This window comes from Arachis ipaensis, chromosome B2 (genome assembly GCF_059453495.1).
Source record: "Arachis ipaensis isolate K30076 ecotype BB chromosome B2, ASM5945349v1, whole genome shotgun sequence".
NCBI classification, from domain to species: Eukaryota; Viridiplantae; Streptophyta; class Magnoliopsida; order Fabales; family Fabaceae; genus Arachis; species Arachis ipaensis.
The window spans coordinates 76,960,676-77,093,915 of NC_142437.1; the positions used below are offsets into that span (position 1 = coordinate 76,960,676).

Sequence of the window (133,240 nt, forward strand, 5' to 3'; positions counted from 1 at the left end):
CGTCCACATGATACACAGCGGATTCGCAGGAGGTGGGATCTCCAAATCATCTCGCAAAAGATATCTCAAAGAAGTATATCATGTCGAGGGAAAGGAGGAAGCACCCGACATCCCTGCGATAACATTCACTAAAGAGGACGCATCCGGCATCATCCCAGGACACGACGATCCCATGGTCATTACTATCATACTGGCAAACGCCAATCTACATCGCACATTAATAGACCAAGGGAGCTCCGCCGACATCTTATTCAAAACTGCCTTCGACAAGCTCGGCTTGGAAGAAAGGGAGCTTAAGGCATACCCAAACAGCTTGTTCGGGCTGGGAGATACCCCGGTACAACCACTGGGATACGTATCGCTACACACAACCTTCGGAAAAGGGAACCAATCCAAGACCCTCAAAATAGACTACATTGTGGTCGACGTAAGTTCAGCCTACAATGCTCTAATAGGTCAGACATCACTCAATCAACTCGGCGCAATAGTCTCTACCCCGCATCTATGCATGAAATTCCCAACTGCAGAAGGGATAGATACAATAAAAGCAGATCAAAAGATGGCGCACCGCTGTTATAACGAAAGTCTAAACCTCAGAAGCAGAGGAGAAGAGTTTCATACAATTGAACTTAGCAGAGTTCAGCAACGAGAAGAACTCCGTCCGCAGCCAGAAGGTGAGATAGAGAAGATTCAGATCGGAGACACCTCGGATAAAATAACTAATATCGGCACAATCCTAAGAAGAGACCCAAAAGAATTACTGATACAATTCTTACGAGATAATATTGATCTCTTCGCATGGAAAGTCGCAGACATGCCAGGCATAGACCCTAAGCTAATGTGTCACAAGTTAGCGGTCTACCCAGGATCTCGGCCAGTGCAACAGAGACGAAGAAAACTTGGGCCAGAGCGATCCCAAGCGGTGGAAGAACAAGTACAAGCACTACTGGAGGCAAGATTCATAAGAGAAGTCAAATACCCACTATGGCTAGCCAACGTCGTCTTGGTGAAAAAATAAAATGGGAAGTGGCGAATGTGCACCGATTTCACCGATCTCAACAAAGCCTGCCCAAAGGATCCATACCCACTCCCAAGTATCGACGCTCTGGTAGATGCTTCCTCCGGATATAGATACCTCTCGTTTATGGACGCATACTCGGGATACAACCAAATCCCCATGTATCCACCAGATCAAGAAAAGACCTCATTCTTAATACCGAAAGCAAATTACTGCTACATCGTGATGCCTTTCGGTCTCAAGAACGCAGGAGCTACTTATCAAAGGCTAATGAATAAAGTCTTCTCAGATCACATCGGAAAAGTCATGGAAGTCTATGTAGACGACATGTTGATAAAGACACAAAGTGAAGATACTTTATTGTCCGACCTGGCTCAAGTGTTTGACATTATAAGGAAGCATGACATGCGACTCAATCTCGCAAAATGCACCTTTGCAGTAGAAGCAGGCAAATTCTTAGGGTTCATGCTCACACAAAGAGGAATTGAAGCAAACCCGGATAAATGTCAAGCTATACTCAACATGAAGAGCCCCACCTGTGTCAAAGAAGTACAACAACTCAACGGGAGGTTGGCCGCCCTATCCAGATTCTTAGCAGGAGCAGCGATAAGATCTCTCCCCTTCTATGCTACTTTAAGGAAGGGAAAGCAGTTCGAATGGACGACGGAATGTGAACAAGCCTTCCAAGACTTCAAGGAATTATTAGGACGGCCGCCTATCCTATCTTGGCCACGAGAAGGAGAACCGCTCATATTATATCTCGCGGTAGGAAGTTGGGCGATAGCCTCAGCACTAGTCAGAGAAGACGAAAATGGGCAACAACCCGTTTACTTCATTAGCAAAGCGCTACAGGGATCCGAGCTGAACTACCAGAAAATAGAAAAGTTTGCCTATACTCTCATTCTAACATCTCGACGACTTCGCCCGTACTTCCAGGCTCACACCATTAAGGTTCGAACTAACCAGCCCATAAAAGGAATATTGCAGAAAACGGATTTAGCAGGCAGAATTTTACAATGGGCAATCAAGTTATCAGAGTTCGACCTCCAATATGAAGCTCGGACGGCCATCAAATCACAGTATATGGCCGACTTTATCACAGAATTCACAGATGCCCTGGAAACCCTCATAGAATGGAATCTCTATGTGGATGATTCTTCAAATAAAACTGAAAGCGGCACAGGCGTGATAATAGAAAGCAACCAAGGAACCCAAGTTGAGCTCTCCCTCAAGTTTGGGTTCCCGGCCTCAAATAACCAGGCGGAATATGAAGCATTATTAGCTGGTTTGAAGTTGGCTAAAGAGGTTGGAGCTTAGAAACTCAACATTTACAACGATTCACAAGTAGTCACCTCACAGATAACAGGGAGCTATCAAGCCAAAGACCCTACCATGAAAAAGTATTTGGGTAAAACCAAGGAACAGCTCGGACAGCTCGAGGAATATAAGATCTGCCACATACCCCGCGAACAAAATGCCCGAGCTGATGCACTCTCGAAACTAGCGAGCACCAAACCAAGGGGCAATAATAGAAGCCTCATACAGAAAATGCTACAGAACCCGTCAACCTCGAAAGAGGAAAAAGTCCTGGCCATAACAAGTCAGGACCAAGGATGGATGATCCCCATAATCAACTACCTCAAAGCAGGAACACTCCCCACAGAAGAAAAGGAGGCAAAGAGGTTAAAAAGGGAGGCACAGTACTACACCATCATAAACAACATCCTATACAAAAGAGGGATCTCAATACCATTACTAAAATGCGTGCCGACCTCTAACACAAGGGAAGTGCTAGAAGAAGTACATGGCGGCATTTGTGGCAATCATCTCGGAGCACGGGCTCTCGCCAAAAAAGTACTCCGGGCGGGGTTTTATTGGCCAACTCTACAGAAAGAAGCTACAGAATTTGTAAAGACATGTCCACCATGTCAGAAACATGCCAACTTTTACATTGCCCCGCCAGAAGAGCTCATCAGCGTGACTTCGCCTTGGCCGTTTGCAAAATGGGGACTTGATCTTCTCGGACCCTTTCCCCAAGGATCAGGACATGTAAAATTCCTCATAGTCGGAGTAGACTATTTTACAAAATGGATTGAGGCAGAGTCCCTAGCCAACGCCACCGCTCAAAGAAGCCGGAAATTCCTATACAGGAACATTGTCACAAGGTTCGGGGTTCCATATTCAATAACCACAGACAATGGCACTCAATTCACAGATGCAGGCTTCAGAAAATTAGTAGCCGACTTGAATATAAAGCACCAGTACACCTCCGTTGAACACCCACAAGCCAATGGATAGGCCGAAGCTGCCAACAAAGTCATATTGGCCGGGTTAAAACGGAGATTACAAGATGCAAAGGGAGCTTGGGCAGAGGAGCTTCCACAGGTCCTATGGGCATATCGAACGATGCCACATTCCACCATGAAGGAATCCCCCTTCCGGTTAGCATATGGAATAGAAGCAATGATCCCAGTAGAGATCGAGAAAGGATCGCCTAGAGTGGTTCATTACAATGAGGGAGCAAACTCCCAACTTCAGAGGGAAGAGCTTGACCTACTACCTGAAATCCAAGAAAGAGCTCGGATCAGGGAAGAAGCACTAAAGCGTCGAATGGCTTCCAGATATAATCAAAGGGTAGTGCCGAGAAGTTTCACGGAGAATGACCTCATCCTAATCCGAAATGATATCGGAACAACTCGACCAGGGGAAGGAAAGCTGGCAGCAAACTGGAAAGGACCCTACCGAGTCGTAGAAGTACTTGGGAAGGGCTACTACAAACTGTCTGAACTCGATGGACGAGAGCTTCCCAGATCATGGCACGCCTGCAACCTAAGAAGGTACTATAGTTAAAAAAGGTAAAAGATCTCATTATCGGATGCACTCTTTTTCCTGAAAAGGTTTTTTTTTAACGAGGCACCAAGTTGAGACTCAGACACTATCCGACATAAATGGATGAAAAATTTCCACATGTATATATTTGCACTTTCCTTTGAATAAAGTATATTTTCTAGATATTCTACAAGATCTCAAGACGCATTAATCTGAAGCATTCATCGTCCGATTATAAAGCAACAGATTGGCGGAAAGTGAAAAATAATTTCACTGCACGATCATGATAAAGATAAAGCGTCCGATAAAGGTGAAAACGCGATTCACCCAAAAGACGATCTAGAGATGACAACCACTTTCTACAAATCGGCAAAGATGAACATAGAATAATATAAGAAGTTATTGAAAGTGATCTAAAAAAGAACCTGACGAGGTCTTACGGATTGCTAAAATAATAACTTAAAGACTGGCCGACGTTAAGAAGTCGGACCAAGTCAACCCAAGTTATAAGTAAACCCTGGAAAGAGGTCTGGCCAACCCTATTAAAGAGGATTACTTTAACTTAGAAGGGCCTGACATGACAAAGTCAGCTCAAAATGAAAAAGTTATAAAAGTAGTTCCTGAAAGAGACTTGACAAAGGTCCAAAAAAGAGGACTACAAAAATAACTTAGAAAGAGGATGACGCAAAGAAGTCGACCTCCTACAAACAAGTTATAAAAGTAATCCCTGAAAGAGACCTGACAAAGGTCCAAAAAAGAGGATTACAAAATAACTTAGAAGAGATCGACCTAACGAAGTTGATCTCTTACAAAAGAAAGTTACAAAAGTAGTCCCTGAAAGAGACCTGACAAAGGTCCAAAAAAGAGGATTACTAGGAATAACTTAAAAATGAAAGCTATAGCTTGGACCGACAGGAGAAGTCGGACCAACGAAAACTACAGCTTGGACCGACAAGAGAATTCAGACCAACGAAAGCTACAGCTTGGACCGACAGGAGAAGTCGGACCAACGAAAACTACAGCTTGGACCGACGAGAAAAGTCGGACCAACGAAAACTGCAGCTTGGACCGACAAGAGAAGTCGGACCAACAAAACTACTACTTGGACTGACAAGAGAAATCGAACCAAAGAAATCTAAAGAAGGACCGGCAAGAAAGTCGGACCAAAAAGAAACAAGCGCTAAAAGGGACATAGCTTTACCCAATAAGCCACCCGACAAGGCTAACGAAATTGACTAACTAAAAAGGTTTCGCCAGGAACACTAAGAGTTGTCGAACAAAAGTCGTCCTACCTCAACCAAAAAGGAGACACCATAGACAAGACGAGAGAAGGCCGAAAAGACCTCTCAAACAAATTATGCAAAAGATCGACATGATAGCATCGGTCAACTACAAATAAACTTGGAAAAGGACAACATAAGAGAAGCCGGTCATGGATTAACACTTAAAAATAGCTCAGAGATTCTGAGCAACAAGGCCCCAACATTTTCAAAGCGCATAAAGAAGTGCAAGCAAGCATGACATAAAATACCAAGCTTCAGGGTCAGACCCAAAAAAGCTTAGAAGCTACTCGATTGCGTTTGTTTTAATGGGTTGCTAAAAGTAACAAAAAAGAGTGTCATCAAAGGATACCAACCACAAAATAAAAAGTTAAAAGCCCACAAGCCAGGCCAACCACACAGATATCCAAAAACTACAGATCAGAAGACTTTTTAATAGCATCAGGAGAAGGAGGGCGAGCCTGGAGAGGAACAGCATCCACAGTACCATCGTCTCGGTTTAAGATTTGGAAGTCAGGATCAGAAATAGGAGGGCCGACCTCAGCAGGAGGAACAGTAGGAGCTGACACCTTGGCAGAAGGAACAGGGAGAGGTTCAGCATTATCATCATCCTCATCATCGGGGACAACCTTACCATCCCTGACGACATTCTCCAGGCTGAAGAGAGTGAGGTCAGCCTCGGAAGCAATAATCCGAACCTGCTCCTTCAGGTTCTCGTAAGCAGCAGTCACACTGCCAACGAGATGACCTTGGAGCTCAGAGTAATCAGCTCGGGCATTCTCCAACTCCTCCCTCAGGCGCACCACCTCCCGATAAGATGTCACATAACTGTCCTTATGTCTCATAGCCGTATCCTCGGCCAGCCTCACCGAAGCCGCCAAAGAGAGGGAACTCACCTTCTCATTCTCCAGATCCTTCTCCAACTTGGCTACCTTTACCTCAAGCTCCTCCTTAAGGCCCTTCATCCGGTCGAACTCCTGTTTAGCCTCCTCCATAAATTCCTTAGTAGCATGGAGAGGAAGATTCTGAGCAGTTCGGTACAAGGCAGCCCCCATGTACGCCATTTTAACACTGTTTCGGGTCATAAAATCCAGATGGCAAAGGATTGACACATCATCCATGGGGAGGGTAACATAGGGACCGATCTGCTGATCTACAAATTCGATTGCATTAAAATCAGGGGTGTCAAGGTTGAAGACCTCAGTTGTTTTTTGTTTCTTATTGGGAGGAGCACCAGAAGTAGTAGCTGAAGACTGTGGAGGCTCGGCCAGATGAACCCGAGGAGTCGGGATCACTTTCCTCGGCCCAGGAGAACTCGGCACGGGTGGCTTCACTTGCACTTGGGAAGATCCCTCCCCGGCCGCCTTGGCCGAGATGTTTTGAGCAACAGCAGCCTTCTTTGCCTTCTTATAGGCCTTGATGGAATCATTATTTTTTGACATCTCTGAAAGAACAGAATCAACCATAACAACAAGTTACAACATAGGAAAAGAAAAGCTCAGAAAGCAAGTTTAAAAACAAATCAGACGGTACCCAAAGCAGTTCGAACCAAAGACGGATCACTCAAGAATCTTTTTGTATCCAGATGGGGTGGTTTTCCCCACAAAAGCCCGCTCAACCTCATTAAGCATCTTCCATGTATAACGTGGCACTCTCACATTCTTTTGCCACTCTAGAGGAAAAGCAGGCTCATCATTTTCATCAAGAAAAAAAGGGCGGACCCCCTCAACAGCACGGACGCGGAAGAAATAGTTCTTAAAATCTTTAAAAGACTCATCATACATGGGAAAACTTTATGCCCCTGGGCCGACCTGAAAGAAACCCAGGAAGCTTTCTTTTTGGAGGAACCTCCAGGCTTGGCCGAGACAAAAAGATAAAGGAAAAGAGTTTCAGAAGGTGCTATGCCTAACTCTTGGCAAAGCAGTTGAAATATTTTGATAAAACCCCAGGAATTCGGATGAAGCTGGGATGGAGCAATGTTACATGACCACAACAGGTCGGTTTCAAAAGCAGTAAAAGGAAAAGTAACGTCTAACTGGCTGAAGAAGTATTCATAAACGTAAAAGAAGGGACGCTCCCCCTCGACGAAAGTAGAAAAGCAAGCCCTCTCATCGGAGTCATGAGCTACGAGTTCATAATCCCTCTCCCGGGCACTGCCACTACAAATTCTATGACGCTTCCTCAGTTCTACACAAAATTCAGCATCCACGACAGAGGCACACATTAGGACAAGGGAGTCCAGCCAATCAGACATCCCCTTAGGAACTTTGGAGGACACCTCTACAATGTTATTGCGAGAAGACATGACGCCGACTAATCCTACAAATAAGAAAAGAAGATTGAATTACTAAAAAACATCTCAGACGAGGGGCAAAATAACTCGACAAAAATGACACAGGCAAACACATAGGAAAGGAAAACCCCAAGACTCAAAACCAAAGTCCTGGGGCATCCTTTGGAGGCAGAAACAAGGCAAGGTTTCAGGAAATTCCTACAGCTTACGAAAGTCTCAAATAACCGCAAAGGAAGCAAAAACACAAAAAGCCACTATCTTTCTATAGTTTCACCAAACAAAAGGGCATAGCAAAAAAGCCGAAAGCAGGAAAATCGTCAAAGACACAACCTTTTTTTAGAAACAAAAATCATCATTTCAAATACAATCATCAAAAGCACAAGTGGAAGCGACGGCAACATGCAAAACTCTAAAGGCATCAAGCAGTAGAGAAAGTCAAAGAAATCACACAAAAAGACGAAGAAATCCCAGAATACACAACAATCAGGCACAGTAAAACAGAAAAATTCAAACTTTCTCCAAATCAGGCTTTCTCTAAATTAGACAGGAAAATGACGCAGAAGAAAGGGAAAGAGAAAACCAACCTGGAACAAAAGAGAAGCTGCAAAAACTGAAGACGGGAAAATAGAATCAACCCAGAGAATTGCCAAATGACGCTATCACGCAAGGAAAGGCAGAACGATGCGGATGAAAACAGAAAGTGAGAGAGTGAAGGAAGAAGTTACGAAGGAGAGAAACCATTTTTTGATCGAAAGATTCAAAATAAAAACCAAGGGAAACGGGCAATTAAAACCAATTAATGAAGGTATTTAAAGCTTCGCGTATTCCCAAAAGTCAAAATATTAAAGGCAAAAGCGCGCGCTTTTAGAAGAAGCAAAAGAAGAAACGTTCCACATTCAAAAAGACTCTACAAAGAAAGAAATTGACAAAATGCTTGAGTTCGGCTTCACTAAAAAGGACCGAAGCCAAGGATTCGACCTCAACAAGAAAGACCGAGCTCAAGCAGGGGCACTGTTCATACCCCGGGTCGAGCTATCCGACTCGGGATGATCGGCGACAAAGCGGCCGACCTCTTCAGGTCAGACTATCCGACCTCTTCTCAAAAAGAGCTCGGCCAAATCGACAGGAAGGCCCAAGAAGGCCCAAACAGAGGAACACGACCCAAATCCAAAGGCCGTCCAAGCCTATAGAGATAAGGGCGGTTCCCTTGAAGATAAGTTGACCACAACTCAAAGATAAAGATAAGATAATATAACTAACTTATCTTATCTAGAAAAGTCACTCTACAACCACTATAAATACACTAGAGCACCCAGGTATAACTCATACTCTGATTCTACATAAAACCTATTTAATACCCATGCTAACTTAAGTATCGGAGTCTCTTGCAGGTACCTCCCACCCTCCGGTGACCAAGGATCAGCAGTGCAGCCAGTCCAACAAGTCGGATACGACAGCTCCGGCCCCCACCCACCAGCCGGACACGTCATCTCCGACCAATACAGAAGATCTCATCTGAGATCGACCTACAGTTTCAGGTAACTCTCGGAACAGTTCTAAATTTCATTTTCATCATTGCGTAATCACCTTCATTGTTCATGCATAAACCGTGTCACCTCTCCATTGCATGGTCTCCAAAGGTGAAGTTTCTGACAGAGCCCTTTAGAGATCACTTCTCCAAGTCCATAAACAGTGGAATGTTGTTGGGCTCGATTTCCAGATGGACCCAATTTTATGTAAATGTATTATGCGGACAGTCCAATACACATTGTGTCAAACAAAAAAGAATGCCAACCCATGACGCTCCAACGAATACAAGGAACAATCCCACAAGGTCCACCGCAGCGTTATCAATTTGATATTGGATTTTGATGTACCCAAATACAAATTAATTAATCTAGTATCACATTCGAAAAAATTCACAATGACATCGAACTGAAAGAAATTGAATACAACCCAAAGGGTTCACTCCAACTCGTAACCACAACAAATAATATCAAAGGGGTCAACATATCTCATGTAGAGTTCCACATACCCCTATGGAACTCCTAACTTGTCTACCCATGAAACGGCCTCACGAGTAATGCTTGCCTGCTGATATGTTGCGTGGGCACCTGTCTTGGCCTTGCAATTGTACCAATCTTGCCTCCATGAATGAATGATTTCTACTGCAACAGAATATAGTGGATTTTATGTCAAACCAACAGAGGTAACAACATTTAGGGTATTTACAAGATGTAATTCTCTATTTTCAAAAAATGTGACTAGAAATAATTAATTTCATACATAATGCTAACTATGATATCCCACTACCCATCTCCCTACACTTGACCAAAATTATTTCAGCCAGATATAACTACACTCTATATGCAAGATAACCTTAAGTGATTTCATACTACACAACTAATTAGTCCAACATTATTGCAACCACCAATCATGTTACTCTATTTGCGGTTTATCACGATAACTGATTTTATGGTTATCTACTCATTACGTCAGCTTATAACTCAACTACCAAACGATCCACTCTTCCTGCGTCCCAATTTGTTAATTTGTCTTACATACTAGTAACTACTTCTTAGTACTATATTCAAATCTGCAATACAGAAAACAATCACCGTGTTGTGATAGACGTTATTTGCTGTGCCGTTGGGGTCCAAAAACAGGTTATCACCAACGTGTTCATCGTCCTGTAATCAGAGTACTGGTTAAAAGTTGGATCCTGCATACGGATAACAAGTTTCCAAAAACACTTCGAAGGAAATATCTTACTCGGTCAGGCATGTCTAAATCATCCCCCTCGAATGCATCGTCTCTCAAATCGTGTTGTTCATTGTTATCACCCTTGGCTGGGCAGGTTCTCTTTGTATGTCTCATACCTTTGCAGCAGGTACAACGTCGCCTTTTACCATGACCTTTTTTATTTCCAAGTTTTGAAGCTCCTTTTGACTGAGCAACAAGTAGGTCCCTGACCACAGCATTTGCTTCACCGGCATGTTCGGTGCTCGGGCTAACGCCACCGTGAAATGCCTTGTAATCTAACTCAAGGTCTTTACATAAGGACTGAATTCCATGCATAGCCTTTTGGAACAACGCCAACCTTTGTGCCCCCAGGAAAAACATCCACTGCAATGCGGAATGGAGTGCCCCATGGCGGAGGATAACACCGTGTTCGCTAACGTTGCCCCAACTTTTCGTGTACTGCTCAAGGGATTTTGCATCAGTTCTCCACCTCCTCAGAACGAGCTTATCGGGTATCTCCTTCAAGTGCTCTTCCTTCATCACAAAGAACATGTGCTTGTATGGATATCCATGCTTCTTCCAGAAGTTACATTGACAACTTACTTTGCTAGTCGACCGACCGAAGGATGCCGTTATGTGCAAATTAGGTTCCTCATATTCCTCAAGGGTGTATACCATTGTATTCAATATCCTTCTTTTGTTAATCTGGTTCAAGGCACCTACCCCTTCGATCTCCTTCTTGACATCCCCAAACACTTCTCTTGTGTATACCATAGCGGCATGCCTTTCAATACTTCTCAGGCATGTTGTCATAACCGGAACCGAGTTGATGGACTGAAACTAGAGCAGCAACTCCCTATTCTGATACTCGCGGGCAACCATCTCCAAGCTCTGAACCAGCTCGTAAATTGTGTGGGTGGACTTCAAAAACTTGTTCACGTGTGCGTTAATGCCTTCGCACCTGGATGTTGTCCGATATCCTGCGCAGAACTTGTCACGCAAATAAGCACTTGCCCACATCTCCTTCTTATCATACATCTGGCATGACCATTTCTTCTCGCGTAGGCCATACATATCGGTAGCCTGCTCCCATTCGGATTCGAAGTCCTCTGTCGCCATTTCTGCATACAGCCATCTTCTAAACAACCCACATAATTCTGCATCCTTTACATTAGACGTGACGTTTTTTTCCACATGCCATGCACACAAACGATCGGTCGCAGAGGGAAGCACTTCGGAAACTACTTTTATCATAGCCTTGTCGCCGTCAGTCACAACTACAGCCGACTTTTTACCACACATGATCTCCATCAAATTCTCTAACATCCACCGATAGGAAGAAACACTTTCATCAAGCAACAACCCAAACCCAAAGATGGTGGTCTGCTTGTGATTGTTTGATCCAGAAAAAATCACGACCGGTCTCTTGTATTTGTTTTTCTTGTATGTTGAATCAAATGCCAATACATCACCAAAGTATTGGTAATCGACTCTGCTAGATCCGTTTGCCCAAATCAGATTCGCTAGCCTGTTGTCCCAAGTCACATTATATTTTGTGATTGCCATGGGGTCTAACTTCGGTTTTTCCCTCAAGATACATGACGATCGGTTTTTCTATCTGTAAAGAAATTCACAAATATAATCGCGTTGCAAGTATAGCTTCTAAACCAATAGAAAATCCTTTCGTACAAACGTTTTGGTTGTCACAAGTAACAAACCCCTTTGAAATTAATAACCGAAGTATTTAACCTCGGGTCGTCTTCTCAAGGAATTGCAGGGAGGTGTTCTTATTATTGGTTGTGAGTCTTGTAAATTGGGTTTTTTTTTTTTTAAAATAAGGAACAAGTAATGTAAAATAACAAGTCGTTAAAATAATAACTAATAAAGCTCTTGGCAATGTATGAAAATTAGAAGTCCTATCCTAGTTATCCTTATTAATGGTGATGAGAATTATATTTTGCTCCCACTTAGTCAACCTCTAACTATGAAGGTAAGTCAAGTGGATAAATCAATTTAACACCTAAAGTCCTAGTCAACTCCTAAGGAAAGACTAGAGTTATAGGAATTTAAATCAATCAGCAAAGATAACAATTATCAATCACGATGAGTTTGACAACTCAAGAGTTACCAATTAATCAACCAAAGCCAAAAGGGAAAAATCTAAATTATTTATATAAATAAAGGAAAGCAATCATAATTCTAAAATACCTCAAATTGCATTAAATAGAAATTATAATCTAACATGAAGAGTTCATAAGCCAATTTGGCTAAAAAGAGAATCAACAAGAAAAATAGAATAAACTAGTAAGCTAGAACAAATAAAAGTAGAATAGAAGTTAAATTAAAGAAACATTGAACCAGGAACTCAGAAGAAATTGTAAGTTGAAATAATAAGAAATCCTAATTCCTTTAAGAGGAATCCTAATCCTAAATCCTAAGAGAGAGGACAGAACCTCTCTCTCTAAAAACTACATCTAAATTATGAAAAGTAAATTATGAGTGTATTCATGAATGGATGTATTCTCCTACTTTATAGCCTCTAATCTGTGTTTTCTGGGCCGAGAACTGGGTCCGAAACAGCCCAGAATTCGCTGGTTTTGAATTCAAACACGCTGGTTTTTTGCCACTGCGACGCATCCACGTAGATCACGCGTTCGCGTTACTTATCGTCAGGGAAACTATGACAAATTATATATCAAATCGAAGCCCCAGACGTTAGCTTTCCAAAGCAACTAGAAACACATCATTTTGACCTCTGTAGCTCAAGTTATGACCGTTTTAGTGCGAGAAGGTCAGGCTGACAGCTTTGCAGTTCCTTCAACTTCTTGCATTCCTTCCACTTTTGCATGCTTCCTTTCCACCCTCTAAGTCATTCCTGCCCTGTAATCTCTGAAATCACTTAACACACATATCAAGACATCGAATGGTAATAAGAGAGGATTAATATTAGCAAATATAAGTCCAAAGAAGTATGTTTTCAATCATAGCACAAAATCAGGAAGGAGAATGTAAAACCATGCAAATAGTATGAATAAGTGTATGAAAGATTGATAAAATCCACTCAATTGAGCACAAGATAAACCATAAAATAATGGTTTATCAATTCACTATTGCAGAATTTGCGTCACCGTCAGCTATTTTAATACGCCGTTTTTGTCAGCGTAGTTGTAGACATCCTTCTTCAGAAACCCCAACAACGAATAGCCACCGGCCATACTAGCCATGTACCCTACAATCTTAGCTGTTGCAATACCATGTACTTGCATCCCATCTATCTGACTCATTACTATTTCCGTTAACCCACGATGATTGGCAATCAAGTGCACCATTCCTGTCGGTGTCAACTCATGGTTGTGTTCGGTGACTAGCTTCCTCACCTTCCAGCAGTTATCATTTTTGTCTAAAAAACCAATAACATTGCCTTGCAGTTAGTTCTTGTCTTTGGTTTGTGTTCCCTCCTTCTGTCAACCCTGTCATAGTGTTTACGTTCCCTCAAGCCTTTTTTGTTACAAAAAAACCTATATCTAACCAAGTTCCCCTCACAGTCTTTCCCCGAGTCACCCTTTTGCACACCGAACCCATGCATTTTTCCAAACCTCCGATAGAACTCATATGCACTCTCAATGCTGACTCAAACCTTCTTCAAAATGTCATCCACACTCAGTCCGCCAAGGTCTTCCAAGTCACAACATTCATCGTCGGCCACGACTCCTACTTCTTCGGCACGGTTGAACTCCTCGTACGCATCACTTTGAGTCCCTCGACAATCAGCATACCCCTCGCTTAAGTTCACCTCCATCTGTACCTCAACAATATATCGACTAAATCAGGACTTGCAACACCAACAAACATCTAAGGGTCCTATCCATATACTGTTGTTTGGCATTTGCTCTCATTGCATTCAAAATTCTACCTAAATTAATAGTATAATAAAAATATTTCCCCTATACACCTGATTCAATAAAAACTCAATGAATAATGCAACTACTTCTAAACACTCTTCATCTACATTTACTTCCTTCAGCAGGGGATCATAAACAACTAGTTCCATGCCTAAACAAATTACAATGAAATGCAATGCCCAAAAATAGGCTAATAAAGAAAAATAGAGACTATTCTCTCTTCAACTCCATGTTCAAGCTTGTGGGAGACCACAATCACCAGAGTAATACCATTGACATAGTCTTCATTCTTAGTTCTTATATACCTCATCCAATTTTCCACACAATGCAAAACAAACACAAAATTGATTTCTGAGACAACAAAAGCAGCAGACCAAGGTTCGGAATTTGAGCATCGATCACAGATAGTTAATTTCTATTAACTAAACAAAAACAGCAAAAAACCATTCAGAGTTTCGGCATTCTTCACAAAAAATGCATTTCCTACGGAAAATAAACAGAACAAAACCAGAAGAACAACATTCAGAGTTCCAGCAATGATCACAAAAAAATTGATTTCTGAAACAAAACAAACAAGGAAACAACAAAACAATGAAAACTGATTTTTTCCTTTCAGACGAAGACAACACGACGCATAGAATAAATCACTGATCACCAACATCTGCCAATAATCTCAAACACAACACCTAAACCGGAACAATAATTGGCCAAATAATCAAGAACAAGACCTAAATACAAATTCAAAAAAATTACCTCACAGCAATCTAACAATTTAGAAAAAAAAAAAAAACAACTATAGCCCAACAATTTAGCAAATTATCAAGTTAACAAGTCCATAGGCAGAGAATCACAACAACAACAAAAAAATTTAAAAATAACACAAGACCAACAGCACAAGAATAATTAGCAAATTAACCAGTTCACATTAATAGTTGAACTTTACCCGAAGAAACTGAGGCAAGTGGAATCATCATGCTAACATGTTTTCTACAAAGATGCTATTTGTGTAGCTACATTTTTCTGATTACTAAGATCGAATTATTCTACCTTCACATGCACTCAACTTACTAACTTTCTAAAAGCTATAAATTATAAAACCAACCAGAGATACGGTTAAAGGATTACATCGGACCCCTACAGTGCAGCCACATTAAAACATAACTATAGAATTCAAAGCTTAATATCAATATCACAGCGAAGAGAACATAGATGTTTTATACTTTAATTCTGTCTATGAAGAAAGTCCAAACCACTACCAATTCAAAATGTTACCTATTATATTAGTAATCAAAAGTTGTAGAGGTTGAAGCAGAGTATTGCTGCTGTGTGGGTGTATTGTCTGGTGGCGGATTTGGGAAACTCACGGAGGCGACAAAAGCTAGCAGTACCACATCCGGGGGTCGCTCGCGGTTTCATCCCAGCGGTCGAAGGAGACCGACGTGGCTTCCACACGAACGCAAACGCGAACTCGAACGGTAAACAGCGAGTAATGCGAACGGTGAAGGTCAATCGATCCAGGACAGAAAAGAACGGGAACGAAGGCGATCGCTGAACGCAGAGGGAACCCAGCAATGGCAACCAAACAGTGGTTTTTGAAAAGCATCTGCAAATACAGAGACAATGGACACTGAGCTCCACCAAGCATCTACGATCGGTGACCGAATAGGGGTTGAAGACCTGGAGCACGACGGGAAGCTACATTGAGGGATGGCCGGCGAACATCAGGAGTGTGCCGGAAGCTAGGGCTAGGGTATTGGTTTGGTACCAATTTGCATTGCATCAGAAGGGGGGTTGAGTCCACAAATGATGGGGGTAGAGGGTTCCTGTAGGTTAGGTTCTCTTTTTTTTTTGGGTTTTAAAAACATTAAGCCTTTGGATCATTTGTATCTGAATGGTTAAGGGCTGCAGTCCATCTCTCGCCCATTGCCTTAAATTTCCCCCCAGACCCATCCAATTTTTTCCACGGACTGAAGCGTGAATGTGAAAACAAAAAAATTACTCTATCACATTATATTTATTTTCCAATTAATTAAGTTATTAATATACCTTAACTGAGTTGTTAACAACCTCGATTTCTAAAAAGTCCTTCTGAATTGTAGGACCCGTGCCTGTACCAGCTACCTCCAGCTACGACACATGCAGAAGCGTTGAATATTTTAATAGGATAGGTGTATCTACCACGTTCAAATACGCAGCATCCTCACCTGCTGAAGAATCTTCCTCTCAGCACCATAGCAGCTCCCAAAAGTGTTGACTCTAGACTTCTTATTAGGTTCTTGAATTTTTCTACTGACGCCAATGTTCTGAAAACTGGTTCGGACCGACCGGTTGAACCGTGAACTGGAAACAAAAACGATTCGGGCAATCAGCAAAACCGCAAAATCTGAAAATTGGAATTGAACCGGTGTACCGGCCGGTAACCGGTCGGTCGAACCGAACCGTGACCCGGCCGGTTTTTTGGCTGGGTAGCAAAACGCTGCCGTTCCCGCCTTTTAAACCCTAAATCAGTAACCAAATCCCTAATTGCCTTCTCATTCATCGAGCTTTACAGAAGCTGCTTCAGAGGTGAAGTGAATTGAGAACTGAGAACGCCTCACTCTCACACGGGTCGAGCCACCGCCGTCAATCCTTCGAACAGCCACCTAATCGCGCAGCAGCCGTCGTTCCTTCGACCAGTCACCTCCGTCGCACAGCAGCCAGTTGTTCGTTGGAGCAGCCACCTCCATCGCGCAGCAGCCGTCATCCCTTCGAAGGTGCTCCACCACTGCTTGGTCACTCGGCGTCGCTGTCTCCCACTCTCCCTATTGCATGTTCTGTTGAAGCCTTGAAGGTGCCTTCGAGCTTCCAGAGTTCCAGGCAATTTTTTTTAGTTATGATTGTTTGATTCCTGATGAGTTTGATTGAGTATTTCTTTGATTTTGTGAAGCTCTGTGACATGATTGATAAACCATTATTTTATGGTTTATATTGTGTTTAATTGTGTGGTTTTATCAAATCTTTACCCACTTATTCATATGATTAGCATGTATTTACAACTCCTTCCCAAAATTTCTCCATGGTTGAAAACTTGCTTCCTAGAGACTTTTAATTATGTATTTTAATTCTCCTTTATTCCATTCGATGCCGTGATCCCTGTGTTAAGTGTTTCAGGCTTTATAGGGCATGAATGACTTGAAAATTGGAGAGGAGGCTTGCAAAAATGGAAAGAACACAAGAAATTAAGGGGATGACCAGCGAGAAGCGACGCGGACGCATGGCTCATGCGACCGCGCGAAATGGAGAAATTGTAGTGACGCACTCGCATGGATTGGAAACTGCACGAGTGACACGAATGTGTGGACGACGCGCACGCGTGGCAAGGCAAAACGCTGGATGACGCGAACACATAGATGACGCGATCGCGTGACGTGCACGATCTGCAGAATTTATAGAATTCGCTGGGAGCGATTTTGGGCCATGTTTTGACCCAGTTTTCGGTCCAGAAAAGCAGATTAGAGCCAGGGAACATGCAGAGACCAGGAGAGATTGATTCGGCATAATTTTTAGTTTTTAGATCTGACTTTACTCCTCCTCTAGGTTTTCTCTCTACACATTCATAGTTATTAGGATTTTGTTTTTATTACTTTTTGGATTGGGATATTGAGAAGAGTTATTACCTCCGCCAAGATTTCATCATTCTAGTTTGTTTTTCTTACTTGTCACTTACTCTTTCATATCCTTAATTTGTTCAGAAGTACTATTGGATTATATTTAGAATTTATTAATACAAGAACTACTTTTATTTTTAATTGATCTTTTTTATTATTATTTATCATGTCTTCCTTTATTTCCCTTTCTTATTTTGTGAAGTTTACATTCATAATGAGCGAGTAGTTTTCTAACTTGATTGGGAGTTGATTGAGAGGAGAACCTTGAGTTGGAATGCTCAAGAGTAAAATTGTAATTGGGTTTATTGTTGGATGGCTCTCTAGTCACTGACACTTTTCCTTCCCAAGGGAGATGATTAGAACTTGTGAACAGGAGTAGACTTCCAACTTGCTTGACTTTCCTCTAACCAGTAAAGGATAACTGAGCAGAAAACCTTCAATTATCAATTAATCTTGGGAGAACTCCAACAAGGATAGAACTTCCGATCAATCTACTCTCGGTCAATATTTTTATTTAAATTACATAAATTCTCTGATTTAATTTCTTGTTTATCAAACTCAAAACCATTTTGGAAAACATCTGATTAATAGAATAGCACATCTTTCTGCAACTCATTGGGAGACGACCTGGGATTCATACTCCCAGTATTTTAAATTCTAATTTTGTGACAACTCTTCTAAATTGATAAGCGGATTTTTGTTGTTTAAGAACTATACTTGCAACGTATCTCTTATATTAATTTCTTAATCCGCCAATTTCTGCCACGTCAATTTTTGGCGCCGTTGCCGGGGAGATGTAATAGAGTGCTGAGTTATTGATTGGAATTTATTTACTTGTGTTTATTTTATTTTGCTACTATGCGCTGCATGTCTTTTTCATTGAATGACGTGTTCACTTCCTGATCCAAGCTTGCCGGCGTTTGATCCTGAAATTGAAAGGACTATTTCACGTATAAGGCAAGCTCGGCGTCGGTTAGTCCTCTCCGAGGATGAATCTGAAACGTCACTTAAGAAAGAAACAAGCTCCCTTTCTACTGATTCGGTTGATTTACGTACAAGTGACATGGCAGCACCTAGGAGAGTAACTATCCAGGAAGCTGGAGCCTCTGATTTCACACTGCAGCCATATCAAGCGCATCACCCAGCGGTGGCTGTAGATTTTGAACTAAAGACTGCACTACTCAACTTGATGCCTAAGTTTCATGGCTTACCTGCTCAAGAGCCTGTCAAGCACCTTAGGGATTTCTAGGCAGCATGTTCTACTGTCAAGCGTGATGGTGCAGATGAAACTTCTATTTTGTTAAAAGCCTTTCCATTCTCTCTTGAGAGAAAGGCGAGAGAGTGGTACTACACTCAACCCGGAGCAACTGTTTCTAACTGGGATACGCTCCGAAGAGAATTTTTGAAAAAATTCTTTCTAGCTGAAGTTACTGATAAACTGAGGAAAGACATTTCCATGATTATTCAGGATGAATCCGAGACTCTCTACGAATACTGGGAGCGCTTCAACAATCTTCTGAAAGCATGCCCCCACCATATGATTGACAAGATAGTGTTGCTCGGCTATGTCACATAGGGCATGAAGCCCCAAGATAAGACCACATTGGAAAGTGCTAGTAATCGATCTATGAAAAAGTACAAGACCACTGATGAGGCATGGCAGTTGATCAGCGACTTAGCTGAATCTACTCGAAATCACAGGCAGAAACAAAGCCAGTCAAAAGCTATTGCAGAGGTATCTTCTAGCAAAGAGACTACTGCTCTGACTCAGAGTATATGTGAAATGACCAACTTACTGAAGCAGATGCAGTTGAGTCAACAACAAGCTCAGCAAGGCCAACAGTTGGTTCCACAGAGAGTGTGCAGAATCTATGCTGATTATAGTCATTATACTGATGAATGTCCGCAGCTCTAACAGGAAGTCAATACTGTAGCAGCCACTCATAACTTTTATGACCGCCCGAATCAAGGATACAATCAACAAGGAGGCAACTACAACCAAAGTGGAAACTATAACCAGAGTTGGCAAGACAACTCCAACCATGGCTGGAGGGACAACAATAACAGAGGAGGTAGAGACAATCAGGGAAATCAGAGGTGGAATAATAACAACAACAGGCAGCAGAACCAGAACCAGCCTTATAGAGCACCTTACCTGAGGTAATCCCAAGGACCACAGCACAACCAACAACAAGTTCCGTAGATCACTTATTCTAATTCCTCTCCGAATGACGAGATGTTTCAATCCATTGCGCAAGGACAAAGGAGCGTGGAAAGTTCACTTAACGGTCTGACATCCGCTATACAAGCTCTCATCTCTCAGATGGGATCATCCAATACTTCAAACACTCAACATGCAAGCTCCAGTGGAATTCCTTCTCAACCCTTACCCAATCCAAAGGGTGGCATCAATGCCGTCACCCTAAGGTCTGAAACCACACTACAAGAGAGGAATCAGGAGGAGCCAATCCCACCAGAACACGCCCCAGCTGAAGAGGTGGTGGAGGTAGAAGATGTTGAAGAGGAAGAGGACGTACAAGACATGGTTGAAGAAGAAGAAGCTCAACCACAGGAAGAAGCACCAAAAGATACAGACGCTGCAGAAAATGCCCTCCCTATTCCATTTCCACAAATTGCAAGGAAGCCTAGAAAGCAGATGGAACTTGATCCCAAAATAGTAGAAATATTCAAAAAGGTTGAGGTAACTGTTCCCCTTTTTGATGTTATTCAGCAGGTACCTAAATACACAGAGTTTCTAAAAGATTTATGTATACATAAAGACAAAATTAATGAATTAGAAACTATTCCTTTAGGTAGTTCTATATCTGCTTTAATAGGAGGTATACCTGAAAAGTGTAGTGATCCAGGTCCATGTATGGTTAACTGTACCATTGGGGGTGTGATATTTTCTGATTGCGTATGTGATTTAGGAGCGTGTGTTAGTATAATGCCTTTGTCTATATATGATACTTTGAGCCTCCCTCCCTTAAAAAGGTCGGCAGCTCGTTTTGTGTTAGCAGATAAAAGCATTATCACAGTGGTTGGAATTGCTGAAGATGTATTAGTGAGCATTAAGGGGCTCACACTTCCCATTGACTTCTATATCCTGGAAATGCCCCCTAATGACTCAGGAAGGTCATCATCAATTCTGCTTGAAGACCATTCCTGAAGACTTCAAAGTTCAAGCTGGACGCATTTTCCGGAACTTATTCTTTTGAAATAGATGGCAGAATAGTGAAATTCAGTTTAAATGAAGCTATGAAGCACCCCCAGAAGATCATTCTATCTCCTCGTGTGACATCATAGATGAAACCATGGCTGAAGTTCACCAGGAGGAATTAGAAGAGAAGTACATAGGGCAAGGTCCAAGTGTGGGGACATTTTCAAAGGACAATGAGAGCACTTTGCCATTATGACCATCTTCAGATAATCCAAAGCCTGACCATGAGTAGAAATTAGAATTAAAACCCCTCCCTCCACACCTCAAGTATGCTTACCTTGAGGACAAGTAGAAGTCTCCAGTTATCATTGCGAGGGAGCTCACTTCCCAACAAGAAGAATAGCTACTCAGTGTACTGAGAAAACATAAGAAAGCGATTGGATGGAGCCTAGCGGATATAGTAGGCATCAACCCTCAAGTTTGTGAGCACAGAATATTCCTAGAAGAGGGAGCAAAGCCTGTCCGTCAACCTCAAAGAAGATTGAATTCCACCATCTTAGAAGTTGTTAAGAAAGAAGTGACCAGGTTACTTGAAGCAGATATAATTTACCCGATCTCAGATAGCGAATGGGTCAGTCCAGTACAAGTGGTGCCCAAGAAGTCTGGAATTACAACAGTAAGAAATGAGCATGGAGAGCTTTTGACAACTAGAGTGCAGAATTCATGGAGGGTTTGCATTGACTATTGGCGTCTTAACCAAGCCACTCGCAAGGATCATTACCCCTTGCCATTCATTGATCAGATGCTTGATCGCCTGTCAGGTAAATCCCATTATTGCTTTTTAGATGGCTATACAGGCTATTTTTAAATTCATATAGCTCCTGAAGATCAGGAAAAGACTACTTTTACATGTCTTTTTGGAACATATGCTTATAAGAGAATGCCCTTTGGCTTATGCAATGCACCAGCTACTTTCCAAAGGTGCATGATGAGTCTTTTCTCTGACCTTATTGAGAACTGTATGGAGGTTTTTATGGATGATTTTAGCGTTTATGGTGATTCATTTAGCCTTTGCTTAGATAGTTTATCTAGAGTATTAGATAGATGTGTTAGTACAAACCTTGTATTGAATTTTGAAAAATATCACTTTATGGTAAAACAAGGGATTGTACTAGGACATGTTGTGTCTAATACCATTTCTGTGGATCCAGCAAAGGTGGATGTTATTTCTAGTTTACTTTATCCCTCCTCTGTGAGGGAAGTCCGTTCGTTCCTTGGCCATGTAGGCTTTTACAGGAGATTTATTAAGGACTTCAGTAAGGTAGCACTACCCTTATCCAGACTACTACAGAAAGATATTGAGTTCGAGTTCAGTGAGGATTGCAAACAAGCGTTTGATAAGCTGAAGACCGCCCTGACTTAAGCTCCAATTGTGAGAGGACCAGACTGGAGCCAGCCATTTGAAATCATGTGCGATGCCTCCAATCATGCAGTAGGAGCAGCGTTGGCTCAGCGCGAAGGTAATTATGCGTCTAAAACTTTAGATGCTGCTCGGTCTAATTACACTACTACTGAAAAAGAGCTCTTAGCTATTGTTTTCGCTCTTGATAAATTCCGAGCCTATTTACTTGGTACTAAAGTAGTAGTGTACTCAGACCACGCAGCCCTAAAGTATTTATTACCTAAGAAGGAGTCCAAACCGAGGCTTATACGTTGGATATTGCTACTACAAGAATTTAATTTAGAAATTAAGGATAGGAGTGGTAACCAGAATCTAGTGGCAGACCACTTGAGTCACCTTGAGCACATTAAGAATACCTCCGCTCCTATAAATGATAATTTCCCATTCGACAACTTACAAGCAGTATCTGAAGTAGTCCTTTGGTATGCGCCTGTAGCTAATTATCTAGTCAGCCACACTTTTCCTCCAAACTTTACTAAGCATCAAAGAGACAAGCTGAAAAGCGAGTCCAAATATTATATATGGAATGACCCATATTTATGGAGATGTGGCGCTGACCAGGTAATTAGACGATGTGTGCCTCAATCAGAATTCCAGTCCATTTTAGAGGCCTGCCACTCATCTGAGAGTGGAGGACATTTTGGCCCCCAAAGAACAGCTAGAAAAATTTTAGACTGTGGATTTTGGTGGCCTACTCTTTATAAAGACACTGCTGAATTTTGTAAATCTTGTTCCCCATGCCAAAGGTTTGGTAATATATCCAAGCAAGATGAGATGCCTCAACCGATTATGCTTTTCTGTGAAATTTTTGATGTGTGGGGCATTGACTTCATGGGTCCATTTCCAAATTCTAATGGTTACTTTTATATATTGTTAGCTGTGGATTACGTTTCTAAATGGGTGGAAGCAATTCCTACCCGCACTGATGATGCTAACACTGTTGTTTCCTTTGTTAGAAACCATATCATCTATCGTTTTGGATCACCACGAGCAATCGTGAGCGATCAAGGCACCCATTTTTGTAACAGGAGACTAACAGGATTACTGAAGAAGCATGGGATAATTCATAAAGTGGCAACAACCTACCATCCCCAGACTAATGGGCAAGCCGAGGTGTCCAACAAAGAGATAAAGTGTATATTGCAGAAGATAGTCAAACCTCATAGAAGAGATTGGAGCACCAGACTACAAGATACACTCTGGGCATACAGAACGGCATACAAGACACTCATTGGGATTAGTCCCTTCCACCTAGTTTATGGAAAAGCCTGTCACCTCCCAGTTGAGTTAGAGCACAAAGCCTTTTGGGCAGTGAAGGAGTGCAACATGGGATTTGAGAAAGCCAGAGCTGAAAGGAAGTTGCAACTGCAAGAATTAGAAAGCCTTCGCCTAGAAGCTTATGAGAACTCAAGGCTGTACAAGGAAAAGATGAAGGCTGTGCATGATAAGCACATCAAGAGGAGAGAGTTCCAACCTGGGAACTTAGTCCTCTTTTACAACTCTAGACTGAGGCTCATGCCAGGCAAGTTGAGATCAAGATGGGAAGGTCTATATAGAGTAGAGAAGGCCGAGCTATACGGAGTTTTCCACCTAAGTCATCCTTCAAGCTCTGAATTCATCAAAGTTAATGGACATCACTTGAAGCTATATCATGGTGAGAAGATAAATAAAAACATGGAGCTAGAGATCTTCCTCTTGGAGGATCCACCAACAGCAGAAGACTGAGCTAGTGGAGTGTCCAACTTAAGGACGTTAAAGCAAAGTCCTCGGTGGGAGACAACCCACCATGGTATGATCATTCCTTTCTTTCTCCTTAGTTTTTTTTCTTTCATTAACTCTTCTCATTATTAGCACATATAGTTTGCATCTTCATGTGCATATTTGCATAATAAAAAAAGAAGATAAGAGAGAGGAGGAAAGCGGCATGCGACGCGACAGCGTCACCGACGCGTCCGCGTCGTATTGGCCCTAGGAAGAAGAGCAAACTTAACAAAGAGTCACGCGAAAGCGCGGCTGGCGGCGTGCCTTTGGCACAACTTGATCCACGTGACCGCATCTCTGATGTGTCCGCGTCATGTGGGAAAAATGCCTCCCACGCGTCCGCGTCAAGCACGCGGACGCGTGCCCTGGAAATCGACGTAAGAAAGGGTATATGGCAGAATGTTACGCTGGACCGGGGCTGGAATGATGCTAGTCGCACAAGCCCTACCACGTGAACGCGTGCCTCACGCGTCCGCGTCATTTTCCACCACGCGATCTTCCACCACGCGAACACGTCATCTTGAAATTTGGCAACAATGAGTTTCGAACAGAGAGTTGTGCGGGCGCGAGGCTGCCCTCACGCCAGTAGCACAGAACTTGTCATCCGCGTCAATTCATATACGCGCTACTCGCGCGAACGCGTAACCCACGCGTCCGCGTCGCTTGCGCCGCACAACATACCCATACCTGCCAAAATATCTTATCTTTTTCTTCCCCAAATCTTACTTTTTCTTTTCCCTTCCTCTTTCCCCCTTCTTCTTCTTTCTTCCTTATTTCTCACTTTCTACTTTCTCTCTCTCACCACCATTATCAAGGTTTTTCTTTTCTTCTTCCCTCCTTACTTTTCTATTCTTCTTCTTGTTTTTATGTTTTCTTTTTTTTTCTTTTTACTTTCATTATCCATGTTTTCTTTTTCTTTTAATTGGTGTTGGAAATTTATTTGGGTCATTGTTTCTTATGATATGCTTGTGGATTATTACAGAATTGTTTGACAATTATATATTAATTTTTAAGGGTTGCTTGCATGTTCAATTTAATACTTTCAATAGCTTATTCACCATGCATGCTATGTATTTGTGAAAACGCCCATATGGCATTGTGCACTATTTTTAGATTTCTTTCATTCTACTACTCTATATGCTTGCTTTTCACAAAATCCTTTTTATATTATATTATTTAAATATAATTGTTATTACAAACAGGTTATTAGTTTGAAAGGCTTGGTAATCTAACTTGGACATTTAATGCTTGATCTATGCTACTCATGCCTTTGCCGGCATGCCAATAAACACCTTGCATTTAATTGTCATCATATGCACTTGCTATATTTCCGTTGATGATTTTTCACATGTAGTCATGACCATGTGTTAACATCATTCATCTTTAATGTGCATTGATTACCACATTTCCCGTTCCCTTCCCTGCTCTAACCCTTGAAGTTTTAACATCCTTACTATTTCCCTTTCAGGATGGCCACCAAGAAAGAAAAAGAGAAAGCTACTCCCAAACCACTAGCAAGAAGAGGAACAAAAAGAGCATTAGCAGCAGAGCCATCTTCAACTGCAGTTAAGCCCTCAACAAAACGAATTAAGAGGATTATAAAGGTTGATGAAAAAGAGAAAGCCTTCCCAGCAAAGGACACTGCACGATTTCCCAACTGCTACTGTGAGCAGATGTTCCCCATCCTGGCAATAAGGAATTACAGCAACGAATACCTGCTTATCCTCCCGACCCGTATTGCTGAATTTGTTTAGCCACGGATCGAACACAGACACTGGGGATTCCTAAAAAGACAGCCACGACAGGTTAATCTCTCATGGGTAGTCGAGTTCTACTCTAATTTCCACTTGCCAACCCTGCAGTCTGTCTATGCCCGTCAGAAGCAAATCCCATTACAGAAGAGGCCATTCAGCGAGCTTTAGATCTTCCCCCTGCTTCAGAAGGATTGGACGCATTCCAAGAAGCCTTACTCAAGAGCCAGACATACCAATTTGACTGGGATGCCGTTCTCAGAGTTATCGCACAACCTGGCAGCGGATGGATCTACTGATACCATCGATCCCGACCCAAAGGGATATCGGCTTCAGCACTTACCTTGGAGGCTCGCGTATGGGCACAGATTATGTCCCATTACGTATTTCCGAACACTCATGAGTCCTCCTTCACTGCAGACATGGCTGTTTTACTCTGGTGTATCCTTACAGACCAGCCTCTAAACCTACCAAGACACATCCAGAATGCCATGGGACACGTACAAATTGCGGGCAACTTACCTTTTCCCGCCTTGGTCTCAGATCTTGTCTCAGCCGGAGTCTCCTACAGAGTTGGGGACACCAAAGCCATGCTTCCAAGGGATGACCAATACGTCCCTAACAGAAAATATCTCAGGCCACCAACAGCCGCTACTAGCCAGTCCGCAGAACAAGCTACAGACATTCCCCTGATGCGGGTGGAAACTTTCTCTCAACAAATTTCCTTCGGCAAGTGTACCGAATTTGTCGTCAAGTAAAAACTCACAATAGAGTGAGGTTGAATCCCATAGGGATTGATTGATCAAGCAACTTTAATTAGAAGAATGTTCTAGTTGAGCGAATCCAGAATTTGGGTTGAGAGTTGCAGAAAATAAAATGGCGGGAATGTAAATAACAGAAAAGTAAATGCTAGAATTAAAGAACTGGAAGTAAATGACTAAAAATAAATTGCAGAATTGTAAATGGGAATGGGGGATTTGCTCATAAAAGTAAATGGCAGAAATTAAAGAGAATGGGTAAGATCAGATATGGGGAGTTCATTGGGCTCAGGAGATGTTGCAATTCTCTGGATCAAGTTCATTTTCATCTCTTCCTCAATCAATGCACTCATTGATCTCCTTGGCAATGTTAATTGATTGAATTACAATTTCTTGCAATTCAATCTCTCAAATCTTGATCAATAGCCAATTCCATGGTCAATTGCTCATGAGAAGAGATGAAGTATGGTCACTGATTATACCACATGCATTTCCCAAATCAAGTATTGAGAGGGTTATAGTCACATACCCATCCAAACCCAATTTGGTCCAGCATGAGAAAGTATTTCTAGCTTGATCTCTTCATTCCTCTTTCAAGGTTCAGAAGAGATCCAAGTTTAGATAGCTTCTTTTCCAAGATAACTACCCAATTTGATGAAGATCGAAAGCTTTCAAGTAAAATCAAGAGAAAAAATAGAAGAAGAATAATGAAAATTAGTATTGATCCATCAAATAAGCTCCCTAACCCAATGAAAGGGGTTTAGTTGTTCATAGCTCTAGAAAATGAAAACAAAGATGGAGAATACATCATAAAACTAGAAGAATGCAGAGAAGGTAAAATACAGAGAGTAGTTCTCTTTCCAACTTCCAGCCTCCTTTCAACAATTCAAAGCTACTCCTATATATACTACTTTTCTCAGCTTCTAGTTGGCTCTTCAAGTCTTGGGCCTTTAGATCTTGAGTTTGAAGCAGTTCTCTTCTTCATTTGGGCTTGGCTTTACTTGCAGAGAGAAAGTGTGAAGTGGGCAGAGACTTTAGCTCAGGATGTTAGGGGTGTTAACGTTTAGTGAAAATATGAGTTCGAGAACGTTAGTGACAATCAACTTTCTCACTAACGTTCCTAAGTAAAAGCCACGTTAACTTCAACGTTAGTGGCACAAATGTTGCCACTAACGTTGCCTCTAAGTCCTTCACACACGTTATTAAGACTTAACATTCCCAATAACTTTGAAAAGCCCCCTTTGTTCCCACGTTAGAGCCCACGTTAACTTAGTTAACGTGGCTCCTTAACGTGGGCTTGCCATCCTTCGAGAACGTTAGTGACACTCAACATTGTCACTAACGTTCCAAGGTGCCCCTATGTCTCACGTTAGAGTCCACGTTAACTAAGTTAACGTGGCTTCTAACGTGGCCATGCTTAGCCATCCCCAATGTTAGTGACAATGTTGAATGTCACTAACGTTGGCATTTCTTTCACTCATCAACGTTAGCTTCCACGTTAACTAAGTTAACGTGGAAGTTAACGTGGCTCCTTGGGGTGTTGTGTGGTTGCTTCCAACGTTAGTGACAATATTGGGTGTCACTAACGTTGTCGACCACTCTTGCTTCTTACATTAGCTCCCACGTTAACCAAGTTAACGTGGGAGTTAACGTGGTATGTTTCTCCTTAGGCCAACGTTAGTGACAATGTTGAATGTCACTAACGTTGGCGTTTCTCCCCCTTCTAACGTTAGAGGCCACGTTAACTAAGTTAACGTGGACTCTAACGTGGCCACTTATGAGCATTTGCCAACGTTATTGACAATGTTAAGTGTCACTAACGTTGGCTCAACTTCCCCTCTCCATGTTAGATTTCACGTTAACTTAGTTAACGTGACTCTTAACGTGGTCAATGATGGCTTCGAGAGCATTATTGGCAATCACTTTTCTCATTAACTTTGCAAGTTACCTCCCATTCCTTGCTTCCTTTGGTCCTGAAATCAAGCAATAGAGTGCATCAAAGTTCTAGTCCAAGTCATGGGCAATGCAACATATAATTTGTCACTAAACTCATGCAAAATCCTCATGAAATAATGTAAAATGTATGCTTGAATCAAGGTGTAAGTGAATATCTACCCAAAACTAGCTTATTTCCTAAGGGAATGCATGAAACTAGCCTAAAAACAGTAAAGAAAAGGTCAGTGAAACTGACCAAGATGCCTTGGCATCACAACACCAAACTTAAAGCTTGCTTGTCCCTAAGCAAGTACTGGAACAAGAGAATGATGAATGGAATGCCAAGAGAGATGAGTCATTCTTGTGGAAGTCATATCACTGATTTTATGGTGGTTTCATGCATAGCAACTTAGGTTCATTCCTTTACTGGCTTTCAGACCTTTATCATGTCCTAAAACATTCACCTTGCTTACATCCCATGAGACTTTTATTCATTGATCCCTTTATTGTCATTTCAGAGCTTATTGTGTTCTTAGGCTAAGTGCTCTGTAAGGGGGCAAATTTTTAAGATAAGCTTTCAGCCAACACTCCCGAACCAGTTGGTTCACGGTGCTAGGTGTTGAAGCACCCCTAAGGACTTACTCCCTCAAGTCTCTCCCCCATACATACACACCACAGGCATATAGTTCATTTATTTTCCTTCTTGAGACCTTGGTGTCCAGCACCTCTTTGGGTTACTAAATGCTCTGTGGTGAGGGTTACTCTTGATAATGGACTTTCAGCGGATAATCCCGGGTTAGTTAACCCAAGTTACCAAGTGATAAAGCACCCCTAAGAGCTTATTCATTCAAGTAAATCCCTCACACAGGAACACCACAGACACATATCTTAAGATCAAAACCATTGGTGCCTAGCCTTATTGCTTACTCTTTTTCTTTTGTTTTTCCACTTTCATTATTCTTTTCTCTTTCTCTTATTAGGATCTTGTCATATACTTAGTCTCATGAGTATATTCAAAGCAAAGTATTCAGGCCAGATAGTTGTCATCCCACCTTATGGTTGAACCAACTTAGCTAACTTATGATCATACCACAAACTCATGAATGTACTCCATAGTATGAACTCTACTCTGGTCTTTTGAAACATAAACATTCTCTCTTCATTTGATTCAAAAGGAGCAAGCATACAAGTAAGTAAAGTAAGGATGCAGTGACATAAAGACTAGCACACATACACCTATTCAGAAAGAAAACTTAAAAGACAGAATTTAAAAAGATTCAAATTAACATGGAAGCATGTTCTATTTCATACAAGATCTTCCTTATTTAAAGCATAGAAAAAGGTGGAATAAAGAAGGAACTCCACCACCTTTTAATGTTGTGGATGTCCATGCTCTTTTCCTTGCTTGTCCTCCTTGTTTCCTCTTGCATTTCCTTGCATCCGTGCCAATCTTGCTTGCTTCCAATCCTCAAGTGCCTTCCTCACTGACTCATGACTCTCTTCCACCCTTTGTCTTTCCTCTCGTGCTAATTCATCCTTCATTTCTTCATACCTGGCTATTCCTAGATGCAATATTGGCAGCTGTCCCACTAAGTAGCCGAGCCTGGCTTGAGTGTTTATGTGATGTCCTGTCTCGCTCATGTAAACTCCTTCTGCGAATGCCCTTTGCTCGTCTAATAGTTCTGCCTGTTCTATTTGTCTTCGATGCATCTCATGAATGTGTGCCCCTTGATGTGCTTGGATGTTGATTAGCCTCTGGATGGATTCTTGTTGCTGATTTTGCCTTTGTTCCATCCTGTTGAATGTTTCTCCCCATTGTTGTCCTTGACTTAGTTGCTGTTCCATTATTTGCCTTTGCCACTCACCTTGCTGAGTCATCCATCTTGAGAGTGCTTCCTCTTGCTGCCCCATCATCTATAGTTGAAGCTCTTTCTGTGCTCCTTGGCTTTCCAAATATTGTCTAGACAAGCCATCAATGGCTTCCTGCAATTGGTGCATGTCCAAGGTCTGTTGTGCTTGACCCTCTAAGACTTGTCCTTCCACTACTTGAGGGGCTGTCCTCTTCCTTTGCTTCCGCTGAGGCAGAGGGGATGCTGCAGCATTCATCCTTCGTACAGTTATTGGGATGCCTTCCTTTATCCACATGGGGTTCTCATCTTCAAAAACCTCCCCAGCTTTCTTGCATATTCGGTAAATAGTGCTGGGGTAACCTAACATTCCTCTTGAGTCGCTTTTCTCTGCCATCTTTCTAATACATTCAGCTATGAGTTCATGAACCTTGATTTCTCCTCCCTTCAGTATACAATGCACCATCGTGGCTCTCTTGACATTCACCTCCGAGTTGTTTGCAGCTGGGAGAATAGACCTTCTCACTAGCTCAAACCACCCCTTGGCTTCAGGAGTGAGATCTGTTCTCTTGATGAACTTTGGTTTATTTCTCGCACCCCTTTCCCAGTCAGCTCCTGGTACACAAATATCTTGTAGAATCTGGTCATAATTGGGGTTGTCCAATCTTGAGTGATAGCTTTCTTCTTCAAACTGTATAGACCGTAGCTTCAATGCCCTCATGACACTCATGGGACCAAAGTCCACCATCTTTCCTCTTACAAAGCTTGTATAGGACTCATCCTTCTTATCATATCGAACCGCATTTGCATAAAATTCTCTTATGAGGTTTGCATTCACCTTAATGACTGGATCAGTGAGGAGCTCCCATCTTCTCCTTTCTATCTTTTCTGTGATTTTGGGGCACTCAGTCTTCTTAACTTGAAATCCCAGCTCATAAATGATTTCCTTATCAACCATCCACCCGTATTGCAATGCATGATGCAAGCTTCTAAATCTCTTTTCATCATATGGGTGTTCTTCCATGGGTTCCTTTCCCTTCCTTCTTTTAGAACCCGAAGACGCCATGAATGATAGTTATTATGTGAAGGTGGCAAAGTTGTGGAGATCTTTGGTTGTTTAGGGTTTTATTGCAATGAAGAGAGTGAGGTGGGAAAAAGGTTTTTAATGGGGTAGGAAGTGTCTTGTACCGAAATGGAGAGTGGTGAAGAGTGGGTAGTGACAATGAAAGTGGGTACGGAACAAGGGTCATCTATATAGAGAAGTTGTGAGAGAATGGAGGGTGTGGATTGATGGGGTAGTTACTTGATGGACGGTTGGGGTGATGCATGGATAAAAGACAAGGATCATCACTCTATGAATGAGATTGCTCGGTCTTTTAGGGGTCCCATTTTTCCAATGTTGCATGGCAACATTTTCCAATGCATTCCCCTTTCGGAACAAGTGTGTAGTCCCTCCTTTTGTGGTGTCCGAACCTTCTTTGTTTAACTGTCCAATCACTCTCCTTTAACGTCCCTTTTCCTTTTTCCTATAAAGATTTAAAATAAGGAAATTAATATCATAAAAATCAAACTCTACGGCTAGAATAATAAAGAGAAGAAAAAGAGTTTGTTTATTTATGAATTTCAACTAACTAACTACTTGTGTATCCTTATAGGCAGATTGATGGCACCATGGGGTGACACCAAACTTAGTTTGAAGCATTGTGATGAAAAGTTTTTGTTCAAAGTTCCCAAGACTAGCATGCATCTTGGTTTGCTTTGAGCACCAAACTTGTTCCTCACTATATACTGCACAATAAGGACTTCACCAAGTGTTTGTCAAGTTTGGATTGAAATTCATAAACATTGATTTTTTTTACTATTTTCTAAAAACATATAAAACATGGGTTGCCTCCCATGAAGCGCTTCTTTAGCGTCACTAGCTTGACGTTTTTCCTTCATCAGGGTGGTTGGTAGTGCTTAAAGTCCTCCCCTCTTGCTGTGAACTTATATCCATTGGTTGGATCAATGATCTCCACATGTTCCAGGGAAAGAACTCTGTTGATAGTGAAGACCTTAGGTAACTGAGATGGTACAGTGGGGAGATTAGGGGGAATGTTTGGGAAGTAAGCTGAGACAACTCTATCCCCTGGAGAGAAGTCTTCAGTAGGGATCTTCTTGTTCCTCCACTTCCTTGGTACCTTCTTCTTTGTTTCTTTTGAGGTTGCCTTGCCCTCGGTGACCTCTTTTTCTAAAGGAGTTGTGATGCTGTCTTTACCTGCCTCTAGAGGTTTAGGTTCCTCCAATTTTTCCTTGAGCTGTGGCAATTGCTGTTTTCCTTGTTTATCAATTAAGGGGATCTCAGAATGAACTGGCTGTGCTTCAGTGCTTGTCTCCTCTTTCAGTGTCTCATTATCATTTGTGCTTAGTTCCTTGTCCTCTTGATCTGTTTCTTGTGAGAGTTTGAAAACATTGAAGCTGAGTCGTTCATCATGGATTCTCAATATTAGCTCCCCTTTCTCTACATCGATAAGTGCTCTGGCCGTAGCTAGGAATGGTCTTCCCAATATGATTGGGTGAGTGTGACTCTCTTCCATGTCCAGGATGACAAAGTCTGTTGGGAGAAAGTATTTTCCAACCTTTAGCAACACATTTTCCACCACTCCTATTGCTTGCTTTTGAGTTTTGTCAGCCAGTCGGATGATTACATCTGTGGGCATTATCTCATTGATCTGCAGCCTCTTCACCAGGGATAATGGCAGTAAGTTGATGCTGGCCCCCAAATCACATAGTGCTCTATCGAACATAGTTTCACCTATGGCACAAGGGATGTGAAAACTCCCTGGGTCTTTTCTTTTTGTAGGCAACTCAGGTTGAATAAGGGCACTACATTCCTTGTTCATCACTATAGTTTGGCCTCCTTTGAGTGAGCTTTTTCTGGGAAGAAGTTCCTTCATATATTTGATGAATGCAGGCATTTGTTGAATTGCCTTGATGAATGGTATGTTTACATGCAGAGATGCAAACAAGTCTAGGAACCTTGAGTATATTCTCTTTTCCACAGCACCATTGAGCAGTTGAGGGAAGGGTGCATAGAGATTCAGCAGCTTTTGTTGTGAGATTTCTGGTTTTTGGTGATCTCTATCCTCCTCCTTTATTGAGTTGTCTTCAGGTTGTTTGAAAGGTTTGCCTTTCTTGTCTTCAGTCTCTTGATCACTTGTAGTGACCATTTTGCAATCTTCCCATCTTACTTTCTTTGCTTCTCCTTTGGGGTTTTTCTCCGTGTCACTTGGGAAGCTATCGGTAGGTTTGGGAATCTTCTCAACTAAACATCCCACCTGGAATTCCAGCTTCCTAATGGTCTCTCCCTGGTTCTTAATATTGGCTCGCACCTCCTCTTTGAACACCTTATTTTCTTGAATCTCTTGGCATATTCCTTCAAGTAAGGTTTCAATCTTAGAGAGCTTGTCATCAATTGATGGTTGATTCGGAGCAGATGTGCTGTTTTGGTTTTGATAGGCGTGTGGAGAATTGTTGTTGTTGGGGTGTTGAGATGTCCTCTGTGTGAATTGTTGGTGAGCTGCATTGTTGTTGGAGTTGTAACGTCTCTGGTCTTGGTTTTGATCTTGCTGACTTCCCCACCCAAAGTTTGGGTGGTTTCTCCATCCAGGGTTGTAGGTCTTGGAGTATGGATCATAGTTTTGCCTTGGTGAATTCCCAATGTAGTTGGCTTGCTCCTGACTACCCTCTGCTTCTTCATTCACTCCTTCTTGGGTTGTCGATGAAGTGGAGATTAGTGCTACTTGGTTCCTCTCCATCTTCTTGGTGAGGTCAGCCAGCTGCTGGGTAATGAGCTTGTTTTGGGTCAACAGAGCATCTACATTGTTTAGCTCCATTACTCCTCTTGTGTTCCCTCTTTTGGAAGCATAGAAGTAGTCGTTCTCTGCTACTGTTTCAATAACATCTATGGCTTCCTCAATAGTCTTCTTCTTTTTCAAAGATCCTCTGAATGAATGGTCTACGGCCTTCTTTGACTCATAAGAGAGCCCTTCATAGAAAATATGCAGCTGCACTCATTCATTGAACATGTCAGGTGGACACCTCCTTGTGAGGTCCTTAAACCTCTCCCATGCTTCATATAGAGTCTCACCATCTTGTTGCCTGAAAGTTTGGACCTCGGCTCTCAGCCTATTGATTCGTTGAGGAGGGTAAAATCTTGCTAAGACTTTGTTCACCACGTCTTCCCAAGTTGTCAAGCTTTCCCTTGGGAAAGATTCCAGCCACTTGGCTGCCTTGTCCTTGAGTGAGAATGGAAATAAGAGCAGTCTGTAGGCGTCAAGATGAACACCATTAGACTTCACTGTGTCACATATTCTCAGGAAGGTGGTTAAATGTTGATTGGGGTCTTCTTGAACACCTCCTCCAAACGAACAGTTGTTCTGAACAAGGGTGATGAGCTGTGGTTTAAGTTCGAAGTTGTTGGCATGGATTGTTGGCTTTTGGATGCTACTTTCACAATTGTCTGGGTTTGGATTGATGTAAGAGCCCAAAACTCTTCTATCCTCCCCAGCATGATTTACTCTACCTCCTCCCCCATGGTTGTGATCCTCTTCTTCATGATGGTTTTCCATGTTGTCTTCCATGTTTGGTTCAAAGAATTCCTCTTCTTCCTCAGCACCAACCACTTTCTTTCCTCTTGCCTCCCTCCTTAATCTAAGGAAGGTCCTCTCAGGTTCAGAATCGAAGGAAGTTGAAGCCCCGCTTCTTCTCCCTGTCATACAACCATCAAGTGCAAGCAAGAAAAGATAGGTGCAGAAAGTATTTTTGTCAGAATTACTGTTAGTTGTGGGTGATGCAATATATCAAACAGTTAGTGGGTTAGCAAACAGAATTGAAAATAACAAAAAAAAAAAACAAAAGAGTAGAGGGGGAAGGGAAGAAGTTTAACTAAAACAGAAAGTAAATCACTCAAACAGAAAATGAAATTCACAAAATAAAATGCTCAATCTAGTGATCTTCCAATTTAATCATTGTTGATGCACAATCAATCCCCAGCAACGGCGCCATAAACTTGATACGGGTGGAAACTGTCTCTCAACAAATTTCCTTCGGCAAGTGTACCGAATTTGTCGTCAAGTAAAAACTCACAATAGAGTGAGGTCGAATCCCACAGGGATTGATTGATCAAGCAACTTTAATTAGAAGAATGTTCTAGTTGAGCGAATCCAGAATTTGGGTTGAGAGTTGCAGAAAATAAAATGGCGGGAATGTAAATAACAGAAAAGTAAATGCTAGAATTAAAGAACTGGAAGTAAATGACTGAAAGTAAATTGCAGAATTGTAAATGGGAATGGGGGATTTGCTCATAAAAGTAAATGGCAGAAATTAAAGAGAATGGGTAAGATCAGAGATGGGGAGTTCATTGGGCTCAGGAGATGTTGCAATTCTCCGGATCAAGTTCATTTTCATCTCTTCCTCAATCAATGCACTCATTGATCTCCTTGGCAATCTTAATTGATTGAATTATAATTTCTTGCAATTCAATCTCTCAAATCTTGATCAATAGCCAATTCCTTGGTCAATTTCTCATGAGAAGAGATGAAGTATGGTCACTGATTATACCACATGCATTTCCCAAATCAAGTATTGAGAGGGTTATAGTCACATACCCATCCAAATCCAATTTGGTCCAGCATGAGAAAGCATTTCTAGCTTGATCTCTTCATTCTTCTTTCAAGGTTCAAAAGAGATCCAAGTTTGGATAGCTTCTTTTCCAAGATAACTACCCAATTGGATGAAGATCGAAAGCTTTCAAGTAAAATCAAGAGAAAAGATAGAAGAAGAATAATGAAAATTAGTATTGATCCATCAAATTACAACAGAGCTCCCTAACCCAATGAAAGGGGTTTAGTTGTTCATAGCTCTAGAAAATGAAAACAAAGATGGAGAATACATCATAAAACTAGAAAAATGCAGAGAAGGTAAAATACAGAGAGTAGTTCTCTTTCCAACTTCCAGCCTCCTTTCAACAATTCAAAGCTACTCCTATATATACTACTTTTCTCAGCTTCTAGTTGGCTCTTCAAGTCTTGGGCCTTTGGATCTTGAGTTTGAAGCAGTTCTCTTCTTCATTTGGGCTTGGCTTTAGTTGCAGAGAGAAAGTGTAAAGTGGGCATAGACTTTAGCTCAGGACGTTAGGGGTGTTAACGTTTAGTGAAAATATGAGTTCGAGAACGTTAGTGACAATCAACTTTCTCACTAACGTTCCTAAGTAAAAGCCATGTTAACTTCAACGTTAGTGGCACAAACGTTTCCAATAACGTTGCCTCTAAGTCCTTCGCACACGTTATTGAGACTTAACATTCCCAATAACTTTAAAAAGCCCCCTTTGTTCCCACGTTAGAGCCCACGTTAACTTAGTTAACGTGGCTCCTTAACGTGCACTTGCCATCCTTCGAGAACGTTAGTGACACTCAACATTGTCACTAACGTTCTAAGGTGCCCCTATGTCTCACGTTAGAGTCCACGTTAACTAGGTTAACGTGGCTTCTAACGTGGCCATGCTTAGCCATCCCCAACGTTAGTGACAATGTTGAATGTCACTAACGTTGGCATTTCTTTCACTCATCAACGTTAGCTTCCACGTTAACTAAGTTAACGTGGAAGTTAACGTGGCTCCTTGGGGTGTTGTGTGGTTGCTTCTAACGTTAGTGACAATGTTGGGTGTCACTAACGTTGTCGACCACTCTTGCTTCTTACGTTAGCTCCCACGTTAACCAAGTTAACGTGGGAGTTAACGTGGTATGTTTCTCCTTAGGCCAACGTTAGTGACAATGTTGAATGTCACTAACGTTGGCGTTTCTCCCCCCTTCTAACGTTAGAGGCCACGTTAACTAAGTTAACATGGACTCTAACGTGGCCACTTATGAGCATTTGCCAACGTTAGTGACAATGTTAAGTGTCACTAACGTTGGCTCAACTTCCCCTCTCCACGTTAGATTTCACGTTAACTTAGTTAACGTGACTCTTAACGTGGTCAATGATGGCTTCGAGAGCGTTATTGGCAATCACTTTTCTCATTAACTTTGCAAGTTACCTCCCATTCCTTGCTTCCTTTGGTCCTGAAATCAAGCAATAGAGCGCATCAAAGTTCTAGTCCAAGTCATGGGCAATGAAACATATAATTTGTCACTAAACTCATGCAAAATCCTTATGAAATAATGTAAAATGTACAATGTATGCTTGAATCAAGGTGTAAGTGAATATCTACCCAAAACTAGCTTATTTCCTAAGGGAATGCATGAAACTAGCCTAAAAACAGTAAAGAAAAGGTCAGTGAAACTGGCCAAGATGCCCCGGCATCATCCCCCTTCCATGCCAGAAGCACCTTCAACAAGTCAGCTGCTCCATCAAATAGTGGAAAGGTTGGACCGGCAAGACTAGAAAGCGAAGCTACGAGAGTGCCACAACCAGCGCCGATTCAAATACCTCAAGGAGCTACTCACAGGCAACCACAGACCTGACAATGACCCAGATACTCCGGACTTCACTTCCTTTACCAGCACAGGGAACCATGACGGTCCCGACTGTGGAGATACTGCTACCAGCCCACCTTTGTTCCTGACAGATGGCACCGAGGACGGTGCAAGGCCTTAAGTGTGGGGAGGTCGGTCAGTACCTGACTTCCGGAGGTAATTTCTCTTTCTTAACACCAATAAAATAGGATAAATTGCATAGTAATAGGTTAGTTGCATGCATGTTCTACTTGATTGAAAAGATAATAAGTTTCTTCTAAGACCCTATTTTATTTTAGAACAAAAATTTCACTAATTTTAATCAAAACTTTTATGTTAAATTTGCTTGAAGTTGTATTTGGAACATAGTTTCAAAAAGCTAAGAACACACAACCCGTAAGATTTGAGCTTAGTTACATGGTTACATTATTTAACCATAAATATTTCATTCTTGTGTGTTTACTTCTCTATGATTGTAATCTATATTTTGTTTCATCCTATATGTCCAATGTTTAATATATTTATATGCTTGCATATGATTGAGGCTATTATTTGTTTAGCTCACTTATCTAAATTAAGCCTACCCCTTAAGTTACCTTTGTTAGCCACTTTGAGCCTTTAAATCCCATTTGTTCTGTACTTTATCACATCACTAGCCTTAAGCGAAAAAATAATTATATATCTCAATTGAATCTTTGGTTAGCTTAAGATAGAATTGTGTGTTAATTGAGTATGGGAAGATTGTGGGAACAAAAGATAATAAGAGAATGTGTCATGATAAGATAATGAGAATTTGGGTACCTACTCATGTGAGACTATAAAAATTAAAAATCCATGTGCATTGATAAGCTATGTTTATTTTCATGTTCAAAAAAAATTTTAATTTAAAAAATTTTTCAATAAATGAAAAAGGGAACAAAATTACCCCAATGTTAAGTTAAAATTCAAAGATCAATACAGATATGATAAAATTAAAATAAAGTTGATACATGAGTATGGAATGTGGAAGGAAAATTTTGGGTAGCTAGGTATGAAATTTAAAGTTATATAGAATATACATATATGATCATGTGAGAGCTTGGGTTAATTAAAGATTCAATCTATAAGCTCAGTTAGCCATATAAGGGGTATACTTCCAACAAGAATAACTTGAGCTACAGAGCTCCAAATGAGATGATTCAAAAAGAAATGGAAAGTAGGAATTGAGAGCTTTCCAAGCATATATGTCACTGCATGGTGGACACTAGAATTGAGGGAGAAAACTGTCCCGCAATATGCATAAACGAATATGGTGGCAACCTGCAGTGAGGCCAACTGACCTCTGCACCTTCGACGGAGTATAACTCGAGCTGTAGAGCTCCAAATGATGTGCTTCCAACGGCATTGGAAAGTAGACATCCAGGGCTTTCTAACAATGTATAATAATATGTGGTGGACAATACGTTTGAGCCTCCAAAACTGGCGTTTTCGACCACGTTTGAGGCAAACTTTACCTCAAACGTTGGGCACCAAAGCCAGCGACCCTGTCCTCTTCAAAGGAGCATAACTTGAGTTGTAGATGTCCAATTGAGGTGATTCCAATTGAGTTAGAAATTTGACATTCAGAGCTTTCCAACCATATATAATAGTCTATAGTGGACATAAAATTGGCAACGTTGACAAGAGGACAAAGTAGCGCCACATACATGCACTAGGGGAGGCCAACGTTGGAGCAAAAGTTTGACCCCTAACTTTTGCCCCAATGTTGGTATCAGCAAAAGAAGGTGGCTGATGTGAAAAGTTGGAGTAAAATTTTGCCTCAAACTTTTACTCAAACTTTTACTCAAGCTTTCATGATTCCAAACCCGGTTCAATTCGGTTCTTCTCCAAACTCCAAGAGCAATCAACCAAGGCCTCTATCAACCCAATTCCATCAAGAGCAAGGGCCCAATTGACACCACTCAAAGGCACAAGAGATAGTTAGAATAGAAATTTCATTTTAATTGTAATTTGTTTTTATTTTGTAAAAATGCCTATATAAGGCATCATTCTCATTTTAGAAAGTAGGCCCGAATAGAGTGAATAGGGAGGCAAGCTCCACTAGGGAGCATTAGGAATACAGAACTCTCTCTCTTTAGTTTTTTTTTGTTTTGAATCTTGGGTTGAGAATTGAAGAAATTCTGTTTCAATCTCAACTTGAGAATTCTCTCTGTTTTCCTCTTCTGCAAACTTTCAGTGAATTGCAATTTGAATTAAAACTCTCTTTACTGCTTTCATCTCTATTTCTTCTGCAAATTATCATCTCTATTTCTTCTGCAAATTGTTTACTGTTGGATCAAGGAAGGAATTGAGATCTAGACTTGGTCTCTAGTCTCATCCAATCCCTGAGATCTTCAACTTTCCTTTAGTTATTGCAATTGAGCTGCATTTCATTTTCTGTTCGGTTCCTCAATTCAATTTACATTAAGCCTGCTGCAATTCTTATTTACTTTCCTGCACGTGTGTTCCTCTGCATTTTACATTTGAGCCACTGTGATCTGAATTTACTTTTCATGCAATTTTAATTTCCTTGCAATTGTTCTAAGCTTTGATTTACTGCTTTCATTTAATTTCCCTGCACCCAGTCCCCTTTACTTTCATGCAATTTACTTTTCTTGCAATTTAAGATTCTTGCTATTTTACTTCCTTGTTCTTTAAGTTACTGTCCAATTTACTTTTTGCACTTTAATTTTCCTTGTCATTTACTTTCTGCTGCATCAATTATCACACAAATGTTAGCTTGACTAAACTAATCACCCACTAAAGTTGCTTGATCCATCAATCCCTGTGGGATCGACCTCACTTCCGTGAGTTTTATTACTTGATACGACCTGGTGCACTTGCCGGTTAGTTCTGGGTGTTTTGGAGGAATTCGTTTCTTCCACAAAAATATCCCATCAATCACGGATAAGTACACCAAACTTAGAGGTTTGCTTGTCCTCAAGCAAAAAGAAAAGAAGGGAGAGGGAGAGAAGGAGAGCTAGGTGCAATGGTGGATGGGAGGGGAGGGAGGCCGAACCCATATTTAAAGGGAGAGGGGGGTGGGTTTTTGAAAATAGGGAGGAAGATAAGATAGAAGATATGATTTTTAAGAAAATTTTAAGTATGATAAGAAAAGATATAATTTAAAATTGAAGAGATATGAAAGATATTTGAAAAAGATAGATTTGGATTTTTGAAAAAGATAGTATGGAGATTTGAAAAAGATATTGATTAGTTGAAAAGATTTTTGAATGAAAAGAGATAGATTTGCTTTGAAAATTTTGAAAAAGAGTTGAATTGGATTGAAAAAAGGATTTGTGCTTATGGATTAAGATACATTTTATATTTTTAAAATAGGGTTTTTAGAAATTAGGGATTTTAGAAATCAGGGTTCTTAACATGTTTATGCAAGAAATCATGAATTGAAACATGAAAATTAAATTTAGAATGAAAAATATGAAGTAAAAACGAATTCACCTCCTCCCCACCATCCTGGCGTCTGAACGCCTAAACGCTGCAAGTTTTGGGCGTTCAATGCCCAAATGCTGCCTCTCCTGGGCGTTCAACGCCCAGCTGTTGCTTCTTTCTGGCGTTGAACGCTAGGAACTCCTTTGTCACTGGGCATTTTTCTGAACGCCCAGGATGCTGTAAATCTGACGTTAAACGCCCAGATGGCTATCCTTACTGGCGTTCAACGCCCAGTGGATGCTTCTTTTGGGCGTTGAACGCCCAAAACAGACTTTTACTGGCGTTTTCTTGCCAGTGAGCTCTTTTTCTCTGTTTTGTGTGCAGAATCCTTCTGTAGCTCTGTGAACTTATACAATTGACTCTTTACCTTAGTATCAGTGAAAAAATAAAATCAAGAATAGGGCAAAATGCGTAGAGGAAGTGATGCCCCATGGCTGGGTTGCCTCCCAGCAAGTGCTTCTTTATTGTCTTTAGCTGGACCTTGCTGAGCTTTTAATCTAGCTTCAGCCTTGAGCACTCTTGCTCAACATTGCCTTCAAGATAGTGCTTGATTCTCTGTCCATTAACAATGAACTTCTTATCAGAATCAATATCTTGAAGCTCCACATAACCATATGGTGATACACTTGTAATCACATATGGTCCCCTCCACCGGGACTTCAGTTTCCCGGGGAATAGCCTGAGCCTAGAGTTAAACAACAGGACCTTTTGTCCTGGTTCAAAGATTCTAGATGACAGCTTTCTGTCATGCCACTTTTTTTATTTTTCTTTATAAAGCTTGGCATTTTCGAAAGCAGTGAATTTGAATTCCTCTAGCTCATTTAGCTGGAGCAATCTTTTTTCTCCAGCTAATTTGGCATCAAAGTTTAGGAATCTGGTTGCCCAGTAGGATTTATGTTCCAGTTCCACGGGCAGGTGACATGCCTTACCATACACAAGTTGGTATGGAGAGGTCCCTATAGGAGTCTTGAATGCTGTTCTGTATGCCCACAGAGCATCATCCAAGCTTCTTTCCCAATACTTTCTACGGGTACTTACAGTCCGTTCTAGGATTCTTTTTAGCTCTCTGTTAGAGACTTCAGCTTGCCCATTAGTCTGTGGATGATATGAAGTCGCCACCTTGTGGCGAATCCCATACCGGACCATGGCAGAGTAAAGCTGTTTGTTGCAGAAGTGAGTGCCCCCATCACTGATTAGTACTCTAGGGACCCCAAACCTGCTGAAGATATATTTCTAGAGGAACATCAGCACTGTTTTAGTATCATTAGTGGGTGTTGCAACGGCCTCTACCCATTTTGATACGTAGTCAACTGCCACCAGAATGTAAGTGTTTGAGTATGATAGTGGGAAAGGTCCCATGAAGTCAATTCCCCATACGTCGAACAACTCAATCTCCAAGATTCCTTGTTGAGGCATGGCGTAACCATGGGGCAGATTACCAGCTCTTTGGCAACTGTCACAGTTACGTACAAACTCTCGGGAATCTCTATAGAGTGTGGGCCAATAGAAACCACATTGGAGGACCTTGGTGGCTGTCCGCTTACCTCTGAAATGGCCTCCATATTGTGATCCATGGCAATGACATAGGATCCTCTGTGCTTCTTCTCTAGGCACACATCTCCGGATTATTCTGTCTGCACATCTCTTAAAGAGATAGGGTTCATCCCACAAGTAGTACTTTGCATCAGTGATTAGTTTTTTCTTTTGTTGCCTGTTATACTCTTTGGGTATGAACTTTGCAGCTTTATAGTTCGCAATGTCTGCAAACCATGGTGCTTCCTGAATGGCAAATAAATGCTCATCTGGAAAGGTCTCAGAGATCTCAAGAGAGGGGAGGGACGTCCCTTCTACTGGCTCTATCCGGGACAGATGATCAGCCACTTGGTTTTCTGTCCATTTTCTGTCTCTTATTTCTATATCAAACTCTTGCAGAAGCAACACCCATCTTATGAGCCTGGGTTTTGAATCCTGCTTTGTGAGTAGATATTTAAGAGCAGCATGGTCAGTATACACAATCACCTTTGATCCTACTAAGTATGATCTAAACTTGTCAATGGCATAAACCACTGCAAGCAATTCTTTTTCTGTGGTTGTGTAATTTTTCTGGGCATCATTTAAAACGCGGCTGGCATAATAAATGACATGCAGAAGCTTGTCATGCCTCTGTCCAAGTACTGCACCAATGGCGTGATCACTGGCATCACACATTAGCTCAAATGGTAATGTCCAGTCTGGTGCAGAAATAACTAGTGCTGTGACCAGCTTGGCTTTCAGCGTTTCAAACGCCTGCAGACACTCTGTGTTAAACACAAATGGCGTGTCAGCAGCTAGCAGATTGCTCAGAGGTTTTGCGATTTTTGAAAAATCCTTTATAAACCTCCTATAGAATCCTGCATGCCCCAGAAAGCTTCTGATTGCCTTAACATTGGCAGGTGGTGGTAATTTTTCAATCACCTCTATTTTTGCTTGATCCACCTCTATTCCCTTGTTTGAAATTTTATGCCCAAGGACAATCCCTTCAGTCACCATAAATTGACATTTTTCCCAGTTTAAAACCAGGTTGGTCTCTTGGCATCTTTTCAGAACTAGTTTCAGGTGATCAAGACAGGAGCTGAATGAGTCTCCATATACTGAGAAGTCATCCATGAAGACTTCCAGAAATTTTTCCACCATATCAGAGAAAATAGAGAGCATGCATCTCTGGAAGGTTGCAGGTGCATTACACAGCCCAAATGGCATCCTTCTATAAGCAAACACTCCAGATGGACATGTGAATGCTGTTTTCTCTTGATCCTGGGGATCTACTGCAATCTGGTTATAGCCTGAGTAGCCATCCAAAAAGCAGTAATAATCATGATCTGCCAGTCTTCCTATCATCTGGTCTATTAACGGTAAAGGAAAATGATCCTTTCTGGTGGTTGTATTGAGCCTTCTATAGTCAATACACATGCACCACCCTGTAACTGTTCTTGTAGGAACCATTTCATTCTTTTCATTATGAACCACTGTCATGCCCCCCTTTTTGGGGACAACTTGAACAGGGCTCACCCAGGGGCTATCAGAAATAGGATAAATTATCCCAGCCTCCAGTAATTTGGTGACCTCTTTCTGCACCACTTCCTTCATGGCTGGATTTAGCCGCCTCTGTGGTTGAACCACTGGTTTAGCATTATCCTCCAATAAGATTTTGTGCATGCATCTAGCTGGGCTTATGCCCTTAAGGTCACCAATGGACCACCCAAGAGCTGTCTTGTGTGTCCTTAGCACTTGAATAAGTGCTTCCTCTTCCTGTGGATTTAAAGCAGAGCTTATGATCACTGGAAAAGTGTCACCTTCTCCCAGAAATGCATATTTCAGGGATAGTGGTAATGGTTTGAGCTCGGGTTTAAGAGGTTTTTCCTCTTCCAGAGGAAATTTCAGAGGCTCTTTCATTTCCTCTGAATCCTCCAAATTAGGCTGAACATCTTTAAAGATGTCTTCCAACTCTGATTCGAGACTCACAGCCATGTTGATCTCTTCTACCAAAGAGTCAATAAGATCAACTTTCATGCAGTCTTTTGATGTGTCTGGATGCTGCATGGCTTTGACAGCATTCAACTTAAACTCATCATCATTGACTCTCAGGGTTATTTCCCCCTGTTGGACATCAATGAGAGTTCGTCCAGTTGCTAGGAAGGGTCTTCCTAGAATGAGAGTGGCACTCTTGTGCTCCTCCATTTCCAGCACTACAAAGTCAGTGAGAAAGGCGAATGGCCCAACTCTGTCAATCATGTCTTCAATCACGCCTGATGGGTATTTAATGGAGCCATCAGCAAGTTGGAGACATATCCGGGTTAGTTTAACTTCTTCAGTTAAACCAAGCTTTCTGATAGTGGATGCAGGTATTAGGTTGATGCTTGCCCCAAGATCACATAAAGCTGTCTTGGTGCAATTACCTTCTAATGTGCATGGTATCAGAAAACTCCCAGGGTCTTTAAGCTTTTCAGGAAAGCTTTTTCAGAATGACTGCACTGCATTCTTCAGTGAGGAGAACTCTTTCAGTTTCTCTCCAATCCTTCTTATGACTCAAGATCTCTTTCATGAACTTGGCATAAGAAGGTATTTACTCAAGTGCCTCTGCAAATGGAATCTTTATTTCAAGAGTCCTGAGATAATCTGCAAAGCGAGCAAATTGCTTATCCTGCTCCTCTTGGTGGAGTTTTTGAGGATAAGGTATCTTGGCTTTATATTCCTCAACCTTAGTTGCTGTAAGTTTATTTCCTACAGAAGTGGTTGAAGAAGCCTTTTTAGATGGGTTGTTATCAGCAATTGTGTGTGTCTGATCCCTCACTGGCAATTGAGTGCCAGAGTTAGAAGCTGGAGTGACGTTAGACGCCAGCTCCTCATCTGTTCCTGGCGTTTGAACGCCAGAACTGTGCTTCTTTTGGGCGTTCAACGCCAGATCCTTGCTTGTTTCTGGCGTTGAACGCCAGTCCTGAGCATGGTCTGGGCATTCAGCGCCAGCCTTCCACCCAACTTCTGGCGTTTTAACGCCAGAATTATTTTTCCCTGGGCTCTTACTGTCCTCAGATGGATTTTGGGTGGTTTGCTCATTTCTTGGTTTCCTGCTGCTTTGAAGTGGGGTATTTAGTGCTTTCCCACTTCTTAATTGAACTGCTTGGCATTCTTCTGTTATTTGTTCTGACAGCTACTGCTTTGTTTGCTTTAATTGTACTTCCATGTTTATATTAGCCATCCTTGTCTCTTGTAGTTTATCCTTGAATTCAGCCAACTGCTTTGTTAGAAAATCCAATTGCTGATTGAATTCAGCAGCTTCCTCTGCAGGACTGAGTTCAGGAGTTACTATTTTAGCCTCTTCTTTCATGGAAGAGTCACTGCTTAGGTACAGATGCTGATTTCTAGCAACTGTATCAATGAGCTCTTGAACTTCTTCAATTGTCTTTCTCATGTGGATAGATCCACCAGCTGAGCAATCTAAAGAGATCTGAGCTCTTTCTGTAAGCCCATAATAGAAGATGTCTAACTGAACCCACTCTGAAAACATTTCAGAGGGGCATTTTCGTAGCATCTCTCTGTATCTCTCCCAGGCATCATAAAGGGATTCATTATCTCCTTGTTTAAAGCCTTGGATGTCCAGCCTTAGCTGTGTCATCCATTTTGGAGGAAAGTATTGATTCAGGAATTTTTCTGTCAGCTGTTTCCATGTCCTTATGCTAGCCTTAGGTTGGTTATTTAACCACCTCTTGGCTTGGTCTTTTACAGCAAATAGAAACAGTAATAATCTGTAGACATCCTGATCTACTTCCTTATCATGTACTGTGTCAGCAATTTGTAAAAACTGTGCCAGAAACTCTGTAGGTTCTTCCTGTGAAAGACCGAAATACTGGCAAATACTACTGACTCCAATGGAGGGTATGCAAATACTACTCCCATATGAAGCAGTAGAGGGGTTAGCATATGACCCCAGAGTCATCCTGGACTGTTCATTTCCACTTAGATCCATGATGGAGAAAGGGAGATGATGTAAAATAAAAAATTTATTTTTGTTTGTTTATTTATTTATTTAATTATTTCGAAGATAAAATAAATTAAAATAAAATAAATAAAAATAGGTGAATATTTTTGAAAAAATGAGGAGAGAGAAAGTGGTCAGAAAGTTTTGAAAAAGATATGAATTGAAAAAGATTTTAAATTTTGAAAAAAAAAATCTGAATTATAAAAATAATTTTCGAAAATTTGTTTTTTAAAAATAGAGAGAAAAGATATTTTTGAATTTAAAGAGGAAAGAGAGAAACAATAAGATAGCCCAAGATTTAAAATTTTTAGATCTAATGCTCCTTGTTTTCGAAAATTCTGGAGGGAAAATACCAAGGAACACCAAACTTAAAAAATTTAAGATCAAGACGCAAGGAAAACTCAAGAACACTTTGAAGACTCGCAAGAACACAAGAACATGAAGAAAGAACACCAAACTTAAAATTTTTAGAAAACCAAAATAAAATTTTTGAAAAACAAAGGAAAACCAACCAGAAAACACCAAACTTAAAGTTTGGCACGAGATTTAATAGAAAAATTATTTTTAAAAAAATTTTTTGAAAAGAAAATAAAAGACTCTGACCCAAAAGACAAAAATTTCCTAATCTAAGCAACAAGATTCACCGTCAGTTGTTCAAACGCAAACAATCCCCGGCAACGGCGCCAAAAATTTGGTGCACGAATTGTAAATCACACTTTTTACAACTCGTACCACTAACCAGTAAGTGCACTGGGTTGTCCAAGTAATACCTTACGTGAGTAAGGGTCGATCCCACGGAGATTGTTGGCTTGAAGCAATCTATAGTTATCTTGTAACTCTTAGTCAGGAAAACAATAAAATAATTCACTTATCAAATTTGATTGCAAGGAATAAAAGGGCAGAACACAAATTATACTTGTATGCACTGATGGAGAGTATGTTGGAGTTTTGGAGATGCTTTGTCTTCTGAAATTCTGCTTTTCTCTGTTTTTTGATTCACGCATGCACGTCCTCCTATGGCAAGCTGCGTGTTGGGGGATCACCGTTGTCAATGGCTACCATCCATCCTTCCAGTGAAAAGGGTCCAGGTGCGCTGTCACCGCACGGCTAATCATCTGCAGGTTCTCAGTCGTACCGGAATAGGATTTACTATCCTTTTGCATCTGTCACTACGCCCAGCACTCGCGAGTTTGAAGCTCGTCACAGTCATTCAATCCCTGAATCCTACTCAGAATACCACAGACAAGGTTTAGACTTTTCGGATTCTCTTGAATGCTGCCATCAATCTAGCTTATACCACGAAGATTCCGATTAAGAGATCTAAGAGATATTCATTTATTCTATGGTGGAACGTAAGTGGTTGTCAGGCACACATTCATGGAGGAATGATGATGATTGTCACGTTCATCACATTCATATTGAAGTTCGAATGGATATCTTAGATAGGAACACACATGTTTGAATGGAAAACAGAAATACTTGCATTAATTCATCGAGACACAACAGAGCTCCTCACCCCCAACAATGGAGTTTAGAAACTCATGCCATCAAAAGGTACAAAGTTCAGATCTAAAATGTCATGAGATACAAAACAAGTATCTAAAAGTTCTTTAAATACTAGACTAGTAAACTAGGTTTACAGAAAATGAGTAAACTGAGATGGATGGTGCAGAAATCCACTTCTGGGGCCCACTTGGTGTGTGCTGGGGCTGAGACTTAAGCTAATCACGTGCATAGGGCTGTTTTGGGCGTTCGACGCCAGCTTTGGATCCTTTTCTGGCGTTGAACTCTAACTTGTAACTTGTTTCTGGCGCTGGACGCCAGACAGCAGCATGGAACTGGCGTTGAACTTCAGTTTACGTTGTCTATCCTTGAGCAAAGTATAAACTATTATATATTGCTGGAAAGTCCTGGATGTCTACTTTCCAATGCAATTGGAAGCGCATCATTTGGAGTTCTGTAGTTCCAGAAAAGCCACTTTGAGTGCAGAGAGGTCAGAATCCAACAGCATCAGCAGTCCTTTTTCAGCCTGAATCAGATTTTTGCTCAGCTCCCTCAATTTCAGCCAGAAAATACCTGAATCACAGAAAAACACACAAACTCATAGTAAAGTCTAGAAATATGAATTTTGCCTAAAAACTACTAAAAATAAACTAAAAACTAACTAAAACACACTAAAAACTATATGAAATTAACCCCAAAAAGCGTATAAAATATCCGCTCATCAGCTACCTTCTTGCATTTTTATCTATTGTTACTGTATAAGAATTGAATTAGTGGAATTTGATTTGTGATTGTCTTGAAGAGCTTATTTACTTTTAACCAAGTGGACAAGAATCATATAGTTGCATTCACATGTATAGGTTGCATTGCATTGCATGAGTTTTACATGTTCCTACTCATTTATCTTATCTCCTTCAACTAAGCATGAGGACATGCTAATGTTTAAGTGTGGGGAGGTTGATAAACCATTATTTTATGGTTTATATTGTGTTTAATTGTGTGGTTTTATCAAATCTTTACCCACTTATTCATATGATTAGCATGTATTTACAACTCCTTCCCAAAATTTCTCCATGGTTGAAAACTTGCTTCCTAGAGACTTTTAATTATGTATTTTAATTCTCCTTTATTCCATTTGATGCCATGATCCCTGTGTTAAGTGTTTCAGGCTTTATAGGGCATGAATGACTTGGAAATTGGAGAGGAGGCTTCCAAAAATGGAAGGAATACAAGAAATTAAGGGGATGACCAACGAGAAGCGACACGGACGCATGGGTCACGCGACCGCGCGAAATGGAGAAATCGTAGTGATGCGCTCGTGTGCCTGACACGAACGCATGGATTGGAAACTGCATGAGTGACGCGAATGTGTAGACGACGCGCACGCGTGGCAAGGCAAAACGTTGGATGACGGGAACGCGTGGATGACGCAATCGCGTGACGTGCGCGATCTACAGAATTTGCAGAATTCACTGGGGGCGATTTTGGGCCATGTTTTAACCCAATTTTCGGCCCAGAAAAGCAGATTAGAGCCAGGGAACATGCAGAGACTAGGAGAGATCGATTCGGCATAATTTTTAGTTTTTAGATCTGACTTTACTCCTCCTCTAGGTTTTCTCTCTACACATTCATAGTTCTTAGGATTTTGTTTTTATTGCTTTTTGGATTGAGATATTGAGAAGAGTTATTACCTCCGCCAAGACTTGATCATTCTAGTTTGTTTTCCTTACTTGTCACTTACTCTTTCATATCCTTAATTTGTTCAGAATTACTATTGGATTATTTTTAGAATTTATTAATACAAGAACTACTTTTATTTTTAATTGACCTTTTTGATTATTATTTATCATGTCTTCCTTTATTTCCCTTTCTTATTTTGTGAAGTTTACATTCATAATGAGCGAGTAGTTTTCTAACTTGATTGGGAGTTGATTGAGAGGAGAATCTTGAGTTGGAATGCTCAAGAATAAAATTGTAATTGGGTTTATTGTTGGATGGCTCTCTAGTCACTGACACTATTCCTTCCCAAGGGAGAGGATTAGAACTTGTGAACAGGAGTAGACTTCCAACTTGCTTGACTTTCCTCTAACCAGTAAAGGATAACTGAGCAGAACAACCTTCAATTATCAATTAATCTTGGGAGAACTCCAACAAGGATAGAACTTCCGATCAATCTACTCCCGGTCAAGATTTTTATTTAAATTACATAAATTCTCTGATTTAATTTCCTGTTTATCAAACTCAAAACCATTTTGGAAAACATCTGATTAATAGAATAGCACATCTTTCTGCAACTCGTTGGGAGACGACCTGGGATTCATACTCCCAGTATTTTAAATTCTAATTTTGTGACAACTCTTCTAAATTGATAAGCGGATTTTTGTTGGTTAAGAACTGTACTTGCAACGTATCTCTTATATTAATTTCTTAATCCGCCAATTTTCGCCACGTCAATGATGAACTCTGAAACTGTGAACTTTGAAATTGTGAAGTGTGAACTCTGTCTCCCTATTTTATTTTTCTTTGAAATGTGTAGCGTGAAACTGTGAACTGATTCAACTGATCCTACTAAATTGAACTGTGAACTTTGGTTAATAATTGTTGTTTACTGATGACTGAAACTGAACTGATTTTGCTTTGTTTACTGAACTGGATTTTGTTGTTTGTTGAATAATTGTGAATAATTTTGAATAATTTTGGATGTTGTTTGTTGTAAACTTGAGAGTTGAGATTATTGGGTTGGATTGCTGGTAATGTTTAGGTATGGATGAAAGTATCAACTAAGAACTACCTAGGAATAATAATGCTGAAAGTAATTCTGCTTTGGTGCATGAAATCACAATTACACTTTTGCAATTCCACACAACTAACCAGCAAGTGCACTGGGTCGTCCAAGTAATACCTTACGTGAGTAAGGGTCGATCCCACGGAGATTGTCGGCTTGAAGCAAGCTATGATTATCTTGTAACACTTAGTCAGGATATCAATAGAAATTCTCAGTTTTAATTGGAATGAGTAAAAGAACATGAATTGAATGATACTTGTTATGCAGTAATGGAAAACATGTTGAGGTTTTGGAGATGCTCTGTCTTCTGAATCTCTGCTTTCCTACTATCTTCTTCTTCACGCACGCAAAGCTCCTTCCATGGCAAGCTGTATGTTGGTGGATCACCGTTGTCAATGGCTACCATCCATCCTCTCAGTGAAAATGGTCCAAATGCGCTGTCACCGCACGGCTAATCATCTGTTGGTTCTCACTCATGTTGGAATAGAATCCATTAATTCTTTTGCGTCTGTCACTACGCCCAACACTCGTGAGTTGAAGCTCGTCACAGTCATCCCTTCCCAGATCCTACTCGGAATACCACAAACAAGGTTTAGACTTTCCGGATCTCAGGAATGGCCGCCAATAATTCTAGCCTATACCACGAAGACTCTGATCGTGAACCAGGAGGCTAAGAGATACACACTCAAGCTAGTGTAGATAGAACGGAGGTGGTTGTCAAGCACGCGTTCATAGGTGAGAATGATGATGAGTGTCATGGATCATCACATTCATCAGGGTGAAGTGCGAGTGAATATCTTAGAATAGAAACAAGCGTGATTGAATGAAAAACAGTAGTAATTGCATTAATTCATCGAAACACAGCAGAGCTCCTCACCCCCAACCATGGGGTTTAGAGACTCATGCCGTTAGAAATACAATGTGAAGTGTAAAAATGTCATGAGGTACATAGTAAGTCTCTAAAAGTAGTTTTTATACTAAACTAGTGACCTAGGGTTATAGAAAATAAGTAACTAAGTTCAGATAGTGCAGAAATCCACTTTCGGGGCCCACTTGGTATGGGCTTGGGCTGAGCATTGAGCTTTACACGTGTAGAGGCTTCTCTTGGAGTTAAACGCCAGGTCGCAGCCTGTTTGTGGCGTTTAACTCTGGATTGTAACCTGTTTCTGGCGTTTAATTTCAGAATAGGACAGGAAGTAGGCGTTTAAACGCCAGTTTGCGTCGTCAAAACTCAGAAAACGTATGGACTATTATATATTGCTGGAAAGCCCTGGATGTCTACTTTTCAACGCAATTGAGAGTGTGCCAATTGGGTTTCTGTAGCTCCAGAAAATCCATTTCGAGTGCAGGGAGGTCAGAATCCAACAGCATCTGCAGTCCTTTTTCAGCCTTTGAATAAGATTTTTGCTCAGGTCCCTCAATTTCAGCCAGAAAATACCTGAAATCATAGAAAATCACACAAACTCATAGTAAAGTCCAGAAATGTGATTTTTGCATAAAAACTAATAAAAATATACTAAAAAGTAGCTAAATCTTACTAAAAACTATATGAAAATACCCCCAAAAAGCGTATAAAATATTCGCTCATCACAACACCAAACTTAAACTGTTGCTTGTCCTCAAGCAAATAGATAAATAAAATAGGATAAAAAGAAAATCAAGAGGCAATAACATCTCAGAGTTTTACATGAAGCTCAAATTCTCATTAGATGAGCGGGACTAGTAGCTTTTTGCTTCTGAACAGTTTCGGCCCCTCAATTTATCCTTTGAAGTTCAGAATGATTGGCATCTATAGGAACTCAGAATTCAGAAAGTGTTATTGATTCTCCTAGTTTAGTATGTTGATTCTTGAACACAGCTACTTTATAAGTCTTGGCCGTGGCCTTAAGCACTTTGTTTTCCAGTATTACCACCGGATACATAAATGTCACAGACACATAACTGGGTGAACCTTTTCAGATTGTGACTTAGCTTTGCTAATGTCCCCAGTTAGAGGTGTCCAGAGTTCTTAAGCACACTCTTTTTGCTTTGGACCATGACTTTAACCGCTCAGTCTCAAGTTTTTCACTTGACACCTTCACGCCACAAGCACATGGTTAGGGACAGCTTGGTTTAGCCGCTTAGGCCAGGATTTTATTCCTTTAGGCCTTCCTATCCATTAATGCTCAAAGCCTTGGATCCTTTTACCGTTGCCTTTTGGTTTAAAGGGTTATTGGATTTTTGCTCTTGCCTTTTGGTTTAAAGAGCTTTTGGCTTTTTTCTGCTTGCTTTCCCTCTCTCTCTTTTTTTTTTTCGCAAGCCTTGTTCTTCACTGGTTTTTCTTGCTTCAAGAATCAATTTTATGATTTTTCAGATTATCAATAACATTTCTCCTTTTTCATTATTCTTTCAAGAGCCAACAATTTTAACATTCAAAAACAACAAATTCAAAAGACATATGCACTGTTCAAGCATTCATTCAGAAGACAAAAAGTATTGCCACCACATATAAATAAAGCGAATTTTTCTTATTAAGAACTCGAAAATAAAACTGCCTCCTTATTCTAAAAATCTGCTATTTTATTCATGTTTAATGATGATGAGAAAAATAAATTATAGCTTACTTGGAGATAATAAAATAAAAACTAAAAATAAAAATAAAGATATTAATTACTACTATTCAAGTGATTGCTAAGGTAGATCTCTAATAGCAAAAGTTATCACAGAGTTAAGATTAGGACTCAACAACCTTTATTTTGGGAGATGGATGCTCTTTTAATCTGTGGAGTGTCTGGCCCTTCAAGAGACAGCTTCTGGGGCTTCAGCTCCTGTAGCTCATGCCCTTGCTTCTCATGTTCCTTCAGCAGTTTACAGAGCATGCTATTTTGAACTCGCTGTTCTTCTTTCAGTTGATCCATAGCTTATTGCAGCTTAGTGACAGAGGCTTCTAGGCGGGTCCAGTAGTCAATCTGAGGGATTTCTGGGAGGAACTCCTGTACCCTCCTTTTGATGGAGTTATCTTTCACTTGTTGTCCTTTTATTGACTTTTTGGTGATTGGGTGCTCGACTGAAATATACTCATCCACTCCCATCTTTACCCCAGCATCCTTGCATAGCAGAGATATTAAGCTTGGGTAAGCCAATTTGGCTTCTTTGGAGTTCTTGTTTGCAATTGTGTAGAGCTCACACGAAATCAGATCTTGAACCTCCACTTCCTTTCCCTGCATAATACAATGGATCATTATTGCTCTTTTGAGAGTAACTTCAGAGTGGTTACTGGTGGGCAGTATGGAACGCCCAATGAAGTCCAGCCAGCCCCTAGCGACTGGTTTGAGATCCCCTCTCTTAAGTTACTTTGGGACACCCTTTGTGTTGGTTGTTCACTTGGTTCCAGGGATGCATATGTCCTTCAGAACTTGGTCCAAGCGCTTATCTGATCTCATCATTCTCTTACTGAAGAAGTCTGGGTCATCTTGTAGTTGCTGCAGCTTGAAGATCTCTCTTATTTTGTCAAGGTGGAAATAAATAGCTTTCCCTCTGACCAGGGTTCGAAAGGTGTAAAAGGCGGTTTCAGTCCTTCTCTGCTTATCTGTTTGCCATACATTTGAGTAGAATTCCTAAACCATGTTTCTTCCCACCTTTGTCTCAGGATTAGCTAGGATTTTCCAGCCCCTTTTTCGAATTTGCTCTTGGATCTCTGGATATTCGTCTTCTTTCAGATCGAATTTAACTTCCGGGATCACTGACCTTAGACCCATGATTTTGTAGTAATGGTCTGCATGTTCTTTTGTTAAGAACCTCTCTTGATTCCAAAGTGGTTTTGGATTATTCTCTTTCTTCCCTCTTGAAGTGGTTTGTTTTCCCTTGGGGGCCATGACCTTAGTAAGTCTTGGCTTGGTGATCACGGAAAAACACACTAAACTTAGAGGTTTGCTTGTCCTCAAGAAAAAGAAAGGAAAGGAGATGAATAGAAGGTGAGCCACATTCGAATGGTGGAGGAGAGGGGGAGGCCGAGTTTGAATTTATAAGTGAGGGGGTGGGTTTGAAAAATTTGAAAAAGATATGATAGAAGATATGATTTGTAAAAGATAAATATGATATGAAAAATATGAAATTTTAAAATTGAAAAAGATATGATGGATTTGAAAAAGATAAATCTGAATTTTAAAAAGATAATAGGATAGTTTGAAAAGATATGAGAAGAATTAAAAAGATAGGTGAGTTTTAAAGAAAAGATTTGAAAAGGAATTGAAGAAGATTTGAAAAAGATTTTTAGGATTAGAAAAAGTTAATATATATATGGATGAAATCATGAAATTATGGAAGAAATCATGAAAATTTGTAACATGTTTATGCAAGAAATTGAAAGATGATAATTTGTAACATGTTTATGCAAGAAATTATGGATGAAATCATGAAAATTTGAAAAAAACTGAGTTGGAAACAAAACTTCCTCTCCTCCACAATCCTGGCGTTAAACGCCCAATTGTTGCTTGTTTTGGGCGTTTAACGCCCAGCTGATGCTGCCTTTGGGCATTTAACGCCCAGCTGTTGCTTCTGGTTGGCGTTAAACGCCAGAAATCCTTTGTCACTGGGCGTTTTTCTAAACGCCCAGGATGATGCAGTTCTGGCGTTAAACGCCCAGAATGGTATCCATTCTGGCATTTAACACCCAGAGAGGTATCCTTACTGGCGTTAAACGCCCAGTAGATGCTTCTTTGGGTGTTTAACGCCCAAAATACCCCTTATTGGCGTTTTTGTGCCAGTGAGCTCATTTTCTCTGCTTTATGCTCTGAATTCTTCTGTAACTCTGTGAAATCTTGCAATACTTAATTAATCTTAAAGATAATTTATATCAAACTCATATAATTATTATTTGCATAATAAATAAACATTGCTAATGGCTGGGTTGCCTCCCAGCAAGTGCTTCTTTATTGTCTTTAGCTGGACCTTACTGAGCTTTTAATCTAGTCTCAGCTTTGAGCATTCTTGCTCAAAATGACCTTCAAGATAATGCTTGATTCTTTGTCCATTAACAATGAACTTCTTATTAGAATCAATGTCTTGAAGCTCCACATAGCCATATGGTGACACACTTGTAATCACATATGGTCCCCTCCACCGGGATTTTAGTTTCCCAGGGAATAATCTAAGCCTAGAGTTAAATAGTAGAACCTTTTGTCGTGGTTCAAATACTCTGGGTGACAGCTTCTTATCATGCCACCTTTTTGCTTTCTCCTTGTAAATTTTTGTATTCTCGAAAGCATTGAGTCTGAATTCCTCTAGCTCATTTAACTAGAGTAATCTCTTCTCTCCAGCTAACTTAGCATCCAGGTTTAGGAATCTGGTTGCCCAGTAGGCCTTATATTCCAGTTCCATGGGCAGATGACAGGCCTTCCCATACACAAGCTGGTATGGAGAGGTTTCTATAGGAGTCTTGAATGCTGTTCTGTATGCTCACAGAGCATCATCCAAGCTTTTTGCTCAATCCCTTCTACGGGTAATTACAGTCCGTTCTAGGATTCTTTTTAGTTCTCTATTAGAGACTTCAGCTTGGCCATTTGTCTGTGGATGATATGGAGTTGCTACTTTGTGGCTAATTTCATATCGGACCATAGCAGAGTAAAGCTGTTTATTGCAGAAATGAGTGCCCCCATCACTGATTAGTGCTCTAGGGACACCAAACCTGCTGAGGATATATTTCTGGAGAAACTTCAGTACTATCTTAGTATCATTAGTGGGTGTTGCAATTGCCTCTACCCATTTAGATACATAGTCTACTGCCACCAGAATATATGTGTTTGAGTATGATGGTGGGAAAGGCCCCATGAAGTCAATACTCATACATCAAACAACTCAATCTCCAAGATCCCTTGTTGAGGCATGGCGTAACCATGGGGCAGATTACCAGCTCTCTGGTAACTGTCACAGTTACGTACAATCTCTCGGGAGTCTCTATAGAGAGTAGGCCAGTAGAAGCCACATTGGAGAACCTTGGTGGCTGTTCGCTCACCTCTGAAATGGCCTCCATATTGTGACCCATGGCAATGCCATAAGATCTTCTGTGCCTCTTCCTTGGGCATACATCTACGGATTATTCCATCTGCACATCTCTTAAAGAGATATGGTTCATCCCATAAGTAGTATTTTGCATCAGAAATCAATTTCTTTATTTGCTGCCTGCTATACTCTTTGGGTATGAATATTATAGATTTATAGTTTGCAATGTCTACAAACCATGGTGTTTCCTAAATGGCAAATAATTGCTCATCCGGAAAGGTTTCAGAGATCTCAATAGAGGGGGGGGGGGGGGCGCCCCTTCTACTGGTTCTATCTGGGACAGATGATCAGCCACTTGGTTCTCTGTCCCTTTTCTGTCTCTTATTTCTATATCAAACTCTTGCAGAAGCAACACCCATCTTATGAGCCTGGGTTTTGAATCCTGCTTTGTGAGTAGATATTTAAGAGCAGCATGGTCATTGTACACAATCACTTTTGATCCTACTAAGTATGATCTAAACTTGTCAATGGCATAAACCACTGCAAGCAATTCTTTTTCTGTGGTTGTGTAATTTTTCTGGGCATCATTTAAAACACGGCTAGCATAATAAATGACATGCAGAAGCTTGTTATGCCTCTGTCCCAATACTGCACCAATGGCATGGTCACTGGCATCACACATTAGTTCGAATGGTAATGCCCAGTCTGGTGCAGAAATAACTGGTGCTGTGACCAGCTTAGCTTTCAGGGTTTCAAATGCCTGCTGACACTCTGTGTCAAACACAAATGGCATGTCAGCAGCTAGCAAATTGCTCAGAGGTTTTGCAATTTTTGAAAAATCCTTTATAAACTTCCTATAGAATCCTGCATGCCCCAGAAAGCTTCTGATTGCCTTAACATTGGCAGGTGGTGGTAATTTTTCAATTACTTCCACTTTAGCTTGATCCACCTCTATTCCCTTGTTTGAAATTTTATGCCCAAGGACAATTCCTTCAGTCACCATAAAGTGACATTTTTCCCAGTTTAAAACTAGGTTGGTCTCTTGACATCTTTTCAAAACAAGTGCTAAATGGTCAAGGCAGGAGCTGAATGAGTCTCCAAATACTGAAAAGTCATCCATGAAGACTTCCATAAATTTTTCTACCATATCAGAGAAGATAGAGAGCATGCACCTCTGAAAGGTTGTAGGTGCATTGCACAGTCCAAAAGGCATCCTTCTGTAGGCAAACACTCCAGAAGGACATGTGAAAGCTGTTTTCTCTTGGTCCTGAGGATCTACTTCAATCTGGTTGAAACCTGAATAGCCATCTAAAAAGCAGTAATATTCATGACCTGCTAATCTCTCTAGCATCTGGTCAATGAATGGTAAAGGAAAGTGATCCTTCCTGGTGGCTGTATTGAGCCTTCTGTAATCAATACACATACGCCACCCTGTAACTATTCTTATGGGAACCAGTTCATTCTTTTCGTTACGAACCACTGTTATGCCTCCTTTCTTGGGGACAACTTGGATAGGGCTCACCCAGGGGCTATCAGAAATAGGATAAATGATCCCAGCCTCTAGTAACTTAGTGACCTCCTTCTGTACCACCTCCTTCATGGCTGGATTCAGCCGCCTTTGTGGTTGAACCACTGGCTTAGCATCATCTTCCAGTAGGATCTTGTGTATGCATCTAGCTGGGCTTATGCCCTTAAGGTCACTTATGGACCACCCAAGAGCTTTCTTGTATGTCCTTAGCACTTGAACTAGTGCTTTCTCTTCCTGTGGATTTAAAGCAGAGCTTATAATCACCGAAAAAGTGTCAACTTCTCCCAGAAATGAATATTTCAGGGATGGTGGTAGTGGTTTGAGCTCGAGTTTAGGAGGTTTCTCCTCTTCCTGAGGAATTTTCAGAGGCTCTTTTATTTCCTCTGATTCCTCTAGATCAGGCTGATGGTGCACGAAGTGTGAATCACACTTTTCACAACTCGTACCACTAACCAACAAGTGCACTGGGTCGTCCAAGTAATACCTTACGTGAGTAAGGGTCGAATCCCACGGAGATTGTTGGCTTGAAGCAATCTATGGTTATCTTGTAATTCTTAGTCAGGATATCAATTATAATTATTAGTTTGGATTGCGAAAAATAAAAGAGCATGAATTAAATACTTGTTATGCGGTAATGGAGAATATGTTGGAGTTTTGGAGATGCTTTGTCTTCTGAATCTCTGCTTTCCCCCTGTCTTCTTCTTCACGCACGCAAGGTTCCTCCTATGGCAAGCTGTGTGTTGGTAGATCACCGTTGTCAATGGCTACCATCCGTCCTCTCAGTGAAAATGGTCCAGGTGCGCTGTCACCGCACGGCTAATCATCTGTCGGTTCTCACTCATGCTGGAATAGGATCCATTGATCCTTTTGCGTCTGTCACTACGCCCAACCTTTGTGAGTTTGAAGCTTGTCACAGTCATTCAATCCCTGAATCCTACTCGGAATACCACAGACAAGGTTTAGACTTTTCAGATTCTCAAGAATGCTGCCAATGGATTCTAGCTTATACCACGAAGATTCTGATTAAGGAATCCAAGAGATACTCATTCAATCGAAGATAGAACGGAGGTGGTTGTCAGGCACACGTTCATAGGTTGAGAATGGTGATGAGTGTCACGGATCATCACATCCATCATATTAAAGTGCGAATGAACATCTTAGATAGAAACAAGCGTGTTTGAATAGAAAACAGAAATAATTGCATTAATTCATCGAGACATAGCAGAGCTTCTCACTGCCAACAATGGAGTTTAGAGACTCATGCCATCAAAGAGTACAAAGTTCAGATCTAAAAATATCATGAGATACAAAATAAATCTCTAAAAGCTGTTTAAATACAAAACTAGTGACCTAGGTTTACAGAAAATGAGTAGACTATGATAGATAGTGCAGAAATCCACTTCTGGGGCCCACTTGGTGTGTGCTGGGGCTGAGACTTGAGCTTTACACGTGCCTACACTATTTCTAGAGTTAAACGCCAGGTTGTAACCTGTTTCTGGCGTTTAACTCCAACTTGTAACCTGTTTCTGGCGTTTAACGCCAGAATGCAACATGGAACTGGCGTTGAATGCCAGTTTACGTCATCTATCCTTGAGCAAAGTATGGACTATTATATATTGCTGGAAAGCCCTGGATGTCTACTTTCCAACGCAATTGAGAGCGTGCCAATTGGACTCCTGTAGCTCCAAAAAATCCATTCCGAGTGCAGGGAGGTCAGAATCCAATAGCATCAGCAGTCCTTTTTCAGCCTGAATCAGATTTTTGCTCAGCTCCCTCAATTTCAGCCAGAAATTACCTGAAATCACAGAAAAACACACAAACTCATAGTAAAGTCCAGAAATGTAATTTTTATTTAAAAACTAATAAAAATATAATAAAAAGTGACTAAAACATATTAAAAACTACCTAAAAACAATGCCAAAAAGCGTATAAATTATCCGCTCATCACAACACCAAACTTAAATTGTTGCTTGTCCCCAAGCAACTAAAAAAAAGTAGGATAAAAAGAAGAGAATATACAATGAATTCCAAAAACATCTATGAAGATCAGTCTTAATTAGATGAGCGGGGCTATTAGCTTTTTGCTTCTGAACAGTTTTGGCATCTCACTTTATCCTTTGAAGTTCAGAATGATTAGCATCTATAGGAACTCAGAATTCAGATAGTGTTATTAATTCTCCTAGTTCAGTATGTTGATTCTTGAACATAGCCACTTTATAAGTCTTGGCCGTGGCCCTAAGCACTTTGTTTTCCAGTATTACCACCGGATACATCAATGCCATAGACACATAACTGGGTGAACCTTTTTAGATTGTGACTCAGCTTTGCTAGAGTCCCCACTTAGAGGTGTCCAGGGTTCTTAAGCACACTCTTTTTTTTTTTTGCTTTGGACCTCGACTTTAATCGCCCAGTCTCAAGTTTTCACTTGACACCTTCACGCCACAAGCACATGGTTAGGGACAGCTTGGTTTAGCCGCTTAGGCCAGGATTTTATTCCTTTAGGCCCTCCTATCCACTGATGCTCAAAGCCTTGGATCCTTTTTATTACCCTTGCCTTTTGGTTTTAAGGGCTACTAGCTTTTTGCTCTTGCTTTTTGGTTTAAAGAGCTTTTGGCTTTTTTTTTTCCTGCTTGCTTTTTTTTCTTTTTTTTTTGCATTTTTTTCTGCAAGCTTTGTTCTTCACTGCTTTTTCTTGCTTTAAGAATCGTTTTTATGATTTTTCAGATTATCAAATAACATTTCTCCTTTTTCATCATTCTTCCAAGAGCCAACAATTTTAACATTCATAAACAACAAATTCAAAAGACATATGCACTGTTCAAGCATTCATTCAGAAAACAAAAAGTATTGCCACCGCATCAAAATAATTAAACTATTTTTAAATTCGAAATTCATGTACTCCTTTTTCTTTTTCAGAAAACATTTTTCATTTAAGAAAGGTGATGAATTCATAGAACATTCATATCTTTAAGACATAGACACTTAGATACTAGTGATCATGTAATAAAACCCAAACATAAATAAACATAAAGCATAGTAAACGAAAAACAGAGAAATAAGAACAAGGAGATTAAGGAACGAGTCCACCTTAGTGAGGGTGGCGTCTTCCTCTTCTTGAAGAACCAATGGTGCTCTTGAGCTCCTCTATGTCTCTTCCTTGTCTTTGTTGCTCCTTCCTCATAGCTCTTTGATCTGCAGTCAAATGCTCTACCACTGAACTATGGACCCTTGAGATGAACCTCTCCATCTCTCATGACTCGGGGGTGGAAGCAACTGCCTTCCTTTTCCTCTTTCTAGAGGTTTCTCCGACCTTAGGTGCCCACACCAAACTTAAAAGGTTTGCTCGTCCTCGAACAAAAGAAGATAGAAGGTTGTAGAAGGAGAAGTGGAGGAAATGGTGAGGTAGGTGGAGATCCTGTGGGGTCCACAGATCCTGAGGGGTCAAGGACTTAGCATCTCTGCTCCATTGAGGCATGCAAAACGCCCTTAGTGTGCAATCTTGGCATTTAATGCCAGACTGTTGCTTGTTTCTGGCGTTAAATGCCAGCTTTTCCCCTTTCTTGGCGTTGAACGCCAACTTGGTGGTTGTTTCTGGCGTTTAACGCTAGCTTGATGCTTCTTTCTGGCGTTAAACGCCAGCTTGTTGCTTCTTACTGGCGTTTAAATGCCAGTAAGCTCTTCCTCCAGGATGAGCTATTTTTAATGTTATTTTTCATTCTGTTTTTGATTTTCCAGTAGTTTTTGTGGTTTCACATGATCATCAACCTACAGAAAACATAAAATAGCAATGGAAACTAAATAGATATAGTTAAATAACATTGGGTTGCCTCCCAACAAACGCTTCTTTATTGTCTTTAGCTGGACCTTGCTGAGCTTTTAATCTAGCCTCAGCCTTGAGCACTCTTGCTCAACATTGCCTTCAAGATAATGCTTGATTCTCTGTCTATTAACAATGAACTTCTTATTAGAATCAATGTCTTGAAGCTCCACATAGCCATATGGTGACACACTTGTAATCACATATGGTCCCCTCCACTGGGATTTCAGTTTCCCGGGGAATAGCCTGAGTCTAGAGTTAAACAGCAGAACCTTCTGTCCTGGTTCAAAGATTCTAGATGACAGCTTTCTGTCATGCCACCTTTTTGCTTTCTCTTTGTAAAGCTTGGCATTTTCGAAAGCAGTGAGTCTGAATTCCTCTAGCTCATTCAGCTGGAGCAATCTTTTTTCTCCAGCTAATTTGGCATCAAAGTTTAGGAATCTAGTTGCCCAGTAGGCCTTATGCTCCAGTTCCATGGGCAGATGACAGGCCTTACCATACACAAGCTGGTATGGAGAGGTCCCTATAGGAGTCTTGAATGCTGTTCTGTAAGCCCACAGAGCATCATCCAAGCTTCTCACCCAATCCTTTCTACGGGTACTTACAGTCCGTTCCAGAATTTTTTTTAGTTCTCTATTAGAGACTTCAGCTTGCCCGTTTGTCTGTGGATGATATGGAGTTGCCACCTTGTGACTAATTCCATACCGGACCATAGCAGAGTAAAGTTGTTTGTTGTAGAAGTGAGTGCCCCCATCACTAATTAGTGCTCTAGGGACACCAAACCTGCTGAAGATATGTTTCTGGAGGAAATTCAGCACTGTCTTAGTATCATTAGTGGGTGTGGCAATGGCCTCTACCCATTTGGATACATAGTCGACTGCAACCAGAATATAAGTGTTTGAGTATGATGGTGGGAAAGGCCCATGAAGTCAATACCCCATACATCAAACAACTCAATCTCCAAGATTCCTTGTTGAGGCATGGCATAACCATGAGGTAGATTACCAGCTCTCTGGCAACTGTCACAGTTACGTACAAACTCTCGGGAATCTCTATAGAGGGTAGGCCAGTAGAAGCCACATTGGAGGACCTTGGTGGCTATTCGCTCACCTCCGAAATGGCCTCCATATTGGGACCCATGGCAATGCCATAAGATCTTCTGTGCTTCTTCTCTAGGCACACACCTTCGGATTATTCTGTCTGCACATCTCTTAAAGAGATAGGGTTCATCCCACAAGTAGTACTTTACATCAGTAATTAATTTTTTCTTTTGTTGCCTGCTGTACTCCTTGGGTATGAACCTTGCAGCTTTATAGTTTGCAATGTCTGCAAACCATGGCGTTTCCTGAATGGCAAACAAATGCTCATCAGAAAAGGTTTCAGAGATCTCAATAGAGGGAAAGGACGCCCCTTCTACTGGCTCTATCCGGGACAGATGATCAGCCACTTGGTTTTCTGTCCCTTTTCTTTCTCTTATTTCTATATCAAACTCTTGCAGAAGCAATACCCATCTTATGAGCCTGGGTTTTGAATCCTGCTTTGTAAGTAGATATTTAAGAGCAGCATGGTCAGTGTACACAATCACTTTTGATCCTACTAAGTATGATCTAAACTTGTTAATGGCATAAATCACTGCAAGCAATTCTTTTTGTGGTTGTGTAATTTTTCTGGGCATCATTTAAAATACGACTAACATAATAAATGACATGCAGAAGCTTGTCATGCCTCTACCCCAATACTGCACCAATGGCATGGTCACTGGCATCACACATTAGTTCGAATGGTAATGTCCAGTCTGGTGCAGAAATAACTGGTGCTGTGACCAGCTTAGCTTTCAGAGTTTCAAACGCCTGCAGACACTCTGTGTCAAACACAAATGGCATGTCAGCAGCTAGCAGATTGCTCAGAGGTTTTGCAATTTTTAAAAAATCCTTTATAAACCTCTTATAGAATCCTGCATGCCCCAGAAAGCTTCTGATTGCCTTAACATTAGCAGGTGGTGGTAATTTTTTAATTACCTCCACCTTAGCTTGATCCACCTATATTCCCTTGTTCGAAATCTTGTGCCCAAGGACAATCCCTTCAGTCACCATAAAGTGACATTTTTCCCAGTTTAAAACCAGGTTAGTCTCCTGGCATCTTTTTCAGAACCAGTGTCAGGTGGTCAAGACAGGAGCTAAATGAGTCTCCATATACTGAGAAGTCATCCATGAAGACTTCCAGAAATTTTTCTACCATATCAGAGAAAATAGAAAGCATACATCTCTGAAAGGTTGCAGGTGTATTACACAGCCCAAATGGCATCCTTCTATAGGCAAATACTCCAGATGGGCAAGTGAATGCTATTTTCTCTTGATCCTGGGGATCTACTACAATTTGGTTGTAGCCTGAATAGCCTTCCAAAAAGCAGTAATAATCATGACCTGCTAGTCTTTCTAGCATCTGGTCTATGAATGGTAAAGGAAAATGATCCTTTCTGGTGGCTGTATTGAGCCTTCTGTAGTCAATACACATGCGCCACCCTGTAACTGTTCTTGTGGGAACCAGTTCATTTTTTTCATTATGAACCACTGTCATGCCTCCCTTTTTTGGGACAACTTGGACAGGGCTCACCCAGGGGCTATCAGAAATAGCATAAATAATCCCAGCCTCCAGAAATTTGGTGACCTCTTTCTGCACCACTTCCTTCATGGCTAGATTTAGCCGCCTCTGTGGTTGAACCACTGGCTTAGCATCATCCTCCAATAGGATCTTGTGCATGCATCTAGCTGGGTTTATGCCCTTAAGGTCACTTACGGACCACCCAAGAGCTGTCTTGTGTGTCCTTAGCACTTGAATTAGTGCTTCCTCTTCCTGTGGATTTAAAGCAGAGCTTATGATCACTGGAAAAGTGTCACCTTCTCCCAGAAATGCATATTTCAGGGATGGTGGTAATGGTTTGAGCTCGGGTTTAGGAGATTTTTCCTCTTCCTGAGGAAGTTTCAGAGGCTCTTTCAATTCCTTTGAATCCTCCAGATCAGGCTGAACATCTTTAAAGATGTCTTCCAGCTCTGATTCGAGACTCTCAGCCATGTTGATCTCCTCTACCAAAGAGTCAATAAGATCAACTTTCATGCAGTCTTTTGGTGTGTCTGGATGCTGCATGGCTTTGACAGCATTCAACTTAAACTCATCCTCATTGACTCTTAGGGTTACTTCCCCCTTTTGGACATCAATGAGAGTTCATCCAGTTGCTAGAAAAGGTCTTCCTAGAATGAGAGTAGCACTCTTGTGCTCCTCCATCTCCAGCACTACAAAGTCAGTGGTAAAGGCGAATGGTCCAACCCTGACAATCATGTCTTCAATCACGCCTGATGGATATTTAATGGAGCCATCAGCAAGTTGGAGACATATCCTGGTTGGTTTGACTTCTTCAGATAAACCAAGCTTTCTGATAGTGGATGCAGGTATTCGGTTGATGCTTGCCCAAAGATCACATAAAGCTGTCTTGGTGCAATCACCCTCTAATATGCATGGTATCATAAAGCTCCCGGGATCTTTAAGCTTTTCTGGGAAGCTTTTCAGAATGACTGCACTGCATTCCTCAATAACAAGAACTCTTTCAGTTTCTCTCCAATCCTTCTTATGACTCAAGATCTCTTTCATGAACTTGGCGTAAGAGGGTATTTGCTCAAGTGCCTCTGCAAATGGAATCTTTATTTCAAGAGTCCTGAGATAGTCTGCAAAGCGAGAAAATTGCTTATCCTGCTCCTCTTGGCGGAGTTTTTGAGGATAAGGCATCTTGGCTTTATATTCCTCAACCTTGGTTGCTGCAGGTTTATTTCCTACAGAGGAGGTTGGAGAAGCCTTTTTAGAGGGGTTGTTATCAGCACGTGTGTGTGTCTGATCTCTCACTGGCATTTGAATGCCAGGGTTGGAAGCTGGATTGGCATTGGACGCCAACTCCTTACCTGTTTATGGCGTTTGAACGCCAGAACTGAGCTTCTAATGAGCGGATAATTTATACGCTTTTTGGCATTGTTTTAAGTATGTTTTTAGTATGATTTAATTAGTTTTCATTATATTTTTATTAGTTTTTAATTAAAAATCACATTTCTGGACTTTACTATGACTTTGTGTGTTTTTCTATGATTTCAGGTATTTTCTGGCTGAAATTGAGGGACCTGAGCAAAAATAAGATTCAGAGGTTGAAGAAGGACTGCAGATGCTGTTAAATTCTGACCTCCCTGCACTAAAAGTGGATTTTCTGGAGCTACAAAACTCCAAATGGTGCGCTTCCAATTGCGTTGGAAAGTAGACATCCAGGGCTTTCCATCAATTTATAATAGTCCATACTTTGCCCGAGTTTAGATGATGCAAACTGGAGTTGAACGCCAGTTCCATGTTGCAGTCTCGCGTTCAGCGCCAGAAACAAGTTGCAAAGTGAAGTTCAACGCAAGAAACACGTTACAAACTGGCGTTCAACTCGAAGAATGACCTCTCCATGTGTAAACTTCAAGCTCAGCCCAAGCACACACCAAGTGGGCCCCGGAAGTGGATTTCTGCATCATTTACTTATTTTTGTAAACCCTAGTAACTAGTTTAGTATAAATAGGACTTTTTACTATTGTATTTATATCTTTGGAACATCTTTGGATTATCTTTTGATCCTTTGATTACGTTTGGGGGATGGCCTCTCGGCCATGGCTGGACCTTCATCACTTATGTATTTTCAACGGTAGAGTTTCTACACACCATAGATTAAGGTGTAGAGCTTTGCTGTTCCTCAAAGATTAATGCAAAGTACTACTGTTTTTCTATTCAATTCAACTTATTCCGCTTCTAAGATATTCATTCGCACTTCAACATGCTGGATGTGATGATCGTGACAGTCATCATCATTCTCAACTTATGAACGCGTGCCTGACAACCACTTCCGTTCTACCTTAGATTGAATGGATATCTCTTGGATATCTAATACAGGGGACCGAGTCCGAGTTATTAGTGTCTTCGTGGTATAAGTTTGAACCCATGGATGGCCATTCCTGAGATCCGGAAAGTCTAAACCTTGTCTGTGGTATTCTGAGTAGGATCCGGGAAGGGATGGCTGTGACGAGCTTCAAACTCGCGAGTGCTGCGCGTAGTGACAGACACAAAAGGATCAATGGATCCTATTCCAGTATGATCGAGAACCGACAGATGATTAGTCGTACCGTGACAGAGCATTTGGACCTTTTTCACTGAGAGGATGGGATGTAGCCATTGACAACGGTGATGCCCTACATAAAGCTTGCCATGGAAAGGAGTAGGATTGATTGGATGAAGACAGCAAGAAAGCAGAGGTTCAGAGGGACGAAAGCATCTCTATACGCTTATCTGAAATTATCGACCCTTACTCACGTAAGGTTTATTACTTGGACGACCCAGTGCACTTGCTGGTTAGTTGTACGAAGTTGTGAAACAGATATAAGATCATGAACATGCGTATTGAGTTTTTAGCACCGTTACCAAGGAATGGAATGATCACGATTTCGCACACCAAGTTTTTGGCGCCGTTGTCGGGGATTGTTCGAGTTTGGACAACTGACGGTTCATCTTGTTGCTCAGATTAGGTAATTTTCTTTTTGTTTTATTTTCAAAAAAATTTCTTCAAAAAAATCTTTCAAAAAAATTTTTCCCTTTTTTTTCGAAAATTATTTAAAAATTTTTAAGAATGAATTCTAAAGTTTCAAAATGGTATGCTGAAGTTTGGCTGGCCATCAAGCTTTAGACTAACCTGGTATGATTCCTAGAATCTTGATTGAGGACTTTGAATTCATTGCTTCCTTTTCCCTATATGTTTTCGAAAAATAAAAATATACAAAAATCCAAAAAAAAAAATTTACAAAATCATAAAATCAAAAATATATTTTGTGTTTCTTGTTTGAGTCTAGAGTCAATTTTTAAGTTTGGTGTCAATTGCATATTTTTATTTTTCTAAAAATTTTCGAAAATTCATGCATTCATAGTGTTCTTCATGATCTTCAAGTTGTTCTTGGTAAGTCTTCTTGTTTGATCTTCATATTTTCTTGTTTTGTGTCTTTCCTCGTTTTTCATATGCATTCTTGAATTACTAATGTCTAAAGAGTAAAATTTTTTAAGTTTGGTATCTTGCATGTTTTTCTTTTCTTAAAAATTTTCAAAAATAAGTCTTGATGTTCATCTTGATCTTCAAAGTGTTCTTGATGTTCATCTTGACATTCATAGTGTTCTTGCATGCATTGTGTGTTTTGATTCATAATTTTTATGTTATGAGTCTTTTTCATGTTTTTCTTTTTCTTCATTAAAAATTCAAAAATCAAAAAAATATATCTTTCCCTTTTTCACTCATAAATTTTCGAAAATTTGACTTTACTTTTTCAAAATTTTTTTAAAATCTAGTTGTTTCTTATGAGTCAAATCAAATTTTCAATTTAAAAATCTTATCTTTTTCAAAACTTTTTCAAAAAAATCAAATCTTTTTCAAATTTTCCTTAATAATTTCGAAATTTTTTAAATTAATTTTCAAAAATCTTTTTCTTATCTTTATTCCATGATTTTCAAAATTAATACTAACATTTAATATGATTGATTGAAAAATTTCAAGTTGTTACTTGCTTATTAAGAAAGATTCAATGTTTAAACTCTAGAATCATATCTTTTTAGTTTCTTGTTAGTCAAGTAATCAACTTTAGTTTTCAAAATCAAATCTTTTTAATTTTCTTTTCAAATCTTTTTCAAATTAAAATTTCAATCATATCTTTTTCAAATTCAATTTCAAAATCTTTTCTAACTTCTTATCTTTTTAAAATTGAATTTCAAATCTTATCTTTTTGTTTCAGTCATATCTTTTTAAATTTCAATCATATCTTTTTCAAAAACAAATTTCAAAACTTTTTCAATCAATCTTATCTTTTTGTTTCAATCATATCTTTTTCAAAACTACCTAACTAATCCTCTCTCTCTTATTTTCGAAAATTCCCTCTCTCCTTTTTCAAAATTCCTTTTTAATTAACTAATTGTTTTAATTTTAATTTAATTTCAACTTTAATTTTCGAAATCTAACTTTCAATTTCAATTTTTATTTTAATTAAATTTTGAAATTCCCTCTCTCTCATCTCCTTCTATTTATTTATTCATCTACTAACACTTTTCTTCCACCCAAAAATTCAAACCACATCCTCCTCTCTGTGTTCGAGTTTTTCCTCTTCTCTTCCTTACATTACATTCTTTTCTTCTTCTACTAACAATAAGGAACCTCTTTACTTTAACATAGAGGATTCCTCTTCATTTCTTGTTCTCTTTTCTTTCATATGAGCAGGGACAAGGAAAAGAGCATTCTTGTTGAAGCTGATCCAGAACCTGAAAGGACTCTGAAGAGAAAACTAAGAGAAGCTAAAATACAACAATCCAGAGACAACCTTACAGGAATTTTCGAACAAGAAGAGGAGATGGCAACCAAAAATAATAATAATGCAAGGAGGATGCTTGGTGACTTTACTGCACCTAATTCCAATTTACATGGAAGAAGCATTTCCATCCCTGCCATTGGAGCAAACAACTTTGAGCTGAAACCTCAATTAGTTTCTCTGATGCAGCAGAACTGCAAGTTTCATGGACTTCCATCTGAAGATCCTTTTCAGTTCTTGACTGAATTCTTACAGATCTGTGATACTGTTAAGACCAATGGGGTTGATCCCGAGGTCTACAGGCTTATGCTTTTCCCGTTTGTTGTAAAAGACAGAGCTAGAGTATGGTTGGACTCTCAACCTAAGGATAGCCTGAACTCTTGGGATAAGCTGGTCACGGCTTTCTTAGCCAAGTTTTTCCTCCTCAAAATCTTAGTAAGCTTAGAGTGGATGTTCAAACCTTCAGACAAAAAGAAGGAGAATCCCTCTATGAAGCTTGGGAGAGGTACACGTAACTGACCAAAAAGTGTCTTTCTGACATGCTTTCAGAATGGACCATTCTGAATATATTCTATGATGGTCTGTCTGAGTTATCAAAGATGTCACTAGACCATTCTGCAGGTAGATCCATTCACCTAAAGAAAACGCCTGCAGAAGCTCAAGAACTCATTGACATGGTTGCTAATAACCAGTTCATGTACACTTCTGAAAGGAATCCTGTGAATAATGGGACGCCTATGAAGAAGGAAGTTCTTGAAATTGACACTCTGAATGCTATATTGGCTCAGAATAAAATATTGACTCAGCAAGTCAATATGATTTCTTAGAGTCTGAATGGAATGCAAGCTGTATCCAACAGTACTCAAGAGGCATCTTCTAAAGAAGAAGCTTATGATCCTGAGAACCCTGCAATAGCAGAGGTGAATTACATGGGTGAACCTTATGGAAACACCTATAACCCCTCATGGAGAAATCATCCAAATTTCTCATGGAAGGATCAACAAAAGCCTCAACAAGGCTTTAATAATGGTGGAAGAAACAGTTTTAACAATAGTAAACCTTTTCTATCATCCACTCAGCAACAGACAGAGAATTCTGAGCAGAATCCATCTAGCTTAGCAAATTTAGTCTCTGATCTATCTAAGGCCACAGTGAGTTTCATGAATGAAACAAGGTCTTCCATTAGAAATTTGGAAGCACAAGTGGGCCAGCTGAGTAAAGAAATCACTGAAACCCCTCCCAGTACTCTCCCAAGCAATACAGAAGAGAATCCAAAGAGAGAGTGCAAGGCCATTGATATATCAATCATGGCCGAACCTACAAGGGAGGAAGAGGACGTGAATCCCAGTGAGGAAGACCTCCTGGGACGTCCAGTGATCAACAAGGAGTTTCTCTTTGAGGAACCAAAGGACTCTAAGGCTCATCTAGAGACCATAGAGATTCCATTGAACCTCCTTATGCCATTCATGAGCTCTGATGAATATTCTTCTTCTGAAGAGAATGAGGATGTTACTGAAGAGCAAGTTGCCAAGTACCTTGGTGCAATCATGAAGCTGAACGCCAAATTATTTGGTAATGAGACTTGGGAAGATGAACCTCCCTTGCTCACCAATGAACTGAGTGGTCTGGATCGACTGAGATTGCCTCAGAAGAAACAGGATCCTGGAAAGTTCTTAATACCTTGTACCATAGGCACCATGACTTTTGAGAAGGCTCTATGTGACCTTGGATCAGGGATAAACCTCATGCCCCTCTCTATAATGGAGAAATTGGGAATCTTTGAGGTGCAAGCTGCTAGAATCTCACTAGAGATGGTAGACAACTCAAGAAAATAGGCTTATGGACTAGTAGAGGACATGTTAGTAAAGGTTGAAGACCTTTACATCCCTGCTGATTTCATAATCCTAGACACTGGGAAGGAAGAAGATGAATCCATCATCCCTGGAAGATCCTTCCTAGCCACAGCAAGAGCTGTGATTGATGTGGACAGAGGATAGTTGGTCCTTCAACTGAATGAGGACTACCTTGTGTTTAAAACTCAAGATCCTCCTTCTGTAACCATGGAGAGGAAGCATGAAAAGCTTCTCTCAGTACAGAGTCAAACAAAGCCCCCACAATCAAACTCTAAGTTTGGTGTTGGGAGGCCTCAGCCAAACTCTAAGTTTGGTGTTGAATCCCCACATCCAAACTCTAAGTTTGGTGTTGGGAATCTATAAAATTGACCTGATCACCTGTGTGGCTCAGTGAGAGCCCACCGTCAAGCTATTGACATTAAAGAAGCGCTTGTTAGGAGGCAACCCAATGTTATTTAATATATTTTATTTTTTTTTTTCTTTGTTATTTCATGATTTACTAGGTTGATGATCATGTGGAGTCACAAAAACTATTGAAAAATCAAAAACAGAATGAAAAATAGCATTGAAAACAGAACACCCTGGAGGAAGGGCTCACTGGCGTTTAAACGCCAGTAAGGAGCATCTGGCTGGCGTTTAACGCCAGAACAGAGCATAAAACTGGCGTTAAACGCCAGAAACAAGCAGCAGTCTGGCGTTTAAACGCCAGGATTGCACCCAGAGGAAAGCTGGTGTTAAACGCCAGACACAAGCATCAGACTGGCGTTTAACGCCGGAAACATGCACCATACTGGCGTTCAACGCCAGAAACATGCTGCAGACTGGCGTTGAACGCCCAAAACAAGCATGGAAGTGGCGTTTAACGCCAGAAACATGCTGCAGTCTGGCGTTAAACGCCAGGATTGAATATATAGGGCATTTTACACGCCTCAAAGGTGAAGGGATGAGAAATCCTCAAACACCTCAGGATCTGTAGACCCCACAGGATCCTCACTTACCTTTCTTCTCTCCTCTACACACCTTTTCATATCACTCTTCCCCAAATACCCCTCACCAATCAACTCAATCACTCTTTTCCATCACCTCTTCACCACTCACATCCATCCTCTCTTCCCCAAAAATCCCACCTACCTTTAAATTCAAAATAATTTTCCTTCCAAACCCAACCCTAAATGGCCGAACCCTAACCCCTCATTCCCTCTTCATTTTCACACAACACAACCCTCTCTTCACCCCTTGGCCGAAACCAACTTTCTCTCCCTCTCCTCCATTTCTCTTCTTCTTCTACTTCTTTCTCTCTTCTTTTGCTCGGGGACGAGCAAACATTTTAAGTTTGGTGTGGTAAAAAGCATTGCTTTTTGTTTTTCCATAACCATTCATGGCACCAAAGGCCAGAGAAACCTCTAGAAAGAGGAAAGGGAAGGCAATTGCTTCCACTTCTGAGTCATGGGAGGTGGAGAGATTCATCTCTAAGGTTCATCAAGACCACTTCTATGAAGTTGTGGCCAAGAAAAAAGTGATCCCTGAGGTTCCTTTCAAACTCAAAAAGAATGAGTATCCGGAGATCCGACTTGAGATCCAAAGAAGAGGTTGGGAAGTCCTCACCAACCCCATTCAACAAGTCGGGATCTTAATGGTTCAAGAGTTCTATGCAAACACATGGGTCATTAGAAACCATGATCAAAGTGTGAACCCGAACCCAAAGAATTGGCTCACCATGGTTCGGGGGAAATACTTAGATTTCAGTCCGAAAAATGTAAGGTTGGCGTTCAACCTACCAATAATGGAAGAGAACGCACGCCCCTACACTAGAAGAGTCAACTTTTATCAAAAGTTGGACCAAGTCCTCATGGACATATGTGTGGAAGGAGCTCAATAGAAAATTGACTCAAAAGGTAAGCCAGTTCAACTAAGAAGGCTTGACCTCAAACCAGTAGCTAGAGGATGGTTGGAGTTCATTCAACGCTCAATCATTCCTACTAGCAACCGGTCTGAAGTTACTATAGACCGGGCCATCATGATCCACAGCATCATGATTGGGGAGGAAGTGGAAGTTCATGAGATTATAACTCAAGAACTCTACAAAGTGGCTGACAAGTCCTCTAATTTGGAAAGGTTAGCCTTTCCTCATCTCATTTGCCACCTCTGCAATTCGGCTGGAATTGACATAGAGGGAGACATCCTCATTGAAGAGGATAAGCCCATCACTAAGAAAAGGATGGAGCAAACAAGAGAGCATGGACCTCAACATGAGCATGAGGAAATTCCTCACCATGAAATCCCTGAGATGCCTCAAGGGATGCACTTTCCTCCACAAAACTATTGGGAACAAATCAACACTTTCCTAGGTGAATTAAGTTCCAACATGGGACAACTAAGGATGGAGCACCAAGAGCATTCCATCATCCTCCATGAAGTTAGAGAAGATCAAAGAGCTATGAGGGAGGAACAACAAAGACAAGGAAGAGACATAGAGGAGCTCAAAAGCACCATTGGTTCTCCAAGAAGAGGAAAACGCCACCCTCACTAAGGTGGACTCATTCCTTAATCTCCTTGTCTATTTATTTTTACTATTTTTTGTTTATTATGCTTTATGTTTGTGTCTTCATGATCATTAGTATTTAAATGTTTATGCCTTAAAGTTATGAATGTCCTATGAATCCATCACCTCTCTTGAATGAAAAATGTTTTAATTACAAAAGAACAAGAAGTACATGGTTTTGAATTCATCCTTGAAACTAGTTTAATTATCTTGATGTGGTGACAATACTTTTTGTTTCCTGAATGAATGCTTGAACAGTGCATATGTCTTTTAAAGTTGTTGTTTATGAATGTTAAATATGTTGGCTCTTGAAAGAATGATGAAAAGGAGAAATGTTATTTGATAATCTGAAAAATCATAAAAATGATTCTTGAAGCAAGAAAAAATAGTGAATACAAAAAGCTTGCAGGAAAAAAAAAGAGAAAAAAAATGGCGAAAAAAAAAGAGAAAAAAAAGCAAGCAGAAAAAGCCAAAAGCTCTTAAAACCAAGAGGCAAGAGCAAAAAACCAGTAACCCTTAAAACCAAAAGGCAAGGGTAATAAAAAGGATCCAAGGCTTTCATCATCAGTGGATAGGAGGGCCTAAAGGAATAAAATCCTGGCCTAAGCGGCTAAACCAAACTGTCCCTAACTATGTGCTTGTGGCGTGAAGGTGTCAAATGAAAACTTGAGACTGAGCGGTTAAAGTCAAGGTCCAAAGCAAAAGAAGAGTGTGCTTAAGAACCCTGGACACCTCTAATTTGGGACTTTAGCAAAGCTGAGTCACAATCTGAAAAGGTTCACCCAGTTATGTGTCTGTGGCATTTATGTATCCGGTGGTAATACTGGAAAACAAAGTGCTTAGGGCCACGACCAAGACTCATAAAGTAGCTGTGTTCAAGAATCAACATACTGAACTAGGAGAATCAATAACACTATCTGAATTCTGAGTTCCTATAGATGCCAATCATTCTGAACTTCAATGGAGGAAGTGAGATGCCAAAACTATTCAAGAGGTAAAAAGCTACAAGTCCCGCTTATCTGATTGGAGCTATGTTTCATTGATATTTTAGAATTTATAGTATATTATCTTCTTTTTATCCTATTTTATTTTCAGTTGCTTGGGGACAAGCAACAATTTAAGTTTGGTGTTGTGATGAGCGGATAATTTATACGCTTTTTGACATTGTTTTTAGTATGTTTTTAGTATGATTTAATTAGTTTTCATTATATTTTTATTAGTTTTTAATTAAAAATCACATTTCTGGACTTTAATATGAGTTTGTGTGTTTTTCTATGATTTCAGATATTTTCTGGCTGAAATTGAGGGACTTGAGCAAAAATCAGATTCAGAGGTTGAAGAAGGACTACAGATGCTGTTGGATTCTGACCTTTCTGCACTCAAAGTGGATTTTCTGGAGCTACAGAACTCCAAATGGTGCGCTTCCAATTGCGTTGGAAAGTAGACATCTAGGGCTTTCCAGAAATATATAATAGTCTATACTTTTCTCGAGTTTAGATGATGCAAACTGGCATTGAACGCCAGTTCCATGTTGCAGTCTGGCATTCAGCACCAGAAACAAGTTGCAAAGTGGAGTTCAATACCAGAAACACGTTACAAACTGGCGTTCAACTCCAAGAATGACCTCTCCACGTGTAAACTTCAAGCTCAGCCCAAGCACACACCAAGTGGGCCCCGGAAGTAGATTTCTGCATCATTTACTTATTTTTGTAAACCCTAGTAACTAGTTTAGTATAAATAGGACTTTTTACTATTGTATTTATATCATTGGAACATCTTTGGATTATCTTTTGATCCTTTGATTACGTTTGGGGGATGGCCTCTCGGCCATGGCTGGACCTTCATCACTTATGTATTTTCAACGGTAGAGTTTCTACACACCATAGATTAAGGTGTGGAGCTCTGCTGTTCCTCAAAGATTAATGCAAAGTACTACTGTTTTTCTATTCAATTCAACTTATTCCGCTTCTAAGATATTCATTCGCACTTCAACATGCTGGATGTGATGAACGTGACAGTCATCATCATTCTCAACTTATGAACGCGTGCCTGACAACCACTTCCGTTCTACCTTAGATTGAATGGATATCTCTTGGATATCTAATACAGGAGACCGAGTCCGAGTTATTAGTGTCTTCGTGGTATAAGTTAGAACCCATGGATGGCCATTCCTGAGATCTGGAAAGTCTAAACCTTGTCTGTGGTATTCCGAGTAGGATTCGGGAAGGGATGGCTGTGACGAGCTTCAAACTCGCGAGTGCTGGGCGTAGTGACAGACGCAAAAGGATCAATGGATCCTATTCCAGTATGATCGAGAACCGACAGATGATTAGCCGTGCCGTGACAGAGCATTTGGACCTTTTTCACTGAGAGGATGGGATGTAGCCATTGACAACGGTGATGCCCTACATAAAGCTTGCCATGGAAAGGAGTAGGATTGATTGGAGAAGACAGCAGGAAAGCAGAGGTTCAGAGGGACGAAAGCATCTCTATACGCTTATCTGAAATTCTCACCAATGAATTACATAAGTACCACTATCCTATTTTATATTTTATTTATTTTCATCCACTATAATTTCTTAATACAATTTAATCTGCCTGACTGAGATTTACAAGGTGACCATAGCTTGCTTCAAGCTGACAATCTTCGTGGGATCGACCCTTACTCACGTAAGGTTTATTACTTGGACGACCCAGTGCACTTGCTGGTTAGTTGTACGAAGTTGTGAAACAGATATAAGATCATGAACGTGCGTATTGAGTTTTTAGCGCTGTTACCAAGGAATGGAATGATCACGATTTCGTACACCAGCTTCCATTTGGGCGTTTAACGCCAACTCCTTGCCTGTTTGTGGCGTTTGAACGCCAGAACTGAGCATGGGTTGGGCGTTTAACGCCAGCTCTTCACCCTTTTCTGGCGTTTGAGCGCCATAATTATTCCTCTCTGGGCCTTTACTGTCCTCAGAGGGATTTTGGGTAGCAGTTTGTTCATTTCTTGGCTTCCTGCTGCTTTGAAGTGAGGTATTTAATGTTTTCCAACTTCTTAATTGAACTGCTTGGCACTCTTCTGTTATTTGTTTTGATAACTGCTGTTTTGTTTGCTTCAACTGTACTTCCATATTCATATTAGCCATTCTTGTGTCTTGTAGTATCTCCTTGAATTCGGCTAGCTGTTTTGTTAGAAAATCTAATTGCTGATTGAATTCAGTAACTTGTTCTGCAGGACTGAGTTCAACAGTTACTGTTTTAGCCTCTTCTTTCATGGAAGACTCACTACTTAGGTACAGATGCTGATTTCTGGCAACTGTATCAATGAGCTCTTGAGCTTCTTCAATTGTCTTTTTCATGTGTATAGATCCACCAGCTGAGTGGTCCAAAGACATCTGAGCTTTCTCTGTAAGCCCATAATAGAAGATGTCTAACTGCACCCACTCTGAAAACATCTCAGAGGGGCATTTTCTTAGCATCTCTCTGTATCTCTCCCGGGCATCATAAAGAGATTCATTATCTCCTCGTTTAAAACCTTGGATGTTCAGCCTTAGCTGTGTTATCCGTTTTGGAGGGAAATATTGATTCAAGAATTTTTCTAACAGCTGTTTCCATGTCCTTATGCTAGCCTTAGGTTGGTTATTTAACCACCTCTTAGCTTGGTCTTTTACAGCAAATGAAAACAGTAATAATCTGTAGACATCCTGATCTACTTCATTATCATGTACTGTGTTAGCAATTTGTAAAAACTATACCAGAAACTCTATAAGTTCTTCCTGTGGAAGACCAGAATACTGGCAACTTTGCTGCACCTTGATAATGAGCTAAGGATTCAACTCAAAACTACTGACTCCGATGGAGGGTATACAGATACTACTCCCATATGAAGCAGTAGTGGGGTTAGCATATGACCCCAGAGTCCTTCTGTTCATTTCCACTTAGGTCCATGATGGAGAAAGGGAGATGTTGTGAATTACAAATAAAATATTTTTTTAAACTTTTTTATTTTTTGAAAACCGAAATTAAAATAAAATAAAATAAATAAAAAATTGACTATAATTTCGAAAATTAGAAGAAAAAGAAATAAAAGAAAATTGAAAACTAAATTAATTAATTAAAAAAGATTTGAAAAAGATGTGGGTGAGAATTTTCGAAAAAGATGAAGAGAGAGAAATTGGTTAGGAAGTTTTGAAAAAGATATGTCTTAAAATTAATGATACTTGTAAGAAAATAAAATAAAATAAAAAAAGAGAAAAGATATGAAAAAGATTTGATTTTAAGATTTGAGATTAGAAAAGATTAGATAAGCTAGGTAAGAGAAGATAAGGAATTTAAATTAAAAAATTTTGAAATTTGAAATTTGAAATAAGATAAGATAAAATTTTGAAAAAGATATTTTAAAATAAAAATCTGAATTTTTTTGAAAAAAATTTTGAAATATTTGCTCAAAAATAGTTAGAGAAGATATATTTTTTTATTTTTGAAATTTATGATGAAAAAGAAAAACACACAAAAGACACACAACTTAAAATTTTTTAGATCTAATGCTCCTTGTTTTCGAAAATTTTGGAGGGAACAAAAAGTGAATCTTTTTCTCACCCCCCCTCTTTTTTTTATACAATTTATACAATGCGAAATCGATGACCTACGTATAAAATAATAAGAATTCTTTGGATTTGAAGAAAAATAAAAAAATAATTTGAAATTCTTTTTGGATTATTTTACTCAACTTACGAGTTGCTCAAAAAATCTGTTGATTTTGAACCATAGGATGGATAGTTGTCATAGGTGATGAATTGATTTCTTACTGATGTCACTCTATTTTTGTTCGTCTATAATGATTGATAAATCCACAAATCTCAATTGTATTTCTCAAATGGTATCTTTTTCTTCTTCTCCTATTCGATTGTATTTCCTTGGAAACTTAGGGAAGTGCTTTGTAAACATACACCAAAGAACACCAAACTTAAAAATTTTAAGATCAAAACACAAGGAAGACTCAAGAACACTTTGAAGATTCACAAGAACAACAAGAACATGAAGAAAGAACACCAAACTTAAAATTTTTAGAAAACCAAAATAAAATTTTTGAAAACTAAAGAAAAGTTAACAGGAGAACACCAAACTTAAAGTTTGGCACAAGATTTATTTAAATAAAAATTATTTTTGAAAAAGTTTTTTAAAAAAAGATAGCCAATTACCAAGAACATATGCACAACGCTCTAGCCAATTGAGCTATAAATTTAACGTGTTTTAACAAGATATTTAATAAATAAAAATTTTTTGAAACTAAAAATTCGAAAAAGCCCAAGAAAAACAAGAAAACACACAAAACAAGACAAACAAAAGATCAAACAAGGAAAATAAACAAGAACAACTTGAAGATTAAGAAAGAACAATGAACACAAATTCGAAAATTTAAAAGAAAATAAAATAAAATAAAATAAAAAAATGCAATTGACACCAAACTTAAAATATGAAACTAAACTCAAATAGAAAAACTCAATTATCAGTTTATAAAATTTTCGAAAAATTTAAAAAGAAAAAATAAGGATTTAAAAAAAAAGAAATTTCAACCAAAAATAATAATAGAAGACTCTAAACCAAAAAGAAAAATTTTTCCTAATCTAAGAAACAAAATAAACCGTCAGTTGTCCAAACTCGAACAATCCCCGGCAACGGCGCGAAAAACTTGGTGCACGAAGTGTGAATCACACTTTTCACAACTCGTACCACTAACCAGTAAGTGCACTGGGTCGTCCAAGTAATACCTTACGTGAGTAAGGGTCGAATCCCACGGAGATTGTTGGCTTGAAGCAATCTATGGTTATCTTGTAATTCTTAGTCAGGATATCAATTATAATTATCAGTTTGGATTGCAAAAAATAAAAGAGCATGAATTAAATACTTGTTATGCAGTAATGGAGAATATGTTGGAGTTTTGGAGATACTTTGTCTTCTGAATCTCTGCTTTCCCCCTGTCTTCTTCTTCACGCACGCAAGGATCCTTCTATGGCAAGCTGTGTATTGGTGGATCACCGTTGTCAATGGCTACCATCTGTCCTCTCAGTAAAAATGGTCCAGGTGCGCTGTCACCGCACGGCTAATCATCTGTCGGTTCTCACTCATGCTGGAATAGGATCCATTGATCCTTTTGCATCTGTCATTACGCCCAACCCTTGTGAGTTTGAAGCTTGTCACAGTCATTCAATCCCTGAATCCTACTCGGAATACCACAGATAAGGTTTAGACTTTTCAGATTCTCAAGAATGCTGCCAATGGATTCTAGCTTATACCACGAAGATTCTGATTAAGGAACCCAAGAGATACTCATTCAATCGAAGGTAGAACGGAGGTGGTTGTCAGGCACACGTTCATAGGTTGAGAATGGTGATGAGTGTCACGGATCATCACATCCATCATATTAAAGTGCGAATGAACATCTTAGATAGAAACAAGCGTGTTTGAATAGAAAACAGAAATAATTGCATTAATTCATCGAGACACAGCAGAGCTCCTCACCCCCAACAATGGAGTTTAGAGACTCATGCCATCAAAGAGTACAAAGTTCAGATCTAAAAATGTCATGAGATACAAAATAAATCTCTAAAAGCTGTTTAAATACAAAACTAGTGACCTAGGTTTACAGAAAATGAGTAGACTATGATAAATAGTGCAGAAATCCACTTCTGGGGCCCACTTGGTGTGTGCTGGGATTGAGACTTGAGCTTTACACGTGCCTAGGCTGTTTCTAGAGTTAAACGCCAGGTTGTAACCTGTTTCTGGCGTCTAACTCCAACTTGTAACCTATTTCTGGCGTTTAACGCCAGAATGCAACATGGAACTGGCGTTTAACGCCAGTTTACGTCGTCTATCCTTGAGCAAAGTATGGACTATTATATATTGCTGGAAAGCCCTGGATGGCTACTTTCCAACGCAATTAAGAGCGTGCCAATTGGACTCCTATAGCTCTAAAAAATCCATTCCGAGTGCAGGGAGGTCAGAATCCAACAGCATCAGCAGTCCTTTTTCAGCCTGAATCAGATTTTTGCTCAGCTCTCCCTCAATTTCAGCCAGAAATTACCTGAAATCACAGAAAAACACACAAACTCATAGTAAAGTCCAGAAATGTGATTTTTATTTAAAAACTAATAAAAATATAATAAAAAGTGACTAAAACATATTAAAAACTACCTAAAAACAATGCCAAAAAGCGTATAAATTATCCGCTCATCAGCTGAACATCTTTAAAAATATCCTCTAGCTCTGATTTGAGACTCTCAGCCATATTGATCTCCTCTACCAGGGAGTCAATAATATCAACACGCATGCAGTCTTTTGATGTGTCTGGATGCTTCATTGCCTCAACAGCATTCAGCCTGAATTCATCCTCATTGACTCTTAAAGTCACTTCCCCTTTTTGGACATCAATGAGGGTTCGCCCAGTTACTAGGAAGTGTCTTCCTAGAATGAGAGTTGCACTCTTGTGCTCCTCCATCTTCAGCACTACAAAGTCAGTGGGAAAGGCAAATGGCGCAACCTTGACAATCATGTCCTCAATTATGCCTGATGGATATTTAATGGAGCCATCAGCAAGTTGAAGACATATCCGGGTTGGTTTGACCTCTTCAGTCAAGCCAAGCTTTCTGATAGTGGATGTAGGGATTAGATTGATACTTGCCCCAAGGTCACATAAAGCTATCTTGGTACAAGTACCCTCTAATGTGCAAGGTATGATAAAGCTTCCGGGATCCTTAAGCTTTTTTGGTAAGCTTGTTAGGATGACTGCACTGCATTCTTCAGTGAGAAAAACTTTTTCTGTTTCTCTCAATCCTTCTTATGACTTAAGATCTCTTTCATGAACTTAGCATAAGAGGGTATTTGCTCAAGTGCCTCTGCAAACAGAATCTTTATTTCAAGAGTCCTGAGATAGTCTGCAAAGCGGGCAAATTGTTTATCCTGTTCTACTTGGCAAAGTTTCTGAGGATAAGGCATTTTGGCTTTATATTCTTCAACCTTAGTTGCTGCAGGTTTATTTCCTACAGAGGCAGGTTGAGAAGCCTTCTTGAGGGAGTTATTATCAGCACTTGTAGGTGTCTGATCCCTCACTGGCGTTTGAACGCCAGAACTGGACATGGATTGGGCGTTTAACGCCAGATTCCTACCCTTTTTTGGCGTTTGAACGCCAGAACTGGACATGGATTGGGAGTTTAACGCTAGTTTTTTACCTGTTTCTGGCGTTTGATCGCCAGACTTATCCTCTCTGGGCTCTTACTGTCCTCAGTGGGATTTTGGGTAGCAGGTTGTTCATCCTCTGTCAGCTGTTCCTTTCTTGGCTTTCTGCTGCTTTGAGTTGAGATATTTAATATTTTTCCACTTTTTAATTGAACTGCTTGGCACCCCTCTGTTATCTGTTTTGATAACTGCTGTTTTGTCTGACTCAATTGTGATTCCATATCCTTGTTAGCATTTTTGGTTTCTTATAGCATCTCCTTAAATTTTCCTAACTGCCTTGTTATAGAAGATAGTTGCTGATTGAGTGCAGCAACTTGTTCCTGAGGACTAAAGTCAGTTGAAACTGCCTTAGCTTCTTCTTTCATGGAGGACTCATTACTTATGTACAGATGCTGATTTCTAGCAACTATATCAATAAGCTCTTGAGCCTCTTCAATAGTCTTTCTCATGTGTATAGATCTACCAGCTGAGTGGTCTAGAGATATTTGAGCTTTTTCTGTAAGCCCGTAGTAGAAGATGTCTAACTGCACCCACTCTGAAAATATTTCAGAGGGGCATTTCCTTAGCATCCCTTTGTACCTTTCCCAAGCGTTATAAAGGGATTCATCATCCTCTTGTTTAAAGCCTTGGATGTCCAGCCTTAGTTGTGTCATCCTTTTTGGAGGGAAATATTGATTCAGAAATTTGTTTGATAACTGTTTCCATGTTCTTATGCTTGCTGTAGGTTGGTTATTTAACCACCTCTTAGCTTGATCTTTTACAGCAAATGAAAACAGTAATAATCTGTAGACATCCTGATCTACTTCCTTGTCACGTACTGTGTCAACAATTTGCAAGAACTGTGCCAGAAACTCAGTAGGTTCTTCCTGTGAAAGACCGGAATACTAGTAATTTTGCTGAACCATGACAATGAGCTGAGGATTTAGCTCAAAACTGCTTGCTCTGATGGGAGGTATACAGATACTACTCCCGTATGCAGCAGTAATGGGGTTAGCATATGACCCCAGAGTCCTTCTGGACTGTTCATTTCTACTTAAGTCCATGATGGAGAAAAGGGAATTGATATGAATTGCAAATAAAATATATTTTTATTTTTATTATATAAAAAAAATGAATAAATAAAAATAAAAATAAAATAGAATAAAGTAATTAGAAATTAAAATATAGATTTCGAAAAGTAAAAGAAAAAGGAAAAATAAATTTGAAAACCAAATTAATTGCTTAATTAAGAAGATTTGAAAAACTTTGGATATGATTTTTGAAAAAGATTTTGAATTTTGAAATTTTAAAACTAAAACAGGAAAAAATAAAATTTTTAAAATAGAAATCTGAATTTTTGAATGAGATTTTCGAAGATTCAATTAGATAGAGAGAAAATATATTTTTGAAATTAATGAGGAAAGAGAAAAATAACAAAATGACACCAAACTTAGAATTTTTAGATCAAAACAGAGAAAATAAACAGGAAAACTTTGAATATCACGATGAACACTAAGAACAACTTTTGAAAAAAATTTAAGAAACAGAAACACAAAGGACACCAAACTTAAAAATTTTTTATATTCTGAGCACTAATAATTCGAAAAAAAATTGAAAGAAAAATAAAATCATGCAATTGACACCAAACTTAAAATATGAAACTGAACTCAAACAGAAAAACTCAATTATTAGTTTATAAAAATTTTCGAAAAATTTGAAAAGGAAAATAAGGATTAAAAAAATTTTAACCAAAAACAATAATAGAAGACGCAGTTTTACTGACTCTAAACTAAACAGATAAATTTTTCCTAATCTAAGCAACAAAGTAAACCGTCAGTTGTCCAAACTCGAACAATTCCTGGAAACGGCGCCAAAAACTTGGTGCACGAAATCACAATTACACTTTTACAATTCCGCACAACTAACCAGCAAGTGCACTGGGTCGTCCAAGTAATACCTTACGTGAGTAAGGGTCGATCCCACGGAGATTGTCGGCTTGAAGCAAGCTATGGTTATCTTGTAACACTTAGTCAGGATATCAATAGAAATTCTCAGTTTTAATTGGAATGAGTAAAAGAACAAGAATTGAATGATACTTGTTATGCAGTAATGGAGAACAGGTTGAGGTTTTGGAGATGCTCTGTCTTCTGAATCTCTGCTTTCCTACTATCTTCTTCTTCACGCACGCAAATCGCCTTCCATGACAAGCTGTATGTTGGCGGATCACCGTTGTCAATGGCTACCATCCATCCTCTCAGTGAAAATAGTCCAAATGCACTATCACCGCACGGCTAATCATCTGTCGGTTCTCACTCATGTTGGAATAGAATCCATTGATTCTTTTGCGTCTGTCACTACGCCCAACAGTCGTGAGTTTGAAGCTCGTCACAGTCATCCCTTCCCAGATCCTACTCAGAATACCACAGACAAGGTTTAGACTTTCCGGATCTCAAGAATGGCCGCCAATAATTCTAGCCTATACCACGAAGACTCTGATCGTGAACCAGGAGGCTAAGAGATACACACTCAAGCTAGTGCAGATAGAACGGAGGTGGTTGTCAGGCAGGCGTTCATAGGTGAGAATGATGATGAGTTTCACAGATCATCACATTCATCAAGGTGAAGTGCGAGTGAATATCTTAGAATAGAAACAAGCGTGATTGAATGATTAATAGTAGTAATTGCATTAATTCATCGAAACACAGCAGAGCTCCTCACCCCCCAACCATGGGGTTTAGAGACTCATGCCGTCAAAAATACAATGTGAAGTATAAAAATGTCATGAGGTACATAGTAAGTCTCTAAAAGTAGTTTTTATGCTAAACTACTGACCTAGGGTTCCTGAAAATAAGTAACTAAGTTCAGATAGTGCAGAAATCCACTTTTGGGGCCCACTTGGTGTGTGCTTGGGCTGAGCATTGAGCTTTACATGTGCAGAGGCTTCTCTTGGAGTTAAATGCCAGGTCGCAGCCTGTTTGTGGCATTTAACTCTGGTTTGTAACCTGTTTCTGGAGTTTAACTTCAGAATAGGGCAAGAAGTAGGCGTTTAAACGCCAGTTTGCGTGATCAAAACTCGAGCAAAGTATGGACTATTATATATTGATGGAAAGCCCTGGATGTATACTTTCCAAAGCAATTAAGAGCGCATCAATTGGGTTTCTGTAGCTCCAGAAAATCTATTTCGAGTGCAGAGAGGTCAGAATCCAGCAGCATCTGCAGTCCTTTTTCAGCCTCTAAATCAGATTTTTGCTCAGGTACCTCAATTTCAGCCAGAAAATACCTAAAATCACAGAAAAGCATACAAACTCATAGTAAAGTCCAGAAATGTGATTTTTGCATAAAAACTAATAAAAATATACTAAAAAGTAGCTAAATCCTACTAAAAACTATATGAAAATACCCCCAAAAAGCGTATAAAATATCCGCTCATCATGCTTCGAATGAATGTTCTCTTCCTCCCGCGACTAACGAAAGTCAGTCACAAACTTCTAATGTTCGGGGGAAAACTGATCCTGCTTGGAGATATGTTTCTTTACAAAATATAAATGGAAAATCGCATTACCAATGCTTATTTTGTCTGAGTACTTTTGGGGGCGGGAGAATTAATAGAATGAAAAAGCATTTGGCAAAGATATGTGGAGATATTAAGAAGTATTCTAAGGTCTTGTATGATGTAGAAAAACAAATGGAAGGTTTATTGAAAGAGATTCAGAAAAGTAAAACTAGTAAAAGGAAAGTAAGTTTCTACGAAGACGGTACTGATGAGTGTGAGGATGTAATTAATGAAGCAATAGCGCAAGAAGAACAACAAACTCTGAGTCAGTTACCAACTAAGGAGGTTATTGGAGGCGATCCAAAAAAGAAAGAAAAAACCATTACTCCTCCTATGTTTGCACCACGAACGATTCCGGGAAGTCAACCAAGTCTAAAAAGTGTGTTTCAAAACAAAGAGGCGCTTCATGAAGTTGATAAGCGAGTGGCTAGATGGCTTTTAGATTGTAAGATTCCTTTCAATGCGATTATGTCACCCTTTTTTCAAGATATGTTGGATGGTGTTGCTGGCATTGGGCCTGGTTATAAAGGTCCTTCTTATGATACATTGAGGGTTAACTTATTAGCCGATCTTAAAAGGGAGTGTCAAATGGTTGTTGATAGCTATAGGTTTGCTTGGAAAGAAACTGGATGTACTCTCATGGCTGATGGTTGGACAGATCAAAGGCAAAGAACGTTGATTAATTTTTTGGTTTATTGTTCGAAAAGGTTGTGCTTTGTGAAATCTGTAGATGCTTCAAGTATGGTTAAAAATGCTTCAAGCTTGTGTGACTTGTTTTTAGAGGTGATTGAATGGATTGGACCTGATAATATTGTTCATGTAGTGACAGATAATGCCGCGAATTATGTTGCTGTTGGTAGGCTTATTAATAAGAAATTTGAAAATATTCACTGGTCACCTTGTGCTGCTCATTACTTGAATCTTATTCTAAAAGATATAAGCAGCATGCCACATATTTCTAACCTTGCAACACGTGCTTCGAAGATTACCGTGTTTGTATATAATCATACGGTGTTCTTGTCCTGGCTAATACAAAGAACTGATTGGAGGGAAATTGTTCATCCAGGTGCAACTCATTTTGCCACTGTCTTCATCACATTGATGAGTATCTTTGAGCGCAAATTGGATTTACAATCATTGGTTATTGATAAACACTTTACCGGACAGAAATTAGGAAGGAGTGCTAATGGTAGAGCTGTGAGTGCAATTATCCTAGACAATAAATTTTGGGATGAATGCTTTATTGCATGCCAAATTGTGAGTCCGTTGATTAAATTGCTGAGGTTGGTAGATGCCGATGATAAACCATCATTGGGAATTGTTTATGAAGGTATGCTGAGGTCAGAAAATGGAATCAAAGAAATGTTCAAGCATAGGAAAGCTGCATATCAACCTTACACAGAGATTATCAACTCAAGATGGGACAAACATTTGAAAAAAAAATCTTCACGCAGCAGCTTATTTCTTGAATCCTGGTTGCTTTTTTCTGAAAATTATAGAGAAGCACCTAATGTCATGCAAGCTTTACTTGATCTTGTTACATTGAATTGCAAGGTTAATAATTTAGATTCAGTTGAGGCAATGAAAGAAATACACATATATAGAGATCAAAAGGAAAGCTTTGATAGGCCTGAAGCTGTTCGAGCTACAAAAAAACTTCAACCTGTTAATAATATCTGTTTGACAATAAGCTTTAGTTATTTAGTTATTTTATGTTTTGGTTTCCTTAATTTGATAACTAATACTTGAGATATAGGATTGTAACTTGTAGATGAATGGTGGAGGTTGTTTGGTGGTTCTGCTCCATGCTTACAAAACATGGCAGTTCGCATTCTTAGCCAAGCAACTGCTTCTTCAGGGTGTGAAAGGAATTGGAGTCTTTTTGATCAAATTCATACAACAAGAAGGAATAGATTGGAGCATGATAGGCTAAGTGATATTGTGTATGTTACATATAATTTGCTTCTTAAATCCAGGTAATATATATTTCATCCTTTCATTTCATATCATTAGATTTTGTATAGTTAATATACTAAGCTTATCATATATTGTATTTAATCTGTTAGGACGGAAAGAAAAAAAAAAGAAAGCAAAAGTTGCAATATGATCCAATCGATATTGAAAGTATTGATATGGTTGATTTTTGGGTGACAGAAGAGGTTGTTGAAAAAGAGCCTGATCTTCCAAGTAATATTGAAGACTTACTTGGTGAGTATTATAGTTTATTGATCAGACAATAAATTACAATAGCTTTGATCATTAATTTATTGATAATGTGTTATATTTTGTTAGATGAGATTGATGCTGATTTAGATCAAGGTGGTGGTGGTGGTAGTAGTAGTACATTTTATGCTGCACTACTTGTTTTTTCGGGTCCAAGTAGTGGAAATGAAGGTGATGATATCAATGACGCAAATCTGTAGCAAGTTATGGAGGATTTTGATGATTGATGACAAACTTGGATCATTTTGATGTTGCTATGTTATGTTTGATTGGTTGTTTTGTTTTTTGACTTTTGAATTTGTATTTGAATGTGATTATAACATTCTGGTTTATGTAGTACTTTTAATTTGAATGATATTTTAAAATTTACATTAGACTATAATTATATTTTTATGTATTTATTTATATTTTATTTATTATTTATTATAAAACGATTTTTTCGGTTCAACTATGATCAAACCGATTGAACTTATATAAACCAATAAATCAGTAACTAGACCGATTCGATGGCCGGTTCAGTTCTCAGAACTCAGCCAATATTTTGGCTAGTAGTAACAAATTTTACCCGTATGAAAAAAAGATGTTAAATTCGAACAAGAAACTTTCATATATTCGTACAAAAATCAAAGGTTTCAAAGTATCACTACTTATCTTTCTATCTAAATTACAGGTTGAGATTGGGTTTAGAACTTGTGAGTAAGTTTGATAATATATATAATATAAACACGAATTAACGTAAAAGATATTCAAGAAAAAATAAAAAAAAAAGATTAACGAAATTAAACAACAAAAAATAAAATATTAATATAAGGTTTGACCCACAAAGAATATCCCTAGTGGAGTTGCTAAGCTATCGCAACATCCCTGCTCGGAATTGTGCGACCCGAAAGCCACCGATAAATGAAAAGAATATTAATCATTTTTAAAGAAAATTGTCCCATGAAATTTATAGTCACCACCAATCAATTGGTTTGTAAAAATAGAATGGTTGATTAGATGTTAAAAATGAGAAAAGATATACGATACCAAAGTTTGAGTTCAAGGCCAATAAAGAAGGTACCAACACCCTGTATCATCTATTCTTTGAACAATTACCTTTATCTATTATTATTTATATATTTTAATTTTATTGGTCTTTAAAATATTTGTCTGCTTTATTTTATGAACTATATCTCGTCAACGTAATTGTGAGAACTAATATATTAATTTTTGACAAATTAATGAAACGCGTTTTTTGTTTAGATTTTTCATGAAGTCAAGTTTAATCAAAATTCATTATTAAATTTGAAATAAAATCTTAGGAATATTAGAAAGAAATAATTTAACCAGTACTCTTATCTTCTTCTAATTTTTATTATTGGTTAATTCAAAAAATTATAAAATATATCAGATTATGATAATATGATATTATTTACAAAAAGATTGATTAAAAAATGATTAGAAAATGTACAGAAGAATAAACTATAAATTATGAGATAAATCATATTATAACCTTAATGTTTAAGTATAATAATTGGTAAAGTGATTGTTTATATGTTAAATATATTTTCGACTTTTAGATAATATAGCTTAGTGGCGGTTCGCATTCTAATCTTCGTTAAGGACCCAGATTCAAATAATTATACATAACATGATGACAATAAAAAAAATTCCTTCAGTTAATGTACAAAGCACATGAAGACAATTTAAATTCAACAATAAATAAATCAAAAAGCGAAAAAGGAAAAAAAATCGCCCAGCCAACATACAAAGCACATGAAGACAAGTTTAAATTCAAAAATAAATAAATAATAAAAAGATTTCTTCAACAAACATATAAAATAGATGAAGACAAATTTGAAGAAAAGAAAATGAAAAAGTAAATAAATAAATTAATAAACAATTTATTCAGCACTCGATAATATATCAAACACACACAGCAGTCTATAATATATCAAACACGGGCACGGATTCCATATGCCATGTGTGTTTGGCGTTTCGGTGTGCATAACACTTAACTTTGGCATATCGATGCGTCAAAGGACGAGAGTCGTTGGATCTTTCTCCTTTTTTTATTCGACGGTATAGATCACTTATTACTTCTCTCTTTTAATTGGTTACTGACTGTTTTTGTGTCAGAAGGGTTGTTTTGCAAAATTTAATTTCTTGCTGGTATTTTTGTTAGATCCGAATACTAATGGGGTTATGTAAAAAAAATTTATGAATTCTTAAGTTGAAATTGATTACGGTTAATGATTATGTATTTTGTTAAGTAAGACACGACGGAGTTAGGCTGCGAAGGCAGGAGATACGTCGTCGATGTCTTTTGCCGTATACATATGATTCTGCCACTCACCATCGTGACCTGTATGCAGTTTGTGTTGCAGGAAGTAATCGCAAAATTTCCCAATCGCTAAATCTCACATTTGCGTCAATGCATGCGTTCGGAGGATTGCGCGACCGTCATGTCATTGCCGGAATATCACTCGATCCCCACGAATAACAAGAAGTGGTGGTTTAGGCAGAGGATTCAGTTTGCCAGAGAAGATCGAAGCGGCATGGAGAAGCTGGAGAAGGAGAAGACCAACAAAGGAGAAGGATAATCGATTTCGGATCTTTCGCGACTCATTGGTTCGGAGGATGACGATCTGCATAGTGTCATCACCGGAAGGGGTTTCAATCGCTGTTGATAACAAGGAGTGTTGTTTCGGGTAGACGTATGGCTTTGCCGGAGACAATCAACAAGGAAGGATCCAAGCGGCGTCGAGAAGGTGGGCTAGAGAATGACGATGGAGAGGCAGAACTCTCTTCGGGTCGGGGCGGGTCAGGTTGGAACACTGCTGGCTGGACTTGGCTCAATCCAGATGGGCCTATAGATTATAATTTTTTTCTAAAACCAATGATGGGCTCAAGTGTTGGTATGGTATGGTCCTCTTTACAATACAAAAAAAAGACCTAACATGGTTGAACAAAGAAGAGGAACACCCAGGACTTAAAAAAAAAAGGACCACCAAATTAGTTATTGCATGTATAATTAGTTGCTGAACAATCTAACAGCAGTATTAAATATTTGAATTTCCTTAGGATATAATAAATAAAATACTTTGTAAAACCAACTTTTCTGGTGCATATAATTAACGGAAACGTTGAATTTTTAACATGCACATTTTTTCCAATTGAACCCGGAATTGCATTCGTGCAATATGATTGGTTGAGGATGAATACGTATCCTTTAACCAGCAGAATTTGATGTGGCTTTTTAAGGAGATTTTATTATTCAATAAAATAATAATGCACCTATTTTATTTTTGGGAAGGTAAAGGAATAAATTAAATTATTTCGTTGGTTCAACCTAAAAAAAAATATTTCGTTGGGAAGGACAGTCAATATTAAATTATTATTTTGTAAAATCGAAGCATTTAAATTATTGACGTGTGTTGTTGAATCTTGTTGTTTATGGCTTTATGCTTCTCCTCGTATCTAGCATTACAGTATGTAGCATTATATGCTATTTTGTTTGGAATTTACGCATATTTTTATTGTGTTTCTGTTGTTGTGCTTGGAGAATCCTAAGTTTGATCTGGTATGGAGGATTCCTTGGATGATGATACAGCTTAAGCATGCGGCTATACACAAATTATTACATTCGTAATGTAGATGGATGTGTGAAACGATCTATTATCACTATGTTTTAAAGATAATGCTCAGACGCATAACCTCCGCATCCAGCAGTCAGTATTTCACAAGGGCATTAGCAAATAGGCCCACCCAAAGGCACCGGATCACGATTTGGAAACGGTAAATGCTAACAATGCAAGATAATTCCCTAATTATGTATCAACTGCTCAGATGACTTGTTTTATACTGGTAACTCGGATAGTCAATGGGGAGTAATCGAAAAGCGTGTTTTGCGTATGTTTAAGGAATATTTATTTCAATTTAAATCAATTCAAATTATTACTAACAAGCAAGGAGATGAGAAGATATTGATAGTTAACTGCATCTGGATTAAACGAATTTATACTGACTATGAAGCATAGAACATTAATCTTCCGAATCAATGGCAATCAAAATGGAAATAACTCAGAAATTTTGTTCTTGTCGTGTAATAGTCACTGGCGAGGAAGGATAAACCAATTAACAATTCAAGATAAACAGATTTTTGATATTCAACCGATGAAAGTAGATATAATAATCGCTACTGAGTTTTAATTAGCATTTCATAAGATCAAAAGGGCGACCTAACAAACAAACCAAATAGATTTTTCAGGGCTTCAGGCCTCGACAGAAACCAACACAGCATAAAGATATCACACATGTGCACTAGGTCAAATACCTCTGTCACTGTGTTCACTCTGCTCCGGTTGAACGCCTGCCCGACGGGACAAAGATTTGTGCTTGACCTCCAAGACATCGACGACCCTTTGTGCCAGGTCACGCCACTTTGAGCTTTCCGCCATCATTTCGTTTGCTTTGCCATACATTCGGCGAACGGTCGCTTCAGACTGTTGCTGCGCCCTGCGCAGCAACTTTTCCTCCCGGCGCCGTGCCTTCTCCTCGTCCTCTAGTTGATCCTCCTTTTCCCTCAACTTGACCTTTAAATTTAACCAGTCGGCCTTGACCTTGAAGAGTTCATTTGACATGTTTTCAATCATAGTCTCCCAATGTTCCTCCCTCCTGACAAGTTCGGCCTCAACGAGGTCACAATCTGCAGACTTTTTATCTGTTCGGACGGTGTCGATCAGATTTGCCATCGGCTGTTCCATGATGTCAATGGGATTACCGTCATGGTCGGTGACAGACTCCTTCGACATTTTCTCAGAAGTATACAGTGGAGAGAGCAGTGGAGGGTGGCAAAAATAAGGAAGGAGATAAGGATAGACAGAGAGGTGAGAGAAGGAGTTACAACAGAGAAGAACTGGGATAGAAGCGTTAGGAGGGATAGGGTTTGTAATTAACGGGCACGTACACATATATAGTGTAAAGTGGGAAGCTGCTTCGAATACTTTTTTTCGTAGAAAATGAGTAATTAATGTACTTTGTTTTCGTTTTTTTTTTGGAAAAATAAACGATTTATATTTTAAACTAGTTCCATGGAAGAATTAAAAAAAGAAGAGATAACAATTTAATTACATGTTGGCTTAAATTAACATTTCGCATTAATATAGTTCTAAATTTGTTTTTAAAATTATTTTTTCAATGCTCTGCTTTAAAAATTTACGTTTACGATATCTTCGATTCCCGTGCCAAACCCAAAAACAAAGCATCGGTTATAATGGGTGTAGTGAAGGCGTATGTGGCACGATATCTGAATTATCTGGTGAGCCGTTTTGCAGTATATAAGTTCACTCCCCAGTGTTCCTTCATCGCATCTGGTGATCCATACTAACGACGGTCCTCCTGTAACCTTCCCCTTCCCCCATCTACCCAAAAATTTTAAATTAAATAGGATGAAATTGGGAGCAACCTCCGACAAAGGCAGAAGGGAAAAGAAGGCCGGATATGGGAGAAGGAAAGGGAAATGGGTGCCTGATGAGCGGATAATTTATACGCTTTTTAGCCTTGTTTTTACATAGTTTTTAGTATAATTTAGTTAATTTTTAGTATATTTTTATTAGTTTTTAAATAAAAATCACATTTCTGGACTTTACTATGAGTTTGTGTGTTTTTCTGTGATTTTAGGTAATTTCTGGCTGAAATTGAGCGACTTGAGCAAAAATCAGATTCAGAGGTTGAAGAAGGACTGCAGTTGCTGTTGGATTCTGACCTCCCGGCACTCAAAGTGGATTTTCTGGAGCTACAGGAGTCCAAATGGCGCGCTCTCAATTGCGTTAGAAAGTAGACATCCAGGGCTTTCAAGAAATATATAATAGTCCATACTTTACTCGAGTTTAGACAATTCAAACTGGCGTTCAACGCCAGCTTTCTACCCTATTCTGGAGTTAAACGCCAAAAACAGGTTGCAAAGCAGAGTTAAATACCAGAAACAGGTTACAAACTGGCGTTTAACTCCAAGAAAGACCTCTGCACGTGAAAGATTCAATGCTCAGCCCAAGCACACACCAAGTGGGCCCGGAAGTGAATTTCTGCATCGTTTACTCATTTCTGTAACCCTAGTAACTAGATTAGTATAAATAGAACTTTTTACTATCATGTTAAGTATCTATCTTTGGACGTTTACTCCCTAGACCTTGGAGGCTGGCCATTCGGCCATGCCTGGACCTTGTTCTTACGTATTTTCAATGGTAGAGTTTCTACACACCATAGATTAAGGTGTGGAGCTCTGCTGTTCCTCATGAATTAATGCAAAGTACTATTATTTTTCTATTCAATTCAAGCCTATTTCTTCTTTAAGATATTCATTTGCATACAAGAACATGATGAATGTGATGATTATATGACGCTGATCATCATTCTCACCTATGAACGCGTGCCTGACAACGACTTTCGTTCTACATGCAAACAAGCTTGAATGTGTATCTCTTAGCCTTCTGATCGTGAGATCAGAGTCTTCGTGGTATAGGCTAGAATTATTGGCGGCCATTCTTGAGATCCGGAAAGTCTAAACCTTGTCTGTGGTATTCTGAGTAGGATCTGGGAAGGGATGGCTGTGACGAGCTTCAAACTCGCGAGTGCTGGGCGTAGTGACAGACGCAAAAGGATTACTGAATCCTATTCCAGTATGATCGAGAACCGACAGATGATTAGCCGTGCGGTGACAGCGCACTTTGGACCATTTTCACTGAGAGGACGGGATGTAGCCATTGACAATGGTGATGCCCAACATACAGCTTTTCATGGAAAAGAGTAGGAATGATTTGATGAAGACAGTAGGAAAGCAGAGATTCAAAAGGAACAAAAGCATCTCTATACGCTTATCTGAAATTCTCACCAATGAATTACATGAGTATCTCTATCCTATTTTATATTTTAATTATATTTTAATTATCAAAACTCTATAACCATTTGAATCCGCCTGACTGAGATTTACAAAGTGACCATAGCTTGCTTCAAGCCGACAATCTCCGTGGGATCGACCCTTACTCACGTAAGGTTTATTACTTGGACGACCCAGTGCACTTGTTGGTTAGTTATGCGAAGTTGTGACACAGAACTAAGATTATGAACGTGCGTATTAAGTTTTCAGCGCCGTTACCAAGGAATGAATGATCACGATTTCGTGCACCAAGTTTTTGGCGCTGTTGTCGGGGATTGTTTGAGTTTGGACAACTGACGGTTCATCTTGTTGCTCAGATTATGTAATTTTATTTTAATTTTAAGCTTTTTATTTATATTATTTTTATGTTCAAAAAATTTTCAAAAAAAAATATTTTAATTAATTTATATTCTTCAGAATTTTTAAAAAGGAATTCTAGAATTTCATGGGAAATGTTGAATCCTGGCTGGCTGTAAAGTCATGTCTAAATTCTTTTGGACTGAGGCTTCTTCTTCACATGCTTGAACTATGTATGTTGAAGCTTGGCTGGCCATTGGCCATGTCTAGTATTTTGGACCGGAGCTTTCACTGAAAGCTTGGTTGGCTAGTAAGCCATGTCTAATTCCTGGACCGGAGTTTTAGACTAACGTTGCAAGATTCCTGGAATTTATATTAAAAATTTTGAAATTCTTATTTTCCTTTTCAAAAGAATTTTCAAAAAATCCAAAAAATTTATAAAATCATAAAATCAAAAAAATAATTTGATGTTTCTTATTTGAGTCTAGTGTCAAATTGTAAGTTTGGTGTCAATTGCATGCTTTTAATTTTTCTTTAAAATTTTGAAAACTCATGCATGTGTTCTTCATGATCTTCAAGTTGTTCTTGATGATTTTCTATGTTTGATCTTTAATTTTTCTTGTTTTGCATCTTTTTTTATTTCTCATATGCATTTTCAATTTGTTAGTGTCTCAACATTAAAAATTTTTAAGTTTGGTGTCTTGCATGTTTTTCATTTCTTAAAAATTTTCAAAAGTAAGTTCTTGGTGTTCATCTTGACATTCAAAGTGTTCTTGATGTTCATCTTGACATTCAAAGTGTTCTTGTATGCATTATGTGTTTTGATTCATAATTTTCATGTTTTGAGTCTTTTTGTTGTTTTTCTCTTTCCTCATTAAAAATTCAAAAATAAAAAAAATATCTTTCCCTTATTTCACTCATAATTTTCAAAAATTTGATTTGATTTAGTCAAAAGTTTTAAAAATTTAGTTGTTTCTTATGAGTCAAATCAGATTTTCAATTTAAAAATTCTATCTTTTTCAATTTTTTTTTTAAAAAATCAAATATTTTTTATTTTTTCTTTCATATTTTCGAAAATTTCAAATTGATTTTCAAAATCTTTTTCTTATTTCTATTTCATATTTTCGAAATTAATGCTAACAATTAATGTGATTGATTCAAAAATTTTAAGTATGTTACTTGCCTAGTAAGAAAGGTTCAATCTTTAAATTTTAAAATTATATCTTTTTGTTTCTTGTTAGTCAAGTAATCAACTTTAATTTTCAAAATCAAATCTTTTTAAATTTCTTTTTCAAATCTTTTTCAAAATAAATTTCAATCACATCTTCTTCAAAATTAATTTCAAAATCTTTTCTAACTTCTTATCTTTTCAAAATTGATTTTCAAATCTTTTTCAATTAATCTTATCTTTTTGTTTGATTCTTATCTTTTTCAAAACTACCTAACTAATTTTCTCTCTCTAATTTTCGAAAATCACTAACCTCTTTTTCAAAATTTCTTTTCATTAACTAATTATTTTAAATTTTAATCTTAATTTTATTCCTTTTCATATTTTCAAATTTTAGCTTTAATTTTAAATTAAAAACAAAAAAAAAATATTCTTATTTTATTTATTTAATTTTCGAATTCTTCTCTCTCTCACCCCGTTCTGTTTATTTATTTATCTATTAACACTTCTCTTCTACTCAAAAATTCGAACCCACTCTTCTCCTCTGTGTTCAAATTTTTATCTTTTCCTTCTTCTATTCTTCTCTTCTTATACTTACATAAGGAATCTCTATACTATGACATAGAGGATTCCATATTTTCTTTTGGGTTCTCCTCTTTTTCATATGAGCAGGAACAAGGATAAGAACATTCTTGTTAAAGCTGATCCTGAACCTGAAAGGACTCTAAAGAGGAAGCTAAGGGAAGCTAAAGCACAACTCTCTGGAGAAAATCTGACAGAAATTTTCGAAAAAGAAGGAGACATGGCCGAAAATAATAACAATGCAAGGAAGATGCTTGGTGACTTTACTGCACCAAATTCCAATTTACATGGAAGAAGCATCTCAATCCCTGCCATTGGAGCAAACAATTTTGAGCTAAAGCCTCAATTAGTTTCTCTGATGCAACAGAACTGCAAGTTTCATGGACTTCCATCAGAAGATCCTTTTCAATTCTTAACTGAATTCTTGCAAATCTGTGATACTGTTAAGACCAATGGGGTTGATCCTGAGGTCTACAGACTTATGCTTTTCCCGTTTGCTATAAGAGATAGAGCTAGAATATGGTTGGACTCTCAACCTAAAGATAGCCTGAACTCTTGGGATAAGCTGGTCACGGCTTTCTTAGCCAAGTTCTTTCCTTCTCAAAAGCTTAGCAAGCTTAGAGTGGATGTTCAAACCTTCAAACAGAAAGAAGGTGAATTCCTCTATGAAGCTTGGGAGAGATATAAGCAACTAACCAAAAAGTGTCCTTATGACATGCTTTCAGAATGGACCATCCTGGATATATTCTATGATGGTCTGTCTGAATTATCAAAGATGTCATTAGACCATTCTGCAGGTGGATCCATTCACCTAAAGAAAATTCCTACAGAAGCTCAGGAACTCATTGACATGGTTGCAAATAACCAGTTCATGTACACTTCTGAAAGGAATCCTGTGAGTAATGGGACGCCTCAGAGGAAGGGAGTTCTTGAAATTGATATTCTGAATGCCATATTGGCTCAGAATAAAATATTGACTCAGCAAGTCAATATGATTTCTCAGAGTCTGAATGGATTGCAAGCTGCATCCAACAGTACTCAAGAGGCATCTTCTGAAGAAGAAGCTTATGATCCTAAGAACCCTGCAATAGCAGAGGTGAATTACATGGGGGAACCCTATGGAAATACCTATAATCCCTCATGGAGAAATCATCCAAATTTCTCATGGAAGGATCAACAAAGCCTCAACAAGGCTTTAATAATGGTGGAAGAAACAGGTTTAGCAATAGCAAGCCTTTTCCATCATCCACTCAGCAACAGACAGAGAATTCTGAGCAGAATCTATCTAGCTTATCAAATATAGTCTCTGATCTATCTAAGGTCACTTTAAGTTTCATGAATGAAACAAGGTCCTCCATTAGAAATTTGGAGGCACAAGTGGGCCAGTTGAGTAAAAGAGTCACTGAAACCCCTCCTAGTACTCTCCCAAGCAATACAGAAGAGAATCCAAAAAGAGAGTGCAAGGCCATTACCTTACTTGGTGTGGCCGAACCCAAAGAGGAGGAGGAGGACGTGAATCCTAGTGAGGAAGACCTCCTGGAATGCTCAGTGACCAATAAGGAGTTTTTCTTTGAGGAACCAAAGGAATCTGAGGCTCATCTAGAGACCATAGAGATTTCATTGAACCTCCTTTTGCCCTTCATGAGCTCTGATGAGTATTCATCCTCTGAAGAGGATGAAAACATTACTAAAGGGCAAGTTGCTAAATACCTTGGTGCAATCATGAAGCTGAATGCCAAATTATTTAGTAATGAGACTTGGGAAGGTGAACCTCCCTTGCTCACCAATGAACTGAATGCATTGGATAGGCATAAATTACCTCAAAAGAAACAGAATCCTGGTAAATTCCTAATTCCATGTAACATAGGCACCATGACCTTTGAGAAGGCTCTGTGTGACCTGGGGTCAGGAATAAACTTAATGCCACTCTCTGTAATGGAGAAACTTGGGATCTATGAGGTGCAAGCTGCCAGAATCTCATTAGAGATGGCAGACAACTCAAGAAAATAGGCTTATGGACTAGTAGAGGACGTGATAGTAAAGGTTGAAGGCCTTTACATCCCTGCTGATTTCATAATCCTAGACACTGGGAAGGATGAGGATGAATTCATCATCCTTGGAAGACCCTTCCTAGCCACAGCAAAAGCTGTGATTGATGTGGACAGAGGAGAGTTAGTCCTGCAACTAAATGAGGACAACCTTGTGTTTAAAACTCAAGGATCTCCTTCTGTAACCATGGAGAGTAAGCATGAAAAGCCTCTCTCACTGCAGAGTCAATCAAAGCCCCCACAGTCAAACTTTAAGTTTGGTGTTGGGAGGCCACAACCAAACTCTAAGTTTGGTATTGAACCCCCACATTCAAACTCTAAGTTTGGTGTTGGGAGGTCCCAACATTGCTTTGAATATCTGTGAAGCTCCATGAGAGCTTACTGTCAAGATATTGACATTAAAGAAGCGCTTGTTGGGAGGCAACCCAATGTTATTTAATTATATCTATTTATTTTACATTGCTATTTTATTATTTTTTTTAGGTTGATGATCATGTAGAGTCACAAAAACTACTGAAAAAATAAAAAACAAAATGAAAAATAGCATTGAAAATAGCACACCCTGGAGGAAGAGCATTCTGGCGTTTAAACGCCAGAAACAAGCATCAACCGGGCGTTAAACGCCAGAAACAGGCTACATTTGGGTGTTTAACGCCAAAAACAGGTAGCAAGCTGGCGTTTAATGCCTGACATGAATTCTAAGGGCGTTTTGCACGCCTAATTGGTGCAGGGATGAGAAATCCTTGACACCTCAGGATCTGTGGACCCCACAGGATCCCCACAGGATCTGTGGATCCCACAGGATCCCCACCTACCCCACCTCTTCTTCTCTCCTCTTCACACCTTTTCATAAAACTCTTTCCCAAAATAACCTCCACTAATCACCTCCATTACTCCTCCAAAACCATCATACAACCCACCTACACCCAACCACTCAAATTCAGACCATCACTCCTTCCTTTTCACACATCATAACCACCTAAAACCCCCCTTGGCCGAACCACTCACACCTCTCCATCTCATCTATTTTCTGCTTCTTCTACTCCTTTTTTTCTTCTTTTGCTCGAGGACGAGCAAACCTTTTAAGTTTGGTGTGGTAAAAGCATTGCTTTTTGTTTTTCCATAACCATCAATGGCACCTAAGGCCAGAGAAACCTCAAGAAAGAGGAAAGGGATGGCAAATGCTTCCACCTCTGAGTCATGGGAGATGGAGAGATTCATCTTAAGGGTCCATAGCTCAGTAGTAGAGCATTTGACTGCACAACAAGAGAGTCCACTCATGGACCTCAACAAGAGCATGAGGAATTCCCTCACCAAGAAATCCCTGAGATACCTCAAGGGATACATTTTCCTCCACACAACTATTGGGAGCAACTAAGGATAGGAGCACCAAAATCACTAGGGAGGAGCAACAAAGACAAGGAAGAGACATAAAGGAGCTCAAGAGTACCATTGGTTCTTCAAGAGGAAGAAGACGCCACCCTCACTAAGGTGGACCCGTTCCTTAATCTCCTTGTTTATTTATTTTCTCTGTTTTTCGTCTACTATGCTTTATGTCTATTTATGTTTGTGTCTTATTACATGATCACTAGTGTCTAAGTGTCTATGTCTTAAAGCTATGAATGTCCTATGAATCCATGACCTCTCTTAAATGAAAAATGTTTTAATTACAAAAGAACAAGAAGTACATGGTTTCGAATTCATCCTTGAAATTAGTTTAATTATTTTGATGTGGTGACAATACTTTTTGTTTTCTGAATGAATGCTTGAACAGTGCATATGTCTTTTGATATTGTTGTTTATGAATGTTAAATATGTTGGCTCTTGAAAGAATGATGAAAAGGAGAAATGTTATTTAATAATCTGAAAAATCATAAAATTGATTCTTGAAGCAAGAAAAAGCAGTGAATACAAAAGCTTGCGAAAAAAAAGAAAGAAGAGAAAAGAAAAATGGCGAAAAAAAAGAAAGAAAAAGAAAAAGCAAGCAGAAAAAGTCAAAATCTCTTTAAACCAAAAGGCAAGAGCAAAAAGCCAATAGCCCTTAAAACCAAAAGGCAAGGGTAATAAAAAGGATCCAAGGCTTTGAGCATCAGTGGATAGGAGGGCCTAAAGGAATAAAATCCCGGCCTAAGCGGCTAAACGAAGCTGTCCCTAACCATGTGCTTGTGGCATGAAGGTGTCAAGTGAAAATTTGAGACTGAGCGGTTAAAGTCAAGGTCCAAAGCAAAAAAAGAGTGTGCTTAAGAACCCTGGACACCTCTAATTGGGGACTCTAGAAAATCTGAGTCACAATCTGAAAAGGTTCACCCAGTTATGTGTCTGTGGCATTTATGTATCCGGTGGTAATACTGGAAAACAAAGTGCTTAGGGCCACGGCCAAGACTCATAAAGTAGCTGTGTTCAAGAATCAACATACTGAACTAGGAGAATCAATAACACTATCTAAATTCTAAGTTCCTATAGATGCCAATCATTCTGAACTTCAATGGATTGAGTGAGATGCCAAAACTATTTAGAGGCAAAAAGCTACTAGTCTCGCTCATCTAATTGGAGCTAAGTTTCATTGATATTTGGAATTTATAGTATGTTCTCTTCTTTTTATCCTATTTGATTTTCAGTTGCTTGAAAACAATATTTATTTAGGGAATATTTATTTCAATTTAAATCAATTCAAATTATTACTAACAAGCAAGGAGATGAGAAGATATTGATAGTTAACCGCATCTGGATTAAAGGAATTTATACTGACTACGAAGCATAGAGCATTAATCTTCCGAATCTATGGCAATCAAAATGGAAATAACTCAGAAATTTTGTTCTTGTCGTGTAATAGTCACTGGCGAGGAAGGATAAACCAATTAACAATTCAAGATAAACAGATTTTTGATATCGAACCGATGAAAGTAGATATAATAATCGCTACTGAGTTTTAATTAGCATTTCATAAGATCAAAAGGGCGACCTAACAAACAAACCAAATAGATCATTCAGGGCTTCAGGCCTCGATAGAAACCAACACATCATAAAGATATCACACATGTGCACTAGGTCAAATACCTCCGTCACTGTGTTCACTCTGCTCCGGTTGAACGCCTGCTCGACGGGACAAAGATTTGTGCTTGACCTCCAAGACATCGACGACCCTTTGTGCCAGGTCACGCCACTTTGAGCTTTCCGCCATCATTTCGTTTGCTTTGCCATACATTCGGCGAACGGTCGCTTCAGACTGTTGCTGCACCCTGCGCAGCAACTTTTCCTTCCGGCGCCGTGCCTTCTCCTCGTCCTCCAGTTGATCCTCCTTTTTCCTCAACTTGACCTTTAAATTTAACCACTCGGCCCTGACCTTGAAGAGTTCATTTAACATGTTTTCAATCCTAGTCTCCCAATGTTCCTCCCTTCTGACAAGTTCGGCCTCAACGAGGTCACAATCCGCAGACTTTTCATCTGTTCAGACGATGTCGATCAGATTTGCCATCGGCTGTTCCGTGATGTCAATGGGATTACCGTCATGGTCGGTGACAGACTCTTTCAACATTTTCTCAGAAGTATACAGTGGAGAGAGCAGTGGAGGGTGGCAAAAATAAGGAAGGGGATATGGATAGACAGAGAGGTGAGAGAAGGAGTTACAGCAGAGAAGAACTGGGATAAAAGCGTTAGGAGGGATAGGGTTTGTAATTAACGGGCACTTACACATATATAGTGTAAAGTGGGAAGCTGCTTCGAATACTTTTTTTCGTAGAAAATTAATTAATGTACTTTGTTTTCGTTTTTTTTGGGAAAATAAACGATTTATATTTTAAACTAGTTCCATGGAAGAATAAAAAAAGAAGAGATAACAATTTAATTACATGTTGGCTTAAATTAACATTTCGCATTAATATAGTTCTAAATTTGTTTTTAAAATTATTTTTTCAATGCTCAGCTTTAAAAATTTACGTTTACGATATCTTCGATTCCCGTGCCAAACCCAAAAACGAAGCATCAGTTACAGTGGGCGTAGTGAAGGCGTATATGGCACGGTACCTGAATTATATGGTGAGCCGTTTTGTAGTATATAAGTTCCCTCCGCAGTGTTCCTTCATCGCGTCTGGTGATCCATACTAACGACGGTCCTCCTGTAACCTTCCCCTTCCCCCATCTACCCAAAAATTTTAAATTAAATAGGATGAAATTGGGAGCAACCTCCGACAAAGGCAGAAGGGAAAAGAAGGCCGGATATGGGAGAAGGAAAAGGAAATGGGTGCCTGATGAGCGGATAATTTATACGCTTTTTGGCCTTGTTTTTACATAGTTTTTAGTATAATTTAGTTAATTTTTATTATATTTTTGTTAGTTTTTAAATAAAAATCATATTTATGGATGTTACTATGAGTTTGTGTATTTTTCTGTGATTTTAGGTAATTTCTGGCTGAAATTGAGGGACTTGAGCAAAAATCAGATTCAGAGGTTGAAGAAGTACTGCAGATGATGTTGGATTCTGACCTCTCGGCACTCAAAGTGGGCTTTCTGGAGCTACCAGAGTCCAAATGGCGCGCTCTCAATTGCGTTGGAAAGTAGACATCTAGGGCTTTCAAGCAATATATAATAGTCCATACTTTACTCGAGTTTAGATGATTCAAACTGGCGTTCAACGTTAGCTCTCTGCCCTATTCTGGAGTTAAACGCCAGAAACAGGTTGCAAAGCAGAGTTAAACGCCAAAAACAGGTTACAAACTGGCGTTTAACTCTAAGAAAGACCTCTGCACGTGAAAGCTTTAATGCTCAGCCCAAGCACACACCAAGTGGGCCCGAAAGTGAATTTCTGCATCGTTTACTCATTTCTGTAACCCTAGTAACTAGATTAGTATAAATAGAACTTTTTACTATCATGTTAAGTATCTATCTTTGGACGTTTACTCCCTAGACCTTGGAGGCTGGCCATTCGGCCATGCCTGGACCTTGTTCTTATGTATTTTCAATGGTAGAGTTTCTACACACCATAGATTAAGGTGTGGAGCTCTGCTGTTCCTCATGAATTAATGCAAAGTACTATTATTTTTCTATTCAATTCAAGCCTATTTCTTCTCTAAGATATTCATTCACATACAAGAACATGATGAATGTGATGATTATATGATGCTCATCATCATTCTCACCTATGAACGCGTGCTTGACAACCACTTTCGTTCTACATGCAAACAAGCTTGAATGTGTATCTCTTAGCCTTCTGATCGTGAGATCAGAGTCTTCGTGGTATAGGCTAGAATTATTGGCGGCCATTCTTGAGATCCGGAAAGTCTAAACCTTGTCTGTGGTATTCTGAGTAGGATCTGGGAAGGGATGGCTGTGACGAGCTTCAAACTCGCGAGTGCTGGGCGTAGTGACAGACGCAAAAGGATTACTGAATCCTATTCCAGTATGATCGAGAACCGACAGATGATTAGCCGTGCGGTGACAGCGCACTTTGGACCATTTTCACTGAGAGGACGGGATGTAGCCATTGACAATGGTGATGCCCAACATACAGCTTTTCATGGAAAAGAGTAGGAATGATTTGATGAAGGCAGTAGGAAAGCAGAGATTCAAAAGGAACAAAAGCATCTCTATACGCTTATCTGAAATTCTCACCAATGAATTACATGAGTATCTCTATCCTATTTTATATTTTAATTATATTTTAATTATCAAAACTCTATAACCATTTGAATCCGCCTGACTGAGATTTACAAAGTGACCATAGCTTGCTTCAAGCCGACAATCTCCGTGGGATCGACCCTTACTCACGTAAGGTTTATTACTTGGACGACCCAGTGCACTTGCTGGTTAGTTGTGCGAAGTTGTGACAAAGAACTAAGATTATGAACGTGCGTATTAAGTTTTCAGCGTCGTTACCAAGGAATGAACGATCACGATTTCGTACACCAGTGCCCCCATGCGGCTGTTCGCTGACTCTTTTGCCTTGCGAAATATGGGAGAGAATTGCAGCAAGGGTTGCGTCGGCCTCAATCCAGGATCTGTTTAACATGCAGGCAACCTGCAAGGTGTTTTTGGACGTAGCCCGTTCATCTGCAGTGTACAAGGTGGCCTCCATGGCGGAGCTACCCATCGCGTTCGGTTATGACGACGAGGAACATCCTGAGGATGGGTTCCTTTATAGAAGCGCGCACGCAGGAAATCCGGCCGCTATATTCCGTATAGGGATGAGAGAATTCTTCTGGATGGGCCGATTCGTCGGGGGAGGGGGGGCGACACCCTGCTTGCGGCCGCCGATGCGGGCAATGTCCAAGCCCACTAAATGTGTGCGATGCTGCTACTAACGCCAGGTGTTGGGGACGAGACGGACGCTGGCAGGGGGGTTGAATTGTATGCCAATGTACTGGCTGCTGGAAAAATCGAAATGTGCAGAGAACTCTTCGGGCAGTTGTTCGCAAATCCGCCGACTGGGGTGCACCCAACGGATCCGGGGAAGCCCGTCGTCTGCTGGTCAAGCGTATGCCCGACCCGCAGGACCATGGGTGCCGCCAACGATTTATCGAGCGTGTCGTGCGTCCACTGTCTTGCCGAGTTCGAGGTGTTGCGTAACGACCCAACTCCCAGTATGCAATGGTCATACAAGAAGCTAAGTGCTACTAACTTATCCTTCCTAATTATTAACTATTATTTAATATATGAGCCTGTTCCTTGTTAGAGCGATGTCAATTTTACGAGTAACCTTTTTTTTATTATATCGTTGTGGATAACAAGGTAAAATAAACAGGCATACATTGAGAGAAATAGAAGGGAAGCATAAAGAAACATAGAAACACATCTGATAATATACATCATGTACACTATAACAAAACATGTAGCATTTACACAAGATCAAGTCAGTTTACATCCTCGTCATCCTACGTAGCTAATATTTACACGACACTCCCAGGGCCTGACCCATACAAAAAGCCGCAAAGTTGGCGTCCAGGCTAGCTTAACCACTATATAGCTCCTAACTCTCGGGTGTACTAACACAAGTGAGAGACTAACTAATAGATAATGTCAGACTAGAGTGTCATCAAAAGAATGCCCCTACGGCTGTCAAGCTATATCTACACGTGGCCATTTGGAGAATCGTCGTGAGGCTCGTGCATCTCCTCATCCTGCTCTATCTCTATCTTAGTATCCTCCTCCTCATCATCATCCGCAGCTACAACTATACCCTCAGATCCACCAGAAACACTGCTGTCACTATGTACAAAACCATTCGCGAGCACATGTCCGTTAGCGTATATAGGAGCTACCCCACTGTCCGCCCAGATTGTCCGTCTGTCTGAGGATGGTATGCTATACTCATATGCAGCTCTGTTCCCAACGCTTTCTGAAAAGCTCTCCAGAATCTGGAAGTAAACTTTGGATCTCGATCTGAAACAATTGATGAAGGTATCCCGTGCAATCGTACGATTTCTTGAATATATACCCGTGCTAGCCTTTCTAAGGTATAGTCAACTCGAATCGGAAGGAAGTGCGCTGACTTTGTTTATCTGTCCACAATTACCCAGATGGCATCATGTCCTGTTGAGGTCCTTGGCAATCCCGTGGCAAAATCCATAGTGATCTGCTCCCATTTCCATTGTGGTATTTCTAAGGGTTGCAGGGTTCCTAACGGTTTCTGGTGTTCCACCTTCACCTTCTGGCAGGTTAAACATTTTGAGACATAATTAGCTCACTCTTTCTTTAAGCCCGGTCAGCAGAACATTTGTTTCAAATCTTGATACATCTTTGTCACTCCAGGATGCATAGAAAATCTACTTTGATGAGCTTCTGTAAGAATCCCTTGTCGCAAATCTCCAGAGCTAGGCACACAAATTCTGTTCTTGTATCTCTAGAAACTACTACAATCTAGTCTTACAGCTTCTGGTTCCTCTACTTTCATCCGTCTCAGCATTGTCATCATTTCTGAGTCCTGTGCTTGTGCTTGCTGAATCCTAATCTTAAAACCTGGTGTTATATGCAACTGCGCCAAACGGACTCCACTTGACGTCTCAGTCATAGCCAACTTAAGGTCCTCAAATTCCACAAGTAGCTTCTCTTCCTTTATCATCATCCAAGAGATACTCAAAGTCTTCCTGCTCATGGCGTCTGCCACCACGTTTGCTTTTCCTGGGTAATAACTTAACTTGAAATCATAGTCCTTCAAAAATTCCATCCACCTTCATTGTCGCATATTAAGATCCTTCTGGTCAAAGATGTACTTTAAACTTTTGTGGTCGGAGAAAACTTCTAGTTGAACGCCATACAAATAGTGCCTCCAGATCTTCAGAGCAAACACCATTGCAGCCAATTCCAAGTCATGCGTCGGATAATTTCTGTCATGAGGTCTCAGCTACCGGGAAGCATAAGCCACCACATTTTTCTCTTGCATCAGCACACACCCAAGTCCTTTATGAGAGGCGTCACAATATACTTCAAAAGGTTTCTGCGGGTCGGGTAGTACTAATACAGGTGCAGTTGTTGGCTTTTCCTTAAGCATCTTGAAACTTCTATTGCACTCAGCCGTCCAGATAAATGGAACTTCCTTTCGTGTAAGGTAAGTCAAAGGTAAGGCTATCTATGAAAATCCTTTGATGAACCTCCAGTAATAGCCAGCAAGTCCGAGGAAACTCTGAACTTCTGTAACGGTCGTAGGTGGTTCCCACTGCACTACTGCTTCAATTTTTAAAGGATCCACTGCAATTCCTCCCTAGGATATAACATGTCCCAAAAACGCCACCTTCTCTGTCCAGAATTCGCACTTTGATAGTTTAGCATATAACTTCCGAGTCCTCAGTATCTGCAATACAGTCCTTAGATGCTCTTCATGCTCTCTTTCTGTCTTCGAATAGATGAGAATATCATCTATAAAAACTACTATGAAATGATCAAGGTACGGACGAAAAATACGGTTCATGTAATCCATGAAAATCGCAGGAGCAGTAGTTAGTCCAAACGACATAACCGTATACTCATAGTGACCATATCGAGTTCTAAATGCAGTCTTCGGTATATCTGACTCTTTCACTCGAATCTGGTGGTAGCCCGATCGCAAATCAATCTTTGAGAATACAGTTGCATCTTTCAACTGATCCATCAAATCATCTATCTGTGGAAGTGGATACTTGTTCTTGATAGTGACTTTATTTAGCTGTCGGTAATCTACGTAAAGTCTCATTCCACCATCCTTCTTCTTTACTAGCAACACCGGAGCTCCCTAAGGTGATGCACTGGTACGAATAAATTTCTTTCCAAGTAGCTCATCCAACTGCTTCTTCAACTCCGCAAGTTCCAGTGGTGACATCCGGTACGGTGCTATGGAAATTGGTCTGGTTCTAGGTACTAGTTCAATGCTGAATTCTATCTCTCGCGGAGGAGGAAATTCAGGTATGTCATCCGGGAAAACATCAAGAAATTCCTTCACCACTCGGATTCGTTCTAAGCTTAATTCACTGTCATCCGAGCTAGCCGCTAACAGAACTTACCCCTCACAATCACTCCCGTCTAAAGTAACTCTTACGGAATTTAGATATAAAGTATAAGGCAAAAATGGTTTAATATATAAACTATCAGATGGAATAACAGCAGTTCTTTCAAAACAATCAAGGAAAACATGATACTTAGATAACCAATCTAATCCTAGAATAACTTCCAAACCACATAGAGGCAAACAGATTAAATCATGTATGAAAGTCCTGTTCCTAATATTAAATGGTACTTACAGGCACACTAAACTGGTCAAAGCATTTTGGGATGTAGATGTATGGACAATTAGATCAAAGTTCAATTCAGAGAAATCTAATCCCAACTCACGAGCAACAGTTAAAAAAATAAAGTAATGCGATGCACCCGAATCATACAGCACAGTTAGAAATCGATTCTTGACATAACACTAACCTTGGATTAGGGCGTCTGATTTCATAGCATCGTCAGCAGTCATAGCAAATACTCGGCCTTGTTGTTGGGTTCACACTGGATTTCGAGAAAGTCCTTTTGGGAAACTCCTCGCCAAGTGTCCAGGTTCCCACAAGGGAAACAAGCGTTCATTCCTTACAGCATCCAAATCTAACATAGCCATAGCCATGGATATCATAACAGTTATGAGGATAGCTGTACCTCGCATCGATTCGTCATTCGGAGCTCGATTAAACTATGCCTATTCGCAGTCATTAAGGTCCTATCCGCACCAAACAATCAACATTAAGGTGATCAGTCTTAATATCTCAAGTAAGGCACGAACATTTCCAAAATGAGCACTCATAGACATTCATGCCAAATGTATCTTGAAGATACCCTAACAGCATGAGACACACAAGCAGAGTATGCAATGAAGCATAGTCAGTCCACTCCCCAGGCTCTACTGGGAACGAACTGCTCTGATACCAAATTGTAACGACCCAACTCCCAATATGCCAATGTCATAGAAGAAGCTAAGTGCTACTAACTTATCCTTCCTAATTATTAACTATTATTTAATATATGAGCATGTTCCTTGTTAGAGCGATGTCAATTTTACGAGTAACCTTTTTTTTATTTATATCGTTGCGGATAACAAAGTAAAATAAATAGGCATACATTGAGAGAAATAGAAGGGAAGCATAAAGAGACATAGAAACACAGCTGATAATATACATCATGTACACTATAACAAAACATGTAGTGTTTACACAAGATCAAGTCAGTTTACATCCTCGTCATCCTACATAGCTAATATTTACACAACACTCCCAAGGCCTAGCCCATACAAAAAGCCACAAAGTTGGCGCCCAGGCTAGCTTAACCACTATATAGCTCCTAGCTCTCGGGTGTACTAACACAAGTGAGAGACTAACTAATAGATAATGTCAGACTAGAGTGTCATCAAAAGAATGCCCCTACGGCTGTCAAGCTATATCTACACGTGGCCATTTGGAGAATCGTCGTGAGGCTCGTGCATCTCCTCATCCTGCTCTATCTCTATCTCAGGATCCTCCTCCTCATCATCATCCGCAGCTACAACTATACCCTCAGATCTACCAGAAACACTGCTGTCACTATGTACAAAACCATTCGCGAGCACACATCCGTTCGCGTATATAGGAGCTACCCCACCGTCCAGTAGTGCCGGCTCATCAGGCCGTGGAAAGTCAGGGATCGGCTCAGGGGGAAAGTCCCACTCTAGTGGTATCACAGGTACGTAGTCACCAGCTAACTCGGGCTCACCAGGAACAATAGGCTCAGGTTCCACCACATTAAAAGATTAAGCTGGTATAGAGTGTCCGGTACTATCGAGAAAAGCTGTCCAGGTGCGTCAGGGTGTAGCTAGGATAAGGGAAAGTCGTAAGGAGCATCGGGGTCAAAATGCGGGCTAGACAGAGGATGCTGAAAAGCTCGATTAGGTAACGCATATCGTCTAATATGAGGCTCCAAACCCATAATGAAGTAACTGTGATGTACCGGATCCTCGTAGACGTAAGGGTCCTCGAACTCATAGAAGATCACGCCCGTCTCCATCTGAGGGGGAGGAAGGGAGAGAAGGGGTAAGAACTGGGGAGTTCTTAGTAGGGTCGGGGTTGCTAGTTACATTCATTTATTCGATTTCGATTAGTAGATGTATAATAGAATACAGTAAAGTAGTAAACAGAAGTTAAAAATAGATAGAAAAATAAAGAACAGAACATAAGCAGAAGAATACAAGAAGATAAAGCATAGACATAGCACTCAAGCAAACAAACATAAAGAAATAGATAACACATAAGTAGGAATGCAACAGAGAATAATGCGCAGACAAGAATGATGCATGTCTAGTCCTAGTGCAGGTAATGAGCTCATCTGTCAGTTTCTACCCACTCCCGACGTAACCCAGCATTACTAGCCGGATATGGCTTTCCAGTTGGTTATACCCCTGTGTATAGGAAATAACCCCTCTGCCACCACAGGGTCCACTGCACGCAGGAAATAACATATCTGCCACTGCAGGGATGTATGCCGACACACCTTCTGTATACAGGAAATAATCCCTCTGCCACTACAGAAATGGAACAGGTGGTCACGGTACTCTGTAGCAGGAAATAACCCCTCTGCCTTACAGAAATATAATATGGATCTGTACCGTAGGAAAGCATTTCTCAGTGGTTGCACCATCATCTATCTGACTGCCACAATGCAGCAGACGAACATATAGATATCTCTGGGGTTGCCTTAATGCAACAATGACCTCTCAATAACTCCTCTGATCTTTATCATATTACTCTTTTCTCTTTGTTTCTTTATTCTGCTCTGTTTATTCTTTTCTATGCGCTTCTTTACTTTATTCTTCTTTCTCTATTTAACGTATGTATTTAAAGCTTATGTAAATTTCGGTATGATTAGTTAGCCTGCCCCAAGTATAGGTTCATTAAGTCTATACTGAAACAGTTTAACTTTTCATATAATATCTAACCCTATTCGCAATTTAAGGACTAACTATGTTGCCCTAGTTCGTTCGCTAGTCTCTGTCTGTTTTTCTGTCATTAATACTTTACAGACTTTTACTTCGATTTTTATCTTTTTCTTCAACTTCTTATCTTTCTTTTATCTTTGCCTCATTAATATGTTGTTACCACTCCCTAAGTGTTTTATGAAGGTAATTATGAGATTCTGCGCTTAAAATTGTCTTTCTAAAGCTTTTACAGAAAACTGCATTTTCCACATTATTTTATTATTAATTTTTCAAAAATTACCTTATCTTTACCTTTAACCTTAAAAATTCACTTTTTACCACCTGTAACTTTTAATATTTCTACTTTAACCACCCTAACTTTCAGAAATTACCAAATAACCCCTTAAACACCAAAATTTTTACTTCCTTGCCCTTTTAAAGATCTAAAGTCTATTCTTCCATGTTCTTCATCACATTCAAAGTGTTCTTCATGTTCTTGGTAAATTCTTCAAATTCTTTCTTTGTTTTTACCCGTTTTTCGGTCTTTTCAGCAACCGATTTTTACCAAAATTTATAATAAATTAGCAGCCAATAAAACCCCATCTTTTCTACATCATTTCTACACAAATTGAACCTCAATTTAAGGATTAGGGTTCATTTTTCCAGCAGCCCCAAGAACATGAACTCAAAGCTTGAATTTCATCAAATTTCATCAAAATTTCACCAAATTTTCACCAAGAATCAATCATATATGCAACCAATTTTTAGCACAACCAAATCATACAACATTCACACAACTCAAACAAAAATAATAAAGATTAATTTCGTAACACCCTACCTGGTTTTGCTGCTCCTAATTCAGTTAGACTTTCAGGTGGTCCTTAAGCACTTTTTCCTCCTAAATCACATCAAGAGCAACTTTAAATCCAAAAACCCTCAACTACCAAATCTCACTCAGCTTGTTAGGAAGTGATTTCTAACCTTAGACTTGCTGGAAGTTCACGTTTCTTGGCCCTCAAGTCAAGTTAAGCAGGATTCCTAATTATGAACATCAAGAAAACACATGTTTAAGCATGTTTCCTTGAAAATCGAATTGAAGAGGGAGGGAGACAGTCATCTCACCTTATTTCCAGCCTTGATAAGTTACATGGTTATGTAGAGGAAGAAGAGAGGATCATTTTGGTGAAATCGGAGTTTTGATTTGAGATTTAGTTCAGAAGAAATCAAGCTTTGAAGATTAAGTGTTCATGAAAGTTTCTCTCTTTTCTCTCTTAATGATTTTCGTCCACAATGAGAAAATGAGGCAGCCTTGGGGGTTTTGGGGGTGTAGGGTGAGTTGTGATTGGTTGGCTTGGAGGTGGATTAAAATAATATTAAAATATCTCAGGTGTATAACTACTAAAACTAGATGTATCAGAACACTTGTAAAAACATCTCTAAAAATTATTTTCTGAGCTACTAGCATAAATGACACTAGTAACATATTTATTATGAGAATAAAACATGTATAATGAGGCCTTAGCATTGCTAAAGTCATCAGAGAGTGCTGGTGCTAAGCTGCACCAGTAAACTGTGAACCCAGTTAAATTGATTTTCTGTTTTTAACTAAAACTGACCAGGTAACTTTATAATATTATTCAAGAAACTTCTAATACTAATATAATGATAATATCATCCTATTATCTCTCTTCTCTCATAAATCAAGTCCGGTTTATCAAACTGAGACTATTTACGAAAAACCGAATCAAAACTCCTAACCGATACGGTTCAAAAACTAGGTTCTTCGTGACCGCGTTATCGAGCTTGCCTCAAAAAAGGTTCTAGCTTAAAGATAACATAATGACAATGAGGATTGAGATACTTGATGATATATCAAAGGTTTTCCCCTTACTGATCTTCCGGAGTTCTCCATACTTTCAAAAAAGATCTCGCGTACTCGAAAACCGGGGTTGTTACATTCTACCTTCTTAAAAGAAAATTTTGCCCTCAAAATTTCAGTTACCTGAGAATAGATGTGGGTAATCAGCTTTTGTCTTATCTTCCAGTTCCCAAGTGTGCTCTTCTTCTCCTCTTTGTCCCCAAGCTACTTTGACTAAGCGAACAGTTTTGCCTCTTAGCTGCTTATCGCTTTTTTCTACGATCCGAACTGGTGATGCTTGATTTGTCAAATCGTTTCGTAACTGTACTGTCTCTGGTTGTAAAATGTGACTCTCGTCGGAAATATATTTCTTAAGTTGCGAGACATGAAAAACATCATGAAGGTTTGACAGGTATGGAGGAAGGGCTACTTGATAAGCTACTAGACCGACTCTTTTAAGTATTTGGAAAGGTCCTATGTATCGAGGGTTAAGCTTTTTAGTCTTAAGGGCTCTACCTATTTCAGTAGTCGGGGTTACTTTAAGAAAGACGTGGTCTCCCTCACGAAACTCTAAGGGTCTACGTCTATTATCGGCATAGCTCTTTTAACGGCTCTGTGCTGTCTGGATCTTCTGGCGAATCCCCTTTATCTTCTCAGTAGTTTCTTGCACTAAGTCTGGACCTAAGACACTAGCTTCTCCATCGTCATTCCAACACAATGGTGTCTGACATCTTCTTCCGTAGAGAGCTTCATATGGTGCCATCCTGATACTTTGTTGGTAACTATTGTTGTAGACGAACTCGACCAACGGCAAATATTTATCCCAACTGCCTTGGTTATCCATCACACAAGATCTTAACATGTCTTCTAAGGTCTGGATTGTCCGCTCGGATTGTCCGTCTGTCTGAGGATGGTATGCTGTACTCATATGCAGCTTTGTTCCCAACGCTTTCTGAAAAGCTCTCCAGAATCTGGAAGTAAACCTCGAATCTTGATCTGAAACAATTGATGAAGGTATCCCGTGCAATCGTACGATTTCTTGAATATATACCCGTGCTAGCCTTTCTAAGGTATAGTCAACTCGAATCGGAAGGAAGTGCGCTGACTTTGTTAATCTGTCCACAATTACCCAGATGGCATCGTGTCATGTTGAGGTCCTTGGCAATCCCGTGACAAAATCCATAGTGATCTGCTCCCATTTCCATTGTGGTATTTCTAAGGGTTGCAGGGTTTCTAACGGTTTCTGGTGTTCCACCTTCACCTTCTGGCAGGTTAAATATTTTGAGACATAATCAGCTACCTCTTTCTTTAAGCCCGGCCACCAGAACATTTGTTTCAAATCTTGATACATCTTTGTCACTCCAGGATGCATAGAAAATCTACTTTGATGAGCTTCTGTAAGAATCCCTTGTCGCAAATCTCCAGAGCTAGGCACACAAATTCTGTTCTTGTATCTCTAGAAACTGCTACAATCTAGTCTTACAGCTTCTGGTTCCTCTACTTTCATCCGTCTCAGCATTGTCATCATTTCTGAGTCCTGTGCTTGTGCTTGCTGAATCCTAATCTTAAAATCTGGTGTTATATGTAACTGCGCCAAACGGACTCCACTTGACGTCTCAGTCATAGCCAACTTAAGGTCCTCAAATTCTGCAAGTAGCTTCTCTTCCTTTATCATCATCTAAGAGATACTCAAATTCTTCCTGCTCAAGGCGTCTGCCACCACGTTTGCTTTTCCTGGGTAATAACTTAACTTGAAATCATAGTCCTTTAAAAATTCCATCCACCTTCGTTGTCACATATTAAGATCCTTCTGGTCAAAGATGTACTTTAAACTTTTGTGGTTGGAGAAAATTTCTAGTTGAGCGCCAAACAAATAGTGCCTCCAGATCTTCAGAGCAAACACCACTGCAGCCAATTCCAAGTCATGCGTCGGATAATTTCTGTCATGAGGTCTCAGTTGCCGGGAAGCATAAGCCACCACATTTTTGTCTTGCATCAGCACACACCCAAGTCCTTTATGAGAGGCGTCACAATATACTTCAAAAGGTTTCTGCGGGTCGGGTAGTACTAATACAGGTGCAGTTGTTAGCTTTTCCTTAAGCATCTTGAAACTTCTATTGCACTCAGCCGTCCAGATAAATGGAACTTCCTTTCGTGTAAGGTAAGTCAAAGGTAAGGCTATCTGTGAAAATCCTTTGATGAACCTCCGGTAATAGCCAGCAAGTCTGAGGAAACTCCAAACTTCTATAACGGTCGTAGGTGGTTCCCATTGCACTACTGCTTCAATTTTTAAAGGATCCACTGCAATTCCTCCCTAGGATATAACATGTCCTAAAAACGCCACCTTCTCTGTCCAAAATTTGCACTTTGATAGTTTAGCATATAACTTCCGAGTCCTTAGTATCTGTAATACAGTTCTTAGATGCTCTTCATGCTCTCTTTCTGTCTTCGAATAGATGAGAATATCATCTATGAAAACTACTACGAACTGATCAAGGTACGGACGGAAAATACGATTCATGTAATCCATGAAAATCGCAGGAGCAGTAGTTAGTCCAAACGACATAACCGTATACTCATAGTGACCATATCGAGTTCTAAATGCAGTCTTCAGTATATCTGACTCTTTCACTCGAATCTGGTGATAGCCCGATCGCAAATCATTCTTTGAGAACACAGTTGCACCTTTCAACTGATCCATCAAATCATCTATCTGTGGAAGTGGATACTTGTTCTTGATAGTGACTTTATTTAGCTGTCGGTAATCTACGTAAAGTCTCATTCCACCATCCTTCTTCTTTACTAGCAACACCGGAGCTCCCCAAGGTGATGCACTGGGACGAATAAATTTCTTTTCAAGTAGCTCATCCAACTGCTTCTTCAACTCTGCAAGTTCCAGTGGTGACATCCAGTATGGTGCTATGGAAATTGGTCTGTGATGCACGAAAAACTTGTCTCTCAACAAATTCCCCTTCGACAAGTGTACCGAATTGTCGTCAAGTAATAACTCACAAAAGAGTGAGGTCGAATCCCACAGAGATTAACGGATTAAGCAATCAATGGTTAATTAATTTTCCTAGTTAGACGATTTAGATTTGGATGATGAGCAGCAGGAATTGTAAATTGACAGAAAAGTAAAGAAAGCAATAAAGTGCAGAAAAGTAGAATGGCAAGAAAAGTAAATGTAAGAACTAAAAATAAAATGAACATTGGGATCAAGAGATATTACAATCCTCCGGATCAAGTTCATTCTCATCTTTTCCTCAATCAATGCACTCATTGATCTCCTTGGCAATCTTAAGTGATCGAATTACAATTTTTTGTAATTCAATCTCTCAAATCTTGATCAATAACCAATTCCTTGGTCAATTGCTCATGAGAAGAGATGAAGTATGGTTACTGATTATACCATATGCATTTCCCAAATCAAGCATTGAGAGAATTATAGTCACATATCCATCCAAACCCAATTTGGTCCAGCATGAGAAAGCATTTCTAGCTTGATCACTTCATTCCTCTTCCAAGGTTCAGAAGAGATCCAAGTATGAATAGTTTCTTTTCCAAGATAACTACCCAATTGGATGAAGATCGAAAGCTTTCAAGTAAAATCAAGAGAAGAGAAAGAAGAAGAAGAATAAGAACTACACTTAATCCATTGAATCACAATAGAGCTCTCTAACCCAATGAAAAGAGTTAGTTGATCATTGCTCTACCAAAATAGAAAAGAAAGAAAGTGCAGAAGAGTAAAGATGAAGATAAAAACTAAAATTGAAAATTTAACATTCATAAATAAAAATTACAACTAAAAGAAAAACTACTACTAAGAAAAGAAAAGAAGAGAAAAGGAAGAAGAGTGGTTGAGGGGAGGGGTCCGAAGACCCACTCCCCTTGGAGTGTGCCAATTCACAGAAGTTCGAACTGGTCTTCACTCTCTCCCCCTTCCTTCAATTTCCAGAATTCCAGAATGCTTTGAATGTAAAAACTAAGGCCTTTATATAGGCTCTCCTAAATTACAAAATGAAAATAAAAGCAAATTACAATAAAATGAAAATTCCTATTCTAGATGCTTCTTGTGGTCTTGATTGGTTGACAATTGTGGGCTTGCTTGCTTGAGCTTTGAAGTGGACTTGAGAGAGAAGTGAGTTAAGTTGAGGCCCAGGTGCTAAAGTTAGTGCTAAAGTTAGCCACACTAACGCTACAAGTGTGGCGTTAGTGCTGAAGTTATTGTAGCTAACGTTGCACTTGCTGCCCAGTTGGTGTTTTTGGGGCTTAAAAGATACCTCTTGTTTGTGCTCAAATTTCATGTCCACTATAAAGTATTATATATCGTTGGAAAGCCCTGAATGTCAGCTTTCTAACGCAACTAGAATCACCTCAATTGGACCTCTGTAGCTCAAGTTATGCTCCTTTGAATTGGACATAGTCGCTAGCATATATGCCAACGTTACTGGAAATGTTGATTGCCAATAACGCTAGCGATCAGGGCTTCATTATTGCCAGTTTCTGAAGCTCAAACTTAGTGTCCACCCCATACTATTATACATTGTTGGAAAGCCGTGGATGTCTACTTTCCAATGCCTTTGGAAGCGCATCATTTGGAGCTCTACAACTCGAGTTACACTTCTTGGAAGGTGAAGAGGTCAGTTGGCCTTAATACAGGTTGATACCATGTTCATCATTACACTTTCGGGACAGGTTTTCTCCCTCAAATTTAGTGTCAACCATGTAGTGCCATATATGCTTGAAAAGCTCTGGAATCCTACTTTCCAATGCCGCTGGAATCACCTCATTTGGAGCTCTGTGGCTCAAGTTATGCGTGTTTGAAGAAGGCATGGTCAGGCTGCCAGGTGGGACTTTTGCCCACGTTAACTACCACGTTAACTAAGTTAACGTGGGAGTTAACGTGGCTCTTTGTGGCTTGTGTTGGCAACGTTAGTGACAATGTTTGGTGTCACTAACATTGTTGACAACTTCTTCTTCTTCACGTTAACTTCCACGTTAACTAGGTTAACGTGGGAGTTAACGTGGCTTCTTGGGGATAGTGTGTGTTCATCCCAATGTTAGTGACAATGTTTGGTGTCACTAACGTTGTCGACCACTTTGTTTCCTCACGTTAGCTTCTACGTTAACTAGGTTAACGTGGCACGTGGAAGTTAACGTGGCTTAATGTGACTTGGCCAACGTTAGTGATAATGTTGAATGTCACTAACGTTGGCTTCCCCCCTTTCTTCTTAACGTTAGAGGCCACGTTAACTAAGTTAACGTGGCAACTAACGTGCCCACTTATGAGCTTGGTCCAACATTAGTGATAATGTTAAGTGTCACTAACGTTAGCTCCATTTCCTTTCTTCAAAGTTAATGCCACTAACTTTTCTCACTAACGTTGGGGCTTTCCTTCCTTCCACGTTAGTGCCCACGTTAGTGTAACTAACGTAGCTACTAACGTGGCTTCTTCTCTTCTTCTTTTGGCCTGAAATCAATCAAACAAAGTGCATCAAAGTCTTGCTCTTAATCATGGGATCATGCATCATCCAATTTATCATATAATTCATGCAAGATTCTCATGAAATCATTCAAAGTTCACAATGTTTGCTTGAATCAAGATGTAAGTGAATATCTACCCAAAACTAGCTTATTTCCTAAGAAAATGCATGAAACTACCTTAAAAACAGTAAAGAAAAGGTCAGTGAAACTGGCCAAAATGCCCTGGCATCACAACACCAAACTTAAAGCTTGCTTGTCCCTAAGCAAGTACTGGAACAAGAGAATGATGAATGGAATGCCAAGAGAAATGAGTCATTCTTGTGGAAGTCATGTCCCTAGTTTTATGGTGGTTTCATGCATAGCAACTTAGGTTCATTCCTGGCTTTCAGACCTTTATCATGTCCTAGAATACTTACTGTGATTGCATCCCATGAGACTTTTATTCATTGATCCTTTTGTTGTCATTTCAGGGCTTATTTGTGTTCTTTAAGCTAAGTGCTCTGTAAGGGGGCAACTCTTTAAAATAAGCTTTCAGCCAACACTCCCGAACCAGTTGGTTCAAGGTGCTAGGTGTTGAAGCACCCCTAAGGACTTACTTGCTCAAGTCTTTCCCCCATACATACACACCACAGGCATATGGTTTATTTATTTTCTTTTCTTGAGATCTTGGTGTCCAGCACCTCTTTAGGTTACTAAATGCTCTGTAGTGAGGGTTACTCTTGATAGTGGACTTTCAGCTGATAATCCCGGGTTAGTTAACCCAAGTTACCAAGTGATAAAGCACCCCAAAGAGCTTATTCATCCAAGTAGATCCCTCACACAGGAGCACCACAGACACATGCTTCAAGATTAAAACCATTGGTGCCTAGCCTTATTACTTACTTTTTTTTTTCTTTTATTCTTCCACTTTCATTGTTCTTTCCCTCTTTCTTATTAGGATCTTCTTATTTAGCTAGTCTCATGGGGTGTGTCTCAAGCATAGTATTCATGACAGATAGTTGTCTTCCCACCCTTGTGGTTGAACCAACTTAGCTAACTTATGACCACACCACAAACTCATGAACTCATTCCATAGTATGAACTCTACTCTGGTCTTTTAAAAACACTCATTCTCCTTTCATTTGATTCAAAAGGGACAAGCATACAAGTAAGCAAAGTAAGGATGCAATAATGACATTCAGACTAGAAAACACAGCCTTAATCAATAAAAAGTTTAAAAGACAGAATTGACATGCTTATTTACAGGGAACAAGCACACATACATACAAAGAACTTAGAAGACAATCATGCAATTGAATGTACTGGAAATAAGTAAGAGGAGAAAGGAACTTTACCACCTTGTAGTTCATCTTTATTGTTGTTGCCCTTCTTCTCCTACTTTTCTCCCTTCCTACACCAATTTAGACTAATTGCTTGTCTTCAAGCAGCAAATAAAACAGTGGTGGTGGGGTCTATGATGGGTCATGAATGTCTTACATACTGAAATGTAAGTGATGTATGTGGTTAAGCAAGCAAGAATTAAGGATAACACTGCAAGCCTAAGAAGTAAAGGCATTATGATTATACAAACAAGTGGTATTGCTAGATACATTGCATAGAAAAATAAGTGGCACACCAAACTTAATGTGACACTTTCTCTTAGAATTGATGCAAGTATCCAGAAAGATTGAAAACAGAATGTTGCAGGGCAACACCAAACTTAGAATGTGATCATATGCCAATTTTATTTGGAAAGAAGCTGAGTAAAGAACTGTTGTATTAATAACAAAATCACCAAGAGCCAAAGCTGTCACGAACAAGGGCTTCTTGGTGAGGCATTAACACAAACAGTTAGAGAGCATAGAAAATAAAGAACTAAAGCAATTACATGAATAAAGAAAAACAAAAGAAAATGTCTAATCTAGGTCATCAACCAACCGGTAGTTTGTTAATCACAATTAATCCCCGGCAACGGCACCATAAACTTGATGCACGGAAAACTTGTCTCTCAACAAATTCCCCTTCGGCAAGTGTACCGAATTGTCGTCAAGTAATAACTCACAAAAGAGTGAGGTCGAATCCCACAGAGATTAACGGATTAAGCAATCAATGGTTAATTGATTTTCCTAGTTAGATAATTCAGATTCGGATGATGAGCAGCAGGAATTGTAAATTGACAGAAAAGTAAAGAAAGCAATAAAGTGCAGAAAAGTAGAATGGCAAGAAAAGTAAATGTAAGAACTAAAAATAAAATGAACATTGGGATCAAGAGATATTACAATCCTCCGGATCAAGTTCATTCTCATCTTTTCCTCAATCAATGCACTCATTGATCTCCTTGGCAATCTTAAGTGATCGAATTACAATTTCTTGTAATTCAATCTCTCAAATCTTGATCAATAGCCAATTCCTTGGTCAATTGTTCATGAGAAGAGATGAAGTATGGTTACTGATTATACCACATGCATTTCCCAAATAAAGCATTGAGAGGATTATAGTTACATATCCATCCAAACCCAATTTGGTCCAGCATGAGAAAGCATTTCTAGCTTGATCTCTTCATTCATCTTCCAAGGTTCAGAAGAGATCCAAGTATGAATAGTTTCTTTTCCAAGATAACTACCCAATTGGATGAGGATCGAAAGCTTTCAAGTAAAATCAAGAGAAGAGAAAGAAGAAGAAGAATAAGAATTACACTTAATCCATTGAATCACAATAGAGCTCTCTAACCCAATGAAAAGAGTTAGTTGATCATTGCTCTACCAAAATAGAAAAGAAAGAAAGTGCAGAAGAGTAAAGATGAAGATAAAAACTGAAATTGAAAATTTAACATTCATAAATAAAAATTACAACTAAAAGAAAAACTACTACTAAGAAAAGAAAAGAAGAGAAAAGGAAGAAGAGTGGTTGAGGGGAGGGGTCTGAAGACCCACTCCCCTTGGAGTGTGCCAATTCACAGAAGTTCGAACTGGTCTTCACTCTCTCCCCCTTCCTTCAATTTCCAGAATTCCAGAATGCTTTGAATGTAAAAACTAAGGCCTTTATATAGGCTCTCCTAAATTACAAAATGAAAATAAAAGCAAATTACAATAAAATGAAAATTCCTATTCTAGATGCTTCTTGTGGTCTTGATTGGTTGACAATTGTGGGCTTGCTTGCTTGAGCTTTGAAGTGGACTTGAGAGAGAAGTGAGTTAAGTTGAGGCCCAGGTGCTAAAGTTAGTGCTAAAGTTAGCCACACTAACACTACAAGTGTGGCGTTAGTGCTGAAGTTATTGTAGCTAACGTTGCACTTGCTGCCCAGTTGGTGTTTTTGGGGCTTAAAAGATACCTCTTGTTTGTGCTCAAATTTCATGCCCACTATAGAGTATTATATATCGTTGGAAAGCCCTGAATGTCAGCTTTCTAACACAACTAGAATCACCTCAATTGGACCTCTGTAGCTCAAGTTATGCTCCTTTGAATTGGACATGGTCGCTAGCATATATGCCAACGTTACTGGAAATGTTGATTGCCAATAACGCTAGCGATCAGGGCTTTATTATTGCCAGTTTCTGAAGCTCAAACTTAGTGTCCACCCCATACTATTATACATTGTTGAAAAGCCCTGGATTTCTACTTTCCAATGTCTTTGGAAGCGCATCATTTGGAGCTCTACAACTCGAGTTACACTTCTTGGAAGGTGAAGAGGTCAGTTGGCCTTAATACAGGTTGATACCATGTTCATCATTGCAATTTCGGGGCAGGTTTTCTCTCTCAAATTTAGTGTCAACCATGTAGTGCCATATATGCTTGGAAAGCTCTGGAATCCTACTTTCCAATGCCACTGGAATCACTTCATTTGGAGCTTTGTGGCTCAAGTTATGCGTGTTTGAAGAAGGCATGGTCAGGCTGCCAGGTGGGACTTTTGCCCACGTTAACTACCACGTTAACTAAGTTAACGTGAGAGTTAACGTGGATCTTTGTGGCTTGTGTTGGAAACGTTAGTGACAATGTTTGGTGTCACTAACGTTGTCGACCACTTTGTTTTCTCACATTAGCTTCCACATTAACTAGGTTAACGTGGCACGTGGAAGTTAACGTGGCTTAATGTGACTTGGCCAACGTTAGTGATAATGTTGAATGTCACTAACGTTGGCTTCCCCCCTTTCTTCTTAACGTTAGAGGCCACGTTAACTAAGTTAACGTGGCAACTAACGTGCCCACTTATGAGCTTGGTCCAACGTTAGTGATAATGTTAAGTGTCACTAACGTTGGCTCCATTTCCTTTCTTCAAAGTTAATGCCACTAACTTTTCTCACTAACGTTGGGGCTTTCCTTCCTTCCACGTTAGTGCCCACGTTAGTGTAACTAACGTAGCTACTAACGTGGCTTCTTCTCTTCTTCTTTTGGCCTGAAATCAATCAAATAAAGTACATCAAAGTCTTGCTCTTAATCATGGGATCATGCATCATCCAATTTATCATATAATTCATGCAAAATTCTCAAGAAATCATTCAAAGTTCACAATGTTTGCTTGAATCAAGATGTAAGTGAATATCTACCCAAAACTAGCTTATTTCCTAAGAAAATGAATGAAACTACCTTAAAAATAGTAAAGAAAAGTTCAGTGAAACTGGCCAAAATGTCCTGGCATCAGTCTGGTTCCAGGTACTAGTTCAATGCTGAATTCTATCTCTCGCTGAGGAGGAAACTCAGGTATGTCATCCGAAAAAACATTAGGAAATTTCTTCAACACTCGGATTCGTTCTAAGCTTAATTCACTGTCATTCGAGCTAGCCGCTAACAGAACTTACCCCTCACAATCACTCCCATCTAAAGTAACTCTTACGGAATTCACATATAAAGTATAAGGCAAAAATGGTTTAATATATAAACTATCAGATGGAATAACAACAGTTCTTTCAAAACAATCAAGGAAAACATGATACTTAGATAACCAATCTAATCCTAGAATAACTTCCAAACCACATAGAGGCAAACAGATTAAATCATGTATGAAAGTCCGGTTCCTAATATTAAATGGTACTTACAGGCACACTAAACTGGTCAAAGCATTTTGGGATGCAGATGTATGGACAATTAGATCAAAGTTCAATTTAGAGAAATCTAATCCTAACTCACGAGCAACAGTTAAAGAAATAAAGCAATGCGATGCACCCGAATCATACAGCACAGTTAGAAATCGATTCTTGACATAACACTGACCTTGGATTAGGGCGTCTGATTGCATAGCATAGTCAACAGTCATAGAAAACACTCGGCCTTGTTGTTGGGTTCACACTAGATTTCGAGAAAGTCCTTTTGGGAAACTCCTCGCCAAGTGTCCAGGTTCCCACAAGTGAAACAAGCGTTCATTCCTTACAGCATCCAAATCTAACATAGCCAGAGCCATGGAGATCATAACAGCTATGAGGATAGTTGTACCTCGCTTCAATTCGTCATTCGGAGCTCGATTAAACTATGCCTATTCGCAGTCATTAAGGTCCTATCCGCACCAAACAATCAACATTAAGGTGATCAGTCTTAATATCTCAAGTAAGGCACGAACATTTCCAAAATGAGCACTCATAGACATTCATGCCAAATGTATCTTGAAGATACCCTAACAGAATGAGACACACAAGCAGAGTATGCAATGAAGCATAGTCAGTCCACTCCCCAGGCTCTACTGGGAACGAACTGCTCTGATACCAAATTGTAACAACCCAACTCCCAGTATGCCATTGTCATAGAAGAAGCTAAGTGCTACTAACTTATCCTTCCTAATTATTAACTATTATTTAATATATGAGCATGTTTCTTGTTAGAGCGATGTCAATTTTACGAGTAACCTTTTTTTTTATTATATCGTTGCAAATAACAAGGTAAAATAAACAGGCATACATTGAGAGAAATAGAAGGGAAGCATAAAGAAACATAGAAACACAGCTGATAATATACATCATGTACACTATAACAAAACATGTAGCGTTTACACAAGATCAAGTCAGTTTACATCCTTGTCATCCTACATAGCTAATATTTACACGACACTCCCAGGGCCTGGCCCATACAAAAAGCCACAAAGCTGGCGCCCAGGCTAGCTTAACCACTATATAGCTCCTGGCTCTCGGGTGTACTAACACAAGTGAGAGACTAACTAATAGATAATGTCAGACTAGAGTGTCATCAAAAGAATGCCCCTACGGCTGTCAAGCTATATCTACACGTGGCCATTTGGAGAATCGTCGTGAGGCTCGTGCATCTCCTCATCTTGCTCTATCTCTATCTCTATCTCAGGATCCTCCTCCTCATCATCATCCGCAGCTACAACTATACCCTCAGATCCACCAGAAACACTACTGTCACTATGTACAAAACTATTCGCGAGCACACGTCCGTTCGCGTATATAGGAGCTACCCCACTGTCCGGTAGTGCCGGCTCATCAGGCTGTGAAAAGTCAGGGATCGGCTCAGGGGAAAAGTCCCACTCTGGTGGTATCACAGGTACGTAGTCACCAGCTAACTCAGGCTCACCAGGAACGATAGGCTCAGGTTCCACCACATTCAAAGGTTGAGCTGGTATAGAGTGTCAGGTACTATCGAGAAAAGCTGTCCAGGTGCGTCAGGGTGTAGCTAGGATAAGGGGAATGCGTAAGGAGCATTGGGGTCAAAATTTGGGCTAGACAGAGGATGCTGAAAAGCTCAATTAGGTAACGCATATCGTCTAATACGAGGCTCCAAACCCATAATGAAATAACTGTGATGTACCGGATCCTCGTAGATGTAAGGGTCCTCGAACTCATAGAAGATAGGAAGGGAGAGAAGGGGTAAGAACTGGGGAGTTCTTAGTAGGGTCGGGGTTGTTAGTTACATTCATTTATTCGATTTCGATTAGTAGATGGATAATAGAATACAGTAAAGTAGTAAACAGAAGTTAAAAATAGATAGAAAAATAAAGAATAGAACACAAGCAGAAGAATACAAGAAGATAAAGCACAGACATAACACTCAAGCAAACAAACATAAAGAAATAGATCACACACAAGTAGGAATGCAACAGAGAATAATGCGCAGACAAGAATGATGCATGTCTAGTCCTAGTGCAGGTAATGAGCTCATCTGTCGGTTTCTACCCGCTCCCGACGTAACCCAGCATTACTAGCCGGATATGGCTTTCCTGTTGGCTATACCCCTGTGTACAGGAAATAACCCCTCTGCCACTACAGGGTCCACTGCACGCAGGAAATAACACATCTGCCACTGCAGGGATGTATGCCGACACACCTTCTGTATACAGGAAATAACCCCTCTGCCACTACAGAAACGGAACAGGTGGTCACGGTACTCTATAGCAGGAAATAATTCCTCTGCCTTACAGAAATATAATATGGATCTGTACCATAGGAAAGCGTTTCTCAGTGGTCGCACCATCATCTATCTGACTGCCACAATGCAGCAGACGAACATATAGATATCTCTGGGGTTGCGTTAATGCAACCAATGACCTCTCAATAGCTCCTCTGCTCTTTATCATATTACTCTTTTCTCTTTGTCTCTTTATTCTGCTCTGTTTATTCTTTTCTCTGCGCTTCTTTACTTTATTCTGCTTTCTCTGTTTAACGTATGTATTTAAAGCTTATGTAAATTTTGGTATGATTAGTTAGCCTGTCCCAAGTATAGGTTCATTAAGTCTATACTGAAACAGTTTAACTTTTCATATAACACCTAACCCTATTCGCAATTTAAGGACTAACTATGTTGCCCTAGTTCGTTCGCTAGTCTCTGTCTATTTTTCTGTCATTAATACTTTACAGACTTTTACTTCGATTTTTATTTTTTCTTCAACTTCTTATGTTTCTTTTATCTTTGCCTCACTAATATGTTCTTACCACTCCCTAAGTGTTTTATGAAGGTAATTATGAGATTCTGCGCTTAAAATTGTCTTTCTAAAGCTTTTACAAAAAACTGCCTTTTCTGCATTATTTTATTATTTTTATTAAAATATTATTTTTAATTAAATATTATTATTTAATATTTTATTATTATTTATTATTTTATTATTAATTTTTCGAAAATTACCTTATCTTTACCTTTAACCTTAAAAATTCACTTTTTACCACCCGTAACTTTTAATATTTCTACTTTAACCACCCTAACTTTCAGAAATTACCAAATAACCCCTTAAACACCAAAAATTTTACTTCCTTGCCCTTTTAAAGATCTAAAGTCTGTTCTTTCATGTTCTTCATCACATTCAAAGTGTTCTTCATGTTCTTGGTAAATTCTTCAAATTCTTTCTCTGTTTTTTCCCGTTTTTCAGTCTTTTCAGCAACCGATTTTTACCAAAATTCATAATAAATTAGCAGCCACTAAAACCCCATCTTTTCTACATGATTTCAACACAAATTGAACCTCAATTTAAGGTTTAGGTTTTGTTTTTCCAGCAGCCCCAAGAACATGAACTCAAAGCTTGAATTTCATCAAATTTCATCAAAATTTCACCAAATTTTCACCAAAAATCAATCATATATGCAACCAATTTTCACACAACTAATCAAGATTAATTTCGTGACACCCTACCTGGTTTTGCTGCTCCTAATTCAGTTAGACTTTCAGGTGGTCCTTAAGTACTTTTTCCTCCTAAATTACATCAAGAACACCTTTAAATCCAAAAGCCCTCAACTAACCAAATCTCACTCAGCTTGTTAGAAAGTGATTTCTAACCTTAGACTTGCTGGAAGTTCACGTTTCTTGGCCCTCAAGTCAAGTTAAGCATGATTCCTAAGGAAGAACATCAAGAAAACACATGTTTAAGCATGTTTCCTTGAAAACCAAATTGAAGAGGGAGGGAGACATCCATCTCACCTTATTTTCAGCCTTGATAAGTTACACGGTTATGTAGAGGAAGAAGAGAGGATCATTTTGGTGAAATCGGAGTTTTGATTTTAGTTTTAGTTCATAAGAAATCAAGCTTTGAAGATTAAGTGTTCATGAAAGTTTTTCTCTTTTCTCTCTTGATGATTTTCGGCCACAATGAGCAAATGAGGCAGCCTTGGGGTTTTTGGGGGTATAGGGTGAGTTGTGATTGGTTGGCTTGGAGGTGGATTAAAATAATATTAAAATATCTCAGGTGTATAACTACTAAAACTAGATGTATCGGAACACTTGTAAAAACATCTCTAAAAATTATTTTCTGAGCTACTAGCATAAATGACACTAGTAATATATTTATTATGAGAATAAAACATGTATAATGAGGTCTTAGCATTGCTAAAGTCATCAGAGAGTGCTGGTGCTAAGATGCACCAGTAAACTGTGAACCCGGTTAAACCGATTTTCTGTTTTTAACTAAAACTGACCAGGTAACCTTATAATATTATTCAAGAAGCTTCTAATACTAATATAATGATAATATCATCCTATTATCTCTCTTCACTCATAAATCGAGTCTGGTTTGTCAAACGAAGACTATTTACGAAAAATCGAATCAAAACTCCTAACCGATACGGTTCAAAAACTAGGTTCTTCGTGACCGCGTTATCGAGCTTGCCTCGAAAAAGGTTCTAGCTTAAAGAAAACATAATGAAAATGAGGATTGAGATACTTGATGATATATCAAAGGTTTTTCCCTTACTGATCTTCCGGAGTTTTCCGTACTTTCAGAAAAGATCTCGCGTACTCGAAAACTCGGGTTGTTACATGTTGCATTTCTTTAGTCTGTTTATGTTCAAATGAAGCTTTGTTGTAACCAAAGTTGAATGTATTTCATTGCTAATGATTCGGGTGGTTGAGTTTGGTGGCTTTGTAAATTCTCGCTTTCGTGGGTCAGAAAAATGACATATTCGAACCGATGCATATCACCGTGTTTTAACTTTTAAACGCTCACACGCATAACCTTCGATAGAAGCACTATTTCATAACTTCATTAGCTAATAGACCAAGCCGAATATAAAAAAAACAAACACACCAGAATAGTTCAATATTGGCGTTGGGCCTAAACAGTACAATACTAGACCTAAACATACATTGCCGGAGAGGGGTGGGGTCAGTTTACAGTGTCTCCATCCTGTTGTTGCACTGACCCCTAAGACCTGGGACTTTACCTATCCAGCAAAATGTCGGCCAGCTGCCGTATGATTTCTCCCAGTTGAGTCTTGAGTTCTTGTCTCTCTCTTTCGATCTGGGATACACGGTACTCGATCGACGCAACGGCCTGTTGTAGGTCCTCAATCGGTTGGCTAGCTGCAAGTGATGTAACTTTGTTAGCAACACATTGATACCGACGCAAGTGAGTAGACGTGGGGGTCGCAAGAAGACATTTTTTGCTTACCAGATTCACCTGGTACTGCCGTGAGAGTCGTTGTCACCGTCGTATCGTGCCGGCCACCGTGAACGGATCGATTGAACTCCGACGCCGGCGGGTGCTCGCTGCTCAGCTCCGGAACAGGCGAAGTCGTCGTTACCGTCGCCTCGTGCCGTCCACCTTGACCGAATCGATTGAACTCTGACTCCGGCGGGAGCTCGCTGCCTAGCCCCAGAACAGGTGATACAGTCCCTTGGAAGTAGTCGTTCCAGGCGTTCATGGCCTCTTGGTAACTCCAGTAACGAAGAAGCAGGTTCCGTGGAAAGCCTTCCACCTGAGCCGATGCCGTCTCGCAGTTGGGGTATATTCCGGGTGTCCTCCCCCTAAAGACGACGTACCACCCACCTTCTGTTCACATTGCCATCCGACTGTTAGAGGAGATCTGGTAGACCTTGCAGAGGGAGAGGGGGTTAGGCTTGATGGTGGAATACAGTTTATGGATTTTTCTCTCACCTGGAGGCTAAGAAATGGAAGAGTAAACAAATAAAGCAACTAGAACGGTGCAACAGCAGTCGATGTTTACTTGCACGCGGACCTTATGTTCAGGAGTAGGGGTGAATGGACTATATGTACAGCAGTACAGGAATAGGGGTGTACTTGCACCAGCAAATAAAAAAGTACTAACGTATGTCTTATCCACCACTATTAAAATTTTAATGAATTTATTATATTTTTAAAATTAATCTTGATCAAGAATTAATTTCCATTATAAATTGCAATTTGTTGTGATAAGAATATCTTATCCTATCTTATGTGGATGCCCATTTTTCATAAGATACAGTTTTCCAAGGATGACTGAATTTAATATAGTTTGAAAAAACTGAAGCAATGTTATGGATACGATAAATGCTTTTTTAATCAATATCATTATAATTATTATACTATCTGGATGCATCGGTAAATGAAGAAAACATCTAGGGAAACGTATCCAGTACTGAACCACAAATGGCAGTATATTAAAAAGAAAAAATGCCACAAGGTCAGGGCGTCAGTTACAAATTCGTCCATCCTTTTTATAATCTCCAATAATCCCTCCACGAAGTCCTTGCAAATGGCTGGAAGTTCCCAGAAGGGCAAAATGAAAGTGGACGTATCCGTTCAGCACGAATGTCTGCCGAATCTTCTTCCTCGCGAAATATGGTCGAGTATTGCCACGATGGTTGCATGGAATTCGATTCAGGATCTGTTCAACATGAAGACGAGTTGCAAGTTATTTGCATCTGCATGCAATTCCGACGCCGTGTACAGGCATGCCTTGGTGTCGGTGTTGCCGATTGATTGCTTCCTAGACTACTCTGGGCGGCCTGCAATGACATTTCTGCGTCGATGCACCATAGCGTGGAATCCGGCCGCTCTGTTCCGCGTAGGGATGGCTCATTTATTTTGGTGTGGCCACCGCAGAGGTGGTATACAGACCCTGACCGAGGCAGCAGAGTTGGGCGATGTGGAGGCCTGCTACATCTCTGCGATGCTGCTACTGTCGCTTGGTGACAAGGACGAGAATGAGATCCGCCGTGGATTCAAATTTTTCGGTGTGATCCGTAAGTCCGGCACAGTCGAAAGGTGCAGAGAGGTCTTCACGCAGGTGTTCGCGGGCCCGTGGTCGGAGATACCCCCGGCGGACCCAGAAGAGCCCGTGTCATGCCGTTCCGGCAATTGCCGTACCTGCGGAACCATGGATGATGTGAGCAATTTTTCCAGTGTATCGTGTGTGCAATGCCTGGCCGAATACAAGGTGCGGAAGTTCTTAGGGACTATTTACGTTTAAGTAGTTTTCTAAACCCCAATTATGGAGGTGATGATCATGCTCCGTGTGTGCATTTTCGGTCAGACTATGATTTGCTACTATGTAGTTATGTTATTATTATATATCATTTTGTCCGGCTATTTTTTTTATATTGGGTTATTATTTATGTTTTTCATTAATATTTTGAAGTTTTGGTATAATGAATAATGAATAATGAACATGATGTTTTTACTTTCATATTTTAAGGACTTTTGATTATGTAATTGCACTAAATGTTTAACCTGAGAGAGAAGTAATTTGAGTTTTGTTTCGATCAATGGCTTCGTATTCTTCGTTCATCCAAGCAATCTAATTTGAAAGATGTTTATTTCCTATAATTTCATGTAATATTTGGATATCATAATCATAAAACTAATACTATGTATACATTCCTTTGTTTTATTATCTAGTGTAAAATGACGGTACGTGACCTTAAATTAGAAGGTACCCGTAAACATTCATGACAATCAAACGCGCTGCCTGTGGGGTAATACCAAACTGCAAGGAAGGATAAATCGACAAACACGTCTTTGATAACGCACACGTAAATAATTGCAGAAATGGTCCGAAATCACGATTTGGAAATGGTACTTGGCTCCATTGTAACATAAATCCCTAATTATGAGTCAACAGCTCACATGATTTTTGAAATTAAGAACAAACAGATGAAAGTAGATATACTTATATTATCAGAGTTTAAGTTCCAGTACAGAAGATCAAACGGGAGACAGGACAAACAAAGGAAATAAAAGGATCATACTGGCCTCGACGGAAAATATGACACTAAGATATCAAGCATGTGCAGCAGGTCAAATAACTCCGACCCCATCTTCATTCTGCCCGGCCGGATGACGACCCCAACGGAGCAAAAACTTATGCTTTTCCTCCAAAATGTCGATCCTGCGTTCCAGGTCACGCCACGGTAGAGCCTCCAACTGTTCCCGTTCATGGCGCTTGGCAATTTCTGCCTCCAATTCTTTTGCTTTGACGTCCAATTGGTAAAGGATCACATCATTCTTTCGCTGCGCTATTTTCAACTCCTTTTTCAGCCGTCGCCTTTCCTTCTCCTCTTCCTCCAGTTCATCCTTCTTTGCCTCGAAAACGAACTTGGCGGCCAACATCTCCACCTTTGCCTGCCTCAATTCTGCTGTAGTCGTTACAAGTCTATCCTTCAAAATCTCCTCCCTCCTGACCAGTGCGGCCTCAACGAGGTCACAATCCGCAGACTTTTCATCCAGACGGATGATGTCTATAAGAGCGTCGATCGAGAGTTCCGCGAGGTCGTCGAGACTAATGGCGTGGTCGGTGACGGATACCTCCGACATTTTCTTGGGAGAAGAAGACGACATATGGCAGACTACAACGATCCTTAAAGCAACGATTTTTGTTCCGGCGACGACGGATGTCCTCCGTGTGGGTCGTTCTCAGGCAATAGACGTCGAATCTTTCTTCTGAAGTTGCGATGTGGAAGCCGTGTGTGGAGATGACTGTGGCGGTGTGGCAGACGGCGGAAAGAGCAGTGGAGTGTGGCAGTAATAAGTATTGGAGAGAAGGAGTTATGGCAAGGAAGATCTGAAGAAGGGTTAGTACTTAGTAGGGTTTGGGGTTGTCAATAACGGGCACGTATATATATATATATTATGAAGTAGGTAGAAATTTGCTTGGTATCCTTTTTTTTCGTAACTAGTGTGTCAATAATGGGGCTTTATTTTTAGGAAAATAAAACATTAATTTAAACTATTTCGATGAAAAAAAATAAAAGAAAAGATAACATTTATTCAGCAAGTAATTAAAGTAAGAAACTATAGTTGACATGAATATAACACAAAAATCGAACAGTCAACATTAAATTCTTGCGTTGTAAAACCAAAGCATTTGAATACGATAGCACATTAGTATTAAAATAAAGGGGTAAAGTAGTGAGTTAAGCTTGATGGTGTAAAGTGGTTTAGGGGTTTTCCCTCGCCTGGATGCTCAAAACTGGAAAAGTAAATTGAAGAACTCCAACGGAGTAGCAGAGGTGTACTGTCACACGGACCCCACCTTCAGGAGTAAGCGTGTACTTCACGTGGAAGTAAGTTCAGACTTCAGAAGCAGGTGTGCAGGGATACCAGGGTCAGGAGTAGGGGTGTACTGCACCC

General features: G+C 39.6%; 4 protein-coding genes and 2 non-coding genes across 6 annotated transcripts; 3 read left to right on the forward strand and 3 right to left on the reverse strand.

Moving 5' to 3' along the window:
* Positions 1-5,413: 5,413 nt before the first annotated feature.
* LOC148574464 (uncharacterized) lies at positions 5,414-10,987 on the reverse strand. Its single transcript, XM_088505900.1, has 5 exons — positions 10,193-10,987; positions 10,026-10,110; positions 9,482-9,588; positions 5,601-5,825; positions 5,414-5,443 (listed from the first exon to the last, which is right to left on the reverse strand). Exons 1-5 carry the CDS (start codon positions 10,973-10,975, stop codon positions 5,414-5,416), a joined length of 1,230 nt encoding a protein of 409 aa, XP_088362026.1. The 5' UTR covers positions 10,976-10,987.
* A 15-nt stretch (positions 10,988-11,002) lies between these two features.
* Positions 11,003-11,728, reverse strand: LOC107610971 (protein FAR-RED ELONGATED HYPOCOTYL 3-like). The gene has a single exon (XM_016312944.1). The coding sequence runs from the start codon at positions 11,726-11,728 to the stop codon at positions 11,003-11,005; it is 726 nt and encodes a 241-aa protein (XP_016168430.1).
* A 19,849-nt stretch (positions 11,729-31,577) lies between these two features.
* On the forward strand, positions 31,578-90,734 carry LOC110265289 (uncharacterized). The gene is made up of 6 exons (XM_021108218.2): positions 31,578-31,617; positions 85,887-87,707; positions 87,801-87,976; positions 88,096-88,237; positions 88,322-88,423; positions 90,505-90,734. The coding sequence occupies exons 1-6, from the start codon at positions 31,578-31,580 to the stop codon at positions 90,732-90,734; spliced, it is 2,511 nt and encodes an 836-aa protein (XP_020963877.2).
* Positions 34,451-34,554, forward strand: LOC148574465 (small nucleolar RNA R71). The gene has a single exon (XR_015906907.1). It is a non-coding gene; the product is annotated as a small nucleolar RNA R71 (small nucleolar RNA).
* Positions 90,735-97,828: 7,094 nt separating the features above from the next.
* Positions 97,829-97,936, reverse strand: LOC148574466 (small nucleolar RNA R71). The gene has a single exon (XR_015906645.1). It is a non-coding gene; the product is annotated as a small nucleolar RNA R71 (small nucleolar RNA).
* Positions 97,937-130,364: 32,428 nt separating this feature from the next.
* LOC107610973 (F-box protein At2g35280-like) lies at positions 130,365-131,081 on the forward strand. The gene has a single exon (XM_016312946.1). The coding sequence runs from the start codon at positions 130,365-130,367 to the stop codon at positions 131,079-131,081; it is 717 nt and encodes a 238-aa protein (XP_016168432.1).
* Positions 131,082-133,240: the final 2,159 nt, after the last annotated feature.

Excerpts from the sequence above, each read along its gene's own strand:
- LOC148574464 (XM_088505900.1), bottom strand. The coding sequence starts at position 10,975 with ATGACAACATGCCTGAGAAGTATTGAAAGGCATGCCGCTATGGTATAC. Across the intron at positions 10,111-10,192 it reads ATTTAGACATGCCTGACCGA|GACGATGAACACGTTGGTGA; the intron begins GTAAGATATTTC and ends CTCTGATTACAG. Across the intron at positions 5,826-9,481 it reads CTCGTGAGGCCGTTTCATGG|GTTCGGATTATTGCTTCCGA; the intron begins GTAGACAAGTTA and ends CTGAAGGAGCAG.
- LOC107610971 (XM_016312944.1), bottom strand. The coding sequence starts at position 11,728 with ATGGCAATCACAAAATATAATGTGACTTGGGACAACAGGCTAGCGAAT.
- LOC110265289 (XM_021108218.2), top strand. The coding sequence starts at position 31,578 with ATGGAGAGTGGTGAAGAGTGGGTAGTGACAATGAAAGTGG. Across the intron at positions 31,618-85,886 it reads GGTAGTGACAATGAAAGTGG|CGTATAAAATATCCGCTCAT; the intron begins GTACGGAACAAG and ends ACCCCCAAAAAG. Across the intron at positions 87,708-87,800 it reads TCAACCTGTTAATAATATCT|ATGAATGGTGGAGGTTGTTT; the intron begins GTTTGACAATAA and ends TGTAACTTGTAG.
- LOC107610973 (XM_016312946.1), top strand. The coding sequence starts at position 130,365 with ATGGCTGGAAGTTCCCAGAAGGGCAAAATGAAAGTGGACGTATCCGTT.